General features: G+C 45.5%; 1 protein-coding gene across 2 annotated transcripts; it reads right to left on the reverse strand.

Annotated features, from left to right (window-relative positions):
* Positions 1–59226: 59226 nt before the first annotated feature.
* On the reverse strand, positions 59227–110514 carry ABHD5 (abhydrolase domain containing 5, lysophosphatidic acid acyltransferase). Of its 2 annotated transcripts, none has more exons than XM_069730037.1 (7): positions 110287–110514; positions 72189–72274; positions 67938–68310; positions 66082–66236; positions 62933–63044; positions 62177–62363; positions 59227–59737 (listed from the first exon to the last, which is right to left on the reverse strand). In XM_069730037.1, exons 1-7 carry the CDS (start codon positions 110508–110510, stop codon positions 59648–59650), a joined length of 1227 nt encoding a protein of 408 aa, XP_069586138.1. In that variant the 5' UTR covers positions 110511–110514; the 3' UTR covers positions 59227–59647. The 2 variants fall into 2 exon arrangements, with proteins under 2 accessions (XP_069586138.1, XP_069586139.1); XM_069730038.1 differs by having other exon boundaries at positions 110317–110492.
* Between the last annotated feature and the right edge of the window lie 33665 nt (positions 110515–144179).

A 144179-nucleotide genomic window follows, 5' to 3' on the forward strand; every position in this document is an offset into this window, starting at 1 on the left:
GATAGGGAGCAAAAGGAGGCTACTTTTTTGTTTAAATGGCTCGCGAAGAGATCTATTTTGGGAACACCCCATTTTTGCGTGATCTGGGTAAATATCTCTGGATTTAGTTCCCATTCCCCCTGTTTTAGGCTGGATCGACTGAGGAAGTCTGCCTTGTAATTGTCTATCCCTTTTATGTGTAGGCTTGTCAGGGATAGAAGGTTGTTCTCGGCTATTTGAAGGATCGAGTTGGCCACTTCCATTAGACTTTTGGAACGGGTACCCCCCTGATGGTTTATGTAAGATACTACCACCTGATTGTCCGACATCACCCTTACATGGTGAGATTGAAGGACTCCCGAGAATTCCTGAAGGGCAAATTTTACTGCCAGGAGTTCCTTCATATTGGAGGAATTGTTTGCAAGGGATGGAGACCAAATGCCCTGAGCTACTAGGTCGCCCAGATGAGCCCCCCACCCTGAGGGGCTTGCGTCCGTGGTTAGGACCTTTGATATCGGGATTACCCATGGGACTCCCTGGGAAAGATTTTCCTGCAACGTCCACCAAGTCAGAGAGTGATTGGTGCGAGGAGACAATGTTAACCGCCCGTCTAAATGCTCTCCTAGGAGGATTTGCTCTGACAGTAGCTGCCATTGGAGATCTCTTGAATGTAGTTGGGCCCACTGGACTGCCGGGATGCAAGAGGTCATAGAGCCTAACAGGGACATGCCCTGTCGGAGTGTTATAGAGGGGAGAGATTGTACTCTTGACGCTAAGCTTTTTATCTTTTGTATTTTGCTCTCTGGGAGCCGGCATTCCATTTTTCTGGAGTCTAGAGTGAGACCTAGGTACTCCTGAACCTGAGAAGGCACCAGTCTGGATTTCTCTAGGTTTATTAGCCAGCCCAGGTCTTTTAGAGAATGAATCACTAGATCTAGTTGATTCTTGCAATGTTGCGGGGAGGAGCCTATCACCAGGAAATCGTCCAGATATGGTACGATCAGGGTGTTTTCTTCCCTGAGGTGAGCCATTACCTCCGCGACCAGCTTTGTAAAAACCCTCGGGGCTATTGCTAGGCCAAATGGAAGGGCTGTGAACTGGAAGTGGCTTAGGACTCCCTTGATGTGGATTGCCATTCTGAGGAATCTTTGGTGATCCTTGTGTATTGGGACATGATAATATGCGTCCTTCAGGTCCAGGACCACCATGAAGCACTGAGGAAACAGCATTTTGATCGATGACTTTATTGTTTCCATCTTGAATGCTTGAACCTCTAGATAATTGTTTAGGTTCTTCAAATTGATAATGGTCCTGAAGGAACCATCTGGTTTCTTTCTCAGGAATAGAGGGGAATAGTACCCTTGCCCTCTTTCTTGGGGGGGAACTTCCAGGAGTACTCCTTTTTTTACTAACCCCACAATCTCGTTTTCTAGTGTTAACTGCTCTTCTGCCGAGGATCTGGTAGATGTTATCTTGAAAGAGGGATGAGGGTACCTCTTGAATGTTAACCTCAGTCCTGATTTTATGATGTTTAAGATCCATTGACTGGAGGTAATCTTTTTCCAGGCTTGGAGAAAGAGAGATAATCTCCCTCCCACCTGGGGTGAACCTTCATTGTGGAGGTTTCTTGCTGTCATTGAGGTTTTTGTTGAAGATAAATCCTTTATTCTTGTTCTTCTTATCTTCCCACTTCCCCTGGCCTCTCCCTGGGTTCTTACGGAAAAACCTCTTGTTCCGAAAGGGCTTCCTATAAGAGGGGAGACCCAGAGAGGGGAAGGACTTTTTCTTGTCCCCAGCTTTTTCCAAGATGTCATCTAGAGTCGACCCGAACAGAAACTCTCCTTCACAGGGGATGGTACACAGTTTCGTTTTCGTTTGCAGGTCGCCTGGCCAATTCTTAAGCCAGAGGGCGCGCCTGGCCGCATTAGTAAACACTGCTGCTCTGGCGGATAGCCTGATGGAGTCGGCCGAGGCGTCAGCTAGGAAAGCCGCGGCCCCTCTCATTACGAGTAATGTGTTCAGAATTGAGTCCCGGGAAGTTTTCCCCTTTAATTGACCCTCTAGTTGGTTCAGCCAGATCATCAGAGAGCGTGAAGTGCATGCTGCTGCAACTGCCGGCTTCAGGCCTCCTCCTGCTGCCTCCCAGGAGCCCTTGAGAAAGGCATCTGCCTTCTTGTCCATGGGGTCTTTTAGAACCCCCATGTCCTCAAACGGGAGGGCAAATTTCTTTGAGACTTTAGCAATTGCTACATCTAATTTGGGGGCCTTTTCCCAAAAGGAGCACGATTCTTCCTCAAAGGGGTATTTCCTTTTTGGAGTTAAGAGAGTCTTCCTCATGGGCTTCTTCCATTCCTTCTTAATTAAGGCTGCAATTGCTTCGTTAAGCGGAAAAGCTCTTCTCTTTTTCTGTTCTAGGCCCCCAAACATGATGTCTTGTACTGTCTTTTTAGGATGGGAGTCTACCAACCCCATGGTACTTCTCACCGCCTTTATGAGGCCATCAGTATCCTCTAGAGGGAAACAGTTATGTCCCCCTGAGGAAGAAGTAGATGATGCAGATGAGTCGGAGGAGTCGGAGGACGCTGAACTCTCACTATCACTTTCGGATTTTGAGACTGGAGATGGAGACCTGTGTCTGGTCTTTCTCCTTTTTTTCCCACTTTTTAGTGACCTAAAAGTGTTCTCCACTTGCTCTTTAATTAGGCTTTTAAGATCTGATGCAAACCCTGGAAGGTTTTCAGATACAGTCTGCTGAATGCAAGTATTGCATAGTCTCTTATCCCATGTAGGTGGAAGATCCTCTCTACAGATGGCGCAACTTTTGTGCTTAGTATTAGCTAAGCTTTTCCTCCCCTAAAAGAGACAAATAACACTCTTACTGTCTCTGACATTCACGAAGATCCACTTACCACCTCCAGGACCCATAAATACCGATTGGGGGTTCTCTGCCTCTGGCTTTTTCCCCGACGCCGTACTGGACTCCTTACTGTGTTGAGACCTTTGGCGTTCTTTGCTGGTGTCCTGGTGCCCTTTCTGCTGTCGCCTTTTTTGCTGCTGCTGCTGCTGCTGCGGCGATACTGCAGGTGGAGGTGATTCGGGCAGAGGTGATGCCGGGTCGCTCATACTGCTGCTGGTCTGCGTGCCTTGAAACTCGGCTGAGCTGGCGCTCCTATTACTCTTGAGGCTCCTGCCTATTACTGCAGAGCCACTGGGAGGATGTGGATTCTTCTATTTGAACCCTCCCGCCGCTTCCCTGCACTTGCGCAGTAGCGACTGCTCCCAGAGAGGAGCGCCGAACGCCGGCGCCTGCGCAGTAATCCGTGCCACACACTACGCAAAAGCCTCTAGCAGCAATCCCGCCGGCGCCTGCGCAGACCGCACCAAGCGCCGGCCGGGACCCCGCCGGCGCCCACGCAGAGCGCACCAAGCGCCCGGCCAGAAGCCCCGCCGGCGCCTGCACAGACCACACCAAGCGCCCGGCCGGAAGCCCCGCCGGCGCCAGCGCATACCGGCGCACGAACGCATCGGAGCCTGTGCAGCCCTCGCGAGACCAGCCTAGATACCGGGCATGCGCAAAATGGCGCCCGGAAGCAGATATGGCGCTGCTGACCGGCACCCCCGGTCCTATGCAGCCCCTGTAGCGCGATCCCTGCATGCCCGATGGCGGTGCAGTGTGCAGACTGATGCTTAATTTAGGGAGGGTCGCGCTGCAACTCCCGCAACCACAGAGGGACCCCCCTGGATGTTGCCGCTGCTGCCGCTGCTGCATCTTACCTGGGGAGGTGACCGCGAACTCCTTGTCACCTCCCCCGCACACCCTGTCGGCCCACTGGCTCCCAGCGGTGGCGCTTCGGGTCACCACCCTAGCCGAGGCAGAGGGACCCCAGCTGCCTGAATCGGACTGGTTGGCCCCGGAATTCCAACGATGAACTGGTAAGTCCGTAGGTCTCCCATCAAGGACAGGAAACCAACTGATGCAGGAGAGTGGTACCGCCTTTTTATCCGTAGGTTTCCTGTCCTTGGTGGGCGGATCCCCTCTCTCCGTGGTGCCGTCATGGGCGATCAGAGAAATTTTCTTCAAAATCATGACCCCCGTAGCACCTGTTTACACCCTGCATGCACTTAATAGCCCTCTGTATCTGTATTGTACACATACTGGCTGGCGATTAATTCACGTAGAATTATGTGCAGACCCTATTTAGTGTATTATGGCTGCATCATACAATATAAGCATATTTTACCATTTACCTTTCGTATCTCCCCTATTTCCTCATAGATTGTAAGCTTACAAGCACGGCCCTCACACCTTTTTTGTGTCTGAGTTATGTTTATTCTGTAGTGTCCTTATTGTTTGTACAAGTCCCTTCTAAAATTGTAAAGTGCTGTGGAATATGTTGGCGCTATAAAAATAAAGATTATTATTATTATGTAAAGGTGTTACAGGGAGGGGCAATGTATGGCTATGTCTGACCAAGTGACTGATATAAAAGGTAGCACATCAAGCTAGTAAGGCATTCTTTCCACTTCCCATTGTCCACCACCCTCTCCAATTACCTTTTCCCTTGCATTGTACTCTTGTCCCTTAGTTAGGTTTCCCTTATGTATGTCATTATAAATATCCTATTTGTAATAAATCCCCTTTTAAAGATCCAGAAGCTCTTGTTAATTAGTATTAACTGGCACCCCAAAACTCAGCACATTCTACATTTGGCACCCCAGATGGGACTGTGATTACATTCCACAGAGAATCCGCAAGAAATGAATCTGCGTTAGTCCACATTTGGAAAAGGCAGGGATGATCAAAAACAGAGGCATCTGGATCTTGGTTGAAACGGAAACACTGGTGAGTAAAGAGTTTCCTTTCAAACTATATTGTATGCTTGCTAATCCAAATAATTCTGGTGTTGATGTATATCAAGTAATGTATTGTGTTGTGCTAACAGTGTGTTACTAAATGTATACCTTTGTATTTGGTAGACTATTTTATAGCAGAATCAGATTGCAATTGTGTGTTTGGAAAGTGAGGAATTAGTGCAAAAAGTTTAGACCTTTGGGTAATTTCTAGTGTAAGGTCTTGTGTCAAGTTCCTTCAGTTTTAATTTTAAATGTAAGCAGGCACCATCACCCACAGGAGGCAAACTTTGTACTTGTTTGACTTTTTTTTGCTTCTATAGTCCTTCACACCTTTTAGAAAGCTATTCTATTTGGAAACTTGGTCTTTCTACTTGTTTATATTATGATGTGAAGCATTGTATTCTACTTACTTGTATGTACAACCTCTATACGTGATGTGGTGGGTGGATGGTGCCAATTCTTCGGTTTCCCACTATTTTAAATTTTGTCTGTTTTTTGTCTTTACTTTGGTAATACAAATTTTGTATTTTTTTATTATAATTGGTTCTTGTGTACATTTTTTCTGTGATATACAATCTCTTGCATCAAAGAAATGCAGTCTTGAGACAGTGTATGTATGAACTCTTTCTAACGAGGATACAATGGATGGCAAGAGTAGTTCTCCATTGATTGATAGTGCCCCATTGCTCACTATTTCTGAAAAGCCACATCTGTGTCAACATCTTGGAAAGTTTGACTCACATATTTTTGCAGTCCTTCTGTCTAATAGATTTGGACCTGTGGACCAGCAGTATAATCTGGACAATAGTAATGTTTGGTCTCTGTTCCAAGATGGGTTTCCAGGGCCACTTTCATCACAACTATCATCTACATATATGGGTGACAATTGTAAAGGTGCAGAGTTAAGAAGGAAGGAATTGCAATGTATCATAGGTGGACGAGACACTATAGGTGAAAATGCCCTAGCAATGACCAGATTCAGGAGATCTCATGATCCACTGCTCTTCTGTAGCGAGCAGTGCTGTCAGTGAGGTGACCAGGGTCACTGCTAGACACTGCAGGAGCGTAATCATGCTCCTGTGTCAGTGTGTTCTGGCTAGCTTGCTGAGCGGAAGCATCATGCCGACGCTCAACTATCCACCCAGATGTAGCAGAGTTGGAGTTCTTTGTGGGACAGCCTCACATAGAGATTATCAGCGGACAGGTGAGGAATATGGTCAATACGTAAGAGAAGGCTGACAGCACTCACTATATTGAGGCGCCCTGTTGTGAATTCTGCTCTTGGGCTCCCTCCGGTGGTTGTAAGTAGCATTTTGGTAAGTTCTGCTCTTGGGCTCCCTCCTGTGGTTTTGAGTGGTATGGCTGCTTCTTGGATTTAGCTTCAGCAGCTGTTTTCACTGATCGTCTTTCTGGCTCGGCTATATTAGTCTGGCCTTATCCCTCATTCAATGCCAGTTGTCAATTGTTCCTGCCTGGAGTCATTGCTCTTAGGACTTTCCTGACACTCTGACTAGTTCATCAAAGCTAAGTCCTTGCTTGTCCTTTTGCGGTTCACTTGTTGTGGACTTTGTTGTTCAGCACTTTCTTTGTTTTTGTTCATTTGTCCAGCTTTTCAGTATGGATCTATTCAGCTAAGCTGGAAGCTCTGGGCAGCAGAGTTTGCCCTCCACACCTTTAGTCAGGTGTGGAGATTTTTGCATTTCTCTGCGGTGGACTTATTCTAGTTTTTATTACAGACTGCACAGCGTTCTGTCCTGTACTATTTCTATCTAGCTAGAAGTGGCCTCCTGTGCTAAATTTTGTTTCATACTACGTATGTCATTTCCTTCTCCTCTCACAGTCATTATTTGTGGGGGGCTAATCTATCCTTTGGGGATTTTCTCTGAAGCAAGATAGTTTTCCTGCTTCTATCTTTAGGGGTAGTTAGCTCTTAGGCTGTGACGAGGTGCATAGGCAGAGTTAGGAGCATTCCACGGCTACTTCTAGTGTTGTGTTGAGCTTAGGGACTGCGGTCAGTATAGTTGCCACCTGCTCAGAGCTAGACGCATGTCGCTCCTTAATCACCAGATCATAACAGTACAACTGGCCAAAAATAAGCTGAATGCCTCTCAAAAGAAGGAAGAGAAAAAGAGTTCTGAGCCATTTTTTTTTCTTCTTTAGTTTGTTTAGTCTTTTTCCTTCCTCTTGATCTCTAGGTGATTCGGGATTTGGATGCAGGCATGGATGTTCAGGGTTTGTTTTCTCTTGTGGATCAGCTTGCTGCAAGAGTACAGAGTATTCAAAATTATGTGGTTCAGACTCCGGCCTTAGAGCCTAGAATTCCTACTCCGGATTTGTTTTACAGGGATAGATCTAAGTTTTTGAACTTTAAAAATAACTGCAAATTGTTTTTTGCTCTGAAACCCCGTTCCTCTGGTGACCCCATTCAGCAAGTAAAGATAGTTATTTCTCTACTGCGTGGCGACCCTCAGGATTGAGCATTCTCACTTGAGTCAGGGAATCCGGCATTGCTTAATGTAGATGCATTTTTTCAATCGCTCGGATTATTGTATGACAAACCTAACTCTGTAGAGCATGCTGAGAAAACACTGTTGGCCCTGTGTCAGGGTCAGGAAGCGGCAGAATTATACTGCCAGAAATTTAGAAAATGGTCTGTGCTCACTAAATGGAATGAGGATGCTCTGGCTGCAATTTTCAGAAAAGGTCTTTCTGAAGCCCTTAAAGATGTTATGGTGGGGTTTCCCACGCCTGTTGGTTTGAGCGAATCTATGTCTCTGGCCATTCAGATTGATTGGCGCCTGCGCGAACGCAAAGTGGTGCACCATATGGCAGTGTCCTCTGAGCAAAGTCCTGAGCCCATGCAATGTGATAGGATTTTGACTAGAGCGGAACAGAGGGGATACAGACATCAGAATGGGCTGTGTTTTTACTGTGGTGATTCTGCTCATGCTATTTCTGATTGCCCTAAGCGTATTAAGAGGGTTGCTAGATCTGTTACCATTAGTATTGTGCAGCCTAAGTTTCTCCTGTCTGTGACCCTGATTTGCTCATTGTCATCTTTTTCTGTCATGGCATTTGTGGATTCAGGCACTGCTCTGAACTTAATGGACTTAGAATTCGCTAGGCGCTGTGGTTTTTCTTTGCAGCCTTTGCAGAGTCCCATACCCTTGAGGGGTATTGATGCTACACCATTGGCCAAGAATAAACCTCAGTATTGGACTCAGCTGACTATGTGCATGGCTCCTGCACATCAGGAAGATTGACGTTTTCTGGTGTTGCATAATTTACATGATGTTGTTGTACTGGGTTTTCCATGGTTACAAGTACACAATCCAGTGCTGGATTGGAAATCAATGTCTGTGACTAGTTGGGGTTGTCAAGGGGTACATAGTGACGTTCCTTTGATGTCAATTTCCTCTTCCCCCTCTTCTGATGTTCCTGAATTTTTGTCAGATTTCCAGGATGTATTCGATGAGCCCAAATCCAGTTCCTTTCCTCCATATAGGGACTGTGATTGTGCTATTGACTTGATTCCTGGCTGTAAGTTCCCTAAGGGCCGACTTTTCAATCGGTCTGTGCCAGAGTATGCCGCCATGCGGAGCTATGTTAAGGAGTCTTTAGAGAAGGGGCATATTCGGCCGTCTTCGTCACCATTGGGAGTGGGATTCTTTTTTATTGCCAAGAAGGATGGCTCCTTAAGACCCTGTATTGATTATCGCCTTCTTAATAAGATCACGGTCAAGTTCCAATACCCTTTACCTTTGCTCTCTGATTTGTTTGCTAGGATTAAGGGGGCTAGTTGGTTTACCAAGATTGACCTTCGAGGGGCATATAATCTTATTCGTATCAAGCAAGGTGACGAATGGAAAACTGCATTTAATACGCCCGAAGGCCATTTTGAATACCTGGTGATGCCTTTCGGGCTTTCTAATGCTCCTTCTGTATTTCAGTCCTTTATGCATGATATTTTCCGCAATTATCTTGACAAATTCTTGATTGTGTATTTGGATGATATTTTGATTTTTTCCAATGATTGGGAGTCTCATGTGAAGCAGGTCAGGATGGTATTCCAGATCCTTCGTGATAATGCTCTATTTGTGAAGGGGTCTAAGTGCCTATTTGGAGTTCAGAAGGTCTCTTTTTGGGGTTTATTTTTTCCCCTTCGTCTATAGAAATGGATCCTGTTAAGGTCCAAGCCATTCATGACTGGATTCAACCCACATCTGTGAAGAGCCTTCAGAAATTTTTGGGCTTTGCTAATTTTTATCGCCGTTTCATTGCCAACTTCTCTAGTGTGGTTAAACCCCTGACCGATTTGACGAAGAAAGGCGCTGATGTGACTAATTGGTCCTCTGAGGCTGTTGAGGCCTTTCAGGAACTTAAACGCCGATTTACTTCTGCCCCTGTCTTGCGTCAGCCGGATGTTTCTCTTCTCTTTCAGGTTGAGGTTGACGCTTCTGAGATTGGGGCAGGGGTCGTTTTGTCACAGAGGAATTCTGATGGTTCCTTGATGAAGCCATGTGCCTTCTTTTCCCGAAAGTTTTCGCCTGCGGAACGCAATTATGATGTTGGCAATCGGGAGTTGTTGGCTATGAAGTGGGCATTTGAGGAGTGGTGACATTGGCTTGAGGGAGCCAAGCACCGCATTGTGGTCTTGACCGATCATAAGAATCTGATTTACCTTGAGTCGGACAAGCGGCTGAACCCTAGACAGGCTCGGTGGTCCCTGTTTTTCTCCCGTTTTGATTTTGTGGTCTCATATCTTCCAGGATCTAAGAATGTTAAAGCGGATGCCCTCTCTAGGAGTTTTTTGCCGGATTCTTCTGGAGTCCTTGAGCCGGTTGGCATTCTTAGGGAAGGGGTGATTCTGTCTGCCATCTCCCCTTATTCGCGGTGGGCGCTTCGGGAGTTTCAGGCTGATAAACCTGACCGCTGTCCTGTGGGGAAGCTGTTTGTTCCTGATAGATGGACAAGTAAGGTAATTTCTGAGGTCCATTGTTCTGTGTTGGCCGGTCATCCTGGGATTTTTGGTACCAGAGATTTGGTTGCTAGGTCCTTTTGGTGGCCTTCCTTGTCGCGGGATGTGCGTTCTTTTGTGCAGTCCTGTGGGACTTGTGCCTGGTCTAAGCCTTGCTGTTCCCGCGCTAGTGGGTTGCTTTTGCCTTTGCCCGTCCCGGAGAGGCCTTGGACGCATATTTCCATGGATTTTATTTCGGATCTTCCTGTGTCCCAGAGGATGTCTGTTATCTGGGTGGTTTGTGACCGGTTCTCTAAAATGGTCCATTTGGTACCTTTGCCTAAATTGCCTTCCTCCTCTGATTTGGTTCCATTGTTTTTTCAACATGTGGTTCGTTTGCATGGCATTCCGGAGAATATTGTGTCTGACAGAGGTTCCCAGTTTGTTTCCAGGTTTTGGTGGGCCTTTTGTGCTAGGATGGCTATTGATCTGTCTTTTTCTTCGGCGTTCCATCCTCAGACAAATGGTCAAACTGAGCGAACTAATCAAACCTTGGAGACCTATTTGAGATGCTTTGTGTCTGCTGATCAGGATGATTGGGTGACCTTCTTGCCGTTGGCTGAGTTTGCCCTTAATAATCGGGCCAGTTTGGCTACTTTGGTTTCGCCTTTCTTTTGTAATTTTGGTTTCCATCCTCATTTTTCTTCAGGGCAGGTTGAGCCTTCTGATTGTCCTGGTGTAGATTCTGTGATGGACAGGTTACAGCAGATTTGGACTCATGTGGTGGACAATTTGACGTTGTCCCAGGAAAAGGCTCAGCGTTTTGCTAACCGCCGTTGGTGTGTTGGTCCTCGGCTTCGTGTGGGGGATTTGGTCTGGTTGTCCTCTCGTCATGTTCCTATGAAGGTTTCTTCCCCTAAGTTCAAGCCTTGGTTTATTGGTCCTTATAAGATTTCTGAGATTATCAATCCTGTGTCTTTTCGTTTGGCCCTTCCAGCCTCTTTTGCCATCCACAATGTTTTCCATAGATCTTTGTTGCGGAGATATGTGGTGCCCGTTGTTCCATCTGTTGATCCTCCTGCTCCGGAGTTGGTTGAGGGGGAGTCGGAATATGTGGTTGAGAAAATTTTGGATTCTCGTTTTTCGAGGCGGAAGCTTCAGTATCTTGTCAAGTGGAAGGGTTATGGCCAGGAGGATAATTCTGGGGTTGTTGCCTCCGATGTTCATGCCGCCGATTTGGTTCGTGCTTTTCATTTGGCTCGTCCTGATCGGCCTGGGGGCTCTGGTGAGGGTTCGGTGACCCCTCCTCAAGGGGGGGGTACTGTTGTGAATTCCGCTCTTGGGCTCCCTCCGGTGGTTGTAAGTAGCATTTTTGTGAGTTCTGCTCTTGGGCTCCCTCCTGTGGTTTTGAGTGGTATGGCTGCTTCTTGGATTTAGCTTCAGCAGCTGTTTTCACTGATCGTCTTTCTGGCTCGGCTATATTAGTCTGGCCTTATCCCTCATTCAATGCCAGTTGTCAATTGTTCCTGCCTGGAGTCATTGCTCTTAGGACTTTCCTGACACTCTGACCAGTTCATCAAAGCTAAGTCCTTGCTTGTCCTTTTGCGGTTCACTTGTTGTGGACTTTGTTGTTCAGCACTTTCTTTGTTTTTGTTCATTTGTCCAGCTTTTCAGTATGGATCTATTCAGCTAAGCTGGAAGCTCTGGGCAGCAGAGTTTGTCCTCCACACCTTTAGTCAGGTGTGGAGATTTTTGCATTTCTCTGCAGTGGACTTATTCTAGTTTTTATTACTGACCGCACAGCGTTCTGTCCTGTACTATTTCTATCTAGCTAGAAGTGGCCTCCTGTGCTAAATCTTGTTTCATACTACGTATGTCATTTCCTTCTCCTCTCACAGTCATTATTTGTGGGGGGCTAATCTATCCTTTGGGGATTTTCTCTGAAGCAAGATAGTTTTCCTGCTTCTATCTTTAGGGGTAGTTAGCTCTTAGGCTGTGACGAGATGCCTAGGCAGAGTTAGGAGCATTCCACGGCTACTTCTAGTGTTGTGTTGAGCTTAGGGACTGCGGTCAGTATAGTTGCCACCTGCTCAGAGCTAGACGCATGTCGCTCCTTAATCACCAGATCATAACAGCGCCCGTTCCGAATCCAAGGAACCCTCCTGGATAGTCCAAACAGTCAAACAAGTAGAGGAACAGCACTCCATCCAGGTGTAGTAGAAAAAAGAACTTTATTCTGTCATAAGGTGAAGCTTCACATTATGGCAGAATAAAATTCTTTTTTCTACTACACCTGGATGGAGCACTGTTCCTCTACTTGTTTGACAGGTGAGGAATATGGCGGTTTATTATTTTTATTTTTCACTAATAAATGGATAAAAAGAAAAACTGTTACAGGATCAGTGGAGTATCGACAATTGGAGGAGGAGATCAGGTTAAATTATAATATCCAGTGAAAGGTCATCTAAGTAAAAGCTGCTTAGGTCAGTTTATCTTTTTATACCCTGATAACGGCCATTATACCTGCTTTTTAATTAAGAATTACAAAGTATATGTATGAGTAACTATATTTCCCAATCTCTTTTCATTTGCATTCATTTCCTTTTCGGACCTTATGACCTTGTGTGGTTTCAAATAAAATCAATATCTGCATTGTTCTTTTTTCCTTTACTTTTATTTCTGGCCCTTTGGATCTTTATATAAACCTGCTTCATCTCTTATAATGGCATCTGGCCTTTCTTCAGTTTCTGGCTATATTAAAATCTGTAATCTTGACACAAATGTGGAAATAGTCAAGAGTCATTACTTTATATTATAATACATAATCCTAGGAGCATACAGCAGCTGTATGCTTTACGCTGAGATGTGTGATTTTATTCACAGTCAAGAACTGTGCTCTGAAAGGAATATCATTGATATGAGTGCGAGTATTACACATGAACTGTCACATTAGTATCACACATTAAATCCATTCACTAGATAAGCAAATAAATTTAAGCATAGGAACAATTAACATCCTCAAGCACTTTCTTTTAACCCCTTCCTGCCATTTTATGTGCATATACATTATATATTGGATATGAATATATTGAGCAGGCTCAAGGGCTGAGCCTACTCCTTGCATGGTGGGTGCCAGCTCCGATTGGCGCTGTTTAACCACTTTAGATGATGCTATCAATTTCTAACTGCTGTGTTTAAGTGGTTTGATTACCTCCCACACACAAACACAACACAATAGCGGAAATATTCATAAATATATTGCGTAAGTGATCATATGATTCCATAAGGAGCACTAAAAATATTATGTAAAAAAAGAGTTCAAGGGAATGTCCCACAAACACAGTACATTTTAATTAATAGCTCTTGAAATAATAATAAATTCCACAATTGGATGTGTTAAAAATTGTTCCAGTGTTGAGATCATTTTATTAACGTGTCCCTGCTGTGTACTGTGTAATAGCTGTGTCTGACCCTGCAGAGCTGCTCCAGTTCATGGTCAGCACATAACACAGCTCCTGGCCAGGTGGGGAAGTATAAGTCCCTTTTCATATAAAAGCATACAGTCATGGCCAAAAGTATTGACACCCCTGCAATTCTGTCAGATAATACTCAGTTTCTTCCTGAAAATGATTGCAAATACAAATTCTTTGGTATTATTATCTTCATTTAGTCTTAAATGAAAAAACACAAAAGAGAATGAAGCAAAAAGCAAAACATTGATCATTTCACACAAACCTCCAAAAATGGGCCAGACAAAAGTATTGGCACCCTCAGCCTAATACTTGGTTGCACAACCTTTAGCCAAAATAACTGCGACCAACCGCTTCCGGTAACCATCAATGAGTTTCTTACCATGCTCTGCTGGAATTTTAGACTATTCTTCTTTGGCAAAATGCTCCAGGTCCCTGATATTTGAAGGGTGCCTTTTTAGACTCATTGCTGGCCACCTTAGAAGTCTCCAGTGCTTTCTCTCAAACCATTTTCTAGTGCTTTTTGAAGTGTGTTTTGGGTCATTGTCCTGCTGGAAGACCCATGAACTCTGAGGGAGACCCAGCTTTCTCACACTGGGCCCTACATTATGCTGCAAAATTTGTTGGTAGTCTTCAGACTTCATAATGCCATGCACACGGCCAAGCAGTCCAGTGCCAGAGGCAGCAAAGCAACCCCAAAACATCAGGGAACCTCCGCCATGTTTGACTGTAGGGACCAAGTTCTTTTCTTTGAATGCCTCTTTTTTTCTCCTGTAAACTCTATGTTGATGCCTTTGCCCAAAAAGCTCTACTTTTGTCTCATCTGACCAGAGAACATTCTTCCAAAACGTTTTAGGCTTTTTCAGGTAAGTTTTGGCAAACTCCAGCCTGGCTTTTTTATGTCTCGGGGTAAGAAGTGGGGTCTTCCTGGGTCTCCTACCATACAGTCCATTTTCATTCAGACTCCGACGGATAGTACGGGTTGACACTGTTGTACCCTCGGACTGCAGGGCAGCTTGAACTTGTTTAGATCTTAGTCGAGGTTCTTTATCCAACATCCTCACAATCTTGCGTTGAAATCTCTTGTCAATTTTTCTTTTCCGTCCACATCTAGGGAGGTTTGTTGTGAATTCTGTGGCTGAATTCACTCCTGTGGTCACAAGTGGTACTGCAGCTTCTGAGCTTCCTCCCTCAGGTGTTCTGGTGAGCTCGTTAACTGCTTCATTACTTAACTCCGCCTGATGCTGCTATCCTTGCTCCTTGTCAATGTTTCAGTGTTGGATCTGAGCTTCTCCTGATTGTTCCTGTGACCTGCTGCTCTGTATAGCTAAGTGCTTTTTGCTTTTTTGTTGCTTTTTTTCTGTCCAGCTTGTCTTTTGTTTTGCTGGAAGCTCTGAGACGCAAAGGGTGTACCGCCGTGCCGTTAGTTCGGCACGGTGGTTTTTTTTTGCCCCCTTTGCGTGGTTTTGCTTTAGGGTTTTTTGTAGACTGCAAAGTTCGCTTTACTGTCCTCGCTCTGTCCTAGAATATCGGGCCCCACTTTGCTGAATCTATTTCATCCCTACGTTTTGTCTTTTCATCTTACTCACAGTCATTATATGTGGGGGGCTGCCTTTTCCTTTGGGGAATTTCTCTGGGGCAAGTCAGGCCTATTTTTCTATCTTCAGGCTAGCTAGTTTCTTAGGCTGTGCCGAGTTGCCTAGGTAGTTGTTAGGCGCAATCCACAGCCGCTTTTAGTTGTGTTTAGGATAGGATCAGGTGTGCAGTCTACAGAGTTTCCACGTCTCAGAGCTCGTTCTTGTATTTTTGGGTATTTGTCAGATCACTGTGTGCGCTCTGATCGCTATGCACACTGTGTTTCTGGATTGCCTTCATAACACCTGTCATTAGCAAACATAACAGTACAAGGAGCCTAAACTAATTATTCTCAATAGAGGGAAAGAAAAAGTTCTGACATCATTTTTTTTTTTTTCTGCTCTGTGTTCACTTTTTTTTTTCCCCTAGACATTTGGGTGATTCTGGACACAGGTGTGGACATGGATATTCAGGGTCTGTGCTCTTCAATGGATAATCTCGTTATAAATGTACAAAAAATTCAAGATACTATTGATCAGAAATCTATGTTAGAACCAAGAATTCCTATTCCTGATTTGTTTTTTGGAGATAGAACTAAGTTTCTAAGTTTCAAAAATAATTGTAAGCTATTTCTGGCCTTGAAACCTCATTCTTCTGGTAATCCTATTCAACAGGTTTTGATTATTATTTCTTTTTTGCGCGGCGACCCTCAAGACTGGGCATTTTCTCTTGCGCCAGGAGACCCTGCATTGAGTAGTGTCGATGCGTTTTTCCTGGCGCTCGGATTGCTGTACGATGAGCCTAATTCAGTGGATCAGGCTGAGAAAAATTTGCTGGCTTTGTGCCAGGGTCAGGATGATATAGAAGTATATTGTCAGAAATTTAGGAAATGGTCAGTACTCACTCAGTGGAATGAATCTGCGCTGGCATCTTTGTTCAGAAAGGGTCTCTCTGAGGCTCTTAAGGATGTCATGGTGGGATTTCCTATGCCTGCTGGTTTGAATGAGTCTTTGTCTTTGGCCATTCAGATCGGTCGACGCTTGCGCGAGCGTAAATCTGTGCACCATTTGGCGGTACTGCCTGAGGTTAAACCTGAGCCTATGCAGTGCGATAGGACTATGACTAGAGTTGAATGGCAGGAATACAGACGTCTGAATGGTCTGTGTTTCTACTGTGGTGATTCCACTCATGCTATTTCTGATTGTCCTAAGCGCAATAAGCGGTCTGCTAGGTCTGCCGTCATTGGTACTGTACAGTCCAAATTCCTTCTGTCCATTACCTTGATATGCTCTTTGTCGTCGTTTTCTGTCATGGCGTTTGTGGATTCGGGCGCTGCCCTGAATCTGATGGATTTGGATTATGCTAAACGTTGTGGGTTTTTCTTGGAGCCTTTGCCGTGTCCTATTCTATTGAGAGGAATTGATGCTACACCTTTGGCCAAGAATAAACCTCAATACTGGGCCCAGCTGACCATGTGCATGGCTCCTGCACATCAGGAAGTTATTCGCTTTCTGGTGTTGCATAATCTGCATGATGTGGTCGTGTTGGGGTTGCCATGGCTACAAACCCATAATCCAGTATTGGATTGGAATTCCATGTCGGTATCCAGCTGGGGTTGTCAGGGGGTACATGGTGATGTTCCATTTTTGTCGATTTCGTCATCCACCCCTTCTGAGGTCCCAGAGTTCTTGTCTGATTATCAGGATGTATTTGAAGAGCCCAAGTCCGATGCTCTACCTCCGCATAGGGATTGTGATTGTGCTATCAATTTGATTCCTGGTAGTAAATTCCCTAAAGGTCGATTATTTAATTTATCCGTGCCCGAACACGCCGCTATGCGCAGTTATGTGAAGGAATCCCTGGAGAAGGGACATATTCGCCCATCGTCATCACCACTGGGAGCAGGGTTCTTCTTTGTAGCCAAGAAGGATGGTTCGCTGAGACCGTGTATTGATTACCGCCTTCTTAATAAGATCACTGTTAAATTTCAGTATCCCTTGCCATTGTTATCTGACTTGTTTGCTCGGATTAAGGGGGCTAGTTGGTTCACTAAGATAGATCTTCGTGGTGCGTATAATCTGGTGAGAATCAGGCAAGGAGATGAATGGAAAACTGCATTCAATACGCCCGAGGGTCATTTTGAGTATCTAGTGATGCCGTTCGGACTTGCCAATGCTCCATCTGTGTTTCAGTCTTTTATGCATGACATCTTCCGTGAGTATCTGGATAAATTCCTGATTGTTTACTTGGATGACATTTTGATCTTCTCAGATGATTGGGAGTCTCATGTGAAGCAGGTCAGAATGGTTTTTCAGGTCCTGCGTGCTAACTCTTTGTTTGTGAAGGGATCAAAGTGTCTCTTCGGTGTGCAGAAAGTTTCATTTTTGGGGTTCATCTTTACCCCTTCTACTATCGAGATGGATCCAGTTAAGGTCCAAGCCATCCAGGATTGGATTCAGCCGACATCTCTGAAAAGTCTGCAAAAGTTCCTGGGCTTTGCTAATTTTTATCGTCGCTTCATCTGTACTTTTTCTAGCATTGCCAAACCATTGACCGATTTGACCAAGAAGGGTGCTGATTTGGTTAATTGGTCTTCTGCTGCTGTGGAAGCTTTTCAGGAGTTGAAGCGTCGTTTTTGTTCTGCCCCTGTGTTGTGTCAGCCAGATGTTTCTCTTCCGTTCCAGGTCGAGGTTGGTGCTTCTGAGATTGGAGCAGGGGCGGTTTTGTCACAGAGAGGTTCTGATTGCTCAGTGATGAAACCATGTGCTTTCTTTTCCAGGAAGTTTTCGCCCGCTGAGCGTAATTATGATGTGGGCAATCGAGAGTTGCTGGCCATGAAGTGGGCATTCGAGGAGTGGCGTCATTGGCTTGAAGGAGCCAAGCATCGCGTGGTGGTATTGACTGATCATAAGAACTTGACTTATCTCGAGTCTGCCAAGCGCTTGAATCCTAGACAGGCCCGTTGGTCGTTATTTTTTGCCCGCTTCGACTTTGTGATTTCGTACCTTCCGGGCTCTAAAAATGTGAAGGCGGATGCTCTGTCTAGGAGTTTTGTGCCCGACTCTCCGGGTTTATCTGAGCCAGCGGGTATCCTCAAGGAAGGAGTCATTGTGTCTGCCATCTCCCCTGATTTGCGGCGGGTGCTGCAAAAATTTCAGGCGAATAAACCTGATCGTTGTCCAGCAGAGAAACTGTTCGTCCCTGATAGGTGGACTAATAAACTTATCTCTGAACTTCATTGTTCGGTGTTGGCTGGTCATCCTGGAATCTTTGGTACCAGAGAGTTAGTGGCTAGATCCTTCTGGTGGCCATCTCTGTCACGGGATGTACGTACTTTTGTGCAGTCCTGTGGGAGTTGTGCTAGGGCTAAGCCCTGCTGTTCTCGTGCCAGTGGGTTGCTTTTGCCCTTGCCGGTCCCAAAGAGGCCTTGGACACATATTTCGATGGATTTCATTTCTGATCTTCCCGTTTCTCAAAAGATGTCAGTCATTTGGGTGGTCTGTGATCGCTTTTCTAAAATGGTCCATCTGGTGCCCTTGGCTAAATTGCCTTCCTCCTCTGATTTGGTACCTTTGTTCTTTCAGCATGTGGTTCGGTTGCATGGCATTCCTGAGAATATTGTTTCTGACAGAGGTTCCCAGTTTGTTTCAAGGTTTTGGCGAGCCTTTTGTGGTAGGATGGGCATTGACCTATCCTTTTCCTCGGCTTTCCATCCTCAGACTAATGGCCAGACCGAACGAACCAATCAGACCTTGGAAACATATCTGAGATGTTTTGTTTCTGCAGACCAGGATGATTGGGTGTCCTTTTTGCCGTTGGCTGAGTTCGCCCTTAATAATCGGGCCAGCTCGGCTACCTTGGTTTCTCCATTTTTTTGCAATTCTGGGTTCCATCCTCGTTTCTCTTCAGGACAGGTTGAGTCTTCGGACTGTCCTGGTGTGGATTCTGTGGTGGATAGGTTGCAGCAGATCTGGACTCAGGTAGTGGACAATTTGATCTTGTCCCAGGAGAAAGCTCAACTTTTCGCTAATCGCAGACGCCGTGTGGGTCCCCGACTTCGTGTTGGGGATCTGGTTTGGTTATCTTCTCGTCATATTCCTATGAAGGTTTCCTCTCCTAAATTTAAACCTCGTTTTATTGGTCCGTATAGGATTTCTGAGGTTCTCAATCCTGTGTCTTTTCGTTTGACCCTCCCAGACTCCTTTTCCATACATAATGTATTCCATAGGTCGTTGTTGCGGAGATACGTGGCACCTATGGTTCCATCTGTTGAGCCTCCTGCCCCGGTTTTGGTGGAGGGGGAATTGGAGTATATTGTGGAGAAGATTTTGGATTCTCGTGTTTCTAGACGGAAACTCCAGTATCTGGTTAAATGGAAGGGTTATGCTCAGGAAGATAATTCCTGGGTTTTTGCCTCTGATGTTCATGCTTCCGATCTTGTTCGTGCCTTTCATGCGCGTCATCCTGGTCGGCCTGGGGGCTCTGGTGAGGGTTCGGTGACCCCTCCTCAAGGGGGGGGGTACTGTTGTGAATTCTGTGGCTGAATTCACTCCTGTGGTCACAAGTGGTACTGCAGCTTCTGAGCTTCCTCCCTCAGGTGTTCTGGTGAGCTCGTTAACTGCTTCATTACTTAACTCCGCCTGATGCTGCTATCCTTGCTCCTTGTCAATGTTTCAGTGTTGGATCTGAGCTTCTCCTGATTGTTCCTGTGACCTGCTGCTCTGTATAGCTAAGTGCTTTTTGCTTTTTTGTTGCTTTTTTTCTGTCCAGCTTGTCTTTTGTTTTGCTGGAAGCTCTGAGACGCAAAGGGTGTACCGCCGTGCCGTTAGTTCGGCACGGTGGTTTTTTTTTGCCCCCTTTGCGTGGTTTTGCTTTAGGGTTTTTTGTAGACTGCAAAGTTCGCTTTACTGTCCTCGCTCTGTCCTAGAATATCGGGCCCCACTTTGCTGAATCTATTTCATCCCTACGTTTTGTCTTTTCATCTTACTCACAGTCATTATATGTGGGGGGCTGCCTTTTCCTTTGGGGAATTTCTCTGGGGCAAGTCAGGCCTATTTTTCTATCTTCAGGCTAGCTAGTTTCTTAGGCTGTGCCGAGTTGCCTAGGTAGTTGTTAGGCGCAATCCACAGCCGCTTTTAGTTGTGTTTAGGATAGGATCAGGTGTGCAGTCTACAGAGTTTCCACGTCTCAGAGCTCGTTCTTGTATTTTTGGGTATTTGTCAGATCACTGTGTGCGCTCTGATCGCTATGCACACTGTGTTTCTGGATTGCCTTCATAACACCTGTCATTAGCAAACATAACAGAGGTTAGCCACAGTGCCATGGGCTTTAAACTTCTTGATGACACTGCGCACGGTAGACACAGGAACATTCAGGTCTTTGGAGATGGACTTGTAGCCTTGAGATTGCTCATGCTTCCTCACAATTTGGTTTCTCAAGTCCTCAGACAGTTCTTTGGTCTTCTTTCTTTTCTCCATGCTCAATGTGGTACACACAAGGACACAGGACAGAGGTGGAGTCAACTTTAATCCATGTCAACTGGCTGCAAGTGTGATTTAGTTATTGCCAACACCTGTTAGGTGCCACAGGTAAGTTACAGGTGCTGTTAATTACACAAATTAGAGAAGCATCACATGATTTTTCGAACAGTGTCAATACTTTTGTCCACCCCCTTTTTATGTTTGGTGTGGAATTATATCCAATTTGGCTTTAGAACAATTCTTTTTGTGTTTTTTTTTATTTAAGACAAATTAAATGATGATAGTAATACCAAACAATTTGTGTTTGCAATTATTTTCAGGAAGAAAATGAGTATTATCTGACAGAATTGCAGGGGTGTCAATACTTCTGGCCATGACTGTATATGAAACAGCAGAAACTCACAGTTGATGCTTTCTGAGGTAACACATTTCCCTGCCTTAGGTAACAAAGGAGTAAGTGTTTTTGACACATCTCCAGTCCTTTGAGCTCTTCATTTATCAAGTGGGACATAGGAGCTCCAGCAGCTGCTGAAATTATATCACCGACTTGTTTTATGATGTGCTCACAGGACTGGATTTTGTAGCAGAAACACTCACTCCAGTGATAAAAAAAGACAGGGTTACCTCAGAAAGAAGAACATGTGAGCCCATGCTGTTTTGGCTGTATAATCACTTATCATAAGTAACTTATGCCTCCCTCCATTGCAGGAAGCTGTGATTTGTGCCAGCCATGAACTGGCGCATGGTAAGATACAGTCATTACACATTACATAGCATGGACACATTTATAAGATTATTTCAGCTTTTTTTTAACACAGCTAAGAGTGGAAATTAATAATATTCAAATATATATTAATTAAAATGTACTTTATCCATGGGACAAACTCTTTAAAATTGTTAAAAATAGATAAAAAAATAAATGTAAAAAATAAAAATTTACATCACCTTGTTTCTCATTCCAAAATACAAAAAGAAATGCAAAAATAAGCATATTTGGTGTGACCGAATTCATGAAACTCGGCTCTATCAAAATATAAAATTGGTTAAACCATACAGTAAACGCAGTGAAAAAAAAAAATCAAAGCTTCAGAATTTATGTTTTTCGTATCTCGACTTCCTAAAAAATAAAATTAAAGCAAAATGTTGTATGTACAGTATCTGAAGTATATTGCTCCCAATGTATTTATAGCCCCATCCTGAAATATAGTGCTCCACCTCATCCCTCTGTACACATCCCCATCTGTCAGTATGGCTATACATAGCCTAAGGCCGGGGTCAGACGAGTGTATATTCTATCATGCAAGAGAATCGGCTCGATTATGTTAATGACACTTGGCTCAAACTCTGCTCTGAGTTTAAGCAGAAAGTCAGCTTAGTGTGATACGATTCACTTGCATGTGAGAAACAGAGCATAGGTGTGGAGAAGATGGAGAACTTAATTTCTTCATCTTCTCCATTGTGTGAGTCCAGGGATGTCTGACTGCACTCGATTGTTTTATAAGCACCCATAGACACTAATGATCCGAAAGGCAGAGCTTCCCGCAGCATGCTGCGATTTTTTCTACAGACCAATTAGATTGTAGAAAAAGATGCAGATCTATACTGCCCCACAGTATAACATTGCTCTGAGTGCTATCTGATAAAACATGTTGACCTGCAGCCTCGAAAAGAGAGTGGTACAGCAGGGAGACCATAGCTCTACCATAGAGTGTAATTGTATCAGCATACTATACATGGCATTGCAAATAAGAGCTGGATCCTGCCCATCCTTAACATTTTAGACTTTGAGCCCAGGAGAGGCATTTTAGGTTGGAGTCCTATCAAAGGGATACGCTTCGTTCTTGCTGTTCGACTGTCATGAATTGGCCAATTTGTGTGCTAAGTACCTTCATTCTTGAATATAATGTCTATGGCAGTAATGCAGCTCCAGTTTTACATATTCAGTGTTTGCATATTTCTAGCATTTCAGAGTGCAGCTGTATTTTCTTGGTTAGTACAAATAAGCGTGGTTGTCACCTAGAGATTGGGTTCGGCCCCACGATGTAAGTGAGCCCAGGGTGACCAGCACTCTTGCCCCTGATAGTTACGCAGCTAACTAGGACCCTATGCTGCTTTCTATGTTGATGCGTGATATGTTGAGTTGTGTTGTCATGCATTTGCTTTCTGAACAAATGACTAGTTATATTAAGAGGTTCTCTGCCTGTGGTCCCTAGATTGTGCTGATAGGACACCAATGTTGAAGAATTCAGTAACAATTTAAGAAATCTGAGCCTTGACCAGGAAGCAGTTGAGTTGTCCTTTCATAAATTAGATCATTTGCTGAACCTCCATAATTGTTAGGTTCAGTCTACATTTTTCTACAGAATGCACATCATAAATAATGCATCTACCCAATGATGTTGTGTTCTTCATTCAAGGTGAATATGTACTATATTGCAAAGCTTTCTGTGTGAAAGTCACAATTTGCATAAATCACAAGAGCAGACAAGTTTTAGTATCTCAGGAGGGAGAACATTTTCTCATTGCTTTGAAGTGTGATGAACACCATATGATTTCACACTGCTGCCTGCAGACCACAAACACTCTGGAATACTTGTCCCTAATTGATGATTATAGTTATAGTATGCTGCTGAAAATATCCAATTTGATGGAGTTCTATTTTTTTTTAGCAAATACAGTTGCTACACAGGAGCACATTTGTAGTATATGAGAAAGAGTGTGTTCACATGTGATACATTTGATGTAGCAAGGTCTGCAATGTCTATTTATCTGAGACTGGGGCTTGCATAAAAATCATTTACGTGCCCTCAAAATAAACCAAGTATATAGAAATTTAGAGTGTATGCCCATAGAAACTTTATAAAACATTTCATAGAAATTTTCAAAACATATGAATTAGTAGTACTGCATTGTACATGTCTTAATAATCCAAAGTAGTTAGTCAGTTACAATATAACACTGTGGCTGTAAGCTTGGAGGTTTCATCACAACCTCAACAGTCTTGTATAGTGAATACAACCTGACAGCTTAAAGGGAATCTGCCACTTGTTTCATGCTGTACAAATCACGGGCTGCATGAATCAGAACCTAGCTGCAAGATTGCAACTACAGATGAGTCAACCTTTCAAGTTTTGCTGACCAGTTCGTCGAACATATCCAAACAATTGAATTCAATGAGAGGCAAAACCATATGCATAAACAACACCTTCAAGGAGACCAAACAGCTGCCAAAACAGATCAAATTAGGGGCAGACACCAGGAAAAGTTGCATCAATTGACCCAGAGTACAAATAGTGACATAGTTTGGACCATCATTTCTAGCTGAAACATTGATCAGTAACAGGTGGATGAGTGACAGGTGTATGCCTGGTGCTTTGAGAGGTCTGCCAAATTCAAGCAACATACATGAAGGAGACCCAACTCGGAGTCCAAACATTTCCAAAAATTAGGGGCAGAAAAAGTGGTATCAATTGACCCACAGTAGAAATTTGATAATGGCACATCAGCAGTCCGTCATGAGGTATCAGGGTCTGGGCCAGCATTTAGAGCTTTGAATTTAAGGTTAAATTAAGACTAGGTGGGTGATACACTGGTGTAAGCCTGCTGTACTGGGGGCCCTGATACCTCATGCAACAACTGTTTTTTTGTTCAGCCACACTCAGGTGGCACAAATATCAGCTTGGTAGACTACTCATGTTAGAAAAATGTAAGTATAGTAACACAGGTAATTGTCTGATTAATTCACCCACAGTAGAAATTTGATAATGTCAGCCATGGGCCATACATGAGGTATCAAGGTGTGGGCCAGCATTTAAGACTTTAAATTTAAGTTTAAATTGAGATGAGGTATCGGTGTAGGTCTGCTGTGCTGGGAACCATAATACCTGATGCAACATCTCAAACTGGTTTTCTTCTCAGCCACACTCAGGTGCCACGAAACATCAGTTTCATAGACTACTATTGGTAGAAATATTTAACGATAGTAACACCGTTAGATGACTGAAAGTAAGTGCAGTCTGGGAGCCCTGCTGTTACAGACAACTAAGTATATAACACAGTACACCCAAGATTATAAGCAAATAAAATTAATAATAAAAATATGAAATATCCAGAAAATGTATAGGGTGCGCTGTGCAGAAGTACAGTGAAAACCCACTGTGAAGAAGACCTAACAACCAAGGTAAAGTGACATGGGACAGAGTCCAAAAAGACGCAACCAAGGCTGAGATAAGGAAAAATAAGGCTTTATTGATCGGATGCCTATGATTACATATAATCAAATTTAATATATTAATTAAGTAAAAGACTCGAAAAAATAAATATAATAAAAGCTTGCGCACACTGATAATATATATAAAAAAAGTTATAGCAGAAACCTACCAACAGGATATAGTTTATATCTATATATAATTATATGACTGCACCAAAGAGTAAAAAAAAATATATATAAAAAATATGAAATATTATAAAAGATATATATAAAAAATGAGTGTAAACAATTTAATATATTATTTCAAAATATTGTGAGAAAAAAGGGGGGAAGGGGGGCAGTTTACTATATACCTCTGAATATATACTGTGCCAAATCAAAGTGACTAGTGCAAAAAAGCAGCAGGAGGAGGGAAATAGAATTTCTTGATTTATATCAATCTCTCTATTGTATCACCCAGATAATAAATTGTGTGAGTAAACAAAGGTGTAATTACACGTTAAAAATTAATTATGAAAACAATCCACTGCATATGCCACAAAATGTGCAAATGTGCTACTTAAGGTGACAAGGTGCAAAATATAAAAAGGGAAAAGAGAGGGAACAAAATGAGAGATAAATGGATATATACCCTATCCTACTGTTTTTTATCCATGTCCACTCCAGGGACTAATCCATAAAGGAAATTAATATAAATTAAAAAAGCTCCAAATGCACCGTGACCATAAGTAATGGTTTAAATAAAGTGCACAAGTGCAGATAATCAACCTAAATAGTACCCATCAATCAAAAGTGCTAACAAATTGGTGCCATGAATCTAGTCAATATATACCTGCGGTGGTTAGGCCAGTGTGCGCGCTCACCTGACGTGCGTTTCGGAAACGATCCTTCTTTCCTTCGTCAGGGGTCGATCAATAAAGCCTTATTTTTCCTTATCTCAGCCTTGGTTGCGTCTTTTTGGACTCTGTCCCATGTCACTTTACGTTGGTTGTTACAGACAACGCACATAAAGGAGACCCAACTTGAAGTACAAATATTTTAAAAAAAATATTGCGACACACCACCAAAGTGGCATCAATTTCCACAGAGAAATAGTGTAAAGGGGCTCTGACATCCCTTCCACTACAGGAAACCCACCAGATAGAGACCCAACTTGGAGTCTCCACATTTCAAAATATTATTGCCACACACCACTAAAGTGGCAACAATTTTCCCAGAGTAGAAATAGCATAAAGGGGATGCAGCGCTTGCCATCCACTGGAGCACATGCTCTTTCTGGCCCTCATTTAGAAGTTGTACTTCTGTGCGGCTGCCAAAGAAAGGGAGTCGAGTAACCCGTCCATTAACAGATGTTCCCAATTGTCTTTGGATAGGATGAGACTGTTTGTTCTATAGAGCTTTAAGTAACAATACCCCTTAAACCACATACACTTTGAACACCAAACCTAGTCCAACTTCCACCACAACCTCGCTTTTTTCCCCACTCATGTTGGATGTACCCTTTCCTTCTTTTAACCAGCTGTTTCACAACCCTAGGCCCAGACCTGTCAGGAACCTGTCACTAAATTAACAATCAGTATTTATTTGCTGAGATAGTGTATCTGAACCACACTATTAGCAGAAAGGATTTAGATTCAGAAATGTGGTCTGATGTCTGGCCCACTCTATTAGCACAAATGATTTAGATTCTGAAATGTAGCCCAATGTCTGGTCTACACGACTAACAGGAAGGATTTAAATTCAGAAATGTGGTCTGGTGTCTGGACAAAACTATTAGCAGAAAGGATTTAGATTCTTAAATGTGGACTCCTGGCTGGACCACGCTATTAGCACAAACTAGATTCGGATATGTAGACTCCTGGCTGCACCACACTATTAGCAGAAAGGATTTAGATTAAAAAATGTGGCCTGGTGTCTTGACCGCACTTTTTGGCTGCCGGAATCTCCAGACATCAAGTTAAAAAAAATTAAAATACAGTTTGCCGCTACTCTGACATTTCCCCAACCCCTCCCCTGATAAAACATTAACAAAAGCATTAGTGGAAACTAGGGTTGAGCGAAAGGGATCGGACAAATTCAAAAATCGCCGACTTTCAGCAAAGTCGGGTTTCATGAAACCCGACCCTATCCAAGTGTGGGATCGGCCAAGAGGTTTGCGATTTTCGCTCCAAAGTCACGTTTCGTATGACACTTTCAGCTCCATTTTTCAGCCAATGAAGGAGGACGCAGAGTGTGGGCAGCGTGATGACATAGGTTTCGGTCCCCACCATTTTAGAGAAGGGCATGACAGTGATTGGCTTGCTTTCTGCGGCTTCACAGGGGCTATAAAGGGGCGTGCACGCCGACCGCCATCTTACTTCTGCCAATCGTAGCATAGGGAGAGGTTGCCGCAGCTGCATCAGAAGAAGGGATATAGTTAGGGAGGGAAGATGAAGCCCCGAAACTGCTTGTGCTGTAGCGATTTCCAATGTCCAACACCACCATTTGTTTGCAGGGACAGTGGAGGCTATATTTTTGTGCATCAGCTCCGTAGCTTATTGGGCTGCCTTATAAGGCTCCCTGATAGCTGCATTGCTGTTTGCACGGAGCTGTGCAAACCAACTGCTTTTTTAAAAGCAAAAATCCTGTTGCTCCTTTCTGCACAGTTATCTTGTTTATTTGTCCACACTTTTGTGTGCAGCAGTCCTTTTTATTGCTGCCATACTTTTCCTGAGATCATTGTAGGGAGATTGAAATTGTACTACAGTCCTTGTATTTTTTCATATATCTTCCAGCCACTTTCTGCCACTTAGATTGCGTTGTTATATACACTGGGCCTGAGTTTTGGGTCAGTCTCCCCCCAAAAAAGGGAGATGCAAATTCTTACAAAGTGGATATACTTCTGTCCTGTTAGTTTGTCGTATATCAGCCAGCCACTTTCTGCCACTTAGGCCCAGTGTATATAACAACGCAATCTAAGTTGTGGCTCACTCTCCCCCCAATAAAAGGGGAGATTCAAATTGTCACAAAGTGGATATACTTCTGTCCTGTTAGTTTTGTCGTATATCAGCCAGCCACTTTCAGCCACTTATATTGTTTTGTTTTTTGCACAGGGTCTGATTTTTTGTTCAGTCTCCCCAAAAAAAAGGGAGACTTAAAATCTCAACACGTTTATATACACCTTCTACCTTGTTTTACAGTACCATATAATGGTTGTTATTTTGGTTAGATTTTCCAAAAAATGAGGAAGTCAGGTGGAAGAGGCCGTGGGCGGTGGTTGCCAGCTGGTACTGATGATGGTGGTGGTGGTGGTGCATCTGGTGGTAGTGGCAAAGGCACAATAGCACCTAAGGCTGGAGGTGTTGCGCCAGCGTCATCGTCTAGCTACACAAGGCCTCGAGGGCTCCCTTGTCTGGGAGTAGGAAAACGGCTTTAAAAGCCGGAGCAGCAGGAAAAAGTTTTGGCTTTCCTTGCTGACTCAGCCTCTAGCTCTTTCGCCTCGTCTTCAGAATGTTCCAAATATAAAAGCAGCGAGTCTTCAGTGGATGCTCATGGTCAGGAACAAGATGTTTCCTTGTGTCCTTCACCCAAACCAAAAGTGAAGGATGCGTCAGGCGACACTACAGGTTACTCCATGGAGCTCTTTACACATACTGTGCCTAGGTTAGAAAGGGAATTTGTTAACTGCCCATTACAAGATGAATCGGACATGGAGTGCACTGATGCACAGCCACAGCTAGATTATTATGCTGTTCCATTGACTCAGACCACTACATTGCCCTTGCAGTGTACTGAGCCAGAATCTGACCCTGATGAGACTATGGTGCCCCATTCCGAACGCTATAGCACCTTACACGGTGACACAGAGGAAGGTGCACATGACATTGAAGAGGAGGTGATAGATGACCCAGTTGTTGACCCAGATTGGCAGCCATTGGGGGAAGAGGGTGCCGCTGCCAGTTGCTCAGAAGCGGAGGAGGATGAGCAGCCATCTACATCGCAACAGCTGTCATCTGGCAGGCCCGTATCAGGCCAAAAACGTTTGTAAAAAAAACAAAAACTGTTTTAGGACAGCGTGGCCATCTGGTGAAAGTAGCTCAGCGTGCAATGCCTGAAAAGGTATTCCATAGTAGGAAGAGTGTAGTGTGGCAATTTTTTAACCAAGATCCGAATTATCAGTCAAAAGTTATCTGTAAGAAATGCTCAGAGACCTTTAGCAGAGGGAAGAATCTTCAAAATTTAAATACAACGTGCATGCTTAGACATTTAACCAGCATGCACTTGCAAGCCTGGACTAACTACCAAACGTCCCGTACCGTTGGTGCACCTGCTCAGAATGAAGGTAGTCAGCAACGCTACATTGCTTCCCTCACTGTAAGCCCACCGGTTAGGACACCACCAGCAGCAAATGTGGAGGTATCGTCGCAAGGCCAAAGCAGTCAGGGAATCACAAGGTTATTGGTAGGAAACACTGTATGTAGGCCAACATCAAGAATACCATCACCAAGCCTCTCTCAATCCGCCATGTCCAGCACTACCACCGCTCGTTCCACCATATGCAGCTCTCCAGCCCAGCTCACCCTACAAGAGACTCTTGTTAGGAAAAGAAAGTACTCATCCTCTCATCCGCGTACACAGGGTTTGAACGCCCACATTGCTATACTAATCTCGTTAGAGATGATGCCCTACCGGTTGGTTGAAAGCAAAGCTTTCAAAGACCTGATGGCCTACGCAGTACCACGCTATGACCTACCCAGTCGGCACTTCTTTGCGAGAAAAGCCATCCCAGCCCTCCACCAGCATGTCAAAGACCACATTGTCCATGCAGAGGCAATCAGTCAGTGTAAAGGTGCACCTCACAACAGATGCATGGACCAGTAGACATGGCCAGGGACATTACGTGTCCATCACGGCGCACTGGGTTAATGTGGTGCATGCAGGGTGCACAGGGGACAGCCATAGTGGGACAGTTCTGCCTAGCCCACGGTCTAGGAAAAAGTTGGCTGTAGGCGTTCACCACCCCTCCTCCTCCTCCTCCAGAAGCAAAAGCTCGTCCACAGATCGCAGTCGCACGACCACTCCATCCGCAGCTGCCAGTGTTGCACACAAGGTGTCCCATTATCGAACAGCTAGTGGTAAGCATCAGCAGGCAAGTCCTTCAGTGTTTTTAGGAATGCACACGGCTGGTAAGTGCAGATGATGCCATCATAAGCATGAGCATCCCACTAATGCGTCTGCTGATGCAAAGTTTGATGCACATTAAGGAGCTGGCGTTTGCAGCTGAGGAGGAGGGAAGCCTTGATGACAGTCAGCCATCGTCTGCTCAGGGAACTCTCCTGGACGAGGTGGCGGACAAAGAGGAGGAGGAGGATGATGGGGATGAATATTTATGGGAGGAGGATGCTTCTCAGGGGGCAATAGAAACTGGTGGCGTTGCAAGGTCAGGTACAAGGTTTTTTGCGGGATACAAGTGATGTTGATTTGCAAGAAAGTGCTCCTCAACTCAGCACAAGCAGTGAATTGACACCTGGAACATTGGCCCACATGGCTGAGTATGCCTTGTGTATCCTAAAAAGGGACCCCCGCATTATCAAAATGATGACCGATGACGATTACTGGTTGGCCTGCCTCCTGGATCCACGATATTAAGGAAAGTTACAAAATATCATGCCACTCGAGAACTTGAGCAAATATTGGCTACCAAACAAGCAACTCTTGTAGACCGTTTGGTTCAGGCATTCCCAGCACACAGCGGCGGTGATAGTTCTCACACGAGCCGTAGGGGACAACATGGCAGAGGTGTTAGAGGTGCACAAATCTGAAGTAGCGTTGGACAGAGGGGTTTTATGACCAGGTTGTGGAGTGATTTCGCAATGACCGCTGACAAGACAGGTACTGCTGCATCGATTCAAAGTGACAGGAGACAGCATTTGTCCAGTATGGTTCCGAACTACTTTTCCTCCCTTATCAATGTTCTCCCTCACAGGTGATTCCCCTTTGATTACTGGGCATCTAAAATAGACACCTGGCCTGAATTGGCAGAATATGCATCACAGGAGCTCGCTTGCCCTGCTGCTAGTGTGCTATCAGAAAGAGCCTTCAGCGCTGCTGGTTCAATACTGACCGAAAAAAGGACACGTCTGGCTACCCGAACTGTTGATGATCTCACCTTCATTAAAATGAACCAATCATGGATTTCAAATTATTTTGCCCCACCTTCCCCTGCTGACACGTAGCTTGCCTGAAAATGTCTTGCTTTTGGCCTCCTCTTACTGACTTCTCCAATTCCTCCATTTGCAGCTGCTGAATGTCCACCATATGCCAATTTTATACCTCCCTAAATGGGCGGACTCCCCCCACAGGGCCGTGGTCACTACCTGGTGCAAGCACCCGTGTGAGTGCCGTTTGCCTAGACAGGTGGGTGTGCCCACTCTTGGGCGACGGCACTGGCACAGGGTCCCTCATGGTACAATGAAGTGTCTCTGACGGTGGTGGTGCACAACCAACATCAGACACACCGTCGTAATATGAGGGGCCCTGTTCCAGTACCGCCGCCCACGAGAGTATTCCCCCCAGCTCGAACAGTGCTCTACCACTTGCAATACTTACTTCTCCCTTCTCCACCACTGTGCAGTCTGTGCTGTTAAATCCTTCAATGGTACTGCCAATACAAATTTGTTGAAATGATAGTTAAAATATACAGGGGCCCTGGCCTCCATTTAGACCAGTTAATACTTTGCGCCTACTACCACTGTCTGCTACTCAGCAGAGGAGCGGAGCCCACCCCTGTACCTAGCTATGCCACCTGTTTATTTATGAACAATTTTTGGGCAGACATTTAGCCCACTTTATTATTTGGGCCTACTAACTATGTCAGCCACTCATTACAGTTTTCCTCCACTGAACAAAGCAATGCCGCCTGTTTAGTCCTGTTACCAATTTTGAACTGCATTTAGCCTACTTTATTATTTGGGCCTATATCTGTGTTTCCTCCTCGTCCTGCCCATTGCCCAGCCACTGCTAGATGAGTCTGCTGGTACATTGACCCAGACCACTACATTCCCCTTGCACTCTACACAGCCAGAATCTGACACTGCTGAAAGTCAGGTTCCCCTTCCCGCATACTATACCACCTTACACGGGGACAAAGAGGAAGGTGCAGAAGAAAGTGCAGGTTCCTTCATCAGGTAGGGGGCATACTCGTTGGTGACGTCACTGGCACAGGGCCCCTCATAGTACGCAAAAGTGTCTCTGGCAGTGGGAGGCGCCACCCGCCATCAAACACACCGCCTTACTATGAGGGGCCCTGTGCCAGTGCCAACGAGTGGGGCCCCACTGCTTGCTCAGGATCACAGCACTTGCAAAGTTGAAATACTTACCTCTCCCTGCTCCACCGCCGTGATGTATTCCGCGTTTCCTGGGCCCACGAAAATCTTGAGCCAGCCCTACCCCCCACAACTTTAGCCAAATGACCGCCAGTTTTCAATGCCTAACTATTATTATAAAGTAAATTATGATTGACAAGCTTAAGTAATAAGAATTTATGTTTTTGGCATTAAAATGGGCACTGTGGGTGTTTTCCTGTCCTCCACTCACTGACGACTTTGATTCCCCATTGACTTGCATTGGGTTTCGTGTTTCAGTCGGCCCCCGACTTTTCGCAATAATCGGCCGATTTCACCTGACTCGACTTTTGACAAAGTCGGGTTTCGCGAAACCCGACTCAATCCGAAAAAAGTAAAAGTCGCTCAACTCTACTGTTTACCTTTCCTAGCCCTCAGTTGAACTTGATGGGGATCTGCCTCTGATCAGTCATCAAAGATGCATTGTCCCAACCAGCTTTTCAAAGTATGTCTTCTCTGAAATGCTGCAGGGTTTGACCATAAAACATACATTGCTGCAGTAATCCAGCCAATGTCGGGTCTGATCCATGCTGCCTGTGGCTTGGGCAGCACAAATCCTTTAAGGTTTCTTTATTTTCCCCATTGTGTACTTGGTTTTTAATCAGTGTAGTTACAGAATATAATGATCAATTGCAAGATTCTGACCAATATTTGTTAAGGTTGATCATAAACTATGTATACTAATTCTCAGATTATCCCATCAGTTAGATTATATTACTTGTATACTGTTAAATCTAACACTGGCAATTGTATAATGTCTAATATTTGTATAATTCTAAGACATTATATTTGTATTATAATGATGCCAATGTTTTCTGTATGGCACCCCAAGAGTTAATAGCGTTGCATGAAAAGTATTATCAATATTTTATAGGCAATTCAAGCTGGACTCCTATTAGGTAAAAATGCTGAAAATATTGCTCGGTTGTACAGATAAGCAGAAAGGAAACTTCCTACACACTTGCCCTTTGACCACAAATGTATGTTCCAGTCTGATTGTGGTATAGAAAGCATTCGGCAAATCAGGTCTTCAAAAAAAAAAAAAAAATTCTATAATCCATATCAGTAGTTTTATTATGGAGAAACAGAAAAATAGAAAGTGAGATCAGAAGTCAAGGACTCTCGGTAATATAGGCTATCAATGCTGTATAACAAATTAAGTCACTCACATTTAACCCCATAGGACCAGGGCCATATTTATTATTCAACCTGCACTAGGCACTCTAACTCGCGAAAGACCCTTCTGGTAAGTTAGAATAAGGGTATTCGCCGACACAGTCTCTCTCAGGCGGGTAAGCTCAACATCGCTCCTGATAAAATGTGCCAAAAAAAAAACCGAACATATGAACTGCAATGTGAAAACAACATTTTTGGATATGTTCAGTCTCTTGATTATCCTTTCATCGCTTCAGGCTTCCAAAGACTCAAAGTTTAAACAATTGACCAGACCTTTCTTCAGGGGGCTTCCACTTAGAAGCTGCCCACTAGTTCATTCAATACAGTTGAAATAAAAATCCAGCAGAGATAAACACGTAGGAAATACGGACAGAAAAAAAAAAAAAAGATACGAAACACTTTGGGACAAAAGACGCCAGCATGTCCTGAAGTGACTTCAGCCCGAGAAACCAGGTTTAATGGGATAATCTCAAAATGCCCTTCAAATAGTAATTAAGGCCCCCATATACATTAGACTGACCCGCCAAAATCAACTGGTTCAGCCAACAGCTTAATGTGTATGCGTCAGTCCACAAATAGAGGTTGATCGAGCTTTTCAGATAAAATGCAAAAAAAACCTTTTATTCCTTCATTAAAAACTTGTCAAAAAGGGGGTACACATCATCAGAAATTTGGCAAAGTCTATGTTGGCGCATTTTGAAGTAAACACTTCTTACTCAAGTTAGGAGTAAGAAGTGTTGCTTTGTAACACTTCAATCTAGATATTAATTCTCTTTAGGATTTTTTCTTCTGATGACTTTGCCAAATTTGATGATGTGTACCCCCCTTTTTTCTTTACAAGGTTTTAATGAAGGAATCAAAGTTTTGCATTTTTTGTGAAGTGCTTCATCAACTTCTGTTTGTGGGCTCTTTCCTTTAAAATTGGGATCCTGTGCACTCATTGATAAGTGAGCTGATCACACGCTTCATTTTATCTAATATGTATGTGTCCCTATGACTAATTATTGTTGGGGAGATAAAAATCCAATGTGTCCAATTTCTGGCTGCAGATCCTTTTATTCGCTAATGGATAAGCAGCCTCTTAGCAGCCGCTAAGAACAAAGGAGGGCTCAATAAAGTGAAAGTCTGGTGAAATAGTTGACAGATAGTTCGGCCCACAACCGCCATCTAAAGTGTATGTCAGTTTTAGTCAAACGATATATATGGCCTCATTCAGATGGCTGAATTTTCAGCCTTGGTGTTTTGTCTATGCGTGGATTGGACAGCACACTGATAATGATCTAGTCTCATTCCAATAAATTATAGGTTACTATATCTAAAATAATACAGGATCAGAACCACCATGAGTACATAAAGCAGAGAAAAATGTCCAGCTCACCCGCATCTGATCTTGAGCAGTTCAGAGTCAGGCGTGAAATCTAAGCTTAGACACAGAGTCCTATGATTAACCCCTTCACCCCAAAGCCCGTTTTCACCTTCCTGACCGGGCCAATTTTTACAATTCTGACCACTGTCCCTTTATGAGGTCATAACTCTGGAACGCTTCAACGGATCCCGGTGATTCTGAGACTGTTTTCTCGTGACATATTGTACTTTATGATAGTGGTAAAATTTATTTGATAAGACTTACGTTTATTTGTAAAAAAAACAAAACAAAACAGAAATTTAGCAAAAATGTTGAAGTCTTCAAACGTAATTTTTATGCCTTTAATTCAGAGTCCTATCACACAAAATAGTTAATAAACAACAATTCCCACGTGTCTACTTTGTCAGCACAATTTTTTTAAACTTTTTTTGTGAAGAAGTTATAAGGGTTAAAAAGTTGACCAGCAATTTCTCAATTTCACAACAAAACTTGCAAAATTATTAATTTTTTTTTCCGACCACCTCACATTTGAAGTGATTTTGAGGGGTTTATAGGAGAAATATAAGAAAATACCCAAAAGTGACACCATTCTAAAAACTTCAAGAAGTTTATTAACCCTTCAGGTGCTTCACAGGAATTTTTGGAATGTGGAAGGAAAAAATAAAGATTTCCTTTTCTTTCACAAAAATGTTTCCTTTAGACATAATATTTTTTACTTTCACAAGGGTAACAGGAGAAAATGGACTATACATTTTGTTGTGCAATTTCTCCTGAGCAGGCCGATACCCCATATGTGGGGGAAATCTGCTGTTTGGGCGCACTGCAGGACTCGGAAGGGAAGGAGTGCCATTTGACTTTTTAAATGTAAAATATGCTGGAATAATTAGCGGATACCATGTCGCGTTTGGAAAGCCCCTGATGTGCCTAAACAGCGGAAACCCTCCACAAGTGACACCATTTTAGAAACTAGACCCCTTATGGAACTAATCTACATATTATTGAGCACCTTAAACACCCCATAAAAATCAAATTTTTCCAATAAAAATATTTTTTAGCTACAAATTTTGTATTTTCACAAGGGCAAAAGGAGAAAATAGACCCCAGAGGTTATTGTGCAATTTCTCCTGAGTTCACCGATACACCATATGTGGTCGAAAACTACTTTTGAGGCACAGTGCAAAGCTGAGGAAGGAAGTAGCGCCATATTACAGTGCAGATTGTGTTGCTGAGGGTGTTGTTACATTGTCAGAGCCCCTGAGGTGCCAACACAGCAAAAAAACCCATAAGTGACTCCATTTTACAAACTAAATCTCTCAATGAATTCATCTAGGGTTGCAGTGATCATATTGACACCACAGGTGGGTCAAACTTTTATACCACTGGGCAGTGAAGAAAAAATAATTAAAATTTTTACCAAGATTGTGTGTTAGCCAAGTTTTACATTTTCACACTGGGAAATGGGTAAAAATGGCACCAGAATTTGTCCCACAATTTCGACTGAACGTGGCAATACCCTATATGTGGCTGTACAGTACTCTGCCATACGGAGTGACTCGGGAGAGAGGGCGCGCCATTTGCCTCATGGAACGCAGATTTTCCTAGACTATTTTGAGGATTCCATATAAAGAGCCGCTAAGTGCTAGAAAAGCAGAATCCCCCATCACGTGACTACATCTGTAGATAAATTCCCAAAGGGTTACAATTTCCAGAATGTGGTGACTATTTTAACTCCATGGGTGTTTTTCAGAAACAAGCAGCAGTGAATTTTGCGGAGTGAAAATTTCAAGCTGCCAGTGTAGTGATCAGTACATTGCAGTCACCAGGGCCGACTCCAGGTTTTCATGGGCCCTGGGCGAAAGAGTCCCGGTGGGCCCCTTTAACACATACCACAATTCATAATGCATGGATACGGCAGAGAAATAAAGGTATAGTACAATGCCAAAGATTTCACTTACTTCTTACATTACATGAGTGATATCAATTGTACATTCCACATTAGCTCAGAAACCGGACAGTATAGACCTCATACAGAATAATGAGCCCCATATTTTGCTCCAAACAGAATAATGAGCCCAATATTATGCTCCATACAATATAATGGGCACCAGAGTGCTCCATACAGAATGAGTCGCATATATTGCTATATTGCTCCATACAGAATTGACCCCATATAATGCTCCATACAGTATAGTGAGCCACATATAATTCTCCATACAGTATATGAAGGGCCCCATCTATTGCTCCACATATAATGGGCCTCATATAATGCTCCATACAATATATGATTGGCCCCATACAGTATACCGAGTCCCATATATTGCTCCATACAGAATGGGCCCCATAAGATACTCCATGTATAATGGGCCCCATATAATGCTCGATATATAATTGGCCATATAAAATGCTCCATAAATAATTAGTCCCATAAGATGCTTCATATATTATTGCCCCCATGTACTGCTCCATATTGAATTGGCCCCATAAGATGCTCCATATTAAATTGGCCCCATATAATGCTCCCTATAGAATTGGCTTCATAAGATGCTCCCTATATTATTGGCCCCATAAGATACTCCATATAGAATTAGCCCCATATATTGCTCCAAATATTAAAAAAAATAAAAAAATTTAAATACTCACCTCTCGTTGCTTGACGCTGCTCTGCTCTGGACTCCTCACCGTCGGCGTCTTCCTGCTCTCTGTGATGCGACTGCTCAGAGGGCGCGCACTGGTGACGTCATCGCGCCCTCTGGCCTGAACGTCACAGTCAGAGGATGGAAGACGCTGCAGCGCTGGAACTGGGAGAGGCAAGTATTGCAAGTGCCGTGGCCCGGAGCAGGCGGGGGGGGGTCAACTCGCGGGGGCCGGCACTATAGCGCGCCAGTATCCCCGACGGCGAGTGGGCCCCCTGCCTGCTCTGGGCCCCGGCACTTGCCCGGGTACTGACACCGGCCCTGGCAGTCACCAGTACATTATGCCCAGCTCATGCTTCTGGAGACAAGCACCTGTAAATTTGGCATTCCTGTAGTGATGAAAGCCCGCCTAACATGTGGGCACTAAATAACGTTTATGCACACTGGGGCTTAGAAGTGAGGTAGGCATTTGGATTTGGTAGTGGAGAATTTGCTCAATTTCTTTTGGCGGGTGAGGAGCCATTTAGCTTTTCCAGAGCCTTTGTGCTACCAGTAACGTGGAAGCCCCCTATATTTCCGTTAACAGATGACAGACCTTTAATTTAATTTAAACTTATTGGGAACATTTTACTTCACGTTTGGGATAACTGTAATCCGGCGCTCTACGCTGAGCACTTACTTTGGGGGTTTCCATCTAAAGCTCTGAGTGAAGTGATACAGATGAAACCCCCGATGGATCCATTCATTACATTGAGGCAGCAGAGTTATTTTGGACTCCGTCTGTCCTTTTCAGATGTGCACAAAACTGTGGCCAATGGCACTTTTATGCAATCCTAAAAGGAGGACACCGCCGGATCACAGGACAGACTGGATCCATAGTGCCTTCATCTGCCTCAATTGTAGGTAATTTTACAGAGGTTCCATCTGAATCACATATTTCATAGATTTACACGGAAACCCCGGTGTAAGCGCTGTGCATAGAGCACAGGAAAAAAGTGTCCCAAGCCTTACTGCGATATTTGGGGGGCAGAATGGAAAAAAAAAAAAAAAAAAATCAGCATGTGAAGAATTGGTTTTATCTTTTACACCGTTCCTCGTGCAGTATAAGTGATTAAGCGACTTTATTCTTCGATTGTGGGCGTTGCTGCGGGATGTCAGCTGTTACATAAAGCTGACATCCACACCCAATCGCCGCTACGCTCAGCGTGAGGCCACACGATCAGTGACAGTACTAGTACTGCTGTTTGCGGAAACGCAATTCTCGCAGAGCAGTACTAGTACGGCACATGTCAGGAAGGGGTTAAGCATGTCACGCACCAGAAAAGCGTTGATGTTTAAGCATTTATCTAGCATTTTATTCTGGTTTGTATGGCTTTTTTTTTTTTTTTTTTTTTACACATCCACAGAGAACTATTTGCATGTTTGTGAAGCTGGACCTCTCTTCCTTGGACATAAATTCAGCACCAGAACCATCATCAGTACATTAATACAGTACAAACCTTAGTACAGCAATCAATTGTAATGTCCAGTTAGTCTGCTCCAGTTAGTATACTTTGTATTGCATAAATCTACAACTCGCAGTATATTCTTAACTCTAGTCGTCATCAACGAACAGCAGACCATACAGTGACCACAGAACTGGCAGTAAACACTATTAAACATTTAAAGAGCAACTTAACTTTTGGATATATTTTAGGCCCTTTAAAAGAGAATCTGTCCAGAGGTTTTTGTCTCCCCATATGAGAGCAGCCTTAGCTAGGGGCACAGACTGACTCCATAGATGTATCACTTCCCAGGCTGCTTGCTGCAGTTTTCATAGATTCACTGTTTTATATGCAGCAGATCTACTAGTTCTTTGAATGCTGAGCTCTGTATAACCTCGGCCATAGCACTGGATTGACAGCTTTCTGTGTACACTGTGCATAGGCAGAAAGCTTCTATCAGTGCTTGGTGTGGTGTTATACAGGGACTACTGCTGCTCCTGCTGATAAAAGTGATTTTTTTTTTTTTTTTTTTAAACAAGCAGTCCAGGAAGTGACATGTTGCTGGAATCCGAGTCTATCTTGGTTACGATATTCTAAGTTTAGGTGGCAAACCCTGTTGACAAATAACTTCAAAACGGTCTTTGGAGCGACTCGTGGAGTTCTCGGGACTGGATTACCATTTAATCTGCTCAGAATTTAATGTCCCTAAATAAAAAATAAAAAAATCTTGCAAAAAATTTAGTTTCCCTTGAAGGTGAATTTACACTGGCCAATATTCAGTTCTCTATTGGCCAATCTAAGCAGGCCGTCAAACATCAGATGCTCAGGCAAAACATATGCTCGTTGGGTGAAATGATTTTTAGGCTTGCTTAGTTTGTGGCAGGGATCCTCCTGTGTTAAAAGGTGACCTGCGCAGCCGAGAAAAATGTTCTTTGAACACAGTAGGATCATTTAACAATCATTCTGCACACATGAAATTGCAGTGAGCCTGTGTAATGTATTGGCCATTAAACGACTGTCTTACAGCTTCATAACGCAAGCCAATGTAAACGCACGCTTAGATTCAGTTACCTTATAGGTGACATGTTCTCTAATGGGAGTTGCTCTTATCCCTTTCTTCATCTGCTCCTGACGCCATAATGACTTTTTTTTTTTTTTTATAACCACAGTTTATCTCTGCAGACCTTCCTTTTCTCTGGTATTGTGAAGCATTCTAATATGGTGAGGCCTTAAGAACAAGTATAATGCCATCTGTATAAAAAAAATAAAATAAAAACGTCCCATGGTGTATTCTAAATAAGCCTTACATATGCCTCTGAATAAGTTGCCCCTCACTGTGGCACCTGCTCAAAGAATGACCCTCACATTTACCACCTTACGATACATGGCCTACACACCATCCTCACAAATAAAATATTCCCACCACACCATCGCCCCTTACACACTGCCATCAGCAAAACATACTATGGCCCTCTCCATAAGGTAGCCGGACCCCTATAGTCTTCATCCCAGGTACACTGACAGTGTAACATTGATTTGGTTGTGGATATAGTGGTACAGCCATTTCTCCATTGAGTCCCAGGATTTTTTTTTTTATCATGACAACGCCAGGCCGATTGTTGCTTGTGTTACAGGGAGGATCCAGTGTGGCCTAAACATGTGACCACAGCCTGCAGCTTCTCTCCCATCTAGCACAGGTGGTATGTCATTGGTTGGCAGCTGCAAAGCAAGCTGCCAGCAGCGGATCTTGCTTATTTGTGTGCCCAAGTGCAAGCACCGTGGCTGAACATTCCTCAAACTCATGGATAGCAGCCAAGGCATGCAGGTGTGTGCATTTCTGCTGGTGGCACTCATACTCAAAAATCCTACAGAAGGGTAAAAATTGCTAAAAAAAAATAAAATAATGTAAGACAGTAGTAATATAATGACATAACTGAAAAGTCATCTAAAAAGTTTAATACGCAAACTGCCTCTTCAGATAAAAAGACGACTTGGAAGCAGCGATCCTACAAGTCACAATCAACCCTTTAACGAGTCGTGCAATATGACTTAGGATAAAAGCCAAATCAGTATCTCAATTCGCAGACACGGTGTTTCGGGCTGTTGGCCCTCGTCAGTGCGAAGCATGAGAACTAATTTGGCTAGGTGAGAGGCTCTGGCTTGGGGTCTAAGGGGTAAGGTTTCTCCTTGTGGAGAGTGACATACCATCTCTGGCTTGTCAAGGTAAGGAGGCTTATTCGCCACGCAATGCTCCTCTGGGAAAGTTAATATGCAAATTGCATCTTCAGAGAAAGAGGACTTGACCTCTATAGCGCCACCTTTTGGAAGTAGCGACCCTACAAGTTACAATCAACCCTTTAACGAGTCTTGCAATATGACATAGGATTAAGTTTAAGGATGCTTTAAAAGCTTTGTATACATTTTATTATTATTGTTGTTCATTTGTACCCCAAAAACAAAAGTTAAACTCGAGTTAGTCTTCATGTTAAAAATCTGGCTCTCTCTCACTTTACCATCTCTGTTCTCAGAGTGTTAATCACAAGAAGGGGGGCAGATTTGTACACAGATTTCCAAAGCATGAATAGAGCTGAAAGTATCTCAGGAAGGACAGAAAAATAAGCTATGAAAAAGGAGAAAAATACATGAAGAGAAAAAATATAGTTCTTACCGATAACGGTATTTCTCTGAGCCCATGACGGCACCACGGAGAGAGGGGATCCGCCCACCAAGGACAGGAAACCTACGGATAAAAAGGCGGTACCACTCTCCTGCATCAGTTGTTTTACATAGAGAACGATGGGAGACTACTAAAACATTTGTAAATTTTAACTGTTTATCATAACGAGATACCGCGTGTTTAAAGACTATAAATAGACTATGGCACTAATTTGATGTGCGCACCCATAAGTGAAGGGAGGGAATGTACGGGTGCCGTCATGGGCTCAGAGAAATACCGTTATCGGTAAGAACTATATTTTTCTCTGATCGCCCATGACGGCACCACGGAGAGAATTGCATAGATAGTACATTCAGGGAGGGACCACCGCCTCCAGAACCCTTTTACCGAAAGTAAGGTCTGAAGAGGAGATTAGGTCCAATCTATAGTGCCTATAGAATGTGGATGGTGAAGACCAGGTAGCAGCTCTACATATCTGGTCTATGGAAGCTCCGGCTTTCTCCGCCCAGGAAGTGCCACTGCCCTTGTTGAGTGAGCCTTAACCTCCCCGGGAACGGACATCCCACTTGCCGAGTATGAGAGACTGATAGCGTCCGTGATCCATCTTGCTATGGTGGCTTTGGATGCTTTTTTCCCCTTCCGGGGACCCTGGAAACACACAAACAGAGAGGGATCCTCCCTACTCTCTCTAGTGGCTTCTATGTAATGTAAGAGACACCTTTTTACATCTAGTGTATGTAATGTTTGTTCCTCCTTATTTTTAGGGTTGGGACAGAAGGAGGGGAGAGATATCTCTTGGGACCTGTGAAATTTTGAAGCCACTTTCGGTAGATATGCTGGGTCTATTTTTAAAATGACTCTATCCTCTAGAAATTGTGTGTAGGGAGGATTAGCTGAGAGAGCCTGTAAGTCGCTAACCCTACGGGCAGAAGTGAGGGCGACTAACAGAGCAGTTTTTAGAGATAAATTTTTCAGTGAAGCTTCGCGTAATGGTTCAAATGGAGTACTAGTCAGGGCTTTAAGGACCAAGTTTAAGTCCCATTGAGGAACAACTTTTACTGGAAGAGGCCTCGATCTTCCTGCTGCCCTGATAAATCTAGAGACCCATCTGTTTGAAGCCAAGTCAAAATTGAATAGGGCTCCCAAAGCTGCCACATGAACTTTTAGGGTACTAGTGGCCAACCCCATCTCCAACCCATTTTGTAGGAATTCTAGTATGGAAGTAAGGGGAATTTCTTTCCCTATTCTTACACCTGAAGAAGACAGAAATTTCTTCCATACCTTGCCGTATTGTTTTGTTGTAACCGGCTTCCTACTTTGTAACAGGGTTGAGATTAGCCCCGGAGAGAACCCTCTGCTCTCTAATAATTTCCTTTCAAGAGCCAAGCTGTCAAGTGCAAGTTCTTGACTCGTGGATGACAGACTGGGCCCTGCGACAATAGATCCTGAAGGTCTGGTAATACCCAAGGGTCGGATATTGACATCTTCCTCATCCATGAGAACCAAGGTCTCTTCGGCCAGAACGGGGCAATTAGGATGACCAGCGCCCCGTCCTCCCGAATCTTCCTCAGCACTGCTGGAATCAGAATAAGAGGAGGGAAGGCATAGACAAGATGGTGACCCCAAGATATCAGGAAAGCGTCCACCGCTACTGGGTTCCCCAGAGGAGATAGGGAGCAAAAGGAGGCTACTTTTTTGTTTAGATGGCTCGCAAAGAGATCTATTTTGGGAACACCCCATCTTTCTGTGATCTGGGTGAATATTGACCGATTTAGTTCCCATTCCCCCTGTTTTAGGCTGGACCGGCTGAGGAAGTCTGCTTTGTAATTGTCTACTCCCTTTATGTGTAGGCTTGTTAGGGATAAGAGATTGCTCTCGGCTATTTGCAGGATTGAGTCGGTCACTTCCATTAGATTTTTGGAACGGGTACCCCCCTGGTGATTTAGGTAAGATACTACCACCCGGTTGTCCGAGATTACTGTTACATGGTGAGAGTGAAGGACCCCCAAGAATTCTTGAAGGCCAAATTTTACTGCAAGGAGTTCCTTCATGTTGGAGGATTTGTTTACCAGAGATGGAGACCAAATGCCCTGGGCTACTAGGTCGCCCAGATGGGCCCCCCACCCTGAAGGGCTTGCGTCTGTAGTCAGGACTTTCGAGACCTGAATTACCCATGGGACTCCCTGGGAAAGATTTTCCTGCGATTTCCACCATGTTAGAGAGTGATTGGTGCGAGGAGATAGAGTCAACTGCCCGTCTAAATGCCCTCCTAGATGGATTTGCTCCGATAATATCTGCCATTGAAGGACTCTCGAATGTAATTGGGCCCACTGGACCGCTGGAATACAAGAGGTCATGGAGCCTAAGAGGGACATGGCCTGACGGAGTGTTATGGAGGGGAGAGATTGGGTTCTTGATACTAAACTTTTTAGTTTTTGTATCTTGTTCTCTGGGAGCCGACACTCCATCTTTTTGGAGTCTAGAGTGAGACCTAGGTACTCCTGGACCTGAGAAGGCATTAGTCTGGATTTCCCTATGTTTATTAGCCAGCCCAATTCCTTTAAAGAATGCATCACTATTGCCAGTTGATCCTCGCAATGTTGCGGGGAGGAGCCTATCACCAAGAAATCGTCCAGATATGGAACGATTAGGGTATTTTCTTCCCTGAGGTGAGCCATTACCTCTGCTATCAGCTTTGTGAAAACCCTCGGGGCTATGGCAAGGCCAAATGGTAGAGCTGAAAATTGGAAGTGATTTAGGACTCCCCTGATGTGAACTGCCATCCTGAGGAACCTCTGGTGATCCTTGTGTATTGGGACGTGATAATATGCGTCCTTTAGGTCCAGGACCACCATGAAGCATTGGGGAAACAACATTTTGATAGATGATTTTATCGTTTCCATCTTGAATGCTTGAACGTCCAAGTAATCGTTTAGTTTTTTTAGATTTATAATGGTCCTGAAGGAACCGTCTGGTTTCTTCCTCAGGAATAGAGGGGAATAGTACCCTTGCCCTCTTTCTTGTGGGGGAACCTCCAGGAGTACTCCCTTTTTTACTAGCCCGATGACCTCGTTTTCCAGTGCCAGCTGTTCTTCTGCCGAAGATCTTATAGATGTCATCGTAAAAGATGGACGGGGCCATTTTTTGAATGTCAGCCTCAGACCTGATTCTATGATGTTTAGAATCCATTGACTGGAGGTAATCTTTTTCCAGGCTGGGAGAAAGAGAGATAATCTCCCTCCCACCTGGGGCGAACCTTCATTGAGAAGGCTTCTTGGTATCGCAGGGGTTTTTGTTAAAGATGAACCCCTTGTTCTTGTTCCTCTTATCCTCCCACTTTCCCTGGCCTCTCCCAGGGTTCTTACGGAAAAACCTCTTGTTCCGAAAGGGCTTCCGGTAAGAGGGGAGACCTAGAGAGGGAAAGGACTTTTTCTTGTCCCCTGCTTTTTCCAAGATATCATCTAATGTGGAACCGAACAAAAACTCCCCTTCGCAGGGGATAGTACACAATTTTGTTTTTGTTTGTAGATCGCCAGGCCAATTCTTAAGCCAGAGGGCACGCCTGGCCGCATTAGCAAATACTGCCGACCTGGCAGCTAATCTTATAGAGTCTGCCGAGGCGTCAGCCAGAAAGGCCGCAGCTCCCCTTATTACGGGTAATGTCTTCAGCATCAAGTCTCGGGAAGTTTTCCCCTTTAATTGACCCTCTAGTTGATTCAACCAGATCATTAGGGAGCGAGATGTGCATGCTGCTGCCACTGCCGGTTTCAGGCCTCCTCCCGCTGACTCCCAAGAGCCCTTGAGGAAGGCATCCGCCTTCTTGTCCATAGGGTCTTTTAGGACCCCCATGTCCTCGAACGGGAGAGCGAATTTCTTTGATGCTTTCGCTATTGCTACATCTAATTTGGGGGCTTTTTCCCAAAAGGAGCAGGATTCATCCTCAAAGGGGTATTTCCTTTTGGGAGTTAGGAGAGTCTTTTTCATGGGTTTTTTCCATTCCTTTTTGATTAGCGCTGCAATTGTTTCATTAAGCGGAAAAGCTCTCCTCTTTTTTTGTTCTAAGCCCCCAAACATAATGTCTTGTGCTGATTTTTTAGGGTGGGAGTCTACTAACCCCATAGTACTCCTCACTGCCTTTATGAGGCCATCAGTGTCCTCTAATGGGAAACAATTGTGACCTCCTGAGGAAGAAGTGGATGACGAAGACGCGGAGGAGGAGTCGGAGGATACCGAACTCGCACTATCGCTGTCAGATTTAGAGACTGGGGACGGGGACCTGTGTCTGGTCCTTCTCCGTTTTCTTCCCCTTTTAAGGGATTTAAAGGTGTCTTCCACCTGCTCTTTAATCAGGTTTTTAAGATCTGTTGCAAACCCGGGCAGGCTTTCTGATACCGTCTGCTGTATGCAGGAATTACATAGCTGCTTCTCCCAGGCGAGTGGAAGATCCTCTTTACAGATGGCACAGACCTTGTGCTTGGTTTTACCTACGCTTTTCCTTCCCTAAAAGAGACAAATAATAATCTTACTGTCTCTAACTTTCACGAAGATCAACTTACCACCTCCAGGACCCATAAATACCGGTTGGGAATTCTCAGCCTCTGGCTTTTTCCCCGACGCCGTGCTGGACTCCTTGCTGTGTTGAGACCTTTGGCGTTCTTTGCTGGTGTCCTGGTAACCTTTCTGCTGCCGCCTTTTTTGCTGCTGCGGCGATGCTATAGGTGGAGGTGATTCAGGCAAGGGAGATGCCGGGTCGCTCATACTGCTGTTGCTGGTCTGCGCAAAACAACACTTGCTACGCTGGCGCTGACACGACTGCTCCTGAGGCTCCTGCCAATATACTGCAGAGCCACTGGGGGGGAAGTAAATCCTCCCATTTAAACTTTCCCGCTGCTCCTCTTTTTTTTTTTTTTTTTTTTACTTCCCGGCGCCTGCGCAGTAGCGCCCGGCCGGCACGAGGAGCGCTGAAACGCTGGCGCCTGCGCAGACGCTCCTGCGTCTTGTAGAACGCCTAAGCGTCATGTCGGGATCTATGGAGCGTCCAGCTACGGTGAGGAGCGCCGAACGCCGACGCCTGCGCAGTCGCTTCCGCGGCGCCCCGGCGTCTCGCGAGACCAGCGCAGTTCCGGGCATGCGCCGACTTTCCAAGATGGCGCCCGGAGTACAGATATGGCGCTGCTGACCGGCACCCCCGGTCCTATGCAGACCCTTATTGCGCGGCTCTGCAAGCCCGATGGCGTTGCAGTGTGCAGGCTGACGCGAGCTAGGGGAGGGCCACGCCGCACCTCCCGCAACCACAGAGGGACCCCCCTGGATGTTGCCGCTGCTGCATCTTACCTGAGGAGGTGACCGCGAACTCCTTGTCACCTCCTCCACGCACCCTTGAGGCCCACTAGCCCCCAGCGGTGGTGCCTCGGGTCACCACCCCAGCCGAGGTAGAGGGACCCCAGCTGCCTGAATCGGACTGGTTGGCCCCGGAATTCCAACGCTGACTGGTAAGTCCGTAGGTCTCCCATCAAGGACCGGAAACCAACTGATGCAGGAGAGTGGTACCGCCTTTTTATCCGTAGGTTTCCTGTCCTTGGTGGGCGGATCCCCTCTCTCCGTGGTGCCGTCATGGGCGATCAGAGAAAAAAGTGCAGGAAAGAAGCTGTGTCAATACATGATGTACACATCCAACCTATATTACTTAGAAAGACACTCCCACCAGAAAACATTTTGAATTTGGCTAAGCATGCACACTGCATGCTAGAAAGGGGAGGGGAGCATCTTTAGCGGAATACAAGAAAGATTGCAGACTAAAAAATGTTTTTGTTTTTTTGCATGTCAAAAGGTGCCCATAGCCTTGAAAACATTTGACAAATTAGTACATTTCATAGTGACTGACCCCACATTTGGCTTAATATTAACAAGTGCCATCAATTAATAACAAAACAAGAATGTAGTGAAATATATATTTATATTTTATTGCAGTCCAGCAACATTTATTTTCAGAAATATATAAACCTGAAGTATTTACCATATTTAATTTAGTCAAATGACTTAGAATAAAGGAGTACTTTTTTTTTTTTATGTCCTTTGTTATAAAAGCAGCATTGGGTGTGTAGTGAATGCATTCAGATACTTATTAGTCACTGTTTTCTTCTGTTTCCAGCGCAGGTCTGGCCCACTCCTGCATCATGTGACTGCAGCCCTTTCTTGCCGCCTCACACTGAAGACTGTTAGTTCCTTTCTTAGGCCGGGATCACACATGCGAGAAACACATCCGCGTCTCGCATGTGAAACCCAAGCTCTGGTGCCGGCACTCCTGAGCAGAGCGTGCGGCCGCATAGGAACACATGGAGCTGCTAGCGCCACTCCCAAGTGCCGGCGCCAGAGCTTGGGTTTCACATGCGAGACACGGACGTGTTTCTCGCATGTGTGATCCCGGCCTTAAAGAGGTGTTCTCAAGTTTGCAAGGTATCTACTATCCAAAAGGATAACCTTATGATTGCTGGGGGTCTGGCCTCTGTGGCCCCCTGCTGCTCCATTAGTGCAACAGGAGTGCCGAAGATCAGTGGAGCAGAGCGCTTGGCGAACTCTGCGCTCCTGTTGACAATGACAGGAGTGGTAGTGCTAATGATCAACTTTTGTTCAATTCAGCCAGGGCTCTTCGGAGTCTCGGTTCTCAGGATCGGTGGGGGGTCAAGGTGGTCAGACACTTAGGGTACCGTCACACAGTGAAATTTTGATCGCTACAACGGTACGATCCGTGACGCTCCAGCGTCGTAACAATATCGCTCCAGCGTCGTAGACTGCTGTCACACTTTGCAATGTACGACGCTGGAGCGATAATTTCATGACGTATGTGCGATGTAGAAGCCGTTGGTTACTATGCGCACATCGTATACGATATATGTTACACCATGCGATCATGCCGCCACAGCGGGACACTAGACGACGAAAGAAAGTTTCAAACGATCTACTACGACGTACGATTCTCAGCGGGGTCCCTAATCGCAGGAGCGTGTCAGACATTGCGATATCGCTCGAACGTCACGGATATATCGCTCGAACGTCACGAATCGTGCCGTCGTAGCGATCAAAATTTCACTGTGTGACGGTACCCTAAACCATTGGAGAGCTACTGTATCCCCTATTCAACACCACTAATATAAGTATACAAAAGGGTCATTCTTAGACTTACATTGAGAAAGTGTTCGGCAGTCCACACAAACGCTGTGCGAGCCGACAGGTTACAATTGCAGTCACATGATGATGGAGAGGACCGGAGCACCGCTAGAAACTGGCAAGAATCTTTCTGCACTCCTGATTGGTAACAAAGGGGGTAATGGAATAAAATGAGTGGTCCTTTGGATTTAACTTATTATTTGATTTAGAAATGAGACTTCACAGCATAGAAGAGTTTACATTTACATATTTAACAGTGTATAAGAAATTAAAAGTCAACTTTAATCTGTATTTAAATAAAACATTAACATTCTTCATTCTTCCATCCATTTATTTGGCTTAGACATTGGGCTTTTGCATCGAGCCATTACTTTGTGCATTGATGAAGAGTGAAGCGATAGGTCTCGTGGTCACTCATGCATCATCTTTATAAAGCTCCTACAGGACAGATCCGTTCTACAGATCGGTGACCAACATGATCTCTTACACACTGGTTTTATAGAAATGAACTGGAAATCTAGATTAACATTCTTATTATTTCAGAGGCTAGTGTAAAGTCTAGCCGCTATGGAGGAACTCAATACATGCGCAGAACATTTGTATAAAACTAAAGGTAAACTCTAGAATCATGTTGTCCATGGAATATGGTATCGCAGCTCAGGCCGATTCTTTAGAAAAGGAGCGAAGCTGGAACACCAAATAATACTGGTTGACAGAAGTGGCACAATGTTGGGGAGACAGCAGCCGTTTTATACAAATGTATAATATATACCGTATATTTGAAATGATTAGAGACTGTCCTCTACTCTCTTGGCACAGTGGCCATTGATGCGTATAGAATAGTTAGGGATTCTATTCACACACCACTACCACCTACTGCATGCTTTTTGGCATGATGCAGTTTTAGACCTCACTGTCACATACAGTTTCTCCTCCAATTTCAGGAAATTGTACCATCAAAAGTCATTGCAATCATAGAGGCCATGATAGCATTGTTACCTATATTGGCTTGATACGGATTTTTTGCTCTTGCTGGCTTTTCTAGGCTTTCTAGTTGTAGCGGTGGTGATCTGCTCCTCTGGCACATGGCCTCAGTCACTATTAGACTACAAAGTGCAATTAGCAAATACTGCATTATTAAAAATACATTCTGAAAATGTAAAATTGGGAAAGCAGCCGGCAGTATTTTATAGGCTATAGTCATAACTGCTATAGCAAAGAATGGACAAAACCAGTACACCTCTCCAGCCACTGATGGTAAACAGCCAGACATAAAGGGATTGCCTGAGGATATGCTATGAATGCCCATTGTGAGTCTACCTCTTTCATGGCTTTCAAGGGGAGCATACCCTTTAAACTACTAAGGTTATTTAAATACCATGACACTGCTGAACCTACAACTCACAGCTTTCCTGCAGGGTAAATGGGAAGTGATCAAGGGTGTGTTTGGCCATGTCCATCAGTGGCTTAGACTGTAAAGAGGTTGTCCGCTACTTATACATTGATAGCCTATCCTTAGGATAGGTCATCAATGTCTGATCGGCCGTGAGCACACGGCACCCCTGCCGTTCAGCAGTTATCGGTGTTAGCTGGAAGTACTTGCTGAGCTGGCTGTCTACTTCTAGTGTCTACCGCAGGGTGCTGCACACCAGCCTCCTATACAAAGCAATAGTAACCTAGCCACACGACCTAGCCAGTGCAAGTAGACTGCCAGCTACTTCCGGCCGACACAGATAACTGATAGGCCGGGGTGCCAGGCCTCGGCCAATTAGACATTGATGACCTACCCTAAGGACAGGCCATCAATATATAAGTAGTGGACAACCTCTTTAAATAAAGCATCAATACACATGCTTAGGTAACGTTCACATTTGCGTTGTTGGGCGCAGCATCGGCGACGCAATCAACAACGTATATACACAACGCAGCGTTTTGCGATGCATGCGTTGACATAAGATCGTACAGAGCAGGAATTTCGGCGCAGGGAAATCGCTACAAGTAGCGTCCTCTGCGCCCTGTCTGTGCGTCAATATGACACATGCGTCGTAAAACGCAATACAACGCATACCGGCGCATGTCCATGCGCCCCCCAATGTTAAAGATAGGGGTGCATGACGCATGCGTCGACGACACTGCGCCCAACAACGCAAATGTGAACGTAGCCTTAACTGATACTCCAAGCAAATAGGAGCGCAGAAACCCAATTTCCATGATCCCAGTGATCAGACCGCCCAGGAATGAGGTACTTATCACTTGTCCATAGGTCTGGTAAGTGCTGATTCTAGAGACACTGTGCTCCTAATGTGCAACGAACAGATGCAAAACTTGAGTTTGAAGGACCGGAGAGAAATACGTACGCTACTCACCTGGTAGCAGTGTTTTTTCAGGAGCCATGACAGCACAACGAGAGAGGGGATCCGCCCTTCAGGGACAGGAAACCTACAGACATAAAAAGGGCGGCACCTCTCTCCCACGTCAGTTGTTTCCAGAGCATGAGAGGACCACCTTGGTTAGTAACACAGATGCAGTATACACATAAATATTTTTTATTATGCAAGTGAACATAAACTTTAACTCAAGATTAACAGGTTGTTGAATTATTCAAAACATAGGGTAGGGAATCTAAGGGTGCTGTCATGGCTCCTGAAAAAACACTGCTACCAGGTGAGTAGCGTACGTATTTATTCAGTCGCCATGACAGCACAACGAGAGACTTTCAGAGACGAAAGATTTTAGGGGGGGATAATAGCCTCTAGCACTCTTCTCCCAAACGTAAGGTCTGAGGAACTACCCAGATCTAATCTGTAATGTCTAAGAAAGGTAGAAGGGGAAGACCATGTGGCCGCCTTACATATGTCTTCGATTGACACTTCTGACCTCTCCGCCCAGGAAGATGCCATGGCTCGCGTGGAGTGTGCCTTTATACCATCTGGAACTTCGTTGCCACCTGCGGTATAAGCGAGAGAGATTGCCTCCCTAATCCATCTGGCTAGAGTGTTTTTAGATACTCTAAGACCTTTTCTTACCCCTTGATAGGCTACAAATAAAGAGTTATCTTTTTTCCAGGAATTTGAAACTGTAATATATCTAAGGAGGCATCTCCTCACATCTAAGCAATGGAATTTACGTTCTTTATCGTTAGTAGGATTGGAGCAAAAGGAGGGAAGGACTACCTCCTGAACCCTGTGAAATTTAGACGCAACTTTAGGCAGATATAGGGGATCGGGTTTCAATATGACCCTATCCTCCCTAACTTGCATGTATGGTGGATGTCTGGAGAGTGCCTGCAGATCACTAACCCTCCTAGCAGATGTGAGAGCAACTAGCAGGGCTGTTTTGATTGACAGGATCTTCTCAGGAATAGTATCAATGGGCTCGAATGGGGCTTGCGTCAGGGCTGAGAGTACCAAATTCAGGTCCCATGGGACTAACCTTTGCTTAATAATTGGTCTAGACCTGGTGACTGCTTTAAAGAATCTAGCAATCCAGTGATTACTGGCTAAATTAAGATTATATAACGCTCCCAGTGCTGACACCTGAACTCTAAGAGTACTTGTGGCCAAGCCCATTTCCAGGCCTTTTTGTAAAAATTCAAGAACCTGGTTAATACATGGTTCTTGGTCAATTTGAGCCCCTGAAAAAGATAAAAATTTTCTCCATACTCTCACATAAATGCCCGTTGTGGATGGTTTTCTACTTTTAAAGGAGAGTATTAACCAGATTCTGAGAGAATCCTTTCCCCCTCAGTAAGGACCTCTCAAGTTCCATGCCGCTAGGTGTAAGTTGGCTACTTGAGGATGGAGGATTGGTCCCTGGGAGAGCAGATCTGGTAGCTCTGGAAGAACCCATGGTTGGCAGACAGACATTTTTCTCAGCCAAGGAAACCAAGCTCTCTTGGGCCAAAATGGAGCTACCAAGATTACCCGGGCCTTGTCCTCCCGAATCTTCCTCAGGACTAGGGGAATCAGATTTAGAGGGGGAAAAGCATACGCGAGCCTGAAGTGCCAAGATATCAGCAGAGCGTCCACAGCGTATGGGTTGTGTTTTGGATTTAGGGAGCAGAATAGATGTAATTTTTTGTTCCCTCTGTTGGCAAAAAGGTCTATCTCCGGACAACCCCATAACTGGATGATCTGACTGAAAATGGCTGGATTTAACGACCACTCCCCCTGTCTGAGCATGTTGCGGCTTAGATAGTCGGCTTTGGTGTTGATACTTCCTTTTATATGAAGTGCCGTCAGGGAGAGAAGATGTACTTCGGCCATCTGAAAGATATGATTTGCGACCTCCATCAATGTACTGGATCGCGTGCCACCTTGATGATTAATGTAGGCCACAGTTACCCGATTGTCTGACAAAAGCCTGACGTGTCGACCCTGTAGGGGTACAAGGAATCTATTTAAGGCATGTTTTACTGCCAATAGTTCTTTCATGTTGGAGGAAGAGTCCTGTTCAGACAGAGACCATAGTCCCTGAACCCAATCCTCCCCTAAGTGAGCCCCCCACCCTTTGGGGCTAGCGTCCGTAGTCAGCACCCTAGATATGTGATTTATCCAAGGGACCCCCCTGTGTAAATTCGAAGTGTGAGTCCACCAATCAAGTGAATGTACAGTCTCCGCAGAAAGTGTGAATTTACTGTCGAGGTGAGCATTTAGGCGACAGGAATTGTGTAACACGTCCCACTGTAAAGCCCTCGTGTGGAACTGTGCCCAGAGAACTGCCGGGATGCAGGACGTAAGAGAGCCCAAGATTGACATCGCACACCTGACTGATATTAAGGGATTATTTATTGCCCTGGTGACCAAATGCTTAATCTTAGCAACTTTTGTGTCCGGCAGGCGACATTCCTGCTGACTAGAGTCAATAATATATCCTAGGAATTCTTGTATTTTAAGGGGCTGAAGCCGTGATTTTTTGATATTGATCATCCAGCCCAATTTGTGTAACGCATCCATAACTTTCTGTAGTTGGTCTGAGCAATGCGACTCAGAATGACCCACAATTAGCAAATCATCCAGGTACGGGACTATTAATATATCCTGTTCATGCAAGTGTGCCATAACCTCCACCATGATTTTTGTGAACACCCTGGGTGCAACTGCGACTCCGAACGGAAGTGCCTGATATTGGAAGTGTTCTACTGTGCCAGCTAGTGAGACCGCCACCCTAAGAAATCTCTGATGATCAATGTGAATTGGTACATGATAATAGGCGTCTTTGAGATCTAAGACAACCATAAAACAGTGGTGAAAGAGTAGCTTTATTGCCGTCTTGACCGACTCCATTTTGAAGGAGGGTATGAACAGAAAATTATTCAGGCCTTTTAAATTAATAATGGTGCGATAAGAACCATCAGGTTTTTTGACCAGGAACAGAGGGGAATAAAACCCCCTACCTTCTTCGCCTGCAGGGACTCTGACCAGAACATTCTTCTGTTGGAGTTCCCGGACCTCAGACTCTAGTGCCAACTGCTCTGTAGAGGAGGAACGAACAGGTGTTAACATAAATTTGTCCCGAGGAGTATGGTGGAAGTCTAAGGTTAGGCCTTTCTCCACAATGCCTAGAATCCATGGGTTGTTTGTAATCTGTACCCAGGCTGGGTAGAAGGCCAAAAGCCTACCCCCCACCTGGTCCGCCAGTCATTGTGGTTTCTTAACTTCTCGTGAAGGGTTAAACATAAAACCTCTACCCCTTCTCCTGCTGTTGTCATATCTAGTAGATTCTCTGTTGGAGTCTCTATACGGCCTTCTGCGGTTGGACCATCCTCTATTATAGTCCCGTCTGTAGAAGGGTCTTCCAAGGAAGGGAAAGCGTTTTTTACTATCCCCTGCTTTTTCCAATAGCTCGTCTAGGACCGGTCCGAACAAGTGAGCCCCTTCACAAGGAATGCTACATAATTTTGTTCTAGCCTGTAAGTCCCCTGGCCAGCATTTTATCCATAGTGCTCTCCTGGCTGCATTGGATAATGCCGAGGACCTGGCGGCTAACCTGACCGAATCTGCTGAAGCATCTGAGAGGAAGGCTGCGGCATCCTGGATTGTGGACATAGAGGACAATATCTCCGACCTAGGGACTTTATCTCTGAGTTGATCTTCGAGGTGACCTAACCAAACCATCAAGGATCGAGCGGTACAAGTGGCTGCAATGGCTGGCCTCAGAGACCCCGCTGAAGTCTCCCAAGCTCCTTTAAGGAAAATGTCGGCTTTCCTATCTAATGGGTCTTTCAAATTTCCCAAGTCGTCGAAGGGGAGAGACGACTTTTTGCATGCCTTAGCGACTGCTGCATCCAACTTCGGGACTTTATCCCATGAGGACGAAGCCGTTTCTTCAAAGGGATACCGTCTTTTAAAGGCTGGCGGAAGCGACCCCTTCCTTTCCGGTTTCTTCCATTCTTTTGAGATTAGCGATTTGATCTTGTCAATCACTGGAAAGGCTCTCCGGGATTTCCGCTCAATACCCCTGAACATAACATCCTGAATGGAACATTCCGATTGGGTATCTTCTATCCCCATTGTGTTGTTTACTGCTTTGACCAGATGGTTAACCCTTTCTAGGGACAAACAGGCTCGAGCAGACTCCTGATCCTCCGAGGAGGAAGTGGACGGAAGAGACCCTGAGCTCAGCTCACCCGAATCCGAATCTACCTCAGATAAAGGGGATGACCTTTTAGCTTCTGTCCCCCGGGATCGGGATCTCTCTGCACCTTTAATTTCCTGTCTCACCATCTCTCTTATTGTAGAGGTTAGATCAGGCGCCTCCTCCTCCAGTAAACGTTGAATACACATTTTACATAACTTCCTCAAATGTCCATCTGGAAGTGGCTCTGCACATTCGGCACACTGCCTATGTTTGGCTTTGGACAAACTTTTCCTCCCCTGATAGAGGAAAAAGACAAGGGGAACACAACCATCACTAAGTGGACTTTCACGAAGCTCACTTACCCCGTCCAGTAATGAGTGGTACCGTAGATGGGGGATCCTTCGAAGCCGGCAAATCTTTACGGGCTGAGGATTTTGGAACAGAGATCCGTGCCTCCTTAGCTCCACCAACGCGGCTACTGCCACTAGACCGACGCTGGGAGCTTCTACGAGGCTTATCTGGCTGCTGCTGCGGCTCCTGCTGCTGCTGCGGGCTGATAGTTCCTTCTGGCGACTCCATTATGGAATGGGTGAGGAACTCTGATCAACTCAGCTTGCCGCATTAAATACCCCCAAGGTACCGCCCCCGGACGGGGGCCAGCAGGGAATCCCAGGTGGTCAATAATCGTCCGCCGCTGTGCTGCGCTACCCTTCCCTAAAGCCCCGACCGTTCCCGCAGCTGGGCGCCGCCATTAGCCGGAGATGACGCTACTGCGCATGCCCAGCCGCGTCATCCGGCCGCGCCGCTCGCCGCGTCATCCGGACCCGCCCCCTTCAGGACGCGGCGGCGGCGCCAAGCCGACACGCGGACCAGGACGCCAGCAGACCCCTCTCCGGACCAATGCCGCGTCCCCGCTCGGACCAGCGTGACTCCCGGGACCCCAAGTAGCCAAGCACCTCTTCATAGGTACCTCTGCGCTGCGGACACCCGAGAAGCTAGCCCTAAGTCAGAGGCTGCTTCCTCCTGCTGACACCTACACCGCGCAGTGCCCCTGCCGTGTGGTGCTTCCTGCCTCCTGGACGGGCCGAGGTAGGGGACCCCCGCTACCTGTACCGGGCCGCCAGGAGTGGGGAATTTTCTTATTTCGACCCTCTTGTCAGGGCCTGTCTGCAAGAGGTTCCGCTGTCAGGGACAGGAAACCAAACTGACGTGGGAGAGAGGTGCCGCCCTTTTTATGTCTGTAGGTTTCCTGTCCCTGAAGGGCGGATCCCCTCTCTCGTTGTGCTGTCATGGCGACTGAATAAATAACTAATGGCCGGGGTAAGTTATGAGCAATGACTCTAGTAAATCCAGTTTACCAAATGAAAATAGAAAATTGTCTTATGTGAAACAACAGCATAGAAAGAATTATATATTCAGCTCCATCATATATGCTTACAGTTTGGGGTCTGTAAATATCACTACAGGAATCTTATTATTTCTTATGTGTGAAACAAGCAGCACATTATTAAGGAGTCATTTTCTAACCTGGTGATTTTGATGCAGATTATCTAGAGACCTCCTATAAATACTGTCATTGTCTACTTGTTTCCATACAGGAAAAGTTCACCCTAAATGAACAGAATTAGTGAGCCTAGAAAATTTGAGGATTACATCACAAACATCATGCGAGGAAGACAAGATTTTCAGTGATGTGCAAGACCATCTATGCCCAGCACCACATGGATCGTTTGTAAGCTGTAGAGGGGGATCTAGAGCAAGAGTTGTGCAAAAAGATGTGCGCTGCCCTGATCAGACTTCTAGATAATCGGGGTAGGGCAGTCTTCAGTTCATCCTAATGTGCCTCCTATAGAGGACCGGACCAGGGCAGCACAAATCACTTTGCTCAACTCAAGTATGTGGAATATATAAGAATTTCCCATCTTGATCCCCCATAGGAAGTTAGAAAATGTTAAGTCCTGTGTAAATATCAATTCTATGATAAGAGACGGAAAAAACTTTAATTGACAAAACACAAAAGAAAAAAAAAGTCACATCATGCACACCTACTGTAACACTTCATACGCTCATTATCGATAGAGCTGGAGTGAAAGCCTTTTAAAAACAAACCTGTTGGCCAGGGATTATTCAGACATCCGTGAATTATGTTCTGTGCTTTTCACAGATCAAGTCTATGGCGCTAATAACAGGTTTTGTTTTTGTTTCCACTTTTGAGGACTGTGACAACAAAAAACAAAAATAAACCTGTCTTATTGATTAAAATCAAAGATCAAAATTACCAAGACAAGTCTATGGGGCAGTAAAAATTACGGACCGCACACGGATGGCAGCAGTGTGCGATCCATGATTTACATTGTAATCGCTGTTGGGCGAACGTGCTCAGATAAGGTGTTATCTTAGCATGCTCATGTGCTAACAGAGTACCTTAGATGTGCTTGAATAATAGAGTCGTCGCAGCTGTTCGACACCCACAAGAGATGCGAAGACTGCTTGCTTATTAGGCGATCCCTGCATGGGTTGCAGCCGGTAAACAGCCGCGGGGACTCGAACATAGTATTCGAGCCCAGGAAAGGAACTCCGATAGCATCCAACAGTAATTATAGGGGAAGATTTGCAATTTACTTTTTCATCAGTGAGGTTCACGGATTTCATGGATGAAACACTGAGGGTAAAAATTGGAAATCTGCGGCACTACAGTGTAGGGCAGGGTGTCCCAAGTGCACTGGTAGGAATATCTGTGCACTTGCAGTCCTTAGCTCCTTTTTCTTCTCCCCGCCGGCACAACAATCACACTTCTTGATTGACAGTGGAGATAAAGGCTCTCCTGCCTCACGCAACCTTAGCTCTACACTGTCAAATGAGAAGTGGAGGCAGCACCGGTGGGGAGAAACAAAGAAGAGCGGACTGCAAGTGCACCGATGTGCCCACCAGAGCACTTAAAGGCCTAACTTGTGTATGAATAAATCATCAACTGCAAGGCAAAGGAGCGCCAGATTGCAGAATACGGATACTTGGAAGTGTGCTTCCCTGCAGTACCTCAGTATACCCAAGCACATTCTTATAGACAAGGTACCCCTTTTGACTTAAAATGACTCCCCAAGAAAAAATAAATTATAAAACGCCTTTGTATTAAAGGGAACCTGTCACCCCCAAAATCGATGGAGAGGTAAGCTCACCGTCATCAGGGGCTTATCTAAAGCATTCTGTAATGCTGTAGATAAGCCCTGATGTAACCTGAAAGAGGGGAAAAAGAGGATAGATTATACTCACCCAGGGGTGGTCCCGCTGCGGTCTGGTCAAATGGGTGCCTCAGGTCTGCTTCAGCGCCTCCTATCTTCATTACAAGACGTCCTCTTCTGGTCTTCACACCGCGGCTCTGGCGCAGGCGTACTTTGTCTGCCCTGTTGAGGGCAGAGCAAAGTACTGCAGTGCGCAGGTGCCGGGCCTCTCTGACTCTCTGACCTTTCCGGCGCCTGCGCACTGCATTACTTTGCTCTGCCCTCAACAGGACAGACAAAGGACGCCTGCGCCGGAGCCGCGTCGTGAAGACCAGAAGAGGACGTCATGGAATGAAGATGGGAGGCGCCGGAGTGGACCTGAGATGCCCATTGGAGCAGGACCGCCCCTGGGTGAGTATAATCTAACATCTTTTTCTCCTCTTTCAGGTAACATCGGAGGCTTATCTACAGCATTATAGAATGCTGTAGATAAGCCCCTGATGCCGGTGGGCTTACCTTACCATCGATTTTGGGAGTGACAGGTTCCCTTTAAGGTTCTTTGAAAAAAAAATGGCTCATGCACAAATCCCCATACAAAAAGTTCCAGAGTCTAGCACATAAGGCTCCTACAAGGACACGAATCTGTGAGCCAATAGTACCCACTGAGTAACCTTTTGCAGTGCCAGTCAGTAAATGAGGAAACATCATGCCAACAAGTCCTTCACAGTGGCAACTATTAAAAGGTCCTAGCCCAAAACAAGTGATTTTGCCATGTAAAGCCAGAGTCAGACATTTCCTCTACAGCGCCTGCCCTGACTGGTGGCCCTCCATGTGACGGTCTTTAGAGCACTGTCCACACATGCACGCACGCTGCCTCTCACACACTTATTGCTATGAATGTGGCACGGACGTTTAGTCTCCTGGTCGCAGGTAGTGTTTTCAAGCATTACTCAAGTCTTCCAGTCTTAACACAGACACTTCCCATTGCGACACGCAGGCAAACATCACACGCAGCACTTGGCACATAACCGGAGTATTTCACATTACAAAAATAAATACAATAAAGTACACCCCACACACAGGCAGAGCCGGGACGAGTCCTTGGAGTAGATCGGCCTGAAACGGCCTTACATCCAGTTTAAAAAGCTATATATGACTTCTATATTGTTCTGGAAATATATAGCTATTGGTATTATAAATGGCGTATAAATATAAGCACTCTGAATATTGTAAAAACTGTACAGAGTTCATCTAAAAATCTCTAAAATCAGCTCCTACAGGGAAAAAAGGCACAATTCAGGTTCAAGTGTGCAAATGTCCGTAAAAGAAAAAAGCACCGATGAAAAGGGGCAAATGCTGTGGATTGCATCACTTGGGTTATATACCACCGCCAGATGAGGAGGCCGTTCACACAGGGAGCGTGGATGGGGTGGTGGGGGTTCAGTCCACAGAGTCACAGATCTCGATTACTTTCTGGTTGAAATCCTCTGGCTGATCGGCAAAGACGTAATGGCCGGCACCTCGAATTGCCTACAGAACAAATACATGTTAACCAGGGAAAAACACCGGCTCACCATATATTTATTGCACCATTCACACCCGGCAAATAAACACAAATCTGCAGACTTGTCATCTTCTACATGTGGGCATCCTGCCAGGCAAGTAACCGCCAGCATCCTGGGAGCTATGGAATGGCCGCGTACCAATAGGGAGAGGTGGGAAACTTCTATCTGCATGAGGCATTTTTTGGTTGTATTGCAATTTCATGTTAGCATAAAAAATTCAGCAGAAAGCAGAAGAATTATGGAGAAAGAAAAAAAAGTAAAAAAAAAGAATTCAACTCATTCATGATTATTATGGTCAACTTGTAACAGAAAATAGGATTAGGAGGGACTAGATCAAATCTGTGCTGCAGCAATACTGCCGTGTGGTAAAGGTGACAAACAGTGAAGATTACTTGCCATTGTCATAAAATTAGTCAGCGGGAAGACATTACAAGGATTGAGAACAAAAAAAGCCTACATTTTACAATACAAACGGCATACACTAATTATATAGACCTGATGACACTGGTGTACTTACATTGAAATTCCATGTCAGAATGGCCGTATAATCCCTTTTCATGCAGTACAAGCGTCCCAGCTGGAGCTGAAGATGTAAAATGCTCATTTTCTTTTTCAAGATTATACAACCATTCTAACAGCGTTGCACACCAGCCTCATTAGGTGCAAGATTCAATTAACGCATGCAGTGTATACTGTGAAATCTGGTGACCGATCCGCTTTAAATGAGAACTGTATCTTTAAATAAATACATTTGGCATAAAATAAATACTTATCACCAACAAAAGACAAAAAGGTGCTGGCTATCTTTACAGAAAATAAAGTAAAACACTTTGTAAACTACAAGGTATCTTAGCAGAAAAAGAGGACTACAAACTGTTGGAGGACAGAGTAAGTAAAGCAGGAATAAATAATGATGTACTGACGAGAAATACACTGGTAACAGCGGATAGAACAAACCGCTAACTTTATTGCTGGATAGAAAAGCTTCTATCTAGCTATAAATCACGATTATAAAGATACAGCAACAGGCGTCGACGTTCGCTCCATTCGCCATCACAGGTGTTGTATTGCTAGTCAGCACATCTTGCTTTTTTCACTCCGTCCGCCAATAGCGTTGTGGTTTGCCTTTTCTCGAGACACTTTGCCATGTACAAAATAGATTGTGACTTATGAGACCCCAACCCCTTTGTCTTTTGCTGATGGTGATTCGTTATCGGCTTAGGTGCATCTAAATTACTATTAACCTTCCAAGATCTGTATGGATTAATATAAATAGCAATTATATGACACATAGTATAACAAAATATTAGGTCATTTGTAATATTTAACAGCTTCTTTCCCCACGTCTGAGACACTTCTTCCAATCCCCCGGCCTCCTGAACTCACTTTGAAACTATACCTCAAAGTAGTCTTACTCAAGAGACGATGGACTCTAAATGACGCATCATGTTACACAGCATTTTCAGTGCAAGAGGGAGGAGGAGACAGAAGCAAAGTGAAAGGCAGGGATCATAATGAAGATTCCTGTTAGTTTTTCCCAGTGCTGGATTCGCAGCAACACAGCTCTGTATCACTATAACATTTCTGCCATGTTGCTTGTGACTGTCATACTAGACATCAATCAATGATGTTGAACGTCTCAGTCTCACAGGTGATACGACACTGCCTGAAGTGGCTGGCACAGTATTTCACGCTCCCTGTTGAGAAAACATCTATACTTGGTAGAGTTGAGCATGTAAGTGTATGGGGCGGCGTTCAGCTGAAGAGGAAACTATTAAAACCAAGTCAAACAATTGCTGCCACATTGACACTTTTAGTAGAGTAAAAAATGCATGTGATAAGTTAAAAGGGCTAAAAAAAAAAAAAAAAACCCGCTATCCACAGTATAGGAAATCACTTGCTGATCGTGGCTAGTCCAATCATTACATGACCACTGCTCCCCTTCTTAGCCTATGGGACAGCTGGGGAAATAGTACATCAGTGCAGGCACAGCATATAACGCAGTGTACGGATCTGATCACGGTCTCCTGGTGGCCAGCGGCGCTCCACCCTTCTGAGTTATGGGGCTCCATTGCCAGATCACAAGGGTTTGTGTGTTACAATGCAGGTCTGTGGTGCTTAGGCTTACATTGTAAGAGCAGCTTCCAGTTCACATAAACCCGTGTGTAATTGGCTGGAATTTCAAGTCACAGGAGTCAGAAGAGGAGCTGAGCGGTGCCAGAAACCGGAGAAGACCGTGATCAGTAATCACCTACACTACACACATATTTAGAAAGGTTAAAAACACATTATGCAACCATTGCAACACATTTTCAAGGTAAGTACAACATCCTCTTCAGGTTTAAGTTCCATTTAATATATGTTTGGGATTTAATATGTTTGCCGCATCTTCTGCAGCACTTACAATGGTTTCCACGTAGGAGTTTGGCCGCAGGGACTGAATGGGGCTTCCGGAATTCCCATCAATACAAGAGCGTGCTCCATATATGACCGTGATTGGGATGTCCGGGTGCATCTTGTCAATCCGCTGCAACATTGGCCTACGAGCCCAGCCATACGGGATGGTCATGTTCCTAAAAGCTGTCTCGCCACTGCGACCATGAAATTAAAAAAAATAAATAAATAAAAATAATTAATTATCACATTATTTATTAAGAACACATAGGCACTAGTCAACAAAAAATGCTCGAGTTGCCGCGGCTCCAGATCTCGCGGCTGTTCGACAGACGAAACCATGCAGGGATCACCTGTTAGTTAGGCAATCCCTGCATGTGTTGCAGCTTTCGAACAACCGCGAGATATGCAGCTCTAGCACTATTTTCTCAAGCCCGCCAAAAATACTCGATTAAGACACGAGTGATCAGATAACACCACAAGGCACACTTGCTCATCGCTAACACCTCCCTGCAGTTTTAAAGCAGTTTTTTTGTGATCGATGTACATTTTTGTGCAAGAATCAATTCATTAAAGGAGTGACTGTTCATTATATAGCAGGTAAAAAAAAAGCCAACTTGTCATGGGCTTATGTCCCTCAGGAAGAGAACAGGCGGCCTCGTCTCTGTACGGTAAATCAAAAGGACAAAATACATGGAACAAAAATACTGCAATACACAAGGGAAGAATAGTTCTAGATTACCCCGACATGCAGAGAATTACTTACCTTGGAGGCTGTGCATTACAGTGATAGATATATTCTGTCACTGTGTCATCCTCAAACATGGATGAATACTTTTTCTTGAAATCTGGTCTCAACCTTTGAACAAGACTCAAACCTGGTAATAAACAAAATATATATAAAAAAATATACATACCAATTAATTTATTAAAATCCAAATAAAAAAATATAATACACTGTGTGCAGAATTATTAGGCAAGTTGTATTTTGATCACATGATACTTTTTATACATGTTGTCCTACTCCAAGCTGTTCAGGCTTGAGAGCCAACTACCAGTAAGTAAATCAGGTGATGTGCATCTCTGTAATGAGGAGGGGTGTTGTCTAATGACATCAAAACCCTGTATAAGGTGTGCTTAATTATTAGGCAACTTCCTTTCCTTTGGCAAAATGGGTCAGAAGAGAGATTTGACGGGCTCTGAAAAGTCCAAAATTGTGAGATGTCTTGCAGAGGGATGCAGCAGTCTTGAAATTGCCAAACTTTTGAAGCGTGATCGCCGAACAATCAAGCGTTTCATGGCAAATAGCCAACAGGGTCGCAAGAAGCATGTTGGGCTAAAAAGGCGCAAAATAACAGCCCATGAATTGAGGAAAATCAAGCGTGAAGCTGCCAAGATGCCATTTGCCACCAGTTTTGCCATATTTCAGAGCTGCAACGTTACTGGAGTAACAAAAAGCACAAGGTGTGCGATACTCAGGGACATGGCCAGGGTAAGGAAGGCTGAAAAACGACCACCTTTGAGCAAGAAATATAAGATAAAACGTCAAGACAGGGCCAAGAAATATCTTAAGACTGACTTTTCAAAGGTTTTATGGACTGATGAAATGAGTGACTTTTGATGGGCCAGATGGATGGGCCAGTGGCTGGATCAGTAAAGGGCAGACTGCTCCACTCCGACTCAAATGCCAGCAAGGTGGAGGTGGGGAACTGGTATCATCAAAGATGAACTTGTGGGACCTTTTCGGGTTGAGGATGGAGTGAAGTTCTTACTGCCAGTTTCTGGAAGACAACTTCTTCAAGCAGTGGTACAGGAAGAAGTTGGTATCGTTCAAGAAAAACAGGATTTTCATGCAGGACAATGCTCCATCATGTACCTCCAACTACTCCACAGCGTGGCTGGCCAGTAAAGGTCTCAAAGATGAAAAAATAATGACATGGCCCCCTTGTTTACCTGATCTGCACCCCATGGAGAACCTGTGGTCCCTCATAAAATGTGAGATCTACAGGGAAGGAAGACAGTCCACCTCTCGGAACAGTGTCTGGGGGGCTGTGGTGGCTGCTGCACGCAATGTTGATCGTAAAAAGATCAAGCAATTGACAGAATCTATGGATGGAAGGCTGTTGAGTGTCATCATAAAGAAAGGTGGCTATATCGGTCACTAATTTTTTGGGGTTTTGTTTTTGCATGTCAGAAATGTTTATTTCTAAATTTTGTGCAGTTATATTGGTTTACCTGGTGAAAATAAACAAGTGAGATGGGAATATATTTGGTTTTTATTAAGTTGCCTAATAATTCTGCACAGTAAGAGTTACCTGCACAAACAGATATCCTCCTAAGATAGCCAAATCTAAAAAAAAAAAAAAAACACTCCAACTTCCAAAAATATTAAGCTTTGATATTTCTGAGTCTTTTGGGTTGATTGAGAACATAGTTGTTGATCAATAATAAAAAGAATCCTCTAAAATACAACTTGCCTAATAATTCTGCACTCACTGTGTAATATAATATATACATACATACATACATACATACACTGAACATTTTACATCTACATGACTGGCTTCAAGAAGGTTTCACATAAAACAGGTTGAAAAAAAAAAAAAGAAAATGAAATCAGGGAATGACTAAGGGAGCTAAGGGCATGACAGCACTGCACTAATTTGCTGGAAGAGGAGAACATTGTGATAATTTAATTAGGACAAAGTCTCTTCATAAAACAATGATCACCTTGTGGGCACATACATCATTTACTCAGAAATCAGGTTACGTTATTCCCCAGCGCTGAACCTTGCAGTGCTGAGCTGCTAATCGGCCACAGCTCAGACCTCCCATCAGATTTCCGCACTGCCATCCACCGTGCTACTTGCTGGGTCCTTGCTCACTCAGGAGCTAATCCTACGGAGCCCACCCCATACACATGTACGCTCAGTTAGTCAGAGACTTCATGTATTCTGAATGAGAAAATGGAGTCAAATCACAGCTAAATGTTCCCCAATTAAAAAAAAAACAAAAAAAAAAAAACCGACAAAATAAAGGCTCAGGCCTGTTGTAATCCATCTGCCTGATCCTTCTTCCCTCACGGACATCTGTCATGAAATAAAGGACGGGAGGCCATAATCACACATTCCAGATGGTCGGTCAGTCCCGCTGATAATTGTCGGGTTCAGCCTACATTAGTGTAATTTTTATGGCTGGGTTGAAACAAGTTTTCCATTTTGCAGATTGCTACTATTCCCTTAAAATGAGCTACAGACCGGCAAAAATAATCAGTTACTTAGTAGTAATGGAACTACTGGTGATCAGTCTTAATACAGGACCCACAAAATGATGGGGGGAATAATTTCAGAATATTATAGTGTTATGAAATAACATCTTCAGTCATTTATACGTTATGCATAAAAATACATGGAAATTGTCTGCTCCTGGCACCATTACCTTCCGCTCTCAATGGCTGTGACCAATCGTGAAGTAACATTTCTCAGGGGTGGCAAGAGATGAAGACTGGGGCTACATGGCGACTTTGGCCGTGACACAGATGGCACTGATAAAGGCCGCTGCTACATTACGGCACCATGCTAGCGATTGGGTTGGATGGTGATCTGCTGGGTACCCCAACCAATTAGTCACAAAAGTCATGAGCGGTACCTTGCTGCGGTACTTGGCAGGCAGTAATGTGATCCCGTTCATCCGATTTGTGCCGTGATGGAGCAGCGGCATACAACGATATTTGGCCACACAACACAAAGTCATTCCAGCTATACCGGAACGTCATCTTCCAGCTAACGCACAATACTCGCTTCCACTTTGATTCATGTCCCTGACAATGGGGACTGTAGGGGAATGTGAATAAGGCTGCTGTAATCCCACTACAGTCAACAATGAGCCGTCATTATCTACTGTGAACTTGCTCACCCAGTGGTCCGGCCAAGCGAAGTCCTGCTAATGGGTTAAATGGACTTAATAAGGCGCCAACTGCTTTAATCCAAATAGGAATCGGCCTTTCCTCATCCGCATGGTCAGGTCTTCCTGGGAATCCCCATGGCTCTACCAAAATTAAACTTTTTACCCTAGGATTTAAATAAAATAATAATAAAAGGATATATTACAAGAAATTAAGTCAAACTATAAAGACTAATTAAAAAAAAACAAAAAACCTCAAAATACTACTTAAACACAATTAACCAGTTCAAGACCGAATCATTTTATCTGTTTGTGACCAGGAACATTTACATTTTTTTCAACGTGAATCTATCAGTAAGATCAAGCCTCCTTAGCCGTCTATATGGGCGTGTAGGTCATAGGACAATTAATACAATGATACCTTGATATCTGCAATCTGATGTCTTATTCTGGAGGAATACACATTTTTGTTAATGTATAAATGAGCTGTTCACATCTCTGGGCCGGACACCAATCTCCCCAAGAATGTGCCTTCATTTATATATTTTTTAAAAAATTTTAACTGGGAGTTACCAGTGTGAGACATGGACCGACTGACAGTAGGCTCTTCCTGATCTACATGCCTCACACTGGTAACAGATTCTCAGGGCCCGGCCCAGAGATCTTAACAGCTCATTTACATATTTAAAAAAACTGATTTCTCTGGCAGACATTGATATCTGCGATCTGATGTCATCACTTTATTCAGCTTCCTATGACTTATATGCTCATATAGACGGTATAGGAGGGTTGATCCTAGTGGCCCATTCCTTTTAATCAAGATCAGGTTTTAAAGAGACCCAACCATTTTTTTTTCTTGCTATAGTGAAAAGGCATTTAGATTTTCTTTGTGAAAATGAAAGAAAAAATATAGACATGTTTGTTTTTTCACAATAGGTTTACTTCTGTATGGTATACCAGTACCATACAAATTAAATTGTTCCTATTTTAATAAGGCTAGTTTCACATTAGCGTTTTGAGGAGCTGCGGACTTCTGCCGTGAAGCCCCGCCCTCGGCTGCACCTCTGCCGCTAGCTCCGCCTACTTCTGCATGCGGCCAGCGTACTTATCTTTAACATTAGGCACGCAGGTCGTGCCGCTGTATTCGGATGCTTCCACATGCGTCGTTTTGACGATGCGGAGAAAAAAAAATTGCCACAAGCTGCGTTCTACTCTGGTCGCAGCATCGTCAAAATGACGCATGCGGAAGCATCCACATACATCTGCACGACCTGCGTACCTAATGTTAAAGATAGGAACGCTGGCCGCATACAGAAGTAGACGGAGCTAGCGGCGGAGGTGCGGCCGAGGGCGGGGCTTCACGGAGGAAGTCCGCAGCCCTCCGCAACGCTAATGTGAAACTGGCCTTAGGGTTACGTTTTTATGTGTTTTATGTTTTTTTTTTTTTTACAGGGGAAAAGGTAAGCTTAAAATAATTGTTTGAGCTTGTAGGGTTTTTTGTTTGTTTTCCTTAAAATTTCACACATTGCTTCTTTAGCAAAAGGCCCCTGGGGGCATGTCAATATTATAGTATTTTTATTTATTATGTGTTGAACACATGAATGACTTAATGAGTTTAATTTAAAAAAAAAAAAAAAAAAAAAATAATATATATATATATATATATATATATATATATATATATATATATATATATATATATATATATATATATATATATATATATATATATATATATATACATACATACATACTCACCGTAAATAATAATTATTTTTTACCATGGGGAAAAGAAGCCCTGTAAGTTTGGAAATAAACTTGTCACACAAACACGCTAAAAACACAGATATCGCCACGATAAAACTTACCTTGAGGGGTATTTCAAAGAGTAAACAGAAGCTAAAAACGCTCCCAGATTATGTCCTAGTAAAATCATATGGTCCAGACCTAATGCCGTCCTCCACTCTTCTAGTGACTGGACAAACTGCATTTCAGCCTTGTCGGAATCATCATCGAAGTGGGGTCTACTGCTGTGTCCAAATCCCAGGATATCAAAGGCGTACACAGTTCTATTTTGACAAAGTGTTTCAAAGTTGAGAACCCACAGTCCAACGCCTCCTCCAAATCCGTGCAGCAAAACTAATGGGGTCTTTGATGACAGCGGCTGCACAAATGACAGGGTCCAAACCTGGTTTCCACCAGAAATAAGTACGTAGTCTTTGGTATAGGAAGTTGTGATACCTACACAGAAGAAATATATGAATACAGCTGATACAAGTATTAGGCATGAATAAGAATTCTATGTTTACTGATGAAAGAATCATCTTGGTAGCGGCAAATGAAATCACTAATAAAGACACAAGTTAGACGATAGATCCTAGAGAAGGGAAAGGGATCTGCAGTACCCAGCAGCAGATGCTACACACTGAATGGAGCTCTACAACTCCAGCAGCTCCCACAGCTAATCCGGCGGGTGTCAGATCCCCATCGATCTGATACTGAGGACTTATCCAGCGTAAAATCATAGAAAACCCTGGATGCAAAGCAGACTACAGAGCAGAGATATCAGCAATATTTGACAGCTAATGAGTTAAAAAAAAAGGTAACTGTTAGTTTTCACTTGGGGCGTATACTGAGAAATCCATGATGGAGGCGTGTTCTTTCCTTAAAGTGTTGCTGCCTACTTATGATTGGTCAGCACCATACAGGTAGAAAAGTGAAGACTAATAACACCCGCTCAAAATTATCTATTTGGCACCTGATGAGTTAACTATTTTGATTGCCATTTCCTGAAACAAGGAGACAAAATGAAAGGAAAAAAATCCCACACAAACACTTCTTTCGCTCTCCAGCTACTATATCCTGTGTCCAGTTCAACATAAAAAATTTGAAGAACGGTTCTATTTAAGAAGTGGATCTCGAGAAGTGAGTGAGACACACAGTTCAGGGATAGGGAGAGTCCACAAAAATCTTGGATCGAGCTTTGCTTTCAACATTTCTTCAAAATGAACATTGCAAGGCTCGACGATATCTAACTGACCTGGTTAAGTGAATCATCAAATTAAAGTGGATTTAGCTCAGTAATGCATGCTGATTACAGGGGTTTATGACCAACAAGAACACCACCCTCAGAAGTGCATTAGTAAGCATGACTACAAAGCTCAGCTGACCGCGGTATTGGATCTCTAGACATACCCCGCTATTCCCGCAGGAGACAAGCAGCAGACAAAACATTTTATTTTTCGGTAGGGTTATACCTTTTGACTTTTATACAAGATATATCTATACATTTTTAGTGGTTTATTGCGGTAATGCATATACACGTTGCAGCTGCCCTGGAGGAGTCTGATCCCCGTTGTCTGACCAGGATGAATGGGGAAGGTTCAGCCTCCTGTGAGCACAACGAGCAGGCCGAGGCATCTAAAAGGGAATCTGTCACCAGGCTTTTGCTACCCCGTCGGAGAGCAGCTTAATAGAACGACAGAGACCATGATTCCAGCTATGCGTAACTTACTGGGCTGATTGCTGTCCTTTTAGTAAAAATACCAGTTTAATCTTCTGCACTTCTTTGAATACTGAGCTCGGTCTAGCCCCGTCCACACCACCCATTGTGAATAGGCAGAAAGCCACCAATATGCACAGAAAGATGCCAATCAGTGGAGGTGGCCGTGTTATACAGACCTACTTGGCAGCAGGTTTACTAGTTCTCTAGTGATAATTAAAGAGGAATATCATCAAAACTAGACTAGCAGCCCAGTAACACATAATTGGAATCAGGGTATCTGTCTCTACATCATGCTGCTCTCAGCTGGGATATCAACACATGGTGCAAGATTCCCTGTACACACTTTTCAAGCATGAAATTTGTAATTTTATTAAAGATGAGCAACTGGAATTTAAACTACGGGTAATAAGTTTTTTTTTTTTGTTTTTTTTTAAATTTCCCAAAATGTATGTATACAAGTGATTCCCCAATTTTGGACGATTCGCTATGAGCAAATCCAGTAAAATTAAGGGCAGATGTCATTTATCTAGGTTCGGAGGTTTGGAACTAGATTTTAAAAACAAACAAAAAAAAAAAAACCTTATGCGCCATCCCCACAACTGTCACATCACTGCTCACCACCCGGCCCTCCAACTAAATAAATACTCGTTTACCCAAAGGGTCTTCAAGATGGCATGGTCATTGCTTACTAAGTCATGCCCAGTTATTTGGAGAATAATACTCATCATTGTTGAGCCTTGCACCCCATGTGACAGCATTTCACGTTGTTAGCAGTCATAGCACACACAAAGAGTGAGGGGAATTAAAAAGGAGAGTGAGATAATCGGAGGACCAGGCACCGAGCAGCAGGACAAGTATGAGAAAGGCTGAGGAGAGGTGAGAAGAGTTTAGAATTTTTTTCCCCTTCCATGTAGATTCAATTAGCACTCAAATTTATTTGATATACAGTTGAAACCAGAAGTTTACATTCACTATATAAAAAGACACACATGCATGTTTTTCTCTCAATATCTGACATGAAATCAGAATAAACCTTTCCCGTTTTAGGTCAGTTACAATTACCATAATTATAATATTTGTACGGTTTCAATATGGGCTGGAAGGCCATGAAAAAGCCATTACTCCAAAAGAAACATAAAAAGCCAGATTAATGTTTGCAAATGCACACAGGAACAAAGACCTTAATTTTTGGAGACATATCCTGTGGTCTGATGAAACTAAAATTGAACTTTTTGAGCATAATGACCATCGTTACTTTTGGAGGAAAAAGGGAGATGCTTGGAAGCCTAAGAACACCATACCAACTGTGAAACATGGGGGAGGTAGTATCATGTTGTGGAGTTGTTTTTTTTCTGCAGTAGGAACTGGTGCACTTCACAAAATAGATGGCATCATGAGAAAAGAAGATTAAGTGGCAATACTGAAGCAACATCTCAAGACATCAGCCAGGAAGTTAAAGCTTGGCTGGAATTGGGTCTTCCAAATGGACAGTGACCCAAAGCATACTGCCGAAATGGTAACAAAAGTGGCTTAAGGATAACAAAGTCAGTGTTTTGGAGAGGCCATCACAAAGCTCTGATCTCAATCCTATTAAAAATTTATGGGCAAAGCTGAAAGGGCAGGTGCAAGCAAGGCGACCTACAAACCTGGATCAGTTACACCAGTTGTATCAGGAGGAATGGGCCCAAATTCCGACCAACTATTGTGAGATGCTTGTGGAAGGATATCCCAAACGTTTGACCCAAGTCATTCAGTTTAAAGGTACCGTCACACTTAGCGACGCTGCAGCGATACCGACAACGATCCGGATCGCTGCAGCGTCGCTGTTTGGTCGTTGGAGAGCTGTCACACAGACCGCTCTCCAGCGACCAACGATGCCGGTAACCAGGGTAAACATCGGGTAACTAAGCGCAGGGCCGCTAAAAGTAAAAAAAACAAACACTACATACTTACCTACAGCCGTCTGTCCTCCAGCGCTGTGCTCTGCACTCCTCCTGTACTGTCTGTGTGAGCACAGTGGCCGGAAAGCAGAGCGGTGACGTCACCGCTCTGCTTTCCGGCTGACCGACGCTCACAGCCAGTACAGGAGGAGTGTCACACACGCCGATCCAGCGATGTCTGCGGGGAGTCCAGCGACCAAATAAAGTTCTGGACTTTCTTCCCCGACCAGCGACAGCACAGCAGGGGCCTGATCACTGCTGCCTGTCACACTGGACGATATCGCTAGCGAGGACGCTGCAACGTCACGGATCGCTAGCGATATCGTCTAGTGTGACGGTACCTTAAGGGCAATGGTACCAAATACTAATGAAATGCAAGTAAACTTTTGACTTTCCAGTAAGTAATAAAAATTCCTTAAAATATTCAAATATTAATAATTATGGTAATCCTAATGGACCTACAATGGGAAAGGTTTATTCTGATTTCATGTCAGATATTGAGAAAAACCTGCAGATGCGCCTTTATATAATGTATGTAAACTTCTGGTTTCAACTGTACACTGAATCTCCCACTCCCTGAATTGAGGGAAAAAGGACTTTTGTTCAGCTCCAACCTGCATACTGTAACCTACGTCGTCATGACTGTATGCACTTTCTGGAACATTTTTACTTACACTTTAGCATTTTCTCTTCAGCCTCCTTTAAATGATCCAGAGACGTTGGGCACCATGTAGGGAGCCAGCTGGAAATCCATCCTAATCTATAGCAGAGAAAAAAAACATAGGTTACATAATACATTTGAACAATCAGAAAAAAAGTGAAAAAAATTGTGATGTAGTTAAATAGAAGTAAAACCCCCATCAAATGAGCAATTTCCAACTTGGTAAATTCTCACCTAGGAGGACAAATCAAAACTGGTGGCAGAGTTTCACTATTTTACAGCGTACACAGAGATTAAATCTACACAAAGTCAAATGCAGTAAATTGTTTAGAATTGAGAGTCCTCAGTGGTTGATACTTTTTAATGCCTAACTGAAAATGTAAATTAATTGTGCAGATTCAAAGTTACATTTCCCCCCCATTTACAGTTAGGTCCATAAATATCTGGACAATGCAAGTTTTGGAATTTTAGCTGTTCACCAAAACATATTCAAAATACAGTTACATAATTATTATGAGCTAAAAGTACAGAGTCAGCTCTAAACCTGAGGGTATTCACGTCCTGGTTGGAGCAAGGGTTTAGGAATTACAGCTCTTTAAAAAGGAATGTTGCCACGATTTTTAATTTTTTAAATTATTGATTATATAATCATTATTAATACAAAATTAAAAATCGTACCACCTACCATTAATTATATAATCAATTATTTTCAATACAAAATTAAATGTACAATTTTAATAGTTTTGTTTTAATTCTAGCCACAAGGGGCTGCCATTTTCATTTGAGGGCAAGTAAACGAGCACGTCAGTTACACACCTTAAATATGGCAGTCCCTGGGCATAAGCGTCAGCAGTTGCCATCCGACCGCATCTTTTGCATTGAGACTGCCTTAGCTGTGACCTGGGCATGCCCCTTGGGCTGTCCAGGTTACAGCTGTGGGCTTCATTTTCCCATCATCGCACACACAGCTCAGTACGTGGGATGACAGGAGCTGCAGGGGGGAGGAAGTGTCGGGAGCAGAGGTCCCAGGTGAGGTATCAGCAGCAGCAATCGGTGATCGCAGCCTGTCAGTATTACAGAACAGGCTGCAGATCACCACTCATCAATGACATGCTCATATCATCACACTGCTGTGCTCTAACACACTGAACAGGACGCACTATGATGTGGGGCGCTACATGGGGCGCCATCATACTGTGGGGGCGCCATCATACTGTGGGGGCGCCATCATACTGTGGGGGCGCTACATGGGGCGCCATCATACTGTGGGAGCGCTACATGGGGCGCCATCATACTGTGGGAGCGCTACATGGGGCGCCATCATACTGTGGGAGCGCTACATGGGGCGCCATCATACTGTGGGAGCGCTACATGGTGCGCCATCATACTGTGGGGGCGCTACATGGTGCGCCATCATACTGTGGGGGCGCTACATGGTGCGCCATCATACTGTGGGAGCGCTACATGGGGCGCCATCATACTGTGGGAGCGCTACATGGGGCGCCATCATACTGTGGGGGCGCTACATGGGGCGCCATCATACTGTGGAGCGCTACATGGGGCGCCATCATACTGGGGACGCTGCATGGGGCGCCATCATACTGTGGGGCGTTACACGGGGCGCCATCATACTGGGGACGCTGCATGGGGCGCCATCATTCTGTGGGGCGTTACACGGGGCGCCATCATACTGGGGGCGCTGCATGGGGCGCTATCATAATGTGGGGCGTTACACGGGGTGCCATCATACTGGGGACGCTGCATGGGGCGCCATCATACTGGGGACGCTGCATGGGGCGCCATCATACTGTGGGGGCGCTACATGGGGCGCCATCATACTGTGGAGCGCTACATGGGGCGCCATCATACTGGGGACGCTGCATGGGGCGCCATCATACTGTGGGGCGTTACACGGGGCACCATCATACTGGGGACGCTGCATGGGGCGCCATCATACTGTGGGGCGCCATCATACTGTGGGGGTACTACATGGGGCGCCATCATACTCTGGGGCGCCATCATACTGTGGGGCGCTGCATGGGGCGCCATCATACTGGGGGCGCTGCACGGGGCGCCATCATACTGGGGGCGCTGCATGGGGCGCCATCATACTGTGGGGCGCCATCATACTGTGGGGGTACTACATGGGGCGCCATCATACTCTGGGGCGCCATCATACTGTGGGGCGCTGCATGGGGCGCCATCATACTGGGGGCGCTGCACGGGGCGCCATCATACTGGGGGCGCTGCATGGGGCGCCATCATACTGTGGGAGCGCTACATGGGGCGCCATCATACTGTGGGAGCGCTACATGGGGCGCCATCATACTGTGGGAGCGCTACATGGTGCGCCATCATACTGTGGGGGCGCTACATGGTGCGCCATCATACTGTGGGGGCGCTACATGGTGCGCCATCATACTGTGGGAGCGCTACATGGGGCGCCATCATACTGTGGGAGCGCTACATGGGGCGCCATCATACTGTGGGGGCGCTACATGGGGCGCCATCATACTGTGGAGCGCTACATGGGGCGCCATCATACTGGGGACGCTGCATGGGGCGCCATCATACTGTGGGGCGTTACACGGGGCGCCATCATACTGGGGACGCTGCATGGGGCGCCATCATTCTGTGGGGCGTTACACGGGGCGCCATCATACTGGGGGCGCTGCATGGGGCGCTATCATAATGTGGGGCGTTACACGGGGTGCCATCATACTGGGGACGCTGCATGGGGCGCCATCATACTGGGGACGCTGCATGGGGCGCCATCATACTGTGGGGGCGCTACATGGGGCGCCATCATACTGTGGAGCGCTACATGGGGCGCCATCATACTGGGGACGCTGCATGGGGCGCCATCATACTGTGGGGCGTTACACGGGGCACCATCATACTGGGGACGCTGCATGGGGCGCCATCATACTGTGGGGCGCCATCATACTGTGGGGGTACTACATGGGGCGCCATCATACTCTGGGGCGCCATCATACTGTGGGGCGCTGCATGGGGCGCCATCATACTGGGGGCGCTGCACGGGGCGCCATCATACTGGGGGCGCTGCATGGGGCGCCATCATACTGTGGGGCGCCATCATACTGTGGGGGTACTACATGGGGCGCCATCATACTCTGGGGCGCCATCATACTGTGGGGCGCTGCATGGGGCGCCATCATACTGGGGGCGCTGCACGGGGCGCCATCATACTGGGGGCGCTGCATGGGGCGCCATCATACTGTGGGGCGCTGCATGGGGCGCCATCATACTGTGGGGGTACTACATGGGGCGCCATCATACTCTGGGGGGCCATCATACTGTGGGGCGCTGCACGGGGCGCCATCATACTGGGGGGCTGCATGGGGCGCCATCATTCTGTGGGGCGTTACACGGGGCGCCATCATACTGGGGGCGCTGCATGGGGCGCCATCATACTGTGAGGCGCTATAAGGGGCCATTATACAGAGGTCTCGGCGACTTTGATGAGTAGTATCGTTACAGACGTCACTGCTCATCACAGCCGCCGTGTCTCATGGACCCGGAGTGGCTGATGCTACAGTCTATGTAGTGTCTTTCTCTGAACAAGGCTCCATAGCCTTTGGACGTCGGATTATTGGATCATTGTGGGAACGCCATGGACTACATCAGACCTGCGTGTTTTTGTTTGTTTAATACACTGGTGACCCCGGAAAAGTGTCTGGGTGTCTTTATTCAAAAATAAATTATTTTTTTTCCCTCATTAGTAGGTTAGCAATGTGGGCGTCTGATAGACATCTCTCCATTACTAACCACAGGGCCTGATGCTAAATGTGATTTTTGACATTACACAACTATCATCAACCCCAACTGCCACCGCAACAGGTAAAAAAACCAAACAGTTAGGGAAAATCAGAATGATGTCGGCAATCCTGTCCCATCAACGGGGAGGAAAATAAGCTGCCACTCTGTCGATGTGACATCGGCACAAGCAGCTGAATCGCTGGCAGGAGCGGCCAGTGACTGCTCTGAGCCAGAAATGAACACTGCTGGGCACAAGTCCCTAAGCCCCAAGTCCCATAAATATCTTTTAGGTAATTAAATCTGAAATTCTACACTTCAGTTGCATCTTAGCTATTTTAAATAAAAGTAATGGTGACATGCTGAGCACAAACCACCAAAATTCAGTCACTGCCCACATATATCTGGACCCAACTATTGCAAAACGGAGTCTGAAGGAGAACACAAGTCTGACGTGGTCACACAGAGGGTTAAACATACAATAAAAATAAACATTTTTTCTGCACTGGGTAGAAAATGAAAACATGAAACCTTTGCCCGGACGGTGAGAGTTGCATGTTTGTTATCTGGTGGCCACTTTCTCCACTGTACAAACAACGTCACAAATGCCGATTCTTACACGATAAACTAATGCTGGAACTTCATTGGGCGATAGGTCAAGAATGGAGTTTGTGCTTGTATTTTCCCAGGTCGGGTCAGGAAAACGTGCCTTATTAGTCTCACACGTACTCTGATCACTTCTATTGTGCAAGTGGATAGAAGGTTGTTGTGTCAAAGTTCTGGTCAGATCACAAAACAAAAAAAGTGAAAACAAGAACATAAACTTAAGATACTGGAGCTTCGTATACACCCATCTGAGGACCCCACGCTACAAAATCCATATGTCCCATTAGCCAGAATGGAGGACAACTTACAAAAGAGCATCTCTTCCACTAGCAAACCCGATTGTCAATGTACTTACAAGGTGGATCAATTACTAATGTCAAATTGTTTTATTGCATTGAAATATTTTTTCAGACATTTTTCATGGAAACTTAAGCAATATGGGATTTTAACAATCTTATATAAAAAAGCAAGGCCTTATACCTGCTTGGAAACCTAATGATGATAGATAGATAGATAGATAGATATCTGTCTGCTTCAGGGGAGCGTTGGAAGGTCGCACCTCCAAGACCAATGACTAGGAATTGTGGCCACCTCTATACTGACAGCGATGCACGTCAGGGTCCTGTTCTAAAGCTGGGACCCATCGGTGGAATCTACATTAGATGTACAATCGTACGAGGTAAGAAGGGGGTTCACACGTACACGTATGGATGGCAATCCCCAACCTCCCTGCGAGGATTCTGGCTGAACTTACAGCCCCTAAGACACGTAGGAGGTTGCAGTCAGTATACATATAGTGAAATGCGTCCATTGAACTTAGTCTACTGGCTAATGCACACAACCGTATATTTGGTACAAATGTGATCCGACAAAATGTGTTATTCTACGTGGCCGCGCACGTCAGATTTTTTTCTCCTCGGATTGAATCTGTCCAATATAAAAAATATATATATATATATATATATATATATATATATATATATATATATATATATATATATATATATAATAAAATTGCTGCATGCCCAATTTTGATATAATATTCTGATCACACTCGGCAATGGAAGTCAACAGGTCTGTAGATACCACCGGACGGAACTTTGATGCCATCTGAGTGGAGTCTAAATTTCCACGGACTCAGAATAGAGAAGATGGAGAATTTTTCTCTCCATCTTCTCCTTATCTGAGAGAATCGAATCACACTATGCTTACTCTGATCATAGTGTCATTTGCGTAAATGACCCGATTCCCTGATATGAGGATATACACTCTGACCGTAGCCTGTGAGTGGGGAAAAAAAAAAAAAAATGACCGCGAGTTCACTAATGGCAAGAATATTGGTAATCACTGCTTTTTAGAGAACAAGAACATGAAAAAGGGCACAATTTTGCATCTGTACATCTGCACGGCAACTGATCTTACGTCAGCAGTTAATATAAAGTACAAGGCCAAATACAGGTTTACATATTGTTAAAGGGGGTAGCAGAGACTTTACAAAAAAAAAAAAAATCTCTGCACTAACAGGCAGGTAACGGCAACTTACCTGGCTGCTGTGCACAGCGCGGTCACAGACAGCTCCTGCTGGGGATTCAGAAGCCTCTGCTGACGCGACAAGGGGGGAATCCGAGGTCATTTTGATTGACAGTCGACTCCCCAGTTAGGCAGCGGGGATCCAGCTGTCAATCAGAATGACCTCAGATGTCTTGCACCGAAAAAGAAGCCTCCGTTCTGTATATGTGACGTCAGCAGAGGCTTCTGAATCCCGGCAGGAGCAGTCTGAGACCGCTCTGTGCAATGGAAGAACGGTGCCAGACACAGCCAGGTAAGTAGCAACTATCTGCCTGATGGTGCTTATATACATTTTTTTTGTAAAGTATCAGATATCCTCTTTAATAATGGCAATAGAACAGTAAAAATCAGACACTATAAAAAAAATCAAATTTTTTTTGTGCACCCAAAGAATTGAGTATCATCAAAATTACAGAAGAAACTAGTGCAAGCTGTGATTTGTCACAGACTAAATATCTGAACAGCCCATAATTTATTTCAGTTTTTCCATACAAAAAGTGAAACTCATTAGATATAGTCATTACAGACAAAGTAATCTATTTCAAGTGTTTATTCCTGTTAATGTTGATGATTATGGCTTACAGCCAATGAAAACCCAAAAGTCATTATTTCAGTGAATTAGAATACTTTATAACACCAGCTTGAAAAATGATTTTAAAATCGGAAATGTTGGCCTACTGAAATGTATGTTCAGTAAATGCACCGAATACTTGGTTGAGGCTCCTTTTGCATCAATGCGGTGTGGCATGGAGGCGATCTGCCTATGGCACTTCTGAGGTGTTATGGAAGCCCAGGTTGCTTTGATAGCAGCCTTCAGCTCGTCTGCATTGTTGGGTCTGATGTCTCATCTTCCGCTTTACAATACCTCAAAACACAGTGGACCTACACCAGCAGATCACTTGGCTCCCTAAACCATCACTGATTGTGGAAACTTCACGCTAGACCTCAAGCAGCTTGGATTGTGGCCTCTCCACTCTTCCTCCAGACTCTGGGACCTTGATTTCCAAACGATATGCAAAATTTACTTTAGTCTGAAAGAGACATTGGTCATGAGTGGCTTGACAGAAGAAATGCGACACTTGTAGCCCATGTCCTGGATACGTCTGTGAGTGGTGGCTCTTGAAGCAATGATTCCAGCAGCAGTCCACTCCTTGTGAATCTCCCCCAAGTTTTTGAATGGCCTTTTCTTAATCCTTTGAAGGCTGCGGTTACCCCGGTTGCTTGTGCACCTTTTTCTACCACACTTTTTCCTTCCACTCCACTTTCCATTAATATGCTTGGATACAGCACTCTGTGAACAGCCAGCTGCTTTACCAATGACCTTTTGTGGCTTACTCTCCTTGTAGAGTGTCAGTGACTGCCTTCTGGACATCTGTCAAGTCAGTAGTCTTCCCCATGATTGTGGAGCCTACTGAAACAGACTAAGGGACCTTTTTAAATGGTTAAGAAGCCTTTGCAGGTGCTTTTGTTAATTATTCTAATTTACTGAGATAATGACTTTTGGGTTTTCATTGGCTGTAAGCCAGAATCATCAACATTAACAGAAATAAACAATTGAAATAGATCACCGTTTGTAATGACTCTGTATAATGAGTTTCACTTTTTGCAAAAAAAAAAAAAAAGTGCAATCCTACACTTGCTTTGTTTGCCTTCACTTGTTTTGTTCACTAAATGCCATTATGATTCTCCAGGACATTACGAGTTCATCCACAACAAAAACATGTCTAAGTTATTTTTTATCTAAGTAAAAATTCCAAGCTTTGCGCAATATTCCGATACCCGTAGCGTCTCTATTTTTCCTGATCAGGGGTTGGGCGAGGGCTTAGGGTACCGTCACACTATAACATTTCGATCACTACGACGGTACGATTCGTGACGTTCCAGCGATATCGTTACGATATCGCTGTGTCTGACACGCAGCAGCGATCAGGGATCCTGCTGAGAATCGTACGTCGTAGCAGATCGTATGGAACTTTCTTTCATCGCTGGATCTCCCGCTGTCATCGCTAGATCGGTGTGTGACACCGATCTAGCGATGCGATCCAGCGATGCGTTCGCTTGTAACCAGGGTAAACATCGGGTAACTAAGCGCAGGACCGCGCTTAGTTACCCGATGTTTACCCTGGTTACAAGCGTTAAACTAAAAAAAAACAAACAGCACATACTTACATTCTGGTGTCCGTCAGGTCCCTTGCCGTCTCTGCTTCCCGCACTGTGACTGCCGGCCGTAAAGTGAAAGCAGAGCACAGCGGCTGTGCTTTCACTTTCACTTTACGGCCAGCAGTCACTGAGTGCGGGAAGCAGACGGCAAGGGACGTGACGGACACCAGATGTAAGTATGTGCTGTTTTTTTTTTGTTTAACGCTTGTAACCAGGGTAAACATCGGGTAACTAAGCGCGGTCCTGCGCTTAGTTACCCGATGTTTACCCTGGTTACCCAGGGACCTCGGCATCCTTGGTCGCTGGAGAGCTGTCTGTGTGACAGCTCCCCAGCGACCACACTACGATTTACCTACGATCACGGCCAGGTCATATCGCTGGTCGTGATCGTAGGTAAATCGTATAGTGTGACGGTACCCTTACTCTTTGCATGCTGAGCTGACGTTTTTATTGATACTATTTCAGTGCAGATAAGTTTTTTTGATCGCCCGTTAGTGCATTTTTTTAAATTTATTTATTTTATTTTTTTTTAAAATACTTTTGCCATGCTTCAATATCCCCAATAGAAGCTTATCTACAGCATTCCAGAATGCTGTAGATAAGCCCCTGATGCTGGAGGGTGACAGGTTCCCTTTAAAGCATGTACTAGTCTAAGGCTAGGTTCACATTGCGTTATGTGAACCCGTTAAACGGACTACGTTACACCACGGCATAACGTGGTGTAATGTAGTCCGTTAAACGCCACCATTGCTTGTAATGGCGAACGCATCGCTAGCGCACACCCACATTGGGCGTGCGCTAGCGATGTGCCGTCATTTGAGTGACAGACCTCAAACTCTGCTTGCAGCATTCGCGGTCCGTTCCTCGCTAGCGGGATCGTCAAACGCGATCCCTTTTGGGACATTGCGTTAGCGCAGTCCGTAGCGCTATGCGGTAAACGGACTGCCCTAACGCAACGTGAACCTAGCCTAACAAAGCCTCAGTGCCCAGTGTGAAAATTACAAGATTCCTTTATCTTTATCTTTATCTTGAGAAAAACCTTGCCAAAACGTAAAAAAAACAAACAAAAAAAACCACAGGAAACACAAATAGGTACGGTAATTGTCATTTTTTTTTTATGTTAGTGGCCCTGTAACTACATCATTATTAATAAATATAAATGCTTAGGCTACTTTCACACTGGCGTTTTTTGCCAGACATCGCAATGCGTAGTTTATGGCAAAAAACGCATCCTGCAAAGTTGTTTGCAGGATGCGTTTTTGCCCCATAGATTAACAATAGCGACGCATTGCTACACGTCGCAACCGTCGTGCGACGGTTGCGCCATGTTGTGGTGGACTGCCGGGAGCAAAAAAAAACGTTACATGTAACGTTTTTTGCTCCTGACGGACCGCTTTTTCCGACCGCGCATGCGCGGCCGGAACTCCGCCCCCACCTCCCCGCACCTCACAATGGGGCAGCGGATGCGCCGGAGAAATGCATCCGCTGCACCCGTTGTGCAGTGCGTCAAACGCTAGCGTCGGAATCTCTGCCCGACGCATTGCGACGGGGAGATTCCGACGCTAGTGTGAAAGTAGCCTTACCCTGCCTAATTTTGTTATAAGGAAAACTTACTGATATAGTAAAAATGAGGGGAGGAAGAGGGAAGAGGCTCTAGATTTCCAGAAAGTGATCATTAGAGCACCACAGATCTAGATATACAGTAGATTTTACTTTAAAAAAAAAAAAAAAAAAAAGACTAAACCATAAAAAGTGAATCTGTCAGCAGGATTGTGCACAGTAAACTACAGACAGTGTCAGGTTGGCGCCGTTATACTGGTTAGGGCAGAGACAGACTGCTGTACTTCTTGTGCGAGAATCACATCGCACTGCATGGACTGGCCGGCACCTCTCCTGACCTGAGCATGACAGCGTGATGGATTACTATGCAGCTGTCAAGCTCAGGTCAGGAGAGCCGACAACCAGTACGAGGTTTAAGATGAGATTCTCGCACAAGAAATACGGCAGTCTGTCTCTGCCCTTATACAGGATTATGCTCACATACAATATATACTGCTTTTGTTAGCCTTACACAAGATTATGGTTAGTACCTAGCAGCACCGCCTTTTGTAAGTATCACAGCTTGTAAATGCTTTTTATAACCAGCTATGAGTCGTTCAATTCTTACTTGAGTCATTTTCATCCTTGGAAAATTCTTAGGCTATGTGCACACGTTGCGGATTTGACGCTGCGGATCTGCAGCTGTTTTCCATGCGTTATACAGTACCATGTAGTAAACGTATGGAAAACCAAATCCGCTGTGCACATGCTGTGGAAAAAAAACGCGCGGAAACGCAGTGTTGTTTTTTCCGCAGCATGTTATTATTATTATTTATTTATATAGCACCATTGATTCCATGGTGCTGTACATGAGAAGGGGTTACATACAAATTACAGATATCACCTACAGTAAGCTAATAATGACAGACTGATACAGAGGGGCGAGGACTCTGCCCTTGCGGGCTTACATTCTACAGGATTATGGGAAAGAGACAGTAGGTTGAGGGTTGCAGGAGCTCCGGTGTCGGTGAGGCAGTAGCTTCGATAGTGATGAAGCGGCAGCGGTGTCAGTGCAGGCTGTAGGCTTTCCTGAAGAGATGAGTTTTCAGGTTCCGTCTGAAGGATCCGACTGTGGTTGATAGACGTGTTGGGGCAGAGAGTTCCATGTCAATTCTTTGTGCGCATTCCGCAGCGGTTTACACCTGCTCCTCAATAGGAATCCGCAGGTGTAAAACTGCAGGTGGAATTCGCACAAAAAACGCAGGAAATCCGTGGTTAATACTCAGTGCAGTTTACCTGCGGATTTTGCAAAAACAGTGTGGAAAAATCCGCACCCCAATCCGCAACGTGTGCACATAGCCTTCCTGTTCTGTGATATTCCTGGGTCATCTTGCATGCATTGCTATTTTGAGGTCTAGCCACAGGTTTTCAATGATGTTCAGATAAGTGGACTGTGAGGGCCATTGTAAAATTTTCAGTTTGCGTCTTTTGATTTTGATGTGCATTTAGGATCATTATGCATTTGTAGAAGCCATCATCTTTGCATCTTTAGCTTTTTTTACAGATGGTGTTATGTTTGCATCATGAATTTGTTGAAATTACATTGAATCCATTCCTTCTACTCATGAAATGTTCCTCATGCCAATTAGCCGCAACACAACCCCAAAGCATGATTGATCCACTCCATGCTTAATGGTTGGCGAGATGTTCTTTTCCTGAAATCCTGTGCCCTTTTTCTCCATACATATCTTTGATCATTGTGGCCAAAGAGTTCTATTTTGACCTCATCGGTCTTTTTTCCAAAATGCATCAGGCTTGTTTAGATGTTTTGCATACTTCTGATGCTGAGTTTTATGATGAGGACGCAGGAGACATTTTCTTCTGATGACTCTTCCATGAAGACCATATTTGTGCAGGTGTCTCTGAATAGTACAGCAATGTACCACAACTCCAGAGTCTTTTAAATCTTTCTCGCACGAGAAATACGACAGTATGTCTTTGCCCTTATAATGATACCTTGGGTGGTAAAATCCGTCTTGTTGGTTGTTGTTTAAATCTTTATTTTCAGTTTTGAGTTAATGATATGCTCGCGCTCCGGGGCGGCTGGGTGTGTGTGTGTGTGGGTCTTCATGTGATGCTCTGATTAGGTATTCATAATGATGGCTTCCGACAGGTCACTGATCCCTCACTGACCTGTCCCCTAGTTTACATACCGAATAATAGAGAAAAAGTAATAATCGGCTGCGCTGCAGCATGATCGCATGTGTATTGTACAGGTAATTCTTTTATTTCATGCTATAACTAAATTAATAGAAAAAAAAAAAAAGTGTCTCAAAATGGTGCCGCTTGTGACTGCGCAGTAGCAGCCATTAGCGATCAGATAGCTGACACTGCGCAGGCCGTGCCGTCTTGCTAGAGAAAATAAAAATTGACTCTTCTAAGATGGCAACGCCGGCACCTGGGCAATAGCATCTATCAGCAATCACTGATAAATGTTACTGCGCAGGCGCGGCCTTCGCCAATTTGATAGTTTTAAAAAAAATTTAATTCAGTTATAGCATGAAATAAAAGAATGAACTGCGCATTACACATGCGACCATGCTGTAGCGCAGGCAATTTCTTTTCTCTCAATGTACCGTATATACGCCGAGATTTTCAGAACTTTTTTTTGCTGAAAACCCCCCTAGGGTTATACACAAGACATCGTCCAGAAAGGCGGTGGAGGAGGGGAAGCGGCAGCAGGAGGCGGCTAACAGAAGACATCATATGCACCCTCCTGGCGCCATCGCTGCACCTCCATCCCGGCGCCTCTTCTTGTGCTGAGCGGTCCGATCACGTGGTACCGCTCATTAAGGTAATGAATATGCACGCATCTCCACTCCCATAGGTGTAGAGCGCATATTCATTACCTTAATGAGCAGTACCACATGACCGCTCAGCATAGGAGAGCTACCGGGCTAAGACAACGGAGATGCAGTGACAGAGTGAGGAGGGCAAGTAGGATTGGGAAGGGGTGGGGGTAAGTGAGCCATGCATACAACGATGGGACAGGGGGGGTGAGCCTTGCAGGATCGGGGGAGTCATGCATACAACAGGGGGAGCCACACATAGCAGGACAGGACAGGTCGGGGGGGTACACATACCAGGACAGGACAGGATAGGACAGGAGAGCCACGCATAGCAGGACAGGGGGGAGCCACGCATAGCAGGACAGGGATGAGGGGACAGACACGCATAGCAGGACAGGGATGAGGGGACAATGCATACCCGGCTTATACTTGAGTCAATAAGCTTACCCAGCTTCCCGTGGCAAAATTAGGTGCCTCAGCTTATACTCAAGTATATATGGTATATAATATTCATTATGTAAACTAGGAGGCAGGTCAGTGAGGTACACTCGTTGCTCCGGTTTCCCGAGCATGCTTAGGTGGTCTCTGAGTATGAGAGTGCTCAGAGATTTAGTTTTTGTTGATGCAGCTGCATGATTTGCGGCTGCTAGACAGCTTGAATACATGTGGGGATTAACTAGCAACCAGGCAACCCCCACACGTACTCAGGCTGGCTAACAGATGTAAATCATGCAGCTGTGTGGACAAAAACTAAATCTCCGAGCACTCACAAATACTCGGGAAACCACCCGAGCAACATGCATTCTCGCTCATCACTACCGGTCAGCAGTATGCATTATGAATACCTAATCAGAGCACCACATGAAGACCTCCACAGGCCGCCCCGGAGCACGAGAATCTCATTAACTCAAAACTGAAAATAAGGATTAAACAACAACCACAAGACGGATTTCATCAACCAAGGTATCATTGTAATCAGTATAATGGCTCCGTCCTGACACTGTCTGTAGGTTACTGTGCAGAATTCTGCTGACAGATTCCCTTTAAAAATAAATCCAGATCACGTTTTATACTGGCTTTGGACGTTAGGGAAGTGGAAGAACCTTTGCTTTACATTAATGAGTATATTCAGATGCTTTCCCCATATTTGTTCACATGCTTGTTGGCAAGTTGGGCAGATTTCGTCACACAGAGTCCTGATTAGGACAGTTTGTACAAGGTTATATTCCCAGAGATTCTTTCGAAGAACTTCTGGCAGCTCCGCTCTTCCAAGAACCGCACGCATGCTCTATCATTATTGGTTTATTTGCAAAACTTAAAACCTGTGTTCTAGTTTTAACCACATAGAAATGAATAACAAAAGAATTCCAGCATAATCACATCTATATATATGTTGGACAGCTGCCTTGCATGGGATGTAAACAAGTCCGAAAAAGCTGGCCACAGACATGATACCTTGCTTATCTGGTCGCAAATTTCCAACAGTTTGCTTAAAGGTTATCTGTCAGTAGGATTTCACCCCTCAAAACTATTTATATCCACATGTAGCTCTTTCAGGCAGGTCCAGTAATACCTTTACATGGCCGGTCCTTTCCTCCATTACTGACAAATCTGTTTTAATTGATAGCTCTGTTCCCTGAAGTCACACAGAATAGAGGCCTTCAGTCAACCAGGAGGAGGCAGAACTGGGTGTGGAATAGAGCTGGAGTGACAGAAGCTTCAGATCTACCATGGTTCTTCAGCCTCATTCGCACATCAATTCAAACGTTGGTTTCTCAATAACAAATGAATCGCTTGGTCATGTAAAGCAGGGGTCCCCAACTCCAGTCCTCAAGGCCCACCAACATGTCATGTTTTCAGGATTTCCTTAGTCTTGCCCAGGTAATCATTGCATCACCTGTGCAATGCAAAGGAAATCCTGAAAACATGACCTGTTGGTGGGCCTTGAGGACTGGAGTTGGGGACCCCTGATGTAAAGCTATGAATGGACTTAGCTTTGAGAGTGACCTGCACATGTAAATAGATTGGGGTGTGAAATCCTGCTGATAGATTCCCTTTAAAATTCTAAGAAGTAGGAATTTCCATCTGGGACTGTTCGTTTAACCCTATGCAAAATTCGATCATAGTCAGCAGAATGCACAGATCTAATGTGCGCAGCCAGGTCAGGACATATGCTTGCTGGTCCCTGAAGTCTCCAGGATCATCTGGGGAAGGGGCAGAAAGCAATGCTTATCATATAACGGTTAGTAGGACTAAAGGTACCTTCACACTGAACAACATTACAACGATAACGATAGCGATCCGTGACGTTGCAGCGTCCTGGCTAGCGATATCGTTGTGTTTGACACGCAGCAGCGATCAGGATCCTGCTGTGACATCGCTGGTCGGAGCTAGAAGGCCAGAATTTTATTTTGTCGCTGGATCACCCGCTGACATCGCTGAATCGGCGTGTGTGACGCCGATCCAGCGATGTGTTCACTGGTAACCCGATGTTTACCCTGGTTACATTGTAAATGTAAAAAAAAAAAAAAAAAATACTCACATTCCGGTGCCTGTCACGTCCCCCGGCGTCCGCTTCCCTGCATGCCTCCTGCATCCTGTGTCAGCGCCGGCCGGCTGTAAAGCAGAGCACAGTGGTGACGTCACCGCTCTGCTTTACGGCCGGCGCTTACACAGGATGCAGGAGGAGTGCAGGGAAGCGGAAGCCGGGGGACGTGACAGGCACCGGAATGTGAGTATGTGTTTTTTGTTTTTTTTTTACATTTACAATGGTAACCAGGGTAAACATCGGGTTACTAAGCGTGGCCCTGCGCTTAGTAACCCGATGTTTACCCTGGTTACCCGGGGACTTCGGCATTGTTGGTCGCTGGAGAGCTGTCTGTGTGACAGCTCCCCAGCGACCACACAAGGACTTTCCAACGATCACGGCCAGGTCGTATCGCTGGTCGTGATCGTTGGAAAGTTGCTGAGTGTGACGGTACCTTAAGGCTCGGCTCAATACTACTGAGCTTACTGTGTGAGGAGAAAGGAGACTAAGGGAGGGCCTGCTAGGACTAGGGAGAGAAGAGTGGGGGGGGTCTTACCTGCTAGGACTAGGGAGAGAAGAGTGGGGGGGTCTTACCTGCTAGGACTAGGGAGAGAAGAGTGGGGGGGGTCTTACCTGCTAGGACTAGGGAGAGAAGAGTGGGGGGGTCTTACCTGCTAGGACTAGGGAGAGAAGAGTGGGGGGGGTCTTACCTGCTAGGACTAGGGAGAGAAGAGTGGGGGGGTCTTACCTGCTAGGACTAGGGAGAGAAGAGTGGGGGGGGTCTTACCTGCTAGGACTAGGGAGAGAAGAGTGGGGGTCTTACCTGCTAGGACTAGGGAGAGAAGAGTGGGGGTCTTACCTGCTAGGACTAGGGAGAGAAGAGTGGGGGTCTTACCTGCTAGGACTAGGGAGAGAAGAGTGGGGGTCTTACCTGCTAGGACTAGGGAGAGAAGAGTGGGGGTCTTACCTGCTAGGACTAGGGAGAGAAGAGTGGGGGTCTTACCTGCTAGGACTAGGGAGAGAAGAGTGGGGGTCTTACCTGCTAGGACTAGGGAGAGAAGAGTGGGGGGTCTTATCTGCTAGGACTAGGGAGAGAAGAGTGGGGGGGGTCTTATCTGCTAGGACTAGGGAGAGAAGAGTGGGGGGTCTTATCTGCTAGGACTAGGGAGAGAAGAGTGGGGGGGTCTTATCTGCTAGGACTAGGGAGAGAAGAGTGGGGGGGGTCTTACCTGCTAGGACTAGGGAGAGAAGAGTGGGGGTCTTACCTGCTAGGACTAGGGAGAGAAGAGTGGGGGGTCTTACCTGCTAGGACTAGGGAGAGAAGAGGGGGGGGGTCTTACCTGCTAGGACTAGGGAGAGAAGAGGGGGGTCTTACCTGCTAGGACTAGGGAGAGAAGAGGGGGGGTCTTACCTGCTAGGACTAGGGAGAGAAGAGTGGGGGTCTTACCTGCAAGGACTAGGGAGAGAAGAGGGGGGGGGTCTTACCTGCTAGGACTAGGGAGAGAAGAGGGGGGTCTTACCTGCTAGGACTAGGGAGAGAAGAGGGGGGGTCTTACCTGCTAGGACTAGGGAGAGAAGAGGGAGTCTTACACATTACATAGCTCTTCTGCATCTCTCCCGACTCCCTTACGCACATGAGGATTTCGCTTGGGGAGCGCAGAGTAGGCAGTCAGAACCCCACTAATTCAAGCTACGTGATCCTCATTTGTTCCAACATCACTCGTGGTAGAAAGGTTGGGAAGCCGCCATATTCCTCATTCAGCCAGAGTGAAGCGTGCGGGCTGATGCCTTTATGGTTAGTGGGTGAGCGTAAAGGGAACCAGTCATGTCATTTTTAGCATGCAAACGGTCCTCAGTGCATTGTTAGTGGGGCAATGTTAATCACTAACTTTTTTCTTTTTTACATTAAAAATGGCGCAGTATGCAAAAAGCACTTTATACAGGCAAGATCGTACCTGCTCATGTAGTCATAGGGGTGTGCTTCATTTTCGCTCAGTCACAGGCATTGCCGCCCACACAATTTGATTGATGTTCCGGGTTGCATCGACGTCACTCGAATCTGCTGTAAAATCCCACGCTTGCGCAGGGCAGAGCATAGCAGGGGCAGCAGCCTGCTACACGGCTGCCCGCTACACAGTGCCCAGGCATGAAATTTTACAGCAAATTCACGTAACGCTGACGCAACCCGAATCATCAAATTGCGTTGGCGGTGACGTAACAACGTATTGGGGACAGCTTAGATGCTAAAAATGACATGACAGTAAGCAACTAGGGAAGTAGAGGGAAAACACTTTTACATGCAATAAAAAGCTTATTTCTAATATTTAAAATCCATAGAAGTGTGGTGAATGGATCCCAATTAATGCGTTTCGTATTTCGCCATGATTAAGAATGGATAGAAGTTTTAAAACGCGTTGATCAGTATCCATTCACTAAAGGCTTCAGATAAAGTGATAATTTGAACCCATTTGATGGAGCTGGACAACAACATCTCTTTTTTTTCAACTGATCACTGTCTTGCAACAGCTTCTGCTCCAGGATCTACAAACTCAAAAGTTGGAAACAGAGGTGAGCTGGTGGTTTCCCTTTTCACCTTTATATGGCGGTGGTAATACTATGGCACTATAATACGGCAACACAACAATACGGTATGCAAATACTTTTTCACCACATTTGTGGTCAACAAAAAAAACAAAAAAAAACACAAGTACTGAGAGTTACCGTATGTGAAAAGTCCATTTACACTGGCTGTTTCGACCTGCTAACGAGCGCCCAACGACTATATGAAAGTCAATCAGCCCTTAATTAGTGACCAGTAAATACTGGCCAATAACACAGCATGGGGACGCATGGTCGTTACTGCATCATGTACAGCAGGAACCATCCAATCACTGGACTGAGAGTTTTGGCACTGACGCGGTCAGATTATCGGCAATGAGTGTGCTTAAAAACGTGCACAACTTTGTTAATGGAAGAATATATACTGTAAATAAGTCCCATGTGAAGTCTGGTCTGACCCGACACCAAACAGAGAAAACGCAATCTAGAATCGCTAATGGTGGCAGAATGGGTGTTAGCAATGTGAGGTGTGGGGTGCAGCTGCTGTTAGATGGACTTTAGTCCGCCATGTTACTCTGCATTACTTCAGAGATTATTATTTCTACAAAGAGATTATGTTTCACAACTCGAAAATATACGGAAGCTGCAACAAAAGTGAAAGCCGAGCCTAAAACGGAGAAATCCATCATCTCACAAGCTGGGATGTAAAGAAAACAACACTGGCAATAAGTGCGGAAACTGTTTTCGAAGAGGTAAATTCCCTCAAGTAAGGAAATATCACAGGCTGAAAAACACTGGTGCAAAATAGGAGAAATATCAAATAAAAGTGGCCTCTACAGCGAGTGGAGAGAGCGGCCACCATGTGGGAACAGTCAGAGCAGGGGTTCGGGGGACCCCTCTTCTGGAGGTATGCGCGGGTTCACAGTTGGGACCCACATCTATCGGGTGGGTATGGCATATCCTATAGATGAGGTATTAATATCAGTCATCAGTAGTATGAATGTATTGTATGTTATGTAGTATGTATGTATGTAATGTAGTATGTATGTATGTATGTATGTATGTATGTAATGTAGTATGTATGTATGTATGTAATGTAGTATGTATGTATGTATGTAATGTAGTATGTATGTATGTATGTAATGTAGTATGTATGTATGTATGTAAGTAATGTAGTATGTATGTATGTATGTAAGTAATGTAGTATGTATGTAAGTAATGTAGTATGTATGTATGTAATGTAGTATGTATGTATGTAATGTAGTATGTATGTATGTAATGTAGTATGTATGTATGTAATGTAGTATGTATGTATGTAATGTAGTATGTATGTAATGTAGTATGTATGTAATGTAGTATGTATGTAATGTAGTATGTATGTAATGTAGTATGTATGAAATGTAGTATGTATGTAATGTAGTATGTATGTAATGTAGTATGATACACAATATTGTATCATACAATTATTCGGTTCTGTAGAAGGACGTGGATCTGGGGATTTATTATGATGGAATATAGGCTGAACTGGATGGACAAATGTCTTTTTTCGGCCTTACTAACTATGTTACTATGTAATGTAGTATGTATGTAATGTAGTATGTATGTAATGTAGTATGTATGTATTTATGTATGCATGTATGTACAGTACAGACCAAAAGTTTGGACACACCTTCTCATTTAAAGATTTTTCTGTATTTTCATGACTATGAAAATTGTAAATTCACACTGAAGGCATCAAAACTATGAATTAACACATGTGGAATTATATACTTAACAAAAAAGTGTGAAACAACTGAAATTATGTCTTATATTCTAGGTTCTTCAAAGTAGCCACCTTTTGCTTTCATGACTGCTTTGCACACTCTTGGCATTCTCTTGATGAGCTTCAAGAGGTAGTCACCGGAATGGTTTTCACTTCACAGGTGTGCCCTGACAGGTATAATAAGTGGGATTTCTTGCCTTATAAATGGGATTGGGAACATCAGTTGTGTTGTGCAGAAGTCTGGTGGATACACAGCTGATAGTCCTACTGAATAGACTGTAAGAATTTGTATTATGGAAAGAAAAAGCAGCTAAGTAAAGAAAAACGAGTGGGCTACTTTGAAGAACCTAGAATATAAGACATTTTCAGTTGTTTCACACTTTTTTGTTAAGTATATAATTCCACATGTGTTCATTCATAGTTCATTTCATAGAAACACGGCCAGATCCCGTACAAGAAAAACTGATGTCTGAATGAGGCCTAATAAAGTAAAATGGCAGCTAGCACAACCTGATATAACAATACAATACCTCACCGCGCATGGCGTAGCTAGGTAGCAGCTAATCTTTAGTTGTAGAGGCGATAAAGCCTCCAAGATACAGCTGCTGACCTATATACATGTATTTGCACTTTTCCTTCATTTCTCTTCTCAGCTTTTTACAGTGAAGTTTCAAGGTTTCAACGTGTAAATACATGTATTCAGGTCAGAGGTTTCACTGCAGTTAAGCAACTTAAAATCCAATGAATGTTTTAAGCAATCCACATCTCAAATAAATGCCATCCAATCCCAACCCCCCTACGAAAAAACCCAACAATTAGTGCATGTAGCTCTATCAAAGACAAGTCCAGCAATATCTTTACATTCCCCACCCAGCACCACCTCTTACTTGACTGGCAGCCGCTATGCTGTGTGTCTTCAGGGAAAAGGAGGCGGCACTGGGCAGGGAATATAGAGCTGGAGCGACAGAGGCTTCAGATCTACCATAGCACTCCAGTCTTGGAAACTTCTGACAATCCTGAGAGCCCTTTAGGCCAGTGGTCCCCAACTCCAGGCCTCGAGGGCCGCCAACAGTGCAGGTTTTCAGGATTTGCTTAGTATTGCACAGGGGTTGGAATCATCACCTGTGCAGATGATCACATTACCACCGATGCAATACTAAAGAAATCCTGAAAACCTTGTTGGCAGCCCTCGAGGCCTGGAGTTGGGGACCCCTGCTTTAGGCAATGTTCTTTTCCCAATTGACATTTGTTTTAGGACCAAAAATACTTTGCATTCAAACAGATCAAACCAGGTGGATGCGATTTCATGAAGATGCATGCAAAATCTCAGTTTTCGCTTTAAAAAACACGCAATACAAAAAGTGTAAAATCAAAGGCGCACATAAAAAAGGCAATAATCAGAGCAGATTGCAATTGTGTGTTTTGGAGTGGATACCTAAAAAAAAACATTACCTAAAAAGGTCCCACAATGAGCATTTGATATTTTCATTTTATGGTGAGCAAAAAACGAGTCTTACAATTGCAGATAAGGCTGGTTTCACACTTGCGTAGGGCAGAGCTGCAGAGGGCTGTGTAGTTCCTCCGTGAAGCCCCACCCACTGCCACACCTCTTCCATTCAGCTCCGCCTATGTCTGCATGCGTCCTGCGTACCTATCTTTAACATAGTGTACGCAGGCCATGCGGATGTATGCCGATCCCTCTGCATGCGTCTTTTTGACACTGCACCAAACTGCGAACGCAACATGTTGCATTTTGTTGCGGTCAGCACAGCGTCAAGAAGACGCATGTGCAGGCATCCGCATACATCCGCATGGCCTGCGTACACGATGTTAAAGATAGGAAAAAATTTTATGGTTAAAAAAAAAAAAAAAAAAAAAAAAAAAAAAGATAGGTACGCAGGACACATGCTGATGTAGGCGGAGCTGAAGAGGCGCGGCAGGGGGTGGGGCTTCACGGAGGAATTATGCAGCGCTCCGCAGCCCTGCCCAACAAGTGTGAAACCAGCCTAAGTGGATGCAATCTATACAAAGCTCATGCACAATGTGCTGTTTTCCCCCCCAGAGTAAACTGGCGCGTTTTTGAAATTCATAGTCAAGTCAATTTTCCTTTAGGTAGACATATCTTATTTACAGATTTCACCATGGACTTGAATCAGATGAGGCACATTCACAGACAAAAAATAAAAAACTGGAGCTTTAACCCCTTCACGACATGCGCCGTACTAGTACTGCGCATGCCGTGAATCCCCCTTTGATGTGGGCTCCGGCGGTGAGCCCACATCAAAGTCGCGACATGTCAGCTGTTTTGTACAGCTGACATGTGCGCGCAATAGCGGCGGGTGAAATCGCTATTCACCCGCCGCTATTAACCTGTTAAATACCGCTGTCAAACACAGACAGCGGCATTTAACTACCGCATCCGGCCGGGCGGCCAGATATGACGTCATCGCCGACCCCCGTCACATGATCGGGGTCGGCGATGCATCAGGAAGGTAACCATAGAGGTCCTTGAGACCTCTATGGTTACTGATGCAGGTCTGCTGTGAGCGCCCCCCTGTGGTCGGCGCTCACAGCACACCTGCATTTCTGCTACATAGCAGCGATCTGATGATCGCTGCTATGTAGCAGAGCCGATCAGGCTATGCCAGCTTCTAGCCTCCCATGGAGGCTATTGAAGCATGGCACAAGTAAAAAAAAATGTTTTTAAAAATATGAAAAAAATATAAAAAATATAAAAGTTTAAATCACCCCCCTTTCGCCCCATCCTAAATAAAACAATAAAAAAAGAACCAAACCTACACGTATTTGGTATCGCCGTGTTCAGAATCGCCCGATCTATCAATTAAAAAAAAGCATTAACCTGATCGCTAAACGGCGTAGCGAGAAAGAAATCCGAAACGCCAGAATTACTTTTTTTGGTCGCCGCGACATTGCATTAAAATGCAATAACGGGCGATCAAAAGAACGTATCTGCGCAAAAATGGTATCATTAAAAACATCAGCTCGGCACGCAAAAAATAAGCCCTCAAGCGACCCCAGATCACGAAAAATGGAGACGCTACGGGTATCGGAAAATGGCACTTTTTTTTTTTTTTTTTTTAGCAAAGTTTGGAATTTTTTTTCACCACTTAGATAAAAAATAACCTAGTCATGTTAGGTGTCTATGAACTCGTAATGACCTAGAGAATAATAATGGCAGGTTAGTTTTAGCATTTAGTGAACCTAGCAAAAAAGCCAAACAAAAAACAAGTGTGGGATTGCACTTTTTTTGCAATTTCACCGCACTTGGAATTTTTTTCCCGTTTTCTAGTAAAAGACATGGTAAAACCAATGGGGTCGTTCAAAAGTACAACTTGTCCCGCAAAAAATAAGCCCTCACATGACCATATTGACGGAAAAATAAAAAAGTTATGGCTCTGGGAAGGAGGGAAGCGAAAAACAAACACGCAAAAATGAAAAAGGGCCGCGACTTGAAGGGGTTAAAGGGAACCTGTCACCCCCAAAATCGAAGGCAAGCTAAGTCCACCAGCATCAGGGGCTTATCTACAGCATTCTGTAATGCTGTAGATAAGCCCCTGATGTACCCTGAAAGATGAGAAAAAGAGGATAGATTATACTCACCCAGGGGCGTTCACACTGCAGTCCGGTCTGATAGGCGTCGCGGTCCGGGGCCTCCCATCTTCTTACGATGACGTCTTCTTCTTGTCTTCACGCTGCGGCTCCGGCGCTCGTCTGTCCTCTTGAGGGCAGAGCAAAGTACTGCAGTGTGCAGGCGCCAGGCCTCTCTGACCTTTTCCTTTTTTGTGCGCTAAAAGCTCTCATTTTTCATATTTCTAGTGCAGTAATGCAGTTCAAATTTCGTTTTTTCAAGTTTGCATGTTTTGGCGCTGCAGTGTGCTGCCCTATTTATTTAACTATATACGAGTTGGCGACTCTGGGTTCAGCACCTGTTCACACTCAGTCTATGTTTGGATGTGCAGGTCAGGTTTTTGAAATGTATTCTCTAGCCTTCTGATCGTGCACTCCCCGCCTCCTAGCTTCAGGTGTTTTAATTATAGTAGGTCCAATACCCCTCCACATAGAGAGAGAATTTGAGTCCAAGAAGAGGTTTTTACATGTACCCATTCAGATGGAGACGTTTATTCTCAGTGAGGTAGGTCAAACGTAGGACCTCGTATAAGAGAGATGCCTTAACGTGGCTACGAGGTACACATAAAATTGGCCATTTTTGTGCGCTAAAAGCTCTCATTTTTCATATTTCTAGTGCAGTAATGCAGTTCAAATTTCGTTTTTTCAAGTTTGCATGTTTTGGCGCTGCAGTGTGCTGCCCTATTTATTTATCTATCTCTGACCTTTTCCGGCGCCACGGCAGGAAGACCAGAAGAGGACGTCATCGTAAGAAGATAGGAGGAGCCGGACCGCGACGCCTATCGGACCCGAAACGAACCGGGACCACCCCTGGGCGAGTAGAATCTAACCATTTTTCTCATCTTTCAGGATACATCAGGGGCTTATCTACAGCATTCTGTAATGCTGTACATAAGCCCCTGATGACAGAGGCCTTAGCTCATATACGATTTTTGGGGTGACAGGTTCCCTTTAACTTCTGGGTAATTTGGGAATATGAATTTTTCATCCCTAAAAGAGGTGTATACACTCATTGGTTTGACACATGCATTGATTGTGAGTTTACGCAGCATAATAAAAGATGAAAAAAAATAATCACAAAAGACATGAGATTTATATATGGTAAATCCCATCCACTTTGCTGGAACTGTAAGACGCTGTGTTTTTATGCACAGTGAAAATACACAGCATCAAAAACTCATTGTAGGAACATAACCTTAAAAGGGAACCTGTCACCCCCAAAATCGAAGATGAGCTAAGCCCACCAGAATCAGGCCCACCCGATGTATCCTGAAAGATGAGAAAAGAGGTTAGATTATACTCACCCAGGGGCCGTCCCAGTTCGGTTCTGGTCCGATGGGTGTCGTGGTCCGGGGCCTCCCTTCTTCTTACGATGACGTCCTCATCTTGTCTTCATGCTGCGGCTCCGGCGCAGGCGTACTTTGTCTGTCCTGTTGAGGGCAGAGTAAAGTACTACAGTGCGCAGGCGCTGGGCCGCTCTGACCTTTCCTGGCACCTGTGCCCTGCAGTACTTTGCTCTGCAGCGTGAAGACAAGATGAGAATGTCATCGTAAGAAGATGGGAGGCCGCGGACTGCGACGCCCATCGGACCAGACCAGAGCGGGACCACCCCTGGGTATAATCTAACCTGCTTTTCTTATCTTTCAGGTTACATCAGGGGCTTATCTACAGCATTGCAGAACGCTGTAGATAAGCCCCTGATGCTGGTGGGCTTAGCTCATCGTCCATTTTGGGGGTGACAGGTTCCCTTTAAGAGTCTTATTAGCAACGCTTCATATGAAAGAAAAAAAAAATACAAATGTTTTCTTTGAATGAGCAGTCTCTCATTTGTCCCTTTGAGCGCAGCCTTAAGTGTCCACACATGGCCGAGTGAATAACAAACACAAAAAGAGCAAAGAAAGCAAATCAACAGGGTTTTCTGTGCAGATTTTTGAGGTACAGAAGCCATTACCTGTAATAATGGCCGATGGTGCGTGATGTGTGTAAAATAGTACAGCTCCTTTAGCTGATTTGAGAGGTTTTTGATGCTGAATTTTCCATGAATCATGTTCCAAAATTCAAGTAAAGCACTTCCAATTACTATAAAATGAGGAATTATCCCATTACACACTGAATGGGAAACCACTGGGTAAATCTGACAGGGAGAAGGACTTGGGGATCCTAGTTAATGATAAACTTACCTGGAGCAGCCAGTGCCAGGCAGCAGCTGCCAAGGCAAACAGGATCATGGGGTGCATTAAAAGAGGTCTGGATACACATGATGAGAGCATTATACTGCCTCTGTACAAATCCCTAGTTAGACCGCACATGGAGTACTGTGTCCAGTTTTGGGCACCGGTGCTCAGGAAGGATATAATGGAACTAGAGAGAGTACAAAGGAGGGCAACAAAATTAATAAAGGGGATGGGAGAACTACAATACCCAGATAGATTAGCGAAATTAGGATTATTTAGTCTAGAAAAAAGACGACTGAGGGGCGATCTAATAACCATGTATAAGTATATAAGGGGACAATACAAATATCTCGCTGAGGATCTGTTTATACCAAGGAAGGTGACGGGCACAAGGGGGCATTCTTTGCGTCTGGAGGAGAGAAGGTTTTTCCACCAACATAGAAGAGGATTCTTTACTGTTAGGGCAGTGAGAATCTGGAATTGCTTGCCTGAGGAGGTGGTGATGGCGAACTCAGTCGAGGGGTTCAAGAGAGGCCTGGATGTCTTCCTGGAGCAGAACAATATTGTATCATACAATTATTAGGTTCTGTAGAAGGACGTAGATCTGGGTATTTATTATGATGGAATATAGGCTGAACTGGATGGACAAATGTCTTTTTTCGGCCTTACTATGTTACTATGTTACTATGTTACTATGCCTTTAGTGTGCATTTTTTTTAACTTTTTTTTTTCTTTGTAAGCAAAACCTCATGTCAATTCTTAGGATATGTGGACACAAACTAAAGGTACCGTCACTCATAACGATATCATTGCAACGTCACGCTTTTGGTTACGTAGCAACGATCCCGCTAACGATCTCGTTATGTCTGACAGCGACCAACGATCAGGCCCCTGCTGGGAGATCGTTGGTCGCTGGGAATGATCAGGACCATTTTTTGGTCACTGATCACCCGCTGTCATCGCTGGATCGGCATGTGTGACGCCGATCCAGCGATGTGTTCACTTGTAACCAGGGTAACCAGGGCCGCCCTTAGTAACCCGATATTTACCCTGGTTACCATTGTAAAAGTAAAAAAAATAAATAAAAAACAGTACATACTCACATTCTGATGTCTGTCACGTCCCCCGGCGTTCACTGTGTCAGCGCCGGCCGTAAAGCAGAGCACAGCGGTGACGTCACTGCTGTTACTGCCGGCACTGACAGTCAGTGCAGGGAAACTCTCGGCAGCAGCGCTCTTGCCGAAAGCAGTTTTAACCCTGTGGACTCCGGCGGGGGACGTGACAGACATCAGAATGTGAGTATGTAGTGTTTTATTTTTTTTTTTACTTTTACAATGGTAAGCAGGGTAAATATCGGGTTACTAAGCGCGGCCCTGCACTTAGTAACCCGATGTTTACCCTGGTTACCCGGGTGCTGCAGGGGGACTTCGGCATCATTGAAGACAGTTTCAACGATGCCGAAGTTGTTGCCCTGATCGTTGGTCGCTGGAGAGAGCTGTCTGTGTGAGAGCTCTCCAGCAACCACACAACGACTTACCAACGATCACGGCCAGGTCGTATCGCTGGTAAGTCGTTTAGTGTAACTATACCTTTAAGGTACCGTCACATTAAGCGACGCTGCAGTGATATAGACAATGAGTCGATCGCTGCAGCGTCGCTGTTTAGGTCGCTAGGAGATGTCAAACACTGTAACAGCAGAACGATGCAGGAGCGATCCAGTGACGTAATTATCGTTCTCGCTGGTTGTTCGCTCCATGGAAAAACATTGCAGGCATCGTTGCTTTTGCTGTCAAACATGGCGAATCACACCGACCAAATAAAGTTCCAGACTTTCAGCGATGACCAGCGATGTCACAGCGGGATCCTGATCGCTGCTGCGTGTCAAACACAACGAGATCGCTATCAGGACGCTGCAACGTCACGGATCATTGTCGTTCTCGTTGGTAAGGCTACTTTCACACTGGCGTTTTTTGCCAGACGTCGCAATGCGTCGTTTATGGCAAAAAACACATCCTGCAAAGTTGTTTGCAGGATGCGTTTTTGCCCCATAGATTAACATTAGCGACGCATTGCCACACGTCGCAACCGTCGTGCGACGGTTGCGCCGTGTTGTGGCGGACCGCCGGGAGCAAAAAACGTTAAATGTAACGTTTTTTGCTCCTGACGGACCGCTTTTTCCGACCGCGCATGCGCGGCCGGAACTCTGCCCCCACCTCCCAATGGGGCAGCGGATGCGCCGGAGAAATGCATCCGCTGCACCCGTTGTGCAGTGCGTCAAACGCTAGCGTCAGAATCTCTGCCCGACGCATTGCGACGGGGAGATTCCGACGCTAGTGTGAAAGTAGCCTAAGTTGCTTAATGTGACGGTACCTTAAGACATTGGTGCACCCCCTCCTCATTCATCCCTGAGGTTTCCCCAGGTGAAGCAGCTTCAGGAAAAGGCCAGTAGTCTTCTCCCCCGTGCCGCCATCTTTTCTCAACTAGAACTAGACAGTGACTTCTAAAAATGTCCATCTGAACAGTGACCATGTCACTTAACTATTTCAGGGTTTCCAAAGTCTAGAGCATTTATAAGTTCTATCAAAAGATTGAACATGTAAGTTGTTTTGCCCTCCGGTGTATTATGTGGATTTCTTTTGCTTTTTCAGACTGAATCCACCTAAAAAAAGACGACGTGCAAATGCTCATCATGGGAAACCAGTCATATTTGTCCACTGAAATTAGATGGAAAATCCCCACCCTCTTGTACAATGTTTGCGAGTATAAGGGCCAGAGCAGACGATTTGCAGTCCCATTACGATCCAACAAAGCATCAGATCACACTCAGACCAATGTTTTCTATACGGCCGTGCGCATGTCAGATTTCGTGTTTGGGCACAGTCTGTACAAAGAAAGAAATAAACCGATTGCAGCACGCACCATTTGCATCCAGTATGAGGACCGCACTTGGCTATTCAGATCAGGCTGCTTTCACACATCAGTTTTTTGCCATCAGTCACAATCCCTCGAATGTTGAAAAAAAAAAAAAAAAACAGATCCGTCGCAGATTGTAAAAAACTGATGCAACAGATCCTTTTTTTCACCGGATCTAACTAACGGATCTGGCTAATTGGATCCTAGAAATAAATCAGAGCATGTTCAGTTAAAAAAAACGGAATCTGTCGCCATAGGCTTACATTTTAGCAGATGACGGACCCGTCGCTGCCCGTTTTTTCAACAGACACAAAAAATTTTACTATGTTCCTTTTCTCCGGCCGCCGGATAAACAATTTTCAATGGATCCGGCAAGCGACGGATGAAACGTGAGGCCATCCATCACAATCCATCGCTAATACAAGACTAGGAGAAAAAAAACGGATACGGCGGCAACATTCCCGGATCTGTTTTCAAAATTAGCCGGATTGAGACTGACGGCAAAAAACTGATGTGTGAAAACAGCCTTAATGAGTCTGTGGGAAGAAAAAAAAAAAAAAACACACTGACACCTGCTGCGAGCGAGGGCCGAGTGTCATTTTACTGTGACCCAACGCTCTTGCATGAGTGAATAGCAGCACAGGTGCAGAGAAGACAGTAATTCCTCCATCTCCTCCATGGCCGGCATGCGATGCAATCAGACGGCACTTGGATGACATCAGATTGCAGTCCGATGGTCCATACGCACCGAGACTTGTATGGGTGCGTGCCGTCCGATATACGCTGCCAATTGCAGCCCAATCAGCATGAGAAAATAATCACAGATCTGCTCTGCCCCATAGAATAACACTGGACTGAGTGCTGCCTGATAGAAGATCACATAGCACTCGGCCGTGGTATACAGCACTGTGAGCCTCTGTCCAGGCACTCGTTACACACTGTGAAATACGCCTGTCTGAACTGGGACTAAAGGACATAAACTAATAATATTTCCTTGAAAAACTGCATAAAAAACCCTGCACATGTAATGCCAGGCCTAACAGGGGCTGCGCCTTCTCCAGCAGATGTAAACAGGTGCAGGTCCCACCGCTGGGGCTCGGTTGCCTCCTGTCGCCAGTGGAGAGGTGTATAGCGCTCTCTATTCAGTTACACAGGAGTCCCAAAAACTGAAGGATTAAAAAAGTAACACCGACCATATAAACAAAAGGCAGAACCAAAAATACAGAGAATAATATGATCTAACAATGAAATCCATTACCGAGCGCACACAGAGGTGACTGTAGGGGCGGTGTAACAGGCGCAAACATTCCAGCAATGCCGCTGCGTCACGTCCCCAGGATTACTCAGCAGGTGGCGGACAGCTCGCTGCCGCCATTATCCCATCACTGACCATGTAAGAAGCAAAGCGAAATCATTCATTTTATACCGGATCATTAGAGGCCCTATCTGCAGATCCACCGCGAGGACCCCTTGTTTAACCCCTCTAGAGACCATAAAATGTACAGCGCTAAGGCTATGTGCACACCTTGCGGATTAGGCTTAGGAATTTCTGGTGCGGATTCTGCCTCTCCTGGCAGAAAACGCACCTGCGGATTTGTCGCGTTTTTTGTGCGGTTCCGCAGCGGTTTTTTGGCGGATTTGCTGCATTTTTTACCCCTGCGGTCTTCTATAATGGAATGGCTACAAAAACGCTGCAGATTCGCAAAAAAGAAGACACATGCTACTTCTTTTAAACCGCATCGTTTCCGCAGCTGATTTTCCGCAAAGTGTGCACAGCAATTTTTTTTTCTCATTGATTTACATTGTACTGTAAATCAATTGCGCCAAAAAACGCTGCGGATCCGCAGAGAATCCGCAACGTGTGCACATACCCATAATGTTTCAAGGAGTTTCCTGCTGACCTTTCTTTACAGGGCTGTCTCAGCGGGGTCCTGTCTATCAACACTTGACCGCTGCAGCTAGTCAGTGTAGACAGGACGTCAGCGCTGCAGCTAGTCAGTGTAGACAGGACGTCAGCGCTGCAGCTAGTCAGTGTAGACAGGACGTCAGCGCTGCAGCTAGTCAGTGTAGACAGGACGTCAGCGCTGCAGCTTGTCAGTGTAGACAGGACGTCAGCGCTGCAGCTAGTCAGTGTAGGCAAGACGTCACCGCTGCAGCTAGACAGTGTAGGCAGGACGTCACCGCTGCAGCTAGTCAGTGTAGGCAGGACGTCAGTCCTGCAGCTAGTCAGTGAAGACAGGACCCCACCGCTGCAGCTAGTCAGTGTAGGCAGGACGTCAGTGTGACGGGGTGTACGGCAGAGCAAGAAGGGACAACAGGCCGAGGGATGATTCAACAGATTTATTATCAAGAACGCTGGAACAACACATGCAGGTAGATCTACAGAGTCCACAATTAGTCCAACAGAACAGGTTCGGGGACAACTCCCGATAATCCTTGTGCCAGCTAACAAAGCAATAGTCCACACGAGTCCAAGGGATCCCAAAACAATCCCACGAGCGACGAGATATGTCCTCAGCTCAAGTCTCGCCCCATTCGCTTCCGCAGTCACAGATGGACATGAGGTCTTGCCTCAGCTAAGAATCCCCACTCCTCCTTCAAGGATCAACTCACATCTGATCTCAAAATAAGAATGGATTGTCTGAGCTCCTGGGATCCGCCCATGAAGGGGGGTAGGGGTCACACCTTCTATTCAATGGTTGGGTCCACCAGAAGATTCTAGACTGGTGGGCTCCGCTTAATCTATGTAGTATGTACATTTGACTAGCCACCTGCTGTGAGGAAGAATGGCTATTCCTCCACTAGTGATGTTGACAAAGCTTAATTACATTAGAGCTTAGGGCTGCAAGTATTGGGGGAAGGAGACATATTGTTACAGGTGATCTCCCAGCACAAGAAAATACATAAATTACAGGTAATAGAAACCAGAGAACAGTTACATACATCAAATGGCATATTATTCAAATACAGGACAGGGCAAAAGTACATATCATGACAATCCCTTCCCCTCCCAATTTGTGTACGTACCAGGGACCTCTACAGGTCGCTGGTTAAGTACACACAGGCAGAGCGTAACTTACATGTGGCTTCATGCAGCCACGAATTGGCATCGTAGCTCTCCCACATCATTGCCCAGGAGAACATCTGCAGGCAGACCACCCATCACCCCAACCACACATCGCCTGACCCCAAAACCAAAGTTCAGATCCACAGTGGCTGTGGGAATAGTCCTCCATTGTCCACCAGCCAGTTCAATGACAATCCCAGGTCCTCGATGGATTGCCTCAGGCCGAACCATTCGGGGATCAGCCAGTGTGAGGAAAGCCCCTGAGTCACAAAATCCAATAAGTCTCTGTCCATCCAGCACGACCTCCTGCAAGTGCTTACCTCGATGAGCAGAAGTCGTCATAGCTGCAGGTCGCACACCATAAACTCCTAGTGGTGCAACATGGGTGGGTGAGGCACAAGGCCAGTCCTCCCGTAGTGGTGACACGTCATCCTCCATGGCACTTGGCTGTACATAATTAATAATACGACTGGGTACAGGATCAATCCTCATTTGAACAGCTGGGCAGGAGGCTTGCAGATGCCCCGGCTGTCCACATCGATAGCATCTGTGCTGGGTCTCACTCCATCCAAGGCATCCTCTCGGGTGAGGGGTAAGGGAACCTGGAGGCCGGCCCCCACCTGAAGGTGCTGTAGGGTTTTGAGGACCACTCCTCCATGGGCTGGCTGGGCATGAGGCCTGCAGATGCCCCAGATGCCCACAACCATAACACCTGCGCTCTGCTACTTCCGCTCCTCGTCGTATTCCAGAAAACGCAGTAGAAGCAACTGGAGGCACATTTACACGGGTATCAGCATGAGGTGGTGGCTTAGAGGAACGGGGAACAATGGGGACAGAAGAACAGGGGGCCACCGGTGTTGTGGAGCTGGTAGGCCTCTCTCCATCCTCCAACAGAATCCTCCACTGAGGCTTGATGGTGAGAGCCTCATCAGCTAGAGCTGCAGCTTCCTCCACAGTGTCTGGTCTCCTCTCACGCACCCATTCCCGGATCTCAGCAGGGCACTTGAAGTAAAACTGCTCTTTTAAAGATAACCTGGAGGAAGGTCTCCCAGGTTAAGGCCTCCTCTGCCTCCAGCCAGTGATGACATATTTGTTTGAGTCTGTGGGCATACATCTTGAAAGACACTTCCTCATCACAGGCTAAAGTACGGAACTGAGTCCTGTAAGTGTCTGGGGTAACAGCATAATGTTCTAGAATAGTCCGTTTAATCTCCGCATACTCACAGTTTCCCTGAGGGTCCATAGCTCTATAGGCTGCGGCAGCTCCACCCTCTAAGAGCCCCACCAGATGTCGGACTCGGTCCCTTTCCGGGACTTCCATTAATCGACACTGATGCTCAAAGTCCTGGAAGAAGCCCTCAATGTCGCCTGCAGCCTCATTAAAGGGCTTGAAGTCTTAGTGGGACACTCTGGGGAGTTCCCTCATGGTGGGTGCTGGAGTTAGAGTCTGTCTGGAGCTTCTAGCTGCTTCCAAAGCGATCTGCCTCTCCAGCAATGCCATCTCCTGAGCTCTGTCCTCGGCTCTGTGAATGGCCTCCCTCTCCCTCTCCTCGGCTCTGTGAATGGCCTCCCTCTCCCTCTCCTCGGCGAATGGCCTCCCTCTCCCTCTCTTGAGCTCGGTGAATGGCCTCTTTCTTATAGTCTATGGTGGCCTCTTCTCCCAGCAATGCCAACTCCTCCTCGTACCACATAACCCACTGACTTTTTTGGGTATTTACCTCCGGCTGCAGTGTTTCCTCCATTTGCTGTGAGGATCCTTCCTCAGCGTCATCTTGCAGGCGAACTGCTTCCAAAGCCTCAATAAGCTGCTCCTTGGAGAGTCCCTTAAAACGGACTCCTACTTCACGGGCCTTTGATTGTAGGCTCCCCAAAGTCCAGTTCTTGTACTCTGCGGTGTTGGTTCCCGATGTTGATGGGCCTTTGTCCTCCATTCCTTCTGCTCTGGTCCCACCGCTGCCAACCAGTTTGTGACGGGGTGTACGGCAGAGCAAGAAGGGACAACAGGCCGAGGGATGATTCAACAGATTTATTATCAAGAACGCTGGAACAACACATGCAGGTAGATCTACAGAGTCCACAATTAGTCCAACAGAACAGGTTCGGGGGCACCTCCCGATAATCCTTGTGCCAGCTAACAAAGCAATAGTCCACACGAGTCCAAGGGATCCCAAAACAATCCCACGAGCGACGAGATATGTCCTCAGCTCAAGTCTCGCCCCATTCGCTTCCGCAGTCACAGATGGACATGGGGTCTTGCCTCAGCTAAGAATCCCCACTCCTTCTTCAAGGATCAACTCACATCTGATCTCAAAATAAGAATGGATTGTCTGAGCTCCTGGGATCCGCCCATGAAGGGGGGTAGGGGTCACACCTTCTATTCAATGGTTGGATCCACCAGAAGATTCTAGACTGGTGGGCTTCTCTTAATCTATGTAGTATGTACATTTGACTAGCCACCTGCTGTGAGGAAGAATGGCTATTCCTCCACTAGTGATGTTGACAAAGCTTAATTACATTAGAGCTTAGGGCTGCAAGTATTGGGGGAAGGAGACATATTGTTACAGGTGATCTCCCAGCACAAGAAAATACATAAATTACAGGTAATAGAAACCAGAGAACAGTTACATACATCAAATGGCATATTATTCAAATACAGGACAGGGCAAAAGTACATATCATGACAGTCAGTACTGCAGCTAGTCAGTGTAGGCAGGACGTCAGTGCTGCAGCTAGTCAGTGAAGACAGGACGTCACCGCTGCAGCTAGTCAGTGATTTTGAAAAATGAAAATGTACAAATGAAGGATAAAAGCATCATTGACGTGATTCTGGTGTAGAACCATCAATGATGTTCATGATTAAGGGAACTATGCACCAGAAACACGGCGATGAGGTTTTTATCCTTCATTTTGTACCTTTTAATTTTATTCACTAAATATTTTTATATATCGACCCATGGTCGCTGACACGGAGAGGACACAGATCGCCGGTCCATGTCACTGTCACAGAGGGGGCCCAGATCGCCGGCCCATGTCACCGTCACAGAGGGGGCCCACATCGGCGGCCCATGTCACAGTCACAGAGGGGGCCCACATCGCCGGCCCATGTCACAGTCACAGAGGGGGCCCACATCGCCAGCCCATGTCACCGTCACAGAGGGGGCCCACATCGCCAGCCCATGTCACCGTCACAGAGGGGGCCCACATCGCCAGCCCATGTCACAGTCACAGAGGGGGCCCACATCGCCGGCCCATGTCACCGTCACAGAGGGGGCCCACATCGCCGGCCCATGTCACCGTCACAGAGGGGGCCCACATCGCCAGCCCATGTCACCGTCACAGAGGAGGCCCACATCGCCGGCCCATGTCACCGTCACAGAGGGGGCCCACATCGCCAGCCCATGTCACCGTCACAGAGGAGGCCCACATCGCCAGCCCATGTCACAGAGGGGGCCCACATCGCCGGCCCATGTCACAGTCACAGAGGGGGCCCACATCGCCGGCCCATGTCACCGTCACAGAGGGGGCCCACATCGCCAGCCCATGTCACAGTCACAGAGGGGGCCCACATCGCCGGCCCATGTCACAGTCACAGAGGGGGCCCACATCGCCGGCCCATGTCACAGTCACAGAGGGGGCCCACATCGCCAGCCCATGTCACAGAGGGGGCCCACATCGCCGGCCCATGTCACAGAGGGGGCCCACATCGCCAGCCCATGTCACAGTCACAGTGTGGGCCCACATCGCCGGCCCATGTCACAGAGGGGGCCCACATCGCCAGCCCATGTCACAGTCACAGTGTGGGCCCACATCGCCGGCCCATGTCACAGAGGGGGCCCACATCGCCGGCCCATGTCACAGTCACAGAGGGGGCCCACATCGCCAGCCCATGTCACAGTCACAGAGGGGGCCCACATCGCCGGCCCATGTCACAGAGGGGGCCCACATCGCCAGCCCATGTCACAGTCACAGAGGGGGCCCACATCGCCAGCCCATGTCACAGTCACAGAGGAGGCCCACATCGCCGGCCCATGTCACAGTCACAGAGGGGGCCCACATCGCCAGCCCATGTCACAGAGGGGGCCCACATCGCCGGCCCATGTCACAGTCACAGAGGGGGCCCACATCGCCGGCCCATGTCACCGTCACAGAGGGGGCCCACATCGCCGGCCCATGTCACAGTCACAGAGGGGGCCCACATCGCCGGCCCATGTCACAGTCACAGAGGGGGCCCACATCGCCAGCCCATGTCACAGAGGGGGCCCACATCGCCGGCCCATGTCACAGAGGGGGCCCACATCGCCAGCCCATGTCACAGTCACAGTGTGGGCCCACATCGCCGGCCCATGTCACAGAGGGGGCCCACATCGCCAGCCCATGTCACAGTCACAGTGTGGGCCCACATCGCCGGCCCATGTCACAGAGGGGGCCCACATCGCCGGCCCATGTCACAGAGGGGGCCCACATCGCCAGCCCATGTCACAGTCACAGTGTGGGCCCACATCGCCGGCCCATGTCACAGAGGGGGCCCACATCGCCAGCCCATGTCACAGTCACAGTGTGGGCCCACATCGCCGGCCCATGTCACAGAGGGGGCCCACATCGCCGGCCCATGTCACCGTCACAGAGGGGGCCCACATCGCCGGCCCATGTCACCGTCACAGAGGGGGCCCACATCGCCGGCCCATGTCACCGTCACAGAGGGGGCCCACATCGCCAGCCCATGTCACAGTCACAGAGGGGGCCCACATCGCCGGCCCATGTCACAGTCACAGAGGGGGCCCACATCGCCAGCCCATGTCACAGAGGGGGCCCACATCGCCGGCCCATGTCACAGAGGGGGCCCACATCGCCAGCCCATGTCACAGTGTGGGCCCACATCGCCGGCCCATGTCACAGAGGGGGCCCACATCGCCAGCCCATGTCACAGTCACAGTGTGGGCCCACATCGCCGGCCCATGTCACAGAGGGGGCCCACATCGCCGGCCCATGTCACAGTCACAGAGGGGGCCCACATCGCCAGCCCATGTCACAGAGGGGGCCCACATCGCCGGCCCATGTCACAGAGGGGGCCCACATCGCCAGCCCATGTCACAGTCACAGAGGGGGCCCACATCGCCAGCCCATGTCACAGTCACAGAGGGGGCCCACATCGCCAGCCCATGTCACAGTCACAGAGGGGTCCCACATCGCCGGCTCATGTCACCGTCACAGAGGGGGCCCACATCGCCGGCCCATGTCACAGAGGGGGCCCACGTCGCCAGCCCATGTCACAGAGGGGGCCCACGTCGCCAGCCCATGTCACAGAGGAGGCCCACATCGCCAGCCCATGTCACAGAGGGGGCCCACATCGCCGGCCCATGTCACAGAGGGGGCCCACATCGCCAGCCCATGTCACAGTCACAGTGTGGGCCCACATCGCCGGCCCATGTCACAGAGGGGGCCCACATCGCCAGCCCATGTCACAGTCACAGTGTGGGCCCACATCGCCGGCCCATGTCACAGAGGGGGCCCACATCGCCGGCCCATGTCACAGAGGGGGCCCACATCGCCAGCCCATGTCACAGTCACAGTGTGGGCCCACATCGCCGGCCCATGTCACAGAGGGGGCCCACATCGCCAGCCCATGTCACAGTCACAGTGTGGGCCCACATCGCCGGCCCATGTCACAGAGGGGGCCCACATCGCCGGCCCATGTCACCGTCACAGAGGGGGCCCACATCGCCAGCCCATGTCACAGTCACAGAGGGGGCCCACATCGCCGGCCCCTGTCACAGTCACAGAGGGGGCCCACATCGCCAGCCCATGTCACAGAGGGGGCCCACATCGCCGGCCCATGTCACAGAGGGGGCCCACATCGCCAGCCCATGTCACAGTCACAGTGTGGGCCCACATCGCCGGCCCATGTCACAGAGGGGGCCCACATCGCCAGCCCATGTCACAGTCACAGAGGGGGCCCACATCGCCGGCCCATGTCACAGTCACAGAGGGGGCCCACATCGCCAGCCCATGTCACAGAGGGGGCCCACATCGCCGGCCCATGTCACAGAGGGGGCCCACATTGCCAGCCCATGTCACAGAGGGGGCCCACATTGCCAGCCCATGTCACAGTCACAGAGGGGGCCCACATCGCCAGCCCATGTCACAGTCACAGAGGGGGCCCACATCGCCGGCCCATGTCACAGTCACAGAGGGGTCCCACATCGCCGGCTCATGTCACCGTCACAGAGGGGGCCCACATCGCCGGCCCATGTCACAGAGGGGGCCCACATCGCCGGCCCATGTCACAGTCACAGAGGGGGCCCACATCGCCAGCCCATGTCACAGAGGGGGCCCACATCGCCGGCCCATGTCACAGAGGGGGCCCACGTCGCCAGCCCATGTCACAGAGGGGGCCCACGTCGCCAGCCCATGTCACAGAGGAGGCCCACATCGCCGGCCCATGTCACAGTGGGGGCCCACATCGCCGGCCCATGTCACAGTGGGGGCCCACATCGCCGGCCCATGTCACAGTGGGGGCCCACATCGCCGGCCCGGAGGGTGCACAGGTAACGGTCCACGACAGGACTACTGATGTTCGTGTCCATTCATTCTAGCGCGCCCGGACCCCAGTGACGTGGGCAGTCGGGGGCTCTCTGCCACACTCTTGTCTGCACATTATGAGCCGCTGAGATACAGGAGGCCACAATCACATGTGATACAGGAATGACTGGAGACCCCCTGAAGACTGCTCTGCGACCACCTGCGCAGGAATGATGTACTATATGACTGCAGATGATGCAGGACCCCTACAGCTACAGGGAGACATTGCCTGCTATGCCCCCGACACACCGAGAGGTGGCAGCATGCTGGCCCTTGTAGTCCCCGGACAGCTCAGGGGTCACCAGTCAGCTCCCATAGTCCCCGCCTCATATCGCGACAGAGGTCACACACTATCCCGCCACACCGGCTCCCGGGCACTCACTCTCGGTCTAGCTGCCTCGCTGGTACGTACACAAGAGACCAGACGGCCGCTCTCAGGCTGCTGATCAGTCCTCTGTCCGTGGAGGCCACAGACGCTGCGGCGTGTTCCGCCATGACGGGGCTCCTCGGTCCGCTCAGCTCTCCGCTCGGCTCCCTAATCCCCGCTGTCCCCGGCTCAGCTGCGGTTTGTTGTGAGAACGTCGGAATCGCCCCTTTCTGCGTCATCTTTCACACTGCACGGGGCGGAGACAACGAGTCAGGTGACCTGAGCGCCGCCGCCATGTTGGATGTGGGCAGGTTGTTTACATGAGGAGTCACCGGGCGATAACCAGACTGGCCCGTGGTGTCAGTGGGCGCTGGGCCGGCGGGGGGAGCAGGACGTGGGGTCGTTAGTTATCTAACCGGCCCGGTGTTTGGGTCTTAGGGCTCATTGTCAGATATTTCGCACACAGGCGGAGAGCCAGTCAGTCAGCTAGTCAGTCACTTATGCCAGACTCTGAGTGCGGAGGGGATCGGCTCCCTGTCACTGATGGGACTTGCGTGTGCACCATACTGTACATGTATTTTCGTAAAATAGTTTATGAAAAATTGGCGTGGGCTCCCCTGAAATGTTATTAACCAGCAGAGGGAAAGCCAGCGACTGGGGGCAGATGCTTATAGCCTGGGAAGGGGTTAATAGCCATGGCGCTTCCTAGGCTATTAATATTAGCTGTGTGCTTAGCCTTTACTGGCTATTAAAATGGGGACCCCCGTTAAAAAATGACTTTGGGTCAAGTATAATAACCAGAAAAGGCTTCGCAGACAGCTGCAGCTGATTTAATAGACTAGGAAGGGGCCATGGATAGTGGTCCTCCCCCAGACTCAAAACATCAGCTCTCAGCTGCCACAGAAAAGGCGCATCCATAAGATGCCTCAAATCTGGCACTTAGCCTCTGCTCTTCCCACTCCTACACACTGGATGTAGTTCCCTTTTTAGATCTGTAACATAAGGAATTAGATATGAATAATTCTCTTTTTTTGAAGCTGAAAACATTCTAATCATAAAAATTAAAAACGTAAACACAGTCGCAGATCTAACACTTGGCCCCAAAATTAACCCCTTTCTGACATTAGAAGTACTATCCCGTCGAGGTGGGGTGGGCCCACCGTCGGGATAGTACGTCTAGCGCGATCAGCCGCGCTCACGGGGGGAGCGCGGCCAGGTGTCAGCTGACTATCGCAGCTGACATCCGGCACTATGTGCCAGGAGCGGTCACGGACCTCTCCTGGCACGTTAACCCCCGGCACACTGCGATCAAAGCTGATCGTAGCGTTCCGTCGGCATAGGGAAGCATCGCACAGGGAGGGGGCTCCCATGCTTCCCTGAGACCCTCGGAGCAACGCGATGTGATCGCGTTGCTCCGAGGGTCTCCTCCCTGCAGGCCCGGACCCAAAACAATAAAAGTACACATATTTACTATCGCTGTGTCCGTAACGACCCAACCTATAAAACTGTCCTACTAGTTAACCCCTTCAGTGAACACCGTAAAAAAAGAGGCAAAAAATGACGCTTTATTATCATACCGCCAAACAAAAGTGGAATAACACGCGATCAAAAAGACATATAAATAACCATGGTACCGCTGAAAACGTCATCTTGTCCCGCAAAAAAGAGCCGCCATACAGCGTCATCAACGAAAAAATAAAAAAGTTATAGTCCTCAGAATAAAGCAATGCAAAAATAATTATTTTTTTATATAAAATAGTTTTTATCGTATAAAAGCGCCAAAACATGGAAAAATGATATAAATGAGGTATCGCTGTAATCGTACTGACCCGAAGAATAAAACTGCTTTATTCATTTTACCAAACATGGAACGGTATAAGCGCCCCCCCCCAAAAGAAATTCATGAATAGCTGGTTTTTGTCCATTATACCTCACAAAAATCGGAATAAAAAGCGATCAAAAAATGTCACGTGCCCGAAAATGTTACCAATAAAAAGGTCAACTTGTCCTGCAAAAAAACAAGACCTCACATGACTCTGTGGACCAAAATATGGAAAAATTATAGCTCTCAAAATGTGGTAACGCAAAAAATATTTTTTGCAATAAAAAGCGTCTTTTAGTGTGCGACAGCTGCCAATCATAAAAATCCGCTAAAAAACCTGCTATAAAAGTAAATCAAACCCCCTTCATTTTTCCCTTAGTTAGGGAAAAATAATAGCATTTTAAAAAATGTATTTATTACCATTTTCCCATTAGGGTTAGGGTTGGGGCTAAAGTTAGGGTTTGTATTATATTTACAGTAGGGATTAGGGTTAGGGGTGTGTTTTGGGTTTTAGTTAGAATTGGGGGGTCTGGTCTCCACTGTTTAGGCACATCAGGGGCTCTCCAAATGCGACATGGCATCCGATCTCAATTCTAGCCAATTCTGCATTGAAAAAGTAAAACAGTGCTCCTTCACTTCCGAGCTCTGCCGTGCACCCAAACAGTGGTTCCCCCCACATATGGAGTATCAGCATACTCAGGACAAATTGGACAACAACTTTTGGGGTCCAATTTCTCCTGTTACCCTGAGGAAAATACAAAACTGGGGGCTAAAAAAATAACTTTTGTGGAAAAATTTTTTTTTATTTTCACGGCTCTGCGTTATAAACTGCAGTGAAACACTTGGAGGGTCAAAGTTCTCACAACACATCTAGATACCGGTAAGTTCCTTAGGGGGTCTTCTTTCCAAAATGGTGTCACTTGTGGGGGGTTTTAATGTTTAGGCACATCAGGGGCTCTCCAAACGCGACATGGTGTCCTATCTCAATTCCAGTCAATTTTGCATTTAAAAGTCAAACGACGCTCCTTCTTTTCTGAGCTCTGCCATGCGCCCAAACAGTGGTTTACCCCCACATATGGGATATCAGCGTACTCAGGACAAATTTTACAACAATTTTTGGGGTCCAATTTCTTCTGTTACCCTTGGGAAAATAAAAAAATTGGGGCGAAAATATGATTTTTTTATTTTTACGGCTCTGCATTATAAACTTCTGTGAAGCACTTGGTGGGTCAAAGTGCTCACCACACATCTATATAAGTTCCTTAGGGGTCTACCTTCCAAAATGGTGTTACTTGTGGGGGGTTTCAATGTTTAGGCACATCAGGGGCTCTCCAAACGCGAAATGGCGTCCCATCTCAATTCCAGTCAATTTTGCATTGAAAAGTCAAATGGCGCTCCTTCCCTTCCGAACTCTGCCATGTGCCCAAACAGTGGCTTACTCCCACATATGGGGTATCAGCGTACTCAGGACAAATTGCACAACAACTTTTGGGGTCCAATTTCTTCTGTTACTCTTGGGAAAATAAAAAATTGGGGGTGAAATATAATTTTTGTGAAAAAAATATGATTTTTTATTTTTACAGCTCTGCATTATAAACTTCTGTGAAGCACTCGGTGGGTCAAAGTGCTCACTACACATCTAGATAAGTTCCTTAGGGGTCTAGTTTCCAAAATGGTGTAATTTGTGGGGGATTTTAATGTTTAGGCACATCAGGGGCTCTCCAAACGCGACATGGCGTCCTATCTCAATTCCAGTCAATTTTGCATTGAAAAATCAAATGGCCCTTCTTCCCTTCCGAGCTCTGCCATGTGCCCAAATAGTGGTTTACCCCCACATATGGGGTATCAACGTACTCAGGACAAATTTTACAACAACTTTTATCCGTGGTAAAATAAAACAAATTAGAGCTGAAGTAAATTTTTTGTGAAAAAAGTTAAATGTTCATTTTTTTTAAACATTCCAAAAATTCCTGTGAAACACCTGAAGGGTTAATAAACTTCTTGAATGTGGTTTTGAGCACCTTGAGATGTGAAATTTTTAGAATGGGGTCAGACTTGGATATTTTCTATCATATAGACCCCTCAAAGTGACTTTAAATGAGATGTGGTCCCTAAAAAAAAATGGTGTTGTAAAAATGAGAAATTGCTGGTCAATTTTTAACCCTTATAACTCCCTAACAAAAAAAATTTTGGTTCCAAAATTGTGCTGATGTAAAGTAGACGTGGGAAATGTTACGTAATAAGTATTTTGTGTGACATATCTCTGATTTAAGGGCATAAAAATTCAAATTTGGAAAATTGCAAAATTTTCAAAATGTTCGCCAAATTTCTTTTTTTTTCACAAATAAATTGCAGGTAATATCAAAGAAATTTTACCACTATCATGAAATACAATATGTCACGAGAAAACAATCTCAGAATCACTGGGATCCATTGAAGCGTTCCAGAGTTATAACCTCATAAAGGGACAGTAGTCAGAATTGTAAAAATTGGCCTTGTCATTAACGTGCAATCCACCCTTGGGGGTAAAGGGGTTAATGGCAGCTACAAAAAGCACATAACACATATATTAAGACAAGCATAATGTTATGTTTATATTTTTCATCTACTTATATTATCCTGAACATTTTTTGAGCTGTTGTGAAAATAAGGCCGGCGTCACACTGGCGTATTGCTACTGATGTGAGATCATCGGATGCGATATGCTAATGACACTCGGCTCCTGCTCGCAGCAGAGCAGGAGCCGAGTGTCATGCGTCTGTGCTCTGATTCTCTCGCACAGGGAGGATTGGAGCACAGCTGCGGAGGAGGCGGAGAAATTAATTTCTCCATCTCCTCCATTGCTGGGGTCCGCTTATAACGCACATCACTAGGATGATATCCGAGTGTTGTGCGCTGTCTCACTCGCACCCATAGGCTCATATGGGTGCGAGTGAGCCGAGAGTTTTCCTCGGTCCGAGACAATCGCAGCATGCTGCGATTGTCTCGGACCGAGGAAAACGGCCGACAGAAAGTCGGCTGCTGGGAGCTGCCCCATAGCTTAACATTGGTCCGAGTAAAATGCGATTTTTTATCACATTGCACTCGGCCGTTTAAAACGCCAGTGTAACGCCGGCCTTAGAAAATAAAGCTGATACCTTTTAATGACTAAAGGTACCTTCACACTGAGCAACTTTAGAACGATAGCGATCTGTGACGTTGCAGCGTCCTGGATAGCGATATCGTTGTGTTTGACACGCAGCAGCGATCAGGATCCTGCAGTGACATCGCTGGTCGGAGCTAGAAGGCCAGAACTTTATTTGGTCGCTGATCACCCGCTGACATCGCTGAATCAGCGTGTGTGACGCCGATCCAGCGATGTGTTCACTCGTAACCAGGGTAGATACACGTGAGAGAAAACACCGTGTGCACAGCTATACTGTGGTGCTTAGACTAGGTTTCCAGACCTTCAATATAAATATAAAGAAGTCTAGCACTCAACTTAAAGGGACACTGTCACCTGAATTTGGAGGGAACAATCTTCAGCCATGGAGGCGGGGTTTTTGGGTTTTTGATTCACCCTTTCCTTACCCGCTGGCTGCATGCTGGCTGCAATATTGGATTGAAGTTCATTCTCTGTCCTCCATAGTACTCGCCTGCGCAAGGCAAGATTACCTTGTGCAGGCATGTACTACGGAGGACAGAGAATGAACTTCAATCCAATATTGCAGCCAGCATGCAGCCAGCGGGTAAGGAAAGGGTGAATCAAAAACCCCGCCTCCATGGCTGAAGATTGTTCCCTCCAAATTCAGGTGACAGTGTCCCTTTAAGCGGCGATAGATTTGATTTATTTGTAGCACTTGAAACGTTTCAGTCCATAAGGACTTTCATCAGTCACTACAAACTCATAACAAAATAAAGAGTACAACCAGTACAAAACAACAAAAGTATATACAAAATGACAAACAAACTAAAATATCATATAAACATATAGAGCCGGTAACAATAAGGTCATCATAAACGATCATATCTGAGTAAATATATGAAGGCAGTGGATATATAGCAAATAGCTCCGCTCAGTGCCAAATGAGTTGATAGTGAGTTGTTGTGAGGCCGATAAAGCGAGAAGAAAGCAAAAAGGGGAACAAAAAACATACCGTGCTGTTAGAAGTCCATAGGAATTTAAAGGGCCACTGTCACCCCCCTGCAGCCGTTATAAACTAAAAGAGCCACCTTGTGCAGCAGTAATGCCGCATTCTAACAAGGTGGCTCTTTTAGTTTTGTGTTCAGGTACTACTAAAATAAAGCGTTCTGAAACTTTGCAAAAATACCTGTCTTTGTCCTCGGAGGCGGGTCCTCAGCCCCCAGTTTGAAGGGTATTCTGCCGTCACTCACATCTTCAGGGGCTTTCGGCGCCGCCCCCTCCGCGCTGTTTTCTTTTCAAATCCGGCGCCGGCGCTGTGTAAATCTTTGTGGGGCAGGCGCAGTAAGCTCTGGCGGTCTGACATCCCAGCCAGGCTTGGAGACTGCACCTGTGCGGGCAGTGCGGCCACCCACCTCGGTACTCCCTGCCCCGCACTGTGTTATGCATTGTGCACAGTGCGGGGCTAGGATACCTGGGCATGCGCACTGCGCTGCAGCTGAATATACGGCATATGTGCGGCATAATGCTCCCCAATATCTCCGTATATTCAGCTGCAGTGTGGTCTAATGCCCCCCAACAACCAATATGCATCCACAGTGCGGTCTAAGTTATGTCCACATTAGTATATAACTTTCATTCTCGCTGGGTAAATTTCGCCACCAATTTAGTAACAGATTCCATACACCTAAAGAATACACCTAGAAAAAACACACACCAGCTAGCAGGCAAGTTTCCAATGTTGGTTCTTTCCCTGTGACTGCTAGTGAGAGAAGGAGGAGGCACGATCAGCTGATTACAGTATAAAGACGCTGTAAGGCGGGGGACCTGGGTGACAGGCTGAGAAGCGCAGTGTGCATGCCCAGGAATCCTAGCCCCGCACTGTGCACAATGCATAACACAGTGCGGGGCAGGGATTACCGAGGTGGGTGGCCGCACTGCCCGCACAGGCGCAGTCTCCAAGCCTGGCTGGGATGTCAGACCGCCAGAGCTTACTGCGCCTGCCCCACAAAGATTTACACAGCGCCGGCGCCGGATTTGAAAAGAAAACAGCGCGGAGGGGGCGGCGCTGAAAGCCCCTGAAAATGTGAGTGACGGCAGAATACCCTTCAAACTGGGGGCTGAGGACCCGCCTCCGTGGACAAAGAGAGGTATTTTTGCAAAGTTTCAAAACGCTTTATTTTAGTAATACCTGAACACAAAACTAAAAGAGCCACCTTATTAGAATGCGGCATTACTGCTGCACAAGGTGGCTCTTTTAGTTTATAACGGCTGCAGGGGGGTGACAGTGGCCCTTTAACCCCTTAGTGACAGAGCCAATTTGGTACTTAATGACCGAGCCAATTTTTGCAATTCTGACCACTGTCACTTTATGAGGTTATAACTCTGGAACGCTTCAACGGATCCCGCTGATTCTGAGATTGCTTTTTCGTGACATATTGTACTTCATGTTAGTGGTAACATTTCTTCGATATTACTTGCGATTATTTATGAAAAAAACGGAAATATGGCGAAAATTTTTAAAATTTTGCAATTTTCAAACTTTGTATTTTTATGCCCTTAAATCAGAGAGATATGTCATGAAAAATAGTTAATAAATAACATTTCCCACATGTCTACTTTACATCAGCACAATTTTGGAAACAAAATTTTTTTTTGTTAGGTAGTTATAAGGGTTAAAAGTTGACCAGCAATTTCTCATTTTTACAACACCATTTTTTTTAGGGACCACATCACATTTGAAGTCATTTTGAGGGGTCTATATGATAGAAAATACCCAAGTGTGACACCATTCTAAAAACTACACCCCTCAAGGTTCTCAAAACCACATTCAAGAAGTTTATTAACCCTTTACGTGCTCCACAGGAACTGAAATAATGTGGAAGGAAAAAATGTACATTTAACTTTTTTTTACAAACATCTTAATTCAGAACCATTTTTTTTATTTTCACAAGTGTAAAAACAGAAATGTAACCATAAATTTTGTTATGCAATTTCTCCTGAATACGCCAATACCCCATATGTGGAGGTAAACCACTTTTTGGGTGCACCGCAGAACTTAGAAGTGAAGGAGCGCCGTTTGACTTTTTCAATGCAGAATTGGCTGGAATTGAGATCGGACGCCATGTCACGTTTAGAGAGCCCCTGATGTGCCTAAACAGTTGAAACTCCCCACAAGTGACACCATTTTGAAAACTAGACCCCTTAAGGAACTTATCTAGATGTGTGGTGAGCACTTTGAACCCCCAAGTGCTTCAGAGAAGTTTATAACGTAGAGCCGTGAAAATAAAAAAATCGCTTTTGTTTACACAAAAATGATCTTTTCGCCCACAAATTCTTATTTTCACAAGGGTAACAAGAGAAATTAGACCACAAAAGTTGTTGTGCGATTTCTCCTGAATACGTCGATACCCCATATGTGAGGGTAAACCACTGTTTGGGCGCATGGCAGAGCTTGGAAGTGAAGGAGCGCCGTTTTACTTTTTCAATGTAGAATTGGCTGGAATTGAGATCGGACGCCATGTCGCGTTTGGAGAACCCCTGATGTGCCTAAACAGTAGAAATCCCCCACAAGTGACCCCATTTTGGAAACTAGACCCCCCATGGAACTTATCTAGATGTGTGGTGAGAACTTTGAATGCCCAAATGCTTCACAGAAGTTTATAATGCAGAGTCGTGAAAATAAAAAATATTTTTTTTTTCCACAAAAAAGATTTTTTAGCCCCCAAGTTTTTATTTTCACAAGGGTAACCAGAGAAATTGGACCCCAAAAGTTGTTGTCCAATTTGTCCTGAGTTTGCTGGTACCCCATATGTGGGGGTAAACCACTGTTTGGGCGCACGGCAGAGCTCGGAAGGAAGGAGCGCCGTTTTGGAATGCAGACTTTGATAGAATGGTCTGCGGGCATTATGTTGCGTTTGCAGAGCCCCTGATGTACCTAACCAGTAGAAACCCTCCACAAGTGACCCCATTTTGGAAACTAGACCCCCCAAGGAACTTATCTAGATGTGTGGTGAGAACTTTGAATGCCCAAGTGCTTCACAGAAGTTTAGAATGCAGAGTCGTGAAAATAAAAAATATTTTTTTTTCCACAAAAAAGATATTGTAGCCCCCAAGTTTTTATTTTCACAAGGGTAACAGGAGAAATTGGACTGCAATAGATGTTGTCCAATTTATCCCGAGTACGCTGATGCGCCATATGTGGGGGTAAACCACTGTTTGGGCGCACGGCAGAGCTCGGAAGGGAAGGAGCACCTTTTTGGAATACAGACTTTGATAGAATGGTCTGTGGGCATTATGTTGCGATTGCAGAGCCCCTGATGTACCTAAACTGTAGTAACCCCCCACAAGTGACCCCATTTTGGAAACTAGACCCCCCAAGGAACTTATCTAGATGTGTGGTGAGAACTTTGAATGCCCAAGTGCTTCACAGAAGTTTAGAATTCAGAGTCGTGAAAATAAAAAATATTTTTTTTTTCACAAAAAAGATATTGTAGCCCCCAAGTTTTTATTTTCACAAGGGTAACAGGAGAAATTGGACCACTAAAGTTGTTGTCCAATTTATCCTGAGTATGCTGATGCCCCATATGTGGGGGTAAACCACTGTTTGGGCGCACGGCAGAGCTCGGAAGGGAAGGAGCGCCGTTTTGGAATGCAGACTTTGATAGAATGGTCTGTGGGCGTTATGTTGCGCTTGCAGAGCCCCTGATGTACCTAAACAGTAGTAACCCCCCACAAGTGACCCCGTTTTGGAAACTAGACTCCCCAAGGAACTTATATAGATGTGTTGTGAGAACTTTGAATGCCCAAGTGCTTCACAGAAGTTTATAATGCAGAGTCATAAATAAAAAATATATATATATTTTTCCACAAAAAGGATTTTGTAGCCCCCAAGTTTTTATTTTCACAAGGGTAACAAGAGAAATTGGACCCCAGAAGTTGTTGCCAAATTTATCCCGAGTATGCTGATGCCCCATATGTGGGGGTAACCCACTGTTTGGGCGCACGGCAGAGCTCAGAAGGGAGGGAGCACCATTTGACTTTTTGAGCGCAAAATTGGCTATCGTGTTTGGAGACCCCCTGATGTACCTAAACAGTGGAAACCCCCCAATTCTAGCTCCAACCCTAACCCCAACACACCCCTAACCCTAATCCCAACCTGATCCATAATCCTAATCACTAACCCTAACCATAATCACAACCCTTACCCCAAAACAACCCTAATGTCAACCCTAACCATAACCCTAATCAAAACCCTAAATCCAACACACCCCTAATCCTAATCTCAACCCTAACCTCAAACCTAACCCTAATCCCAATACACCCCTAATCACAACCCTAACCTTAACCCTAATCCCAAACCTAACCCTAATCCCAAGCGTAACCCTAATGCCAACCCTAACCCTAATACCAACCCTAATCCAAACCCTAACCCTAATCCAAACTCTAACCCTAACTTTAGCCCCAACCCTAGCCCTAACTTTAGCCCTAACCCTAGCCCTAAGGCTACTTTCACACTTGCATTGTTTGGCATCCGTCGCAATCCGTCGTTTTGGACAAGAAACGGATCCTGCAAATGTGCCCGCAGGATGCGTTTTTTGCCCATAGACTTGTATTGCCGACGGATCGTGACGGATGGCCACACGTCGCGTCTGTCGTGCACTGGATCAGTGTTTTGGTGGACCGTCAGCACAAAAAAACGTTCAATGTAACGTTTTTTTGTACGTCGCATCCGCCATTTCTGACCGCGCATGCGTGGCCGTAACTCCGCCCCCTCCTCCCCAGGACATAGATTGGGCAGCGGATGCGTTGAAAAACTACATCCGCTGCCCACGTTGTGCACAATTTTCACAACGTGTGTCGGTATGTCGGGCCGATGCATTGCGACGGCCCCGTACCGACGTAAGTGTGAAAGAAGCCTAACCCTAAATTTAGCCCCAACCCTAACTCTAAATTTAGCCCCAACCCTAACCCTAAATTTAGCCCCAACCCTAACCCTAAATTTAGCCCTAACCCTACCCCTAACCCTATCCCTAGCCCTAACCCTACCCCTAACCCTAGCCCTAACCCTACCCCTAACCCTACCCTTAGCCCTAACCCTACCCCTAACCCTACCCCTAACCCTACCCCTAACCCTACCCCTAACTCTACCCCTAACCCTACCTCTAACCCTACCCCTAACCCTACCCCTAACCCTAATTTTAGCCCCAACTGCTCTTCTCCTGCCGGCCGGCAGATGGAGACAGATGGCGGGCGCACTGCGCATGCGCCCGCCATTTTCTTTTGCCGGCGGCCAGGAGCAGCAGGAGGACCCAGGGACACAGGTGAGTATGGCAGGGTCCCCGAATCCCCCTATTTCTCTGTCCTCTGATGTGCGATCACATCAGAGGACAGAGAATTACACTTTGACTTTTTTTTTTTTGCGGTCGCCGGTAAACAGTTACCGTATATACTCGAGTATAAGCCGAGATTTTCAGCCCATTTTTTTGGGCTGAAAGTCCCCCTCTCGGCTTATACTCGAGTCATATACCCGGGGTCGGCAGGGGAGGGGGAGCGGGCGCTGTGTAGTCATACTTACCTGCTCCCAGCGCGGTCCCTGCAGTCCCTGGCTTCTCCGGCGCTGCAGATTCTTCCTGTACTGAGCGGTCACATGGCACCGCTCATTACAGAAATGAATAGGCAGCTCCACCCCCATAGGGGAGGAGCCGCATATTCATTTCTGTAATGATCGGTGCCATGTGACCGCTCAATTACAGGAAGAAGCTGCAGCGCCGGAGAAGCCAGGGACTGCAGGGACCGCGCCGCAGCAGGTAAGGGGAGCGCAGCGCTATAATTACCTGCTCCTCGCTCCGGTGCGGCTCCGTCTGCAGCGTCCTCTAGCAATGACGCTCAGGTTAGAGGGCGCTGTGACGTAGTCAGTGCGCGCCCTCTGCTGAGCGTCAGTGCTGGAGACGGAGCCGCACGAGGAGCAGGTAATTATTGAAAGCGCTGGCGTCCTGAGAAGAGAGGTGAGTATGTGATTTTTTTTTTTTTATGGCAGCGCCAGCAGCATTCTAAGGAGCACCTATGGGGCCATAAAGGTGCAGAGCATATATGGGGCACAGCATTATAAGGAGCACCTATGGGGCCATAAAGGTGCAGAGCATATAAGGGGCACAGCATTATAAGGAGCACCTATGGGGCCATAAAGGTGCAGAGCATATATGGGGCACAGCATTATAAGGAGCACCTATGGGGCCATAAAGGTGCAGAGCATATATGGGGCACAGCATTATAAGGAGCACCTATGGGGCCATAAAGGTGCAGAGCATATATGGGGCACAGCATTATAAGGAGCATCTATGGGGCCATAAAGGTGCAGAGCATATATGGGGCACAGCATTCTAAGGAGCACCTATGGGGCCATAAAGGTGCAGAGCATATATGGGGCACAGCATTATAAGGAGCACCTATGGGGCCATAAAGGTGCAGAGCATATATGGGGCACAGCATTATAAGGAGCATCTATGGGGCCATAAAGGTGCAGAGCATATAAGGGGCACAGCATTATAAGGAGCACCTATGGGGCCATAAAGGTGCAGAGCATATATGGGGCACAGCATTATAAGGAGCATCTATGGGGCCATAAAGGTGCAGAGCATATATGGGGCACAGCATTATAAGGAGCATCTATGGGGCCATAAAGGTGCAGAGCATATATGGGGCACAGCATTATAAGGAGCACCTATGGGGCCATAAAGGTGCAGAGCATATATGGGGCACAGCATTATAAGGAGCATCTATGGGGCCATAAAGGTGCAGAGCATATAAGGGGCACAGCATTATAAGGAGCACCTATGGGGCCATAAAGGTGCAGAGCATATATGGGGCACAGCATTATAAGGAGCACCTATGGGGCCATAAAGGTGCAGAGCATATATGGGGCACAGCATTATAAGGAGCATCTATTGGGCCATAAAGGTGCAGAGCATATATGGGGCACAGCATTATAAGGAGCACCTATGGGGCCATAAAGGTGCAGAGCATATAAGGGGCACAGCATTATAAGGAGCACCTATGGGGCCATAAAGGTGCAGAGCATATATGGGGCACAGCATTCTAAGGAGCATTTATGGGGCCATAATCAAAGGTGCAGAGCATTCTATATAGCACAGTTGTATATGGAGCATCTATGGGGCAATAATGAACGGTATGGAGCATCTATTTTTATTTTTGAAATTCACCGGTAGCTGCTGCATTTCCTACTCTAGGCTTATACTCGAGTCAATAAGTTTTCCCAGTTTTTTGTGGCAAAATTAGGGGGGTCGGCTTATACTCGGGTCGGCTTATACTCGAGTATATACGGTAATTACCGGCGATCGCAAAACAGGGGTCGGTAAAACCGACCCCGATCATGCTCTTTGGGGTCTCGGCTACCCCCGGCAGCCGAGACCCCAAAGATTCTTGCGGGGCCGGCCGGCGGGCGCACTGCGCATGCGCCCGCCATTTTGAAGATGGCGGCGCCCACCGGGAGCCACGAGGAGCATCGGGGGAGATAGGTGAGAATTGGGGGGCTACCTGGGACCCCTTTTCTCTGTCCTCCGATGTGCGATCACATCGGAGGACAGAGAAATTAAAAAGAGATCGCGTTTTTTTTTTTTTTTTTGCTATCGCCGGTAAACGGTTAATTACCGGCGATCGCAAATGCGGGGTGGGTTAAAAACCCCCCGAATCATGTACTCTGGGGTCTCGGCTACCCCCGGCAGCCGAGAACCCGGAGAAAATCCGACTCTGGGGGGCGCTATTTACTTTTTCCACAGCGCCGTTAATTAACGGCGCTGTGGTTTAAGTACCCTTAGCGGCCGCCGTTAAATGGCGTATCGGCGGTCGCTAAGGGGTTAAGCAACCTTTTTTGCCGTATTTTAAGAGGGCCCCTAGTCTTAGGGACACCTTTGTCAAGGCGGACATTGGCCCAGGTACCACGTCTCCACAACATTTCTTGCATAAACCCAGGGTAGGGACCTTTCCATGCTTGCATTGTGCGCAATGCAATAATGTTCTTAAAGGGGATAGAATCACACACCTATATTCCGGAAAGGAATTTAAAATACAGGGCCATTTCACATGCAATTCATCTTATGTGGTATACGCCATAAAATGCCCTTGCGGCCTGCTATATGTAGGCGAGACATCTCAATCTGTCCGTGATAGGGTGTGTAACCATAAATCGACCATTCGCTGCAATAATCTTCTCCTACCGATACCCCATCACTTTTCCTCAATGGGACATAACATCTCCCAGTTGAAATTTCTGGTTCTAGAACAGGTACCACTCCCACGCCGTGGTGGCAACAGAATTTTGAGCCTTAAAAAGCGAGAAGCATTTTGGATACATACACTAGACATGTTATCACCCAAGGGATTGAACAAAGAATATGAATTAACTGCATTTACCTAATATGACTGTTTATGCCTTGTACAGTGGGGCAAAAAAGTATTTAGTCAGTCAGCAATAGTGCAAGTTCCACCACTTAGAAAGATGAGAGGAGTCTGTATTTTACATCATAGGTAGACCTCAACTATGGGAGACAAACTGAGGAAAAAAAATCCAGAAAATCACATTGTCCGTTTTTTTAACATTTTATTTGCATATTATGGTGGAAAATAAGTATTTGGTCAGAAACAAACAATCAAGATTTCTGGCTCTCACAGACCTGTAACTTCTTCTTTTAGAGTCTCCTCTTTCCTCCACTCATTACCTGTAGTAATGGCACCTGTTTAAACTTGTTATCAGTATAAAAAGACACCTGTGCACACCCTCAAACAGTCTGACTCCAAACTCCACTATGGTGAAGACCAAAGAGCTGTCAAAGGACACCAGAAACAAAATTGTAGCCCTGCACCAGGCTGGGAAGACTGAATCTGCAATAGCCAACCAGCTTGGAGTGAAGAAATCAACAGTGGGAGCAATAATTAGAAAATGGAAGACATACAAGACCACTGATAATCTCCCTCGATCTGGGGCTCCACGCAAAATCCCACCCCGTGGGGTCAGAATGATCACAAGAACGGTGAGCAAAAATCCCAGAACCACGCGGGGGGACCTAGTGAATGAACTGCAGAGAGCTGGGACCAATGTAACAAGGCCTACCATAAGTAACACACTATGCCACCATGGACTCAGATCCTGCAGTGCCAGACGTGTCCCACTGCTTAAGCCAGTACATGTCCGGGCCCATCTGAAGTTTGCTAGAGAGCATTTGGATGATCCAGAGGAGTTTTGGGAGAATGTCCTATGGTCTGATGAAACCAAACTGGAACTGTTTGGTAGAAACACAACTTGTCGTGTTTGGAGGAAAAAGAATACTGAGTTGCATCCATCAAACACTATACCTACTGTAAAGCATGGTGGTGGAAACATCATGCTTTGGGGCTGTTTCTCTGCAAAGGGGCCAGGACGACTGATCCGGGTACATGAAAGAATGAATGGGGCCATGTATCGTGAGATTTTGAGTGCAAACCTCCTTCCATCAGCAAGGCCATTGAAGATGAAACGTGGCTGGGTCTTTAAACATGACAATGATCCAAAGCACACCGCCAGGGCAACGAAGGAGTGGCTTCGTAAGAAGCATTTCAAGGTCCTGGAGTGGCCTAGCCAGTCTCCAGATCTCAACCCTATAGAAAACCTTTGGAGGGAGTTGAAAGTCCGTGTTGCCAAGCGAAAAGCCAAAAACATCACTGCTCTAGAGGAGATCTGCATGGAGGAATGGACCAACATACCAACAACAGTGTGTGGCAACCTTGTGAAGACTCACAGAAAACGTTTGACCTCTGTCATTGCCAACAAAGGATATATTACAAAGTATTGAGATGAAATTTTGTTTCTGACCAAATACTTATTTTCCACCATAATATGCAAATAAAATGTTAAAAAAACAGACAATGTGATTTTCTGGATTTTTTTTTCTCAGTTTGTCTCCCATAGTTGAGGTCTACCTATGATGTAAATTACAGACGCCTCTCATCTTTTTAAGTGGTGGAACTTGCACTATTGCTGACTGACTAAATACTTTTTTGCCCCACTGTATATGTATGATGTACGGTCTTTAAGAGATGTAGTATGTGTATATCCTAACATCTATTTCTGTTTCCCTTAGAGTCGCCTCTACTAATCTATCTGATGGGCTCGTCACGGCCTTCCACTTGAGACCTTGTCGCTCTACCGGTCTAGTTTCTACCCGAGGACACTCCATCACGCTTTATTATGTTCTTGATGTAATCACACCACGGATTACCTATGTGTCCATAGTCATTCTCTTCTCTCCACAGGCGTCTCATTTTCACCTATGGTTCAACATGTTTTTTCACTTATTGTGCTACCTTTTCATTCAGCATTTTTCTATTTTACTGCGTTTTCCACCTTCGTTCTTCCCTTCTGCATTCATAGCATATCCTAGTGGTTTTTCTTCTACTGCATTTTCTGTGCAGCCCACTTAAACATCTCCACCTTGATTTCTGGCCATTTTCTATGTGTGGGTATTAGTGTGTGTGTGTGTGTGTGTGCTATTGTGTATGTATGTGCATGCTTGCATATTTATATATGTGTATGTATGTGGGTGTGCTACTATTTGTGGACACTGTTTGCTGGCGATCTCCCCCCCCCCCCTTTTTTTTTATATATATCTCCCATTTATTTCGGGTTTTTCTTCCCCATGTTTCATCATTATTTATTCTATATAGGACTACACCTCATTCATACATTAGTCCGGTCCTTCATCTACTGCGCTCTAGTTCGTGCAAATACAACACTCCCCCTTGTGTTTTCAGTCCCCTTGTGTGCTCTGCGCTTTATGTGGAGCACATACTGTGCTACTTATCCACATTTACACCTCCTCCCCCTCTCACACAGCAGTGCTATGTCACATCCTGTTCGGCGGTCCCACCCCCCATTCACCCGGCTTCCTCTCCCCGGGTTATTTAAACACATGCCGGGGGACGCAACACACACCGGAATGTAAGTATGTAGTGTTTTTTTTTTTTTTTACATTTACAATGGTAACCAGGGTAAACATCGGGTTACTAAGCGCGGCCCTGCACTTAGTAACCCGATGTTTACCCTGGTTACCCGGGGACTTCGGCATCGTTGGTCGCTGGAGAGCTGTCTGTGTGACAGCTCTCCAGCGACCACACAACGACTAAACAGCGACGCTGCAGCGATCGGCATCGTTGTCTATATCGCTGCAGCGTCGCTTAATGTGACGGTACCTTAACTAAAGGTATCAACCACTGAGGACTCATCTTCCCTGTATCAGTAGCTCCACATTAACCCCTTCATGACCCCAGCTCTTTCGGTTTTACGTATTCATTTTTCACTCCCCTCCTTCCCAGAGCCATAACCTTTTATTTTTCCATTAATATGGCCATGTGAGGGCTTATTTTTTTGCGGGACAAGTTGAACTTTTGAAGGACATCATTGGTTTTACCATGTGATGTAGTAGAAAACCGGAAAAAAAATTCCAAGTGTGGTGAAATTGCAAAAAAGTGCAATCCCACACTTGTTTTTTGTTTGGCGTTTTTGCTATGTTCACTAAATGCTAAAACTGATCTGCCAATATGATTCTCCAGGTCATTACGAGTTCATAAACACCAAACATATCTGTTATTTTTTATCTAAGTGGTAAAAGAAAATTCCAAACTTTGCTAAAAAAAAATTGTGCAATTTTCCGATACCCGTAGCGTCTCCATTTTTTGGGATCTCGGGTTAGGTGAGGGCTTTTTTTTGCGTGCCGAGCTGACGTTTTTAATGATACCATTTTGGTGCAGATATGTTCTTTTGGTCACCCGTTATTGCATTTTAATGCAATGTCTCGGCGACAAAAAAACGTAATTCTGGCGTTTCTAATATTTTTCTCGCTATGCCGTTTAGCAATCAGGTTAATCCTTTTTTTTTTATTGGTAGATCGGGCGATTCTGAACGCGGCGATACCAAATACGTGTATGTTTGATTTTTTTTTTTTAGTTTTATTTTGAATAGGGTGAAAGGGGGGTGATTTAAACTTTCATATTTGTTTTATTTTTTTAATATTTTTTAAAACATTTTTTTTTTTTTTGCCATGCTTCAATAGCCTCCATGGGAGGCTAGAAGCTGGCATAGCCTGATCGGCTCTGCTACATAGGAGCGAAGCTCAGATTGCTGCTATGTAGCTGAATTACAGCATTGTTATGAGCGCCGACCACAGTGTGGCACTCACAGCAATCTGGCATCAACAACCATAGATGTCTTCAGTAGACCTCTGTTTGTCATACCGACGCATCGCTGACCCCCGATCACGTGACGGGGGTCAGGGATGAGCGCATTTCCGGCCCAATGGCTGGAAGAGCTAGTTAAATGCCGCTGTCAGCGTTTGATATATATATTGCTTTATTACTTAAAAAACAGCTTTAAATGACATAGAGAATTACAGTATGTAAATGCTTATGTTACAAACGCATTGCATACGCATGTCATAAGGATGCTACTTGATAAAAATCTCCTTCTACAAACATGACACTCCTACTTTTCAGGAACATCATAGAGATTTTATGTGGATGTTTACAGCTGTATATTGCTGCAGATTTTTGGTACAACTTGTAAACTTTACCTAAACTTTGCCACTGTAGATATTGATACGTGAAGAAAACATGATTCCAAAGAAAAACACTCAGCAACTCAGCAGGCTCTCAGAAATAGAGCTAAAAAAAGAATCAAACTAATCTCACTGATCCTCTTCTATTGCTGCTCCTGTACCTGCCAGACTCTGTGCTTCCACATCCAACCTGGACAGGCTTATGACTGCTGCAGCCAATCACCCGTCACAGTGGTGACCACCAGCAATCTCTGTACAGTCTTGGCCTACATACACGTACAGTTAGGGCCAGAAATATTTGGACAGTGACACAATTTTCGCGAGTTGGGCTCTGCATGCCACCACATTGGATTTGAAATGAAACCTCTACAACAGAATTCAAGTGCAGATTGTAACATTTAATTTGAAGGGTTGAACAAAAATATCTGATAGAAAATGTAGGAATTGTACACATTTCTTTACAAACACTCCACATTTTAGGAGGTCAAAAGTAATTGGACAAATAAACATAACCCAAACAAAATATTTTTATTTTCAATATTTTGTTGCAAATCCTTTGGAGGCAATCACTGCCTTAAGTCTGGAACCCATGGACATCACCAAACGCTGGGTTTCCTCCTTCTTAATGCTTTGCCAGGCCTTTACAGCCGCAGCCTTCAGGTCTTGCTTGTTTGTGGGTCTTTCCGTCTTAAGTCTGGATTTGAGCAAGTGAAATGCATGCTCAATTGGGTTTAGATCTGGAGATTGACTTGGCCATTGCAGAATGTTCCACTTTCTGGCACTCATAAACTCCTGGGTAGCTTTGGCTGTATGCTTGGGGTCATTGTCCATCTGTACTATGAAGCGCCGTCCAATCAACTTTGCAGCATTTGGCTGAATCTGGGCTGAAAGTATATCCCGGTACACTTCAGAATTCATCCGGCTACTCTTGTCTGCTCTTATGTCATCAATAAACACAAGTGACCCAGTGCCATTGAAAGCCATGCATGCCCATGCCATCACGTTGCCTCCACCATGTTTTACAGAGGATGTGGTGTGCCTTGGATCATGTGCCGTTCCCTTTCTTCTCCAAACTTTTTTCTTCCCATCATTCTGGTACAGGTTGATCTTTGTCTCATCTGTCCATAGAATACTTTTCCAGAACTGAGCTGGCTTCTTGAGGTGTTTTTCTGCAAATTTAACTCTGGCCTGTCTATTTTTGGTATTGATGAATGGTTTGCATCTAGATGTGAACCCTTTGTATTTACTGTCATGGAGTCTTCTCTTTACTGTTGACTTAGAGACAGATACACCTACTTCACTGAGAGTGTTCTGGACTTCAGTTGATGTTGTGAACGGGTTCTTCTTCACCAAATTAAGTATGCGGCGATCATCCACCACTGTTGTCATCCGTGGACGCCCAGGCCTTTTTGAGTTCCCAAGCTCACCAGTCAATTCCTTTTTTCTCAGAATGTACCCAACTGTTGATTTTGCTACTCCAAGCATGTCTGCTATCTCTCTGATGGATTTTTTTCTTTTTTTTCAGCCTCAGGATGTTCTGCTTCACCTCAATTGAGAGTTCCTTTGACCGCATGTTGTCTGCTCACAGCAACAGCTTCCAAATGCAAAACCACACACCTGGAAGTGGATTCCCTGACCTTTTAACTACTTCATTGATTACAGGTTAACGAAGGAGACGCCTTCAGAGTTAATTGCAGCCCTTAGAGTCCATTGTCCAATTACTTTTGGTCCCTTGAAAAAGAGGACGCTATGCATTACAGAGCTATGATTCCTAAACCCTTTCTCCGATTTGGATGTGGAAACTATCATATTGCAGCTGGGAGTGTGCACTTTCAGCCCATATTATATATATAATTGTATTTCTGAACATGTTTTTGTAAACAGCTAAAATAACAAAACTTGTGTCACTGTCCAAATATTTCTGGCCCTAACTGTATATCTGAAGACGTCAGTCAATTGCTGAACACATTGGTGACATTTGGTTTTCTACAAACAAATATGGAATGTGTGAATTCACCCATATTTAGTTTTGACTTTAATTAATGAGTACCTTATATAGTCTATATATAAAATCTGATTTTATGTAAAATATATGTAAAAACAGCCTCATTAAAGGATTGTCATATCTTATGAATAATGCTGGATTCTGAAACCCTGTTCTCATTAGCTGTAACTACTAGAAAGAGCCAATGAAGCGAAACAGCTTGAGAAACCGTGCCCAGCCTCTGTGCAATGCTTCTCAAGTCCCTCTTAGATATGATCTGTCACTGCATGTCAGAACCCACTCAACTGGAAGTCCAATTTGTTCTTCGCAAGGTAGAAAATCCACACAACTGCGGGCGTACTGAAATAGACAAGTCAAGTAGATTATCCTCACCCAGTGATACTGTTCAGTGAGCTCACCTTATTTGAGATGGGTCATCACACAGAGACAAGTACGATTATTAAAGCATATAAATGCTAACCTACAACACTTAACATGCATATTCTCATACTAAGGATCCGCCTTGGAAACACTATAAAAGCGATACTACAGGATAGCATTATTATTAATTTTTTAAAGGACTTGTCCACTTTATTGTAAATGTCTTGGTGACATGGTTTTTTTTGACACTTCTGAGATACAAATAATAACAATCGTCTTCTTTGTTATGAGCCATCAGCTTGTTACTGCAGTCTTCAATGCCAGATTATGGAGGAGCATGTGACCAGACCTGTCCACCAGGCTCCTCCAATGGGAAAACAGCTTTAACCTCTTCACGACATGCGCTGTACATGTACCACACCGGGGAGAGTCCGTTCCCGCAATGGTGCCCCTATTTCCAGTCACCATACTGCATCACGCGGTGACAGAGTTAAGATGGCTGCTCTCTGTGACAGAAGAACATACGCTGCAAGTTGCCCCGGGGGGCTGTATCATCCCCCCATGTCAGCTATTGCTGTGATTGGCTGATCAATTATGACCAGCCAATAACAGCGATGTGACAATAAAGTTGGGGAAAAATATCAATGTGACATGCTGTGTCTGACACAGCAGCAATCACAGCAGCCACAATGGATGGGGTGATTGCAACTTCACCTCAGCTGATTAACCATTTTAACGCTGATAGGCTTAACAATAGTTACTGACCAATCGGCGCCAAAAGGGTGGATTTAAAATAGCGAACACCGCTCTGCACGCTATCTTTACCTCAGATCTGGCATGTAGAGTGGTCATGTAGATCCTCTGTTACCTGAAAATAAGAAGAATCATGTGGGATCCTCCTGCGTTCTGTCTCCTGTGATCCTCCTTGTCTCCTGTGCTGCATGCTGTCTGTGTGACCAATCTGTGATCACAGCAGCAGCAGTTCCCAAATCTCTGCTCTCACATCCCCACTCTCCCCACTCCCAATTGTATTTTTGGTGCACTTTTTTGTGCCTTCTCCGTGTGCGCAGTTTCCTGCACTAATCATTCATGCTTTTCCCATGGCCACAGCGCTATGATCAGTATCGCTACTGATCAGAGTATGCGCCAAGAGACTTTTCTAAGTAGAGTAGCAGACATTGCAACGTAAGTGATGTCCTTTTTTTTTAGAAAAAAAAATAGTATGTGGTAGGGCTGCTCACTCGGCTGTACATGGAGGTAGACACGGGAACACTGTCTCTTTAAGAACTTCCTTTGGTGTATTATAGGCAGCATAAACCAAGGTGTAGTAAAACAAATACAGCCCTCTGGGCAAAACAGGAAAACAAAACAAAATGGTAGCACAAAGCATAGTCCTTCTGAGAGCAGGGTTCCTCCCGCTCACCGCTAGCAGAACACACATGGTTCAGGTTGGTTCCAGCAGAACCACTTCTCTGCAGTGTTACTCTCCAGACACTGAACAACAACTGCCTCTGGAGTCCTGCTACTTAAGCCCCAGACTACCCCTGGGGTGGAGATAAGGTGGACATCCTCCCAACTGCTCTATAAAACTCAGCCCATTATACAAATTCGCTGCTAGCTCTTGACAGCACTTAGTGTGCTGGAGGAAAATCTTTGTTTTATTTCACTGATGCCTTTAAGAGCAGTGAAACATATCTCCCCTCTAGTACTTTACCAGTGACTTTGTCACAAGTAGTTAGCAGAGAGTAGCTTTAACGGTAGTCTGGTAGCGCATTAGGGAGGCGGACATTGCAGTGTTAATGACGTCCATTTTTCTCTTGCAGAAAAATAATAGTTCCACAGAACTTCTTAGCTAGTGATTAGGGAACAAACATCACTTTGCTAGTTATGTCTGTTTTTCTTTTGCCCAAAAAAAGAATAGCGCCGAGAAACGTTATAGGTAGCACATTAGGAAAGTGTATGTCACAGTGTTAGGCCGGCGTCACACTACCGTGTTTTACGGACATAAGAGAGGTGCTGAAAATACGGATTGCATATGGTACAATGCTTCTCTATGCCCCTGCTCCTATCAGCCATATTTTACTGATCTGTATTATACGGTCTTCTACGGCCGTAGAAAATCGCAGCATGCTGCGTTTGTCACCGTATTGCGCAAAAAATACGCCAATAAAAGTCTATGGGGGCGAGAAAAATACGGATTACACACGGACCAGCAGTGTGACTTGCGAGAAATACGCAGCGGTGTTAGAGAGAAAAGCCGGCAATTCAGTGCGGTGTACAGTAAAATCACACTGACAGCTTACAATAGAATAGGTAGAATAAATGTGTACACATAGAATAGGTATGTATATATATATAATATATATATATAATTGTCTAAGGGGTACTTCCGTCTGTCTGTCCTTCTGTCACGGTTATTCGTTCGCTGATTGGTCTCGGCAGCTGCCTGTCATGGCTGCCACGACCAATCAGCGACGGCCACAGTCCGATTAGTCCCTCCCCTACTCCCCTGCCCGGCGCCCGCTCTGTAATCCCCTCCACTCACCGCTCACACAGGGTTAATGGCAGCGGTAGTGGCCCGCGGTGTAAGGCACTCCGTTACCGCTGCTATTAACCCTGTGTGTCCCCAACTATTTACTATTGATGCTGCCTATGCAGCATCAATAGTAAAAATATGTCGTGTTAAAAATAATTTAAAAAAACAAAAAACCTGCTATACTCACCCTCCGCCGCCTTTCTCGATCCTCTCCACACTCCTGGGACCACTCCATTGCAAGCGGAAGCTTCCGCTCCCGTCCCAGGGCTGGTGTGGGACAAGGACCTGCCGTGACGTCACGGTCATGTGACCGCGACGTCATCATAGGTCCTGCTCACACGAGCCCTGGCACCGCAAACTGCCGCTTGCAATGGAGCGATCCCGGGAGCGTGGAGAGGAGCGAGAAAGGCGGCGGAGGGTAAGTATAGCAGGACTTCAACGGGCTATAGGTGAGTATATGTTTTTTTTTTAAGTCTCTATACTACGTGGCTCTGTGCTGGCCAATATACTACGTGACTGGGCAATATACTACGTGGCTGGGCAATATACTACGTGGCTTATACTACGTGGCTGAGCAACATACTACGTGACTGGGCAATATACTACGTGGATGAGCAATATACTACGTGGCTGGGCAATATACTACGTGGCTGGGCAATATACTACGTGGCTGGGCAATATACTACGTCACTGGGCAATATACTACGTGGCTGGGCAATATACTACGTGGCTGGGCAATAAACTACATAGCTGGACAATATACTCCGTACCTGGGCAATATACTACATAACTGGGCAATATACTACATGGCTCTGCTATATACTATGTGGCTGGGCAATATGCTACGTGACTGAGCAATATACCGTACTACGTGCCTCTGCTATATACTACATGGCTGGGCAATATACTACGTGACTGGGCAATATACTACGTGACTGGGCAATATACTACGTCGCTGGGGAATATACTACGTGGCTGGGCAATATACTACGTGGCTGGGCAATATACTACGTGGCTGGGCAATATACTACGTGACTGGGCAATATACTACGTCGCTGGGCAATATACTACGTGGACATGCATATTCTAGAATACCCGATGCGTTAGAATCGGGCCACCATCTAGTATATATATATATATGTGTCTCACTGACATATATATAACAGTATATATGTTTTTACGAATTTTTGAGAACATGGATCCACTGTATGTCCGTATGTTGGTTTTGCAAGCCTGCGAGAAAATCTCGCAGTACGAATGCCATACGGATTACATACGCAGGATGCCATGCGCAAAATACACTGACACGCCCTGCCTACGGATGACATACGGACCACTATTTTGGGGACTTTTCTGCGTATTACGGCTGTAAATTAAGGACCGTATTTTTATACACTGAGTGTGACGCCGGCCTTAGTGACATTCATTTTTCTTTTGCAAAAAAAATTGATAGCGCCAGGTAATTACTTAGCGCATTAGGGGAGCATACGTTGCAGTGTTAGTGACGTCTGATTTTCTATTGCAAAAATAAAAAAGAATAGCACCAAGTAACTTTATAGGAACGCCATTAGTGTAGTGAATGTCACTGTAATTATTTTTTTACTTCAACTGTTCTTTTTTTTCATTTTTTTCTAAGTGTTTCTTCTAAATTGTTCCTTTTTACCTTTTTTCTACTTAATTTTTCTTTATTTTGTATCTATTTTTTTCACTCTACTTTTTATAATATTAGTACCCTTTACACAAGCCTCACACAATACACGTCTAACAGCAGCACTTACACACACATCCCCATTGTTTTGAAGAATAAAACAAAAATGGTCCATTTGTCAAGAAGAAGATATTCACCAGAGGAGGCAGGCGCTTTCCTTGTCTCCAACACGGATTGAGATAGTTAGGAAGATCCCACATTCCTCTATTTCTCTTCCTCCTCCTCATCTAGTTAGGAGGGACCCCCGGCAAAGCGCCCTAGGACCTAGGTAACCCCTACAGCAATCTATCCCATATGGACTCCACTTCCTGAAAATTATCAGCCTGTTATTCCAGATTTCATGGTAAGCTCCGGAATCCAATTTGATGTGACAGGTCTCACTTAAATTGACTTTTTCAAAATATTTTTCAGTGAGGAAATAAAAAATCTTATGGTGGCCCAGACAAACTTATATTTTTCCTGCAAAATAAGACGTCATCATATGCCCAATGGACCCCTGTAAATGCAGCAGTGATGACATTTTGGGACGTTGGGCTGCATATAGGCATAGTCAGAAAACCTATGCGGCAATACCGGAGTACTGATATTCTCTACAGCACACCAATATCCAAAAATGTTTGCATTTTAAGTGTGGGGCTGTAGATAAGTTCATAGTTAAATACAATATCATACTTTAAACACAATAGCATAGTTTGATGTTTTCTTTACTAGTTTTCCTTTGTTTTTCTGCTTTTATCTGTACTGTTTATCCCCATTTGGTATGTGCTCCATGCAGGGTCGGACTGGGGTGTCTGGGGCCCACCAGGGGAATGGACTCTTGGGGGGCCCAGCCTACAGCTATATGCAAATATCTGTCATTATAGCGGAGCATCAGCTGTAAAACACCGGCGGCTGCTGCACATCTACCGTGCGCCCCAATAACTGGGATGTACAATTACGGTAGTTTACATTAATGGGGTTCATTGGTTAAAACAAATTATCACTGATCCACAGGATAGGTGATCGCTTACGTCCGACCATTAGAAACTGCACCGATCAGAAGAATGGGGAAGTTTTATCCCTTACAGGACACTTTTATCCCTATTTTAAAATGCAGCGGCAGGTGGGATGTCTGACCGCAGCTCCAGTCATTCTCTTTGGGGCTTCCAGAAAAAAACAAGTGCAGCCACCGAGGGAATGAATGGATCAGTGATCTAGTCAGACATGCCACTCCAGTCTAATGGGGATAAAAATTTCCACATTTTGCTGAATGGGTCCAAGCAGTCAGACCCCCACCAACCAATACGTTATCACTTAACCTGTGGAGAGGTGATTACTTTTTTCCATAGGAAACCCCTTGTAAGTGCATCTCCGCCGCTGTGTACAAAGCATTAAAACTCTAATGGAAATAAAGAATCTTCTCCGAATTAATATCAGAGAGAACAAATGACCGCCATACACAACAAAATCCACTATACCAAGACCAATATTACCACATACAGGAAAAAATACCACCACACCATGACCAGACCACATAGTGACCGTATAATACTACATACAAGGGACAAATACCGCCACACCATGACCAGATAACATATTACCACTACATAGTGATCGTATAATATGACATATTAGGGCAGCATGGTTCAGAGGTTAGCACTGCAGCCTTGCAGCGTTGGGGTCCTGGGTTCAAATCCCACCAAGGACAACATCTGCAAGGAGTTTGTATGTTCTCCCCGTGTTTGCGTTAGTTTCCTCCAGGTACTCTGGTGTCCTCCCACATTTACAAAGACATACTGCTAGGGAATCTATATTGTGAGCCCCATCGGGGACAGTGGCAATAATGTTTGTAAAGCACTGTGAAATTAATAGCGCTATATAAATGAGTAAAAATAAATATTACCAGCATATAGGGACCAAATGTTACCAAATACAAGGAGAAATACTGCCACGCCATGACCAGACCACAAATTACCAAAACATAGTGCCCGAATACTACAATATTGATTATGAATACAAACCACAATACTAACAACACTGTTATTACCACCAGTGACATTATACACAGTGCCTCTGTATATAGTGTCAATGTACAGGTAATACAGTGATCACCAGTGACATTATACACAGGAGCTCTGTATATAGCGTACAGGTAACACAGTGATCACCAGTAACATTATATACAGTAGCTCTGTATATAGTGTCAATGTACAGGTAATAGTGATCACCAGTGACATTATACACAAGAGCTCTGTATATAGTGTCAGTGTACACATAATACAGTGATCACCAGTGACATTATACAAAGGAGCTCTGTACACAGTATACGGCATATAGTGTAAGTGTACAAGCAACACTATCTGTCTATCGCCCTACACATGCCCTCCGTTCTACAAATGACCTAAGACTAACATCCCCCGTAATCCGAACATCTCACCTCCGTCACCAGGACTTCTCTCGTCAGTAAACTAACTTTGCCCTGTTCCCTCCTTCCAAATATTATTCTGAATCTGCACCCTACTACTCATTTGTCTCCACACCCTCCATGCACATAACTGCACTTGATACTTGACTCTTGCACTTAAACACACAGGCTGATGACCGGATCATGCAGCTTTATATGAAAATCCCTATTTATTATAATTGCCAGACCTGAAATAACAAGCCCTTTTCACCTATTGTGTCCCCCCATTTCCTTGTAGATTGTAAGCTTGCTAGCAGGGACCCCACTCCTAATGTCACTGTTTAAGGCCATGTGCACACGTTGTGGATTAGGCTTAGGAATTTCTGGTACGGATTCTGCCTATCCTGGCAGAAAACGCACCTGCGGATTTGTTGCGTTTTTTGTGCGGTTCCGCATTGTTTTTTGTGCATTTTTGCTGTGGTTTTCTTGCGAATTTGTTGCGTTTTTTACCCCTGCAGTTTTCTATAATGGAATAGGTACAAAAACGCTGCAGATTCACAAAAAAGTGACATGCTACTTCGTTTAAACCGCAGCGATTCTGCAGCGGATTTTCCGCAAAATGTGCACATCATTTTTTTTCTCATTGACTTACAGGTCCTTCTCAAAAAATTAGCATATAGTGTTAAATTTCATTATTTACCATAATGTAATGATTACAATTAAACTTTCATATATTATAGATTCATTATCCACCAACTGAAATTTGTCAGGTCTTTTATTGTTTTAATACTGATGATTTTGGCATACAACTCCTGATAACCCAAAAAACCTGTCTCAATAAATTAGCATATTTCACCCATCCAATCAAATAAAAGTGTTTTTTAATAACAAACAAAAAAACCAACAAATAATAATGTTCAGTTATGCACTCAATACTTGGTTGGGAATCCTTTGGCAGAAATGACTGCTTCAATGCGGCGTGGCATGGAGGCAATCAGCCTGTGACACTGCTGAGATGTTATGGAGGCCCAGGATGCTTCAATAGCGGCCTTAAGCTCATCCAGAGTGTTGGGTCTTGCGTCTCTCAACTTTCTCTTCACAATATCCCACAGATTCTCTATGGGGTTCAGGTCAGGAGAGTTGGCAGGCCAATTGAGCACAGTAATACCATGGTCAGTAAACCATTTACCAGTGGTTTTGGCACTGTGAGCAGGTGCCAGGTCGTGCTGAAAAATGAAATCTTCATCTCCATAAAGCATTTCAGCCGATGGAAGCATGAAGTGCTCCAAAATTTCCTGATAGCTAGCTGCATTGACCCTGCCCTTGATGAAACACAGTGGACCAACACCAGCAGCTGACATGGCACCCCACACCATCACTGACTGTGGGTACTTGACACTGGACTTCAGGCATTTTGGCATTTCCTTCTCCCCAGTCATCCTCCAGACTCTGGCACCTTGATTTCCGAATGACATGCAAAATTTGCTTTCATCAGAAAAAAGTACTTGGGACCACTTAGCAACAGTCCAGTGCTGCTTCTCTGTAGCTCAAAAGTGGCTTTACCTGGGGAATGCGGCACCTGTAGCCCATTTCCTGCACACGCCTGTGCACGGTGGCTCTGGATGTTTCCACACCAGACTCAGTCCACTGCTTCCTCAGGTTCCCCAAGGTCTGGAATCGGTCCTTCTCCACAATCTTCCTCAGGGTCCGGTCTCCTCTTCTCGTTGTACAGCGTTTTCTGCCACATTGTTTCCTTCCAACAGACTTACAATTGAGGTGCCTTGATACAGCACTCTGGGAACAGCCTATTTGTTGAGAAATTTCTTTCTGGGTCTTACCCTCTTGCTTGAGGGTGTCAATGATGGCCTTCTTGACATCTGTCAGGTCGCTAGTCTTACCCATGATGGGGGTTTTGAGTAATGAACCAGGCAGGGAGTTTATAAAAGCCTCAGGTATCTTTTGCATGTGTTTAGAGTTAATTAGTTGATTCAGAAGATTAGGGTAATAGGTCGTTTAGAGAACCTTTTCTTGATATGCTAATTTATTGAGACAGGTTTTTTGGGTTATCAGGAGTTGTATGCCAAAATCATCAGTATTAAAACAATAAAAGACCTGACAAATTTCAGTTGGTGGATAATGAATCTATAATATATGAAAGTTTAATTGTAATCATTACATTATGGTAAATAATGAAATTTAACACTATATGCTAATTTTTTGAGAAGGACCTGTACATTGTACTGTAAATCAATTCCGGATCTGCAGTGTTTCTGCATCTCAAAAAATGCTGTGGATCTGCAGAGAATCTGCAACGTGTGCACATACCTTAAATTGTCTTAACTCGTATTGAATTTATTGTCTGTACATGTCCCCGCTTAATTGTAAAGTGCTGCGGAATATGTTGGCGCTATATAAATAAAAATTATTTTTAATTATTATTATTAAGCAACACACTGACTCATCAGTGACATCTGTAGTTGAAGTCTTTTTTCTTCATCCAGTGCAGACCGCCATTACTTCTTCCAGCAAAGACTCGTCTCTGCAGAAAATAACACAGCTATAGCTGATCGCTTCCAGAGCACATTCACCACTATTTTTCTTGACTTCTATACTATGTCAGATGAAGAAAAAAAGACATAGTGCCACCCTGCACAGTAGCAGGACCCCCTTTTTTTCTTCCCATGGAAGACAGTAAGCTCAAAAGTAAATTACAGCAGCAATAATGTCCCCTGATTGGCCCCTACAGTAATTATGTCCCCACTTGCCACCATAAACCAATAATGTATCTTCCTCATCCTGACCTCAATACAGTAATTATGTCACCCCTTTATTTAATAAGGTGCCAGATCCTTGGCCCCTTTATTTAATGTCTCCATCTTGGACCCCAATGTCCACCTTAATCAGGTCCCTATCCTGCGCCCCTTCGAGTAATAATGTCCTCATCCTGGGCTCCTTTATTTAATGTACCCTCCCTGGGCCCCTATGTCCGTCCTTATGGCCACTACCTTGTCCAACTACAGAGGGGGAATTCTTCTCACCATCTTGCGCTCCCCGGCATCCTCTTGTGGCTTCATATTCGGTGTGGTCGCTACAATGGCTGCCGACTGCAGCTGTGACAGGGCGCTCTCTGTGACAGGCCGCGCGTTGACGTCACATAGCAGTAACATTGAAAGGCCGCCGGCATATCAAAGGCTGCAGGAGTCATTTAACAAAACTACTATGTGACTTCAACACATGGCCTGTAATAGAGCAGAGCTCCCTGTCACAGCTGCAGCCGGCATTCATCTTGATGTGCGTTGTCACCAGGGTCGGCTCCAGGTTTTCATGGGCCACGGGCGAAAGAGCATCAGTGGGCCCCTTTAACACATGGCAAGGTTCCTGATGCACAGACAAAAAAACAGATATAATACAATATACACTCTGTGCAGAATTATTAGGCAAGTTGTATTTTGATCACGATACTTTTTATACATGTTGTCCTACTCCAAGCTGTTCAGGCTTGAGCGCCAACTACCAATTAAGTGAAAATAGGTGATGTGCATCTTTGTAATGATGAGGGGTGTTGTCTAATTACATCAAAACCCTATATAAGGTGTGCTTAATTATTAGGCAACTTCCTTTCCTTTGGAAAAATGGGTCAGAAGAGAGATTTGACGGGCTCTGAAAAGTCCAAAATTGTGAGATGTCTTGCAGAGGGATGCAGCAGTCTTGAAATTGCCAAACTTTTGAGGCGTGATCACCGAACAATCAAGCGTTTCATGGCAAATAGCCAAAAGGGTCGTAAGAAGCGTGTTGGGCAAAAAAGGCGCAAAATAACTGCCCATGAATTGAGGAAAATCAAGAGTGAAACTGCCAAGATGCCATTTGCCACCAGTTTTGCCATATTTCAGAGCTGCAACGTCAATGGAGTAACAAAAAGCACAAGGTGTGCGATACTCAGGGACATGGCCAAGGTAAGGAAGGCTGAAAAACGACCACCTTTGAACAAGAAACATAAGATAAAACGTCAAGACTGGGCCAAGAAATATCTTAAGACTGACTTTTCAAAGGTTTTATGGACTGATGAAATGAGAGTGACTCTTGATGGACCAGATGGATGGGCCAGAGGCTGGATCAGTAAAGGGCAAAAAGCTCCACTCTGACTCAGACGCCAGCAAGGTGGAGGTGGGGAACTGGTATGGGCTGGTATAATCAAAGATGAACTTGTGGGACCTTTAAGTGTTGAGGATGGAGTGAAGCTCAACTCCCAGACCTACTGCCAGTTTCTGGAAGACAACGTCTTCAAGCAGTGGTACAGGAAGAAGTCGGTATTGTTCAAGAAAAACATGATTTTCATGCAGGACAATGCTCCATCACATGCCTCCAACTACTCCACAGCGTGGCTGTTCAGTAAAGGTCTCAAAGAAGAAAAAATGACATGGCCCCCTTGTTCACCTGATCTGAACCCCATAGAGAACCTGTGGTCCCTCATAAAATGTGAGATCTACAGGGAGGGAAAACAGTACACCTCTCGGAACAGTGTCTGGGAGGCTGTGGTGGCTGCTGCACGTAATATTGATCGTAAACAGATCAAGCAACTGACAATCTATGGATGGAAGGCTGTTGAGTGTCATCATAAAGAAAGGTGGCTATATTGGTCACTAATTTTTGGGCGTTTTGTTTTTGCATGTCAGAAATGTTTATTTCTAAATTTTGTGCAGTTATATTGGTTTACCTGGTGAAAATAAACAAGCGAGAATGGAATATATTTGTTTTTTATTAAGTTGCCTAATAATTATGCACAGTAATAGTTACCTGCACAAACAGATATCCTCCTAAGATAGCCAAATCTAAAAAAAAAACACTCCAACTTCCAAAAATATTAAGCTTTGATATGTATGAGTCTTTTGGGTTGATTGAGAACATAGTTGTTGATCAATAATAAAAATAATCCTCTAAAATACAACTTGCCTAATAATTCTGCACACAGTGTATAGGCACCACACAGTGCGCCATACAGTATTATGGTCAACCACATAGTCCTCCATACAGTATTACGGGCAACTCATAGTCCTCCATACAGTATTATGGGCAACCACATAGTCCTCCATACAGTATTATTGGCCCCATATAATGCTCCTCCATACAGTATTATTGGCCCCATATAATGCTCCTCCATACAGTATTATTGGCCCCATATAATGCTCCTCCATACAGTATTATGGCCAACCACATAGTCTGCCATACAGTATTATTGGCCCCATATAATGCTCCTCCATACAGTATTATTGGCCCCATATAATGCTCCTACATACAGTATTATTGGCCTCATAATGCTCCTCCATACAGTATAATTGGCCCCATATAATGCTCCCCCATACAGCACATCATGGGTCCCCTGCTCCTACATGCACTATTGTGGGCCCCGTGCTCCTCCACACAGTACTAAGCCCCCAGCTCCTCCATACAGTATTATGCCCCTGCTCCTCCACATAGTATTATGCCCCCCTGCACCTCCATACAGTATTATGGGCCCCCCACTCCTCCATACAGTATCAAGGGAGCCCACTCCACACAATATCATGGGATCCCACTCCCCCATACAGTATTATGCCCCCCTACTCCTCCACACAGTATCATGAGCCCCTCGTTCCTCCACACAGTATTATGGGAAGCTGCTCCTCCACACAGTATTATGCCCCCCCCGCTCCTCCACACAGTATTATGCCCCTCAGCTCCTTCACACAGTATTATGCCCCCCGGCTCCTCCACACACAGTATTATGCCCCCCAGCTCCTCCATACAGTATTATGGCCTCCCCGCTCCTCCACACAGTATTATGCCCCCCCACTCCTCCACACATTACAATGGGCCTCATACATTAAAGAAAAAAAATCCTCACCTCTCCCGTTACCACCACAGGTCCCGTACACTCAGCGTCTCTCCGGCTCTGCAACGCTCAGGACAGAGAGGCTGAGCGCACAGTGATGACGTCATCGCACCCTCTGCCCTGAGATGTCAGAGTCAGAGGGCGAGTATTAGAAGGGGGGCCCAATGCCAGCGCTGGCACCGGACTCCCCCGACTCACGGACCCCATACTCTGTGTCCCACCCCCAGCGCTTACCTGGGTTTGCCGGGTGGTGAAGATTTAAAGGGCCTTTTTTTTTCTTCCTCCTCCTCTCTGGGGCGGGGTGTTGTGAATTCTGTTTTCGGGCTCCCTCCTGTGGTCATGAATGGTACTTCGGCTGGTTCTGTCCATGGACTTTCTCTGGTGCCTGTGGGTGTTTCTGAGTTTCCTTCCACAGGTGACGAGGCTAATTCGTTAGTGGGCTGCTCTATTTAACTCCACTTGGATCTTTGCCCCATGCCAGCTGTCAATGTTGTAGCTTT

Source organism: Ranitomeya imitator, chromosome 6 (assembly GCF_032444005.1).
Source record: "Ranitomeya imitator isolate aRanImi1 chromosome 6, aRanImi1.pri, whole genome shotgun sequence".
Lineage (NCBI taxonomy): Eukaryota > Metazoa > Chordata > Amphibia > Anura > Dendrobatidae > Ranitomeya > Ranitomeya imitator.

Bases quoted from the DNA above. Each gene is read 5' to 3' on its own strand.
- ABHD5 (XM_069730037.1), bottom strand. From the start codon at position 110,510: ATGACGCAGAAAGGGGCGATTCCGACGTTCTCACAACAAACCGCAGCT. The intron at 72,275-110,286 runs GTGAGTGCCCGG...TCTCTGCTATAG, and splicing joins GCGAGGCAGCTAGACCGAGA to ATTAGGATGGATTTCCAGCT. The intron at 66,237-67,937 runs GTAAGTTTTATC...TTTAAATCCTAG, and splicing joins TCTTTGAAATACCCCTCAAG to GGTAAAAAGTTTAATTTTGG.